Consider the following 116276-nt stretch of genomic DNA (forward strand, 5'->3'; position numbering starts at 1 on the left):
AAAAAAGATAAGCCACCTTTTCTCACAGAGTCCACAGTAATTAGATCTAGATAGAATGTACATCAGGATATTTCTGTGTCAACAAAAAGATACAGCAAGCAACCACTAGTTCATTTGTTGGGATTCTGAATCACTTTCCACATCAAGATCAAAAAGATTCATGTTTAAATGTTTCAGTGCTCATCTTGTCATTACTAGTAATGCCTTCATCTTGAAACCAAATTTTCCACTAGTACAAGCCAGCTGTTGTCTCCCTGCTTAGAAATGTAATTTGTTGACATTAGAATTACTAACCCTTGAAATTAGAGGTTATAGACAGCTCATACACTAGGAGAAATTTCTCAGTGTTTCAGCAGACTTTTCTAGTCTTTTAAAGTAATCCTCCCTATTATGGCTTTCTGAATTTCATAAAATCCATTGTCCTTGCTTGGAGCTTTGGCAGGTGGAAAACCTCCCCGAAACCACACAGGGGACTCCTGAGAAGAAACAAAGAAGGGTGAGCTTGAATAAAGCATAGAAAACTATGACTAACCAAGCCAATAACTGTTCCATTATACAAGAGAACTGTTAAAATTCATTAGAAACTTGTAGAATAGCAAGCATTGAAGGCACTTAAGCCCAGCCCTCCTTTCTATACCCTTACAACTCTATAAATCCCACCCCCTTTAATAAACTGAGGCTCTCAGGTTCAGATCTTTAGGCTTTTCTTCCACTCTGCCCAGTGCTCTTTCCACAATATGTGTATCAGCTTGTCTTTTTGACTCCTTTCTCATGCTGTCTCTTCTATCCATCCCTCCATTTCTGTTTAACCCTGCTCTAATCCCAGTCTGAGACTCTGTACTTCTCTCAAATATCCCATAAATTACAGCTAAAGATATAAAGAAAAGTTACAATGACGATCACTTTTTCTATCAAATCAGATGGTGACTCTCATTTGCAAAAAGCATAGTACATGTCCTCCAGATAATGCTGCAAAGGAAATTGGACATACCAGTTTTTTAAATCTGAAAACCTTGATTGAATTCAGAAATCTTGGCTCCACAACTTTTTTTGAAAGTGCCCCTATTTTTGGCATATGTATTCAAACTACTGCCACTGTGGAGCTGGAACCAGGAACCTAGATTCGTCACTGACCCTGCTGGAGATTCGCACACTGCAGCCGAGAAAGGGCTGCCCCGCTACCTCTACCTGAGTTAAAGATAAAACTAACTCTATAGGGGCACCTGGGGGGCTCAGACGCTTAAGCGTCTGCCTTTGGCTCAGGTCAGGATCCCAGGGTCCTGGGATCGAGCCCCACATCGAGCCCCGTATCAGGCTCCCTGCTCAGCACGGAGCCTGCTTCTCCCTCTCCCATCCCCCCACTTGTGTTCCCTCTCTCACTGTGTCTCTCTCTGTCCAATAAATAAATAAAATCTAAACAAAACAAAACAAAACAAAACACAAAAAAAAACCTAACTCTATACTGTACTAACTCTGGAGCAGCTGTTTCTGGGGCTGCTGGATCCAAGGTCACTGTTGAGGAACCTGAAGTTATCTCCCACTACCAGAGCCAGAAGCAGAACAGTGTCTCTCTTCTTGCCACCTTCTAATTTTGCTTTAGTACCTCCCCACTGACAGCATCTATCTGACACCTAACCCTCAAGGGGTTCTAGAAAGCACTTTTGGTCTTTCTGGAAACAGCAGAGCACAGGAAAAAGAGGGGTTGCAGTCCAGTACTAGCCAACAAGTACCTGGCACACTTACAGATTTTAACAAGAAAAAACAGGTAGGAATGATACCATTTAAGCAAGCTCCTATCTTAATAGTGCTGGGTTGATACAAGTGTATATAGTTTCAAGAAAAAAAATTTAGAGAACAATACATAGTAAAACAGGCTGTTGACTCTAGTTAGCTTTTAAAGTCTGTTTAGAAAAATACATAAAAGCCAAGTTCATGCTGTATATTGTTAAACCAATCTTCAGAGTCAAAGGGATTTTCTAATGTGGAACTTCACATCTTAGTGAAATAAGAATTTGAAGCATTTATTATTTATTTATCCACTCAGCATCATTTATGTATCCACTCAACACTTTGATAAAGGAAGGGCTACATGCATTGTTCTAACTCTGGTGGATAATGCACGAGGGCATCATCTGCAGCTTCACAATTGAAAGAGATAGTCTCCTAATAAAGAATTAGAGCATACTATAATGAATGTGGCATAACAGCTGTCTGTACAAAACACAATGGGGGGCAGAGAGATGGGTTGAGAGAGAACATTTGAGGGCAGACAAAATAGCATATGCAAAGCCACAGATGCATGAAAACAATTGGTATGTTTGGGAAATGCTACTCAAGTGTTTCACAATATCAATTTTACCTTGTAATTTTCCTGCATCTAAAACCCCACAGTATTGTCCCTTCACTCCAAAAGGAATCCCAAAGTCCTTACAAGGCCCTGCATGATCAGGACCCCGGCTACCATTTAGATCTCACCTTCTCCTGTACTGGCTCTCCTGCTTTTCCCTCTGCCCAGAACTCTCCACCCTGGTTATCTGCCTGCCTTACTCCTTCACTTCAGTTAGGTTGCTGCTTAAATATCACCTCATCTCATCAAAGAGACCCTTCATGACCACCATAACTAATAGAACTTCTCTCTTCTCACTTTGACTTTTCTTAATGGTATTTATCTCTAGCTGAATTATATACTTATACTTTCATATTTAAATATTTATATATATTTATATGCTTACATGCTATATTACTTATACATTATTTGCCCCCCACCCCCACATGCACATGGGGGCAAGAACATTGCTTTATTCACTGCTGCACTTCACCTAGAACAGCCAAGTACATGGCTGATAATAATTATTTGCAAAATGAACTAATAAGTAACTGAATGAACAACTGAATTGACAGGTAGGAGAAAAAGGTGAAGAGCTGGATAGAGTACCCTGGTGGGAAAACAGAATGCAATATGAGGGAATCGGGCTCTGGTATTTGAGGTCTGAGAACGGCCAGCCAAATGAGTGAATACGTGGGGGGGTGAAAGACAGCCCCAGTCACTTTTTCCAGGGTCTGAATTTTGCCTACCATTGGCCCTTTGGCACATCATTTTGGCTTTTAAATCCAATAGGAAATGCTTTTGGTATACTTAAGAGACTTGCAAGAAAGAAACTACATCATCACACTTCACACTTAAGCCTTAAAAATAAAATCCAAGATATTTGCTTCCAAATACTGTGGCCAGGATAAACTATGCTAGAGATAAAAATATCACAGAACTCTGGTTGAACGGCTACCTTGTGAAATCCTATGCCCATCCTCTCTTCCCAATCACTGTCTCCCACAATAATCACATGGAAATCTCCTAGAGATACATGTAGTGAACAAGTGATCAGTTCCAAAGTGGGGGTGGGGGGTAAGGCAGGACAAAAATTAGAATGATGACAAGGCAAGTAAAATTAACACCAGAAAGACAAAAAAACCTTGGAACCCAAGTCAGCCTGGCAAGCCCAAGCAACAGCTCCACTCAAACAGCTGCTGTTCCCCTGGTGTGTTTTGAGGGGGATGGAGAGCGCTGTGCCTTTGTCCTTCCCAAAGAACCTCTCCCAAATGACACACTTGCTTAGGCTCCTCTCCAGCCCTCGCCCAACACTCTCTCGTTCCCTCCCTCTGTCTCTCTAACCTTAATCCAGGCTTGTTTATCTTGGTGCCTTGCCAAGAACAAGATATAAATTCCACGTCAACAGGAAACAGGACACTGAAGTTCTTCCTTGACCTAAAGAGTTGGCTTCCCTGGCTTAGTTAACAGGAGCACTAGTGCATAGATCTTCTAAATTGATTTAAAAGCATAAGACATTTAACAGAGAATGTCAGGGAATCTAGATTGGGAGGCAGGATATCTTCTGCTGCCCTAGAAGGGTTTCGTAAATTGGTTGAACAACTTGTCTTGCTAAAATCATTATAATAATGTGCATTATTTATATAGATAAGCACAGATAAAAGTGAAATTAAAACACCATTAATTAATTTCACCATGTTCTGTTTGGTGTTGCTGTGCTTTATAGCTCTTGAGAATGAAAGGCCTGGGGAGGAGAATGAAGAATGAAGAAAGTTTATTAAAAATAATGAGTAATTTTTCTGGTTCTAGTGAAAGTCTCCAATTCTCTGCCTGCTGCCAAATGAAATGAGGCATAGAAGACCAAAGAATTACCCTTATAATAGAGTTGCTAGATTTAGCCAATAAAAATATAGCAAATAAACATTTAAATTTAACTGGACGTTCTATGCCTATCAGTGCCAAAATTACCTTCGTAATGTTACTGCCATCCTATGTGGGAGACAGGATACAACTACAATAAAAAGATTACTTTTGCAGATCATGGCCACTGTTTGCAATTTATCTATTTGATACTGTTTTCCCAGATGGTCAAATGAGATCGTTGTATAACTTTAAGTTTGGGGGCAGATACTTGGCTTCAATCTTTTGGATTACCATACATGTCTTTCTCCTGTGGAAATACAGTTTTGGCTCCTGTGGATATTAAAATGTATAAAATCATCTTTAAAAATAAACTGAGATAAAAATAAGTGATCTTCCATTATCCAAGTTTATTATAGGATCTCTGGGATCCATATGTTGATTCTAAAGATACTTTTCAGAAGCCACATCCATACATAAATTTACACTGGCAACTTTTATTTCTTCCTGCTGTAATGCTTTAAAATTCAAATGCAAAGAGACCATCTTTAAATTATCTTGCCTTGTGAGTGATACCCTCTGTTAAGGCCTAAATTTACCTCCAACCCACATAGATCCAGTGTTCACAGAGTTTGCTGCTATGAATTTTAATAGCTGGAATTAAGAATAGTGGCATAGAGCTTTGAGAAATCACTTGTGCTGAAAAAAACAGCCTCACATCAGTTTAGATAGCCTTTCTGAACATTTAGTTTCAAAAGAGGGAGATTTACAGAGGAACCAGTTGCAGACCCAGCCTCAAGAAGAAGTAAGAGGCATGAATCAATATACCTATAGCAAGTAGCCTGTGTTTTGTCACGTGAAATCAAGAATGGCCTTGGGGAAAACTGCTGTGTGGCGCTTCCCAGTAAAGCTGGAGTTAAAGGGATGGGGTGGTGTGTCCCTTTGTAAAGAAATTTCAAAATTTATGCTAGTCTCTGTGGAAATAAGTAATAGACATCAGGTGAAAAAGTTAACCATGCAATTTCTAGGTATCAAATGAGAGGTTATTATACCAAAAATGGTAAAAATGGTTTTCTATCCTCATTTACAGTGGAACAGAGGACATAGGCCTGGTCTGTGACATGAGAGAAGTCAGTTAAATGATAGGAATTTCCCAACAGGGACGACTTGTAGATTGTGGAAGGGGTTAAGAAGTTAAGGTGTCAGGGTTTCCTTAGTGAAAGCATTTTGGAATCTATATTCACTCATGTATTGGTTACTTCTATTTTTTAGAGTGATAAATAGGAAAATGTGCTTGATCACTAGCCCAGTGCCTATTGCCAACACTCTTCCCAGTAACCAATGCATTCCTCAATTAAGGGACAGGTAACAAGAGTTCATCTTCATGGATTATGAGGCACCTGGGTTCATCTTCATGGACTCTTGGGGCACCTGGGTGGCTCAGTTGGTTAAGCATCTGCCTTCAGCTCAGGTTATGATCCCCGGGTCCTGGGATTGAGCTCAAATCGGGTTCCCTGCTCTGTGGGGAGCCTGCTTCTCCCTCTCCTGCTCCCCCTGCTTGTGCTCTCTCTCTTTCTCTCTCTGTCAAATAAATAAATAAAATCTTTAATAAAAATACTAACCCAAAATAAATAGAAACAATAAATTAATAAAAGAGCAGATATCAATGAAGTTGACAGCAAGGAATACAGAAAATCAATTAAAGTACCAATAAAAGAATGGAGAAAGGATATCCCTTTCAACAAATGGTGCTAGCACAACTAGATATTCATATTAAAAAAAAAGAAACTTTAACCAATCCCAATCTCACTTAATACACAGAAATTAATTCAGATAAATCAAGGACCTAAATGTGAAGCTAAAACTACAAAGTAAGTAGAAAGAAACAATACCTGCTAAACATTAGGGAAGGCAAACTCTTCTTAGGACACAAAAGCTTTGACCACCAAAGAAGTAAATGATTAATTGGACTTTTATAATTTCATAGTAAAAACTGTTATCATGAAAGGACACAACTAATACAATTAAACAGAGAGCCACAGACTGGAAGAAAATATATACCATACATGTATCTGACAAAGGACTTGTATCCAGAATGTATAAAGAACACAACTAAATAATAAGAAGACCTACCCAATTAAAAAATGGGTGAAGCACTTGAAGAAACACAATCAAACAGAGTGTATAAGAATGATACAACAAGAACATGAAAAGTTGTTCTTCATTAGTCAACAGGGAAATGTAAGTTAAACCACAATAAGATGCCACTTCACATCCAATAAGATGACAAAAAGACCTACACCCCTAAATGCTAGTGAGGATTCAGAGCAAATACAGTTTTTATACATTGTTGGTGGGAATGCAAAATAATATAACCAATTATAGAAAAAACTGTTTAGCACTTTGTGCTACAGTTGCAGATACACCTACCCTACAACCCAACAATTTCAATTCTAGATATTTCCTCAACAGAAATGAAAGTATATGTCCAGAAGAAGACTTGGTAAAGGAAAGTTCATAGTGACTTATTTATACCAGCCCCCAAAACCTGGCAATAATTCAAATAAAATACCATTCAACAATAAATAACAAATTGCTGATGCATTCAACAACATCAGTGAATCGTGAAAATATTATATTGCACAAAAGATGTCTGGCACAAAAGAATTCTTTATAAAACTAAAGAACTAGCGATGCTAATCTTTGATGACTGAAGTCAGAATGGTGACTGTCTATGGTGGGTAAGAATTGACTGTATGGGACCACAAAACTACTTTCTGAGGTAATGTAAATGTTCTATAGCATATTGGTTATATAGGTATACACATTTTTCAAAATCCACTAAATCATACATATAGGGTCCATGTATTTCACTGTTTACAAGTTTTACCTCAACAATAAAATGATGCAATAAAAATAAATTCCTTATGTACACTTCACCCATTGCGAATAAAAACTGTAACTATAGGTATATTCAGGGACTTAGGATCCTATTTATGAGTCATATCCAAGGCTGCTTTCTTTGTCCACACTTGCATACCTGAAGGGATCCTGACCACTACTGTGACATTTTGGCTTCCATAGTAAGTTTTTCCCTAACGGTTATTTACAAGTGGTGTAAAAGGCAGATCGAGATGAGTTCAGTCGAATAATAATGTAATTTAAAAGCTGGAAAAAACAGCAGACATTAAATTCATCCTAAAGATAGTTAATAACTCTGGAATTTTCTCCAAAGAAAATAATCACAAAAATATATTGTTACTATAAAACAGCTGGGGTTTTTGTTTAGCAGATAAGAATTCTTTATTCTTTATTCAAAAGCAACTTAAATTTTTTTTTCAACTCTAGAGTCTTTTCTGGCTACTTGCTGTGCATAATACAAATTAAATAGTTTCTTACAATGCAAGACCAACTCCAGTTGGTTTTATTCATATCAACTTAAAAACAGGTAAGGGGGCGCCTGGGTGGCTCAGTCGTTAAGCGTCTGCCTTCAGCTCGAGTCCCAGGGTCCTGGGATCGAGCCCCGCATCAGGCTCCCTGCTCTGCAGGAAGCCTGCTTCTCCCTCTCCGGCTCCCCTTGCTTGTGTTCCCTCTCTCGCTGTGTCTCTCTCTGTCAAATAAATAAATAAAATCTTTAAAAAAAAAACAGGTAAGGAAAATAGAGGTATCACAACATGTAATATTTTTATTCTAATAACTGGTATTTTAAAAACTTTTACATTAAGAGGATATTTGTAAATTATAAAGGCTAAAAAGTTAAAGACCATATACAGTTTTTTGTTTCAAAGTCAAAGCAGTTTCCCAAAGTTTGAGAGAATTACTGGCTTTACAAATTAGAAAAGAGAGAATTAGTGAGTTGTTGTCTTCCTAAAATTGCCTAGCTGCTTCTAATTCGGGGAAGATAAATGCAGGTTAGGAAAACCATGGGAAGCTGCCAAACATAAGCATTAGTCAAGGAGCCAAGCTGAGTGGAGGAGAGAACCAAGCAATTTGCAGATAAAGCTGTTGTGAAGATGGGTTTTTCTGAGGAAGTGCCACAGAAGTTCATAACCTCTTGAACACCTGTAAAGCTCACAGCTGCAAAGTATCACAGTAGTTGTTCACTTTATACACCTGGGACATTCTCAGAGTTCTCTCTCTTTTGAATAAAAGGGAACAGTAAAGACAAGGGATGACTCATGGGTCAAATTAGCATCCACTGGCTGTTGGGCAAACTCCCGGAGAGCCATGTCACTATCTTAGAGTTAACAAGCATGTAGGCCACACACAAAAAATGACCGGTCATGAGAGAGTAGATCTAATTCTGAGTGTCCCCCCAACAACATATTGCATATAAAACCATAAAAGAAAAAAAATTATGCTGTCTTAAAAAACACTTAAAGGAAGCAAACTTTAATCCTTCCTTTAACAAACATTTAATATTTCCTTTCCCCCTATATTTTACATATACCGTCCATATTTTAACGATCCTGCAGCTGAAGTACTGCCAACTTTACTTAATAGATGAGCAAGCACAGAAAGATTGCAACTTTTGTCTATCTATTTACCTGGGTTCCTCTAGGGCATGGATAGTGTTTTACTTAACATTGTGGCCCCAAGGCATAATAACTAGTCCATAGTAAACCTGAGAAATATGTGCTGAATATATGAGTAAATGAGTGAATGAAGTACAATTGGGCTGGCCTTAAAAAATAAAATAAGATTAGAATTAAGTAGAGACATGGGAGAGAAGGTAGAAAAAAAAATAAAACAACCAAGGGTAATATATCCAGCATGTGAAAATGCATACTGTGTAGATAACAATTTGAAGAGCTATTAGGAAAAAATAATCCAGTCTCTTTCTTTCATTACTTGTTCTTGCACCTAATTCAATTCACAGATCCAACACTAGCATGAAATACTAAACTCCAGTATATTAACTTATTGGAGAGTCAGAAAAATATAGACTTCTGACTTGTGCAAAACTTTTATACTCTGTTCAGTATCAATTCACTTCTGCATCCCTTGTATTCATCTTCACGCTAGGTCACTTGCATCTGCAATGATTAAACATTGTTCAGTTCAGTTTTTGATAAGCTCTTAATTTCAGTTTTGACAAGATGCAAATATATCAGCTCTCTAGAATCTGAGATCACTTTTAACATGTATTTGTTGAGATTGTAATTTAATTCTACATTGTATATGGGAAAGAAGTTCAAATTCAGTTTAGATTTCACAAACATCTTGCAACAGCTGTACATAAAATGCTATGAAAAGTAGACACTGTCATTGTCACTAACCGTTCATAGTTGAGCAGTTCATTGTTTAGTATGTATTTTCCTTTCCTGATTACATAAATGCATAATATTTATAGGGACTGTAGTGGAACTATTTCTTCCTGAATCATTAAGACTGAAAACTGAGTATAGGTACATATTTTTTAAATTGACTTTATCTATTTTATGTGTATTATATGTGTAATGTAAGAAATGTTTTTAAAAATCTGCAGTGCATTAAATTTAAGTTTGTAAAAGGATTATTAGAATTCTTTTCAAGCCAAGAGCATCCAGGGGGCTTCTGGTACAGCATGTAAAAAGTTTAGAAGTCCCCACTCTGTCCTAACAAATAAAAAGCTGAGCTAACTGAAAAATCAACAACTCTTCTTAAATCCATAACAGAAGTAGGGTCACAGGACAAACCCCTGCCCCAATATTGAAGAGAATGACAGGGCAAATAAAGAATCACAACCTACTGGAACAGTATTCCTAATTGATCTAACAGATAATAGCAACAATGCATTCAATTGTGTGTGTTTGTATATATCCTCTATATGCTTATATATATGAGTGAAATGAATGACAGCAATGATACAAGGGATGGAAGGGAGGAATTAGGATTATTTTGCTATCGTTAGGGACTTCAACATCCTTCTGTCATAATGTACAGATCCAGCAGCCAGAAAATCAGTAAGGACATAGAACTCAACACTACCACCAATTAACTGCATATAATGGACATCTACAGACTACATCATCCAACAGAATATACATTCTTCTCAAGCAAAGAGCATCCAGCATATTGTTCTTTTGACTAAACTTTTTCAATTCTCCCTCTGAAAGTCTTACCTTTAAGTATATATATATATATATTACCGTTCTACAAAATTTTATGTGTGGTTGTTTTGAGTGCAAAATGATGTTTTATAATGCCCATATGGAATGATGCATTATTCCCATAAAGCAACATGGAGTACTGCCTCAAATAGGGCACAATAGCATACTATCTGGAATATCATTTGGAGTTGCCAGGGACTTTTGTGAGATCTGATGAGAATAAAATAATCTTAAAATGAAAAAAATTATGAAAATGTTCATTCTCAACCAGGTATCGGTAACTCTCAACTTGTAAAAGATAGAAATTATGGCCTGTTCACTTAGACACACTTATCTGACCATTTGTGCTCTCTAAAGAATAGTGTTGTGAGTCTCAAATTCCAGTTCAGTGGGATTATTATTGTGTTCCCTGGAGGAATTTCTTCTTTGTGCATTAAGTCCTACAAATCCATTGAGTCCAACATTGAAGGAATGGAAAGTAATAATTTTACATAAATTATGTGGCATAATAGTGAAAGGGGCCGCACTCAGCTTTTTCCTTTTGTTCCCAGGTCTGTGTACTTTTAGGACAGGGAGACAGCAACATCCACTAGTCAGCTCTGCCCATTTTTTCCCCAGCCTATGCATTCTGGCTGTGAAGGAGACAGCACATACTGACTAATGATTTAAGGCATATACTACATCCTGTAAGGCAGCACTCCAAAACCCCAGGGTACTGTCACTCAGATGATGCCATAACTGAGCCTTCAGTAGGCCATTCTAGAATTTTATCAAGCCAGATATTTCTAGGTAGTAAGGACATGGTAAGACCAGTGAACTCTGTGAGCATGAACCCATTGTCTCACTTCCTACTCTGTGAAATGAGTCCTTGGTTGAAGGTAATGTAATACATGACATCACAGTGATAAGTAATGCTTCCTGTAGGTCCATGACAGAAATACTAGAAGCAAGGAAGACAAATCCGTATGCATATTAAACATCCATATTCGCGAGAATGCCCTCTCCCTGATTAAAAAAAAAATCCAATATACTCAACTATCCATCAGATCGCCAGCTGCTTTCCCTGGGGAATATTATCAGCTTGTAGCTTATTATTGTCCTCTACTGTTGGTAAATTAGACACCCAGCTGTGAGGGTAGCTAAATGAGCCTTGGTGAAGCAAAATCCCTGTTGTTATACCCATAGATGAGTATCATCCATACTGTCAAGATTAGTTTGAACATGAACCCATTGAGCAAACACCAGAAATCTAGTAAAAGAAGCTGACTGAGATACACAGGAGGATAACCTCGAACGCTTGATTGACAGCGTCCTCTGTAGTGGGATGCCATTTGGAGTGCTCTTACATAGGACAGGCTTACCCACACACATCTCCCCCAAACTCCTTATCACCAATATTTAAATATTATTCTAAGTCTCTTTCCAGTTGATTAACCTTTTAGGCACTGTCCATGGATCTCTGTGGATCTATACCACCAGCTATGTCCCACTGCACAAAAAGTGGATAATGAGATGGCACCACTTGAAATTCTTCCCTCAGAGAGAATTCTTTATCTGTGTCTTCCATGGCCTTCCAGAGTGCAGCTGTAATACAGTGGAAGCATATGTGCAGACCTTTCCCTAAACCAGACCATCTATTGACACTATGGTGTGCAGATCCTCTGTTACACCAGTTTTCTTTTCTTCCATTTAAATGACCATAGGGAACTCTCCATGAGCCATAGTTGTTTGTTGAGGGGTAAGTGGGAAAGCATAAGGAGCATATACCATAGGAATCTGAAGTATCTATTTCATGTGATTTACCTGTAACTTCCAAACCTGCAAGGGCATTCTTGGATATACAATTTCCACTTTACATTGGAATGATGCTGTGTACATTTGACTTTATTAAAGGGTGAATCTGATAACACACAGTTTATTATGGGCATTTTTTAGTAATATAGTCACTTAGTGAATCATTCAGTGATAAGTATCCTCATAAGAGAAAAAAGAATAGAAGATAGATACATAAAAAGAAGAGGCCACACGTGACCGTAAGGGCAGAGATTGGAATAATACAGTCAAAGAAGCCAAGAAATTCCTGGAGCCACCAGAAGCTAGGAGAGGCAAGAAAAGATTCTCTCACATAGCATACAGAGTGTGGCACTGCCAACACTTTGATTTCAGACTTCTGGCCTCCAGAACTGTGAGAGAATAAATCCTTGTTGTTTTAAGCCACATAATTTGTTGTAATTTGTTATAGGAGCCCTAGGAAATGAATACAGCTGCCCATTTCATTCCCATGGATCTGATTATCATTTAATCGTTATAAATCCCCTCAGGGTCAAATCACTCAGCTCCTAGGGCTTTTTATTATCACTCTGCTCTCTTTTTCTCTGATGATTAAACTTCACCAGTTGGCTTTTAGCACTGGGGATCACATTGTTCCCATCAAATCGGTTATCAAATTCCAGTACAGCATGCCCACTGTCATCTCCAGCCTATAGGGAACAACTACCACAGAGGTTTTCAAGGATGCTAGTAATCCACTCATGACTGCATTTCTTAATGCCTTGGTGAAGATCCTCTTGTGGAGTACTAACACCTCTAAGAGGTATCTGAGAAAGTCACACATAATAGAGCCCACCCCTACAACCCATTTTCCTGAGTAATGTTTTCCAGAGAAGTTCTTACATTTTGAGCTCATCAATATATGCCATTTTTGAGTCCAGGCTTCAGTTAACACATCTAGCAATTCACAGAACCTCAAACCAACACATTAAATCCTGAATTCTAAGCAAGCACGTGAATTTGGCTTGATACAATCTTTTGTTTTATCCTTTTTGGTCTAATAGTCTTAGAATAAACTCTTATACATGCTCCCCTGACTCTTAATAAAAACTGACACAATCCTACAACTCTTTCAGTATATAGGCTAACTCATACCAGACCATACCTTATTTGTTCCTCCTCACCATTATCCTTACCTTAGCATGAGATCTAGCTGGGGTGCACACTTAATTGACAATACAACTCTATAAGCCTTACACTCGTCTCTAGACTTAATCCTTGGCCACCTCTGCCATGTAAACACATGAGATAAGTAATTTCTGTAGAGTTCTCATAAAGGCTTTCTAAATTTCTCTCTGGGCCTTGTGTTGGACCTTCAAGGCTTTCAGTTTATCCTTTTCCTTATGAACACTTAATGGTGTAAGAAATACCATCCTATGGTGCAATCTTTGTCATCAAAGTGACCAGTTGGCTCAGCCATTTGATCTTGCTGTGCTTATCCTCCACATGCACCCTGGCCTATGCCACCACTTGTGATATTTTGAGTAATCATGATGCTACCACATGCTGCATATCATCAGTGTCCTATTTCCCCCTGGCAAGGAGGTTATCCATATGTTCTTCAAATATGCAAGCAGCCAAAGCCTAGATTCCATTTTGAAGTCTGTTTGCTGGGATTGTTCCTGGTACCAATCACTGTTTTTGTCAGGGTCCAGCAGGTACACTCAAACTGGTTAATTTGAGAAGTATTTAGAAAAAGGTTTATTTTACAAAGGGAAGGGTACTGTTTAAGGAAATCAAAATGAAAACCTGAAACACCTTCAACCTAACTACAAAAGAAAGCAATTCACCCATAAGCTGACGGAGTAAAAAGAAGGAATGAATCTCAGAATTCAAAGAGAGTTACAGAGTAGAAGGACTGACCATGCAACCAGAGATATGGTCTTAGGCACATAAATCCAGTCACTGACAATAACAGATCGAAAAGACAGAAGAAGCCAGGGGAAAAACACCCTACCTCTGTCTGTCTTTCAGACCTCAAATGTCCTGCTGATGCTTCCCATTGACCAAAGACAACTGGAGGACATTACATAGTCATTGATGCAGTGCATAAAGAGCAGCCTCTCAGGGCACAAAGCAGAGAAGGGAAGGGTGGAAGGTAGATCTGAAGAAGCAAATGAAGAATACCCAGCAAGGGTGCCTGGGTGGCTCAGTTGGTTAAGCGACTGCCTTCGGCTCAGGTCATGATCCTGGAGTCCTGGGATCGAGTCCCGCATCGGGCTCCCTGCTCAGCAGGGAGTCTGCTTCTCCCTCTGACCCTTTTCCCTCTCGTGCTATCTCTCATTCTCTCTCTCTCAAATAAAAATAAATAAAATCTTAAAAAAAAAATATCCAGCAAAAGCCAGGTATTTTATCTTTTAATATTTTTAAATTTTATTTGCTAATATTTTGTTTAGGATTTTTGCATCTATATTCATTGTGAAGTTGGCCTATCATTTTCTTTCTGGTACTAGCCTTGCCAAATTTTGATATCAAGGATGTGTTGGCCTCATGAGTTTGGGAGTATTCATTCTTTTTCTATTCCTTAGAAGAAGAATATCTATAGAATTAGAATTCTTTGTTCTTTCAATGCTCAGTTGTGACACAAGACAATTTTACTCGCATTACACTTTGGGCAAAGCATGTTATAGAATCCTGCCTCATTTCGAGAGCATGGAGAATTGCAATCAGTCACCCAGCGCTCCTGGAAAGAGAAAAGAAACATTTTCTACCTCTTGACTTACTTCTCTTTTTTTCATTTTTAAGGTTATCTGGGTCAAGAACTGTGAAGGGTCTGAGACGCTACCCAATTACAAGCTAACAAATTTGCCTGCCAGAATTTCATAGATGACAGGGGAAGACATGAGACTCCTGGGTCAGAGATGAAGAACAATTTATTGTCCACAGAAATAGCAGCAGCCACCAGAATATCAGCATTTTGCCCTAATTCCCCCAGGGTGATACAAAGTCCAGATGACACAAGCACACACATTGCAGGGTAGAAATACTAGGCTTAGAAACTCTGAATCTTTTATAGTGAACAGTAAACACTATCCCTATCTTCCAAGACTGCTTGCTATACAAACATCCTGCAAAAGAAGCCTAAAGAAAAGGAAGACTACTATCTCTGCTCAAAAGACATGCAGAAGTGCAAGAGGCCTATGGAGAATGGTTTTTCAAGTGACTTCTTAAAAACTTACTTTTGTATCTAACAGAAATTAATTATTCATTTATATTGTGAATAATAATTTATCAATATAAAGTAACTCTCTTTGCTCTGCTATTTTGCTTCTCAGTTTCATCCTTGAAATTAGTATTACCAACATTTTTTGTTGTGTGCTTACATGTAACTATTACAATTTTACTAAATATCATTACTTTTAACCTTATATGTCATTTAATTCAGGATATATATCTGGTACAGAGCATTTAGTTTACTCTTTTGACACAATATAATAACTATCCTTTACTAGAGAACTTTAACCTATCTGAATTTATGCATGTGATATTTTTAACCTGTTTTTTCTCTAATATGTACTTCTTCCTGCTAACCTTAGAAAACAAAACCAAAACCTTTTATTTCACAATAGTTCTCAAGTTTATTGTTGCTCCCTTTTTCTTTCTAGAAATGTGTTTATAATTTCATCCTCATTCTGCTAGCAGTTGCCTTTAAATTTTTAAACTAAATATTCAAATATCTACTTTCCTACCTATCTGTTGACCCTTCTCCCACTAAAAAGACTTGGAAAACTTTCCATGAGAGACTATGGACTCTGAGAAACAAACTGAGGGTTCTAGAGGGGCGGGGGGTGGGGGGATGGGTTAGCCTGGTGATGGGTATTAAAGAGGGCATGTTCTGCGTGGAGCACTGGGTGTTATATGCAAACAATGAATCATGGAACACTACATCAAAAACTAATGATGTAATGTATGGTGACTAACATAACATAAAAAAAAAAAAACTTGGAACACTTTCATCCCTCTGGACCCAGATATTTTATTGGAATAATCAGGGTATTATTTTTGTAGATTTTTTTTGCAGTATAGATGTTCATTTGAGGAATTATTTTTGTTCATTACATTGTTTCATAGAAATGATCATTTAGAAAGGATCTTGAGGTTGTAGCACTCACTGCCATTTCTCATTTATGATATCATGCCCATACCTTACTTCTACAGTCTTAAGGTTGGCTGGAGTACAGAATGGGTATGCAGAGATTCATGATATGCTTTCCGCTTAACAATGTCTTTCTACTGTCTTCATAAATATTTGCCCCAAAGCAAAATTCTTAGGTCATTTTTTTTACCCTCAAAATTAAAAATCCTTCAATAGAAATGTTCCTCCCTTCTGGCATTTAGTGTTGGAGAAGAGAAATCTATGATGTTGCTATTGATTTTATTTTCTGTGGCTAACTTTTCCTAACTTGAATGCTTATAGAATTTGTCCAATATTCTTGAAATTCAGAAATACCATGAGATTGTGTCTATGTGTGTCTCTATATTAATTTTCCCAGTACTTGGTAGATTCTTTACACAACTAAAGTTATATGTCTTTTTAGCTTAGGAAAATTGGCTTTAAATCTCTTTGCTAATTGTTTCTCCTTTTTTATTACATTCTAGGCTCATGTTATCTTTCGTGTAATTAGAGCAAGATTATTAAACTTATTATTTTTGCTCATCTACTTCATTAATTTGTCCTTTTCCTCTAAATTCTAGGGAACTATCTTGAGCTAATCCATCAAATCTTTATTTTAGATTCATCTTTAAAGTACCAAATCCGCTGTTCATTGCCATCTATGTGTTGTTTTTGGTACTTTAGCAATTGTTTATCTTGCATAATAGCAATTTTCCCCAGTATCATTTTTTTGCCCAAAGGATGAAAAATGCTATCAAATATCCTTAACATGAATCAAGAAATTTGATAAATGAATATGTGTTCTCATTCCTCAGAAGGGTCCCTTTTTGATTTTTGAATCTCTATATCTATCTATCTAGTGACTATTCTTCATCAGCTTGTTTTTATAATTTGCAGATATAAAATTCTGTCCTATTATATTATTTAGGCATCTGTCTATATATTACAGTCCCCATTAAGGAGAAGGAAGGAAACACTTTCTTTAGTTTCATTTGTTAGTGGACCAAGGAAAGTATCATCATCAGGTCCTAAAATAGAGGAATGCAGATACTATGAAGGCAGGAGAACCAACTGCTAAACGAACTGTTGCTTCTGGTAAGCTAGAGTTACGTTTTTAGTGGGTAGCAACCTGACTTTTCCCCCACTGACGGCTCTCTAACCAGATACCTCTTCTAGCCCCTCCTGCTTTGGATTTTCAGATAGCTGTCTAAATTGAGAACTGTACTTCCAGAAGGATTAAAAAGTTTTTACCAGATTATTGGGGAAAGTCTGTCTGTTCTTGAGCTGTTTTCCCCCCTTAGTGGTTATTCTCCCAGCCCTATAGGTACTGCCCCTTTCCCTACATGAATTCAATTGCTCTAGCTGGTCCACCCCTCTCTGTTGTATTCCACTAATCTTCCATACCAAGAGCAAATGCTATCTAGTCAGTTGCTTCATCCCTAGGGTAAATAATGGAATTCCCAAAGACCCTTATTTGCCCCTATCTGAATATTTCTCCCTTGATGCTTGCCTCCCCAGCCCTTTCTTCTCTAAGATAGGATGTTCTTGTACACTGTCTTATGAAAATCTGGTCATTTACATTCCAGTGTAAACCCACTGTTGTCTGCTTTGAATTGTTACCTGTTTATTAGTGATCAGAACGGTCTCCAATCTAATCCCATCTGTAATTTGCCATTTAGAAAGTTCCCAGAATGTCTGAATTGTCCCTGGAAACCTAAAAATAACATCATTATAGCACTTCCCTCCTTGATGTTTATTTCCTTAAAAACAATCACCATGTGCCATGATTTTGCCAAACAAAAAAATAATTGTAGATGTCCTAGAAAATATGTTGCTGAAATATTGGCAAATATTTATGTAGAACAAATATTAATATTTAGATTGAATTCCTTGAGCGCTAAACTGAAGAGAACAGCTCATTAACTACTGATTGGAATGAGGAGAAAAATTCTCCCTTCACCCCTCTCTCTAATTATGGTGTGTGTGTGTGTGTGTGTGTGTGTGTGTGTGTGTGTGTGTGAAATACTGCTACTTGAGTTATAGAGCTTCACTTTAAATTCTTTCTCTCTAGCAAGATATCTTCTATTTAGCCATCCAGATCCTCTATCCCTATTATCTACTCCTCTCTTTGCCCTGAAACTGCATGGATTATGCCAACAGAATTCTATTTCTCCTGCTTTCCTTCTGAGTTCTACCGATGGGAAATGCAAGCAGGAGACTGGAGGAAGGGAGAAGCGTGAAATCAGAGTATTCATTTCTCCAGTTCATGAAACCACCTGGGTTGACTATCCCATGACAGTTGGTTTCTGATTCTCTCAGTGATCTTCTTTACACCAAGCATTCTCAGACATCTCCCTCCGCAGGTTCATTTAAGACTAGGGTTCAAGACAGTTTATCTCATATTGGCCCTGAGTTCCTGCACTCACTTTATAATAAGTCCTTTGTAAATATACCCTCCTTGAATTTTCCTATTTTGAATGTGCTACCAATTTCCTATTAAGACTGACACACATACCCTGTTCATCACTGTAGGTCTCTGAAATGCATGTAGTCAAGGTTATTCCTTTGGCTTATTGGGGATGGGGCTGTTACAGTTTACTGAACCAAGTTTGTCCTTCCTCCAGAACGTCATCATTGCCCCATTGGGAGTTTTCTTCCCATAGGATAAAATATAGTTCTACTGTTTACCCTGTTTTCCAGCATGGAATGCATTTGTTTGTTTGTTTAGAAATAATTCCAGTTGTTTTACTGGGATTTTAGGAAGGATGGAAGGTAAAAGTAGAAAATAAAAAGTGAAGATTCATTGGGGTGCCTGGGTGGCTCAGTCGTTAAGCGTCTGTCTTCCGCTCCAGTCATGATCCCGGGGTCCTGGGATCGAGCCCCACATTGGGCTCTCTGCTCAGCGGGGAGCCTGTTTCTCCCCCTCCCTCTGCCCCTGCTTGTGTTCCCTCTCTCGCTGTGTCTCTCTCTGTCAAATAAATAAATAAAATCTTTAAAAAAAAAAAAGTGAGGCTTTAAATCGCTGTATTAAAACATAGCATCTTTTATCCTACCTATAAAGATTTTTAAGAAAGAAAATTTTGTTTCCTCTCATCCATATACTGACTATTCTAAAACTACATTTAACCTAAAATAAATTATTTGAGTTGAAAGTTAAAGCTAGCTTTTGTTTGTGGTTTTATAGTGCACTTGAAATTTTTAAAAAATTTTAATGTGAAAATATGAAAAATAAAATGTTCTTTACCTTAAAATATTAATTTCAGGAACAAAACTGTATTACAATTTTCACTAAACGTCTAACAATAAAACATTTATATAGGGATGTTTTGTCTTCATACAACTTATGATACTATGAGAAACAAAAAACAATTAAAATCAATAAAAAGATAAAATTCTATTTCCATATTGTGTAGCCTCTGTATTCCTCTATTAGCAGTGGACAAAAATGCTGATCATCAAATACTCCTGGATCTTCTAGGGACTAGGCCTCTGGGACACTATAATCTTAGGAGTTGTTTCTGAGTGATATTTCTTTCTGATCTCATCTATTTCACCATCATCAAGTATAAATGAAGCCAGCACTGGAATTTGAGAAAAATAGTTCTTAGCCAGGATATGTTTGTGTTTGATCTTGTGAATAAACAAGGGTTCATATCCCTGAAAAGAAAAGAAAATCAGATTCTATTAAATGTCACAGATATATTTTGCCAAGCAAAAAAAATAAAAACACTTTCATATCTTGGTGCCTTTACTTATCTGTTCTCTCAGCCCAGAGAACACTGCTTCCTACTTTGTCTATCATCTTTCAGGGCTCGGCTCCTATGAGGCTCTAATCTTGAGGCCTTTCCTGACTCTCCCTCTGACCTCTGAGTCCAAACTAATCCCTCCTTCCTCTTACTTGCAAGTACTATTATGTATTTTAATTGTAATATTTAGTTCATTCTGCCCTCAATTTTACTATCTGCTTGAGAGTCTCTCCGTTATAAGAAATACTCCTTGAAGGTTCAAACTGGGTGTTTTTAATATGTGTCTCTCAACACCACCCAAATTCAATTATTTTTGAATGAATGATTTTGTCACCTTGGTTCACTCTTTAAATCTACTTCAACACTGATACAATTACCAACTTTTGACTGACTTATTTTTTCTAAAATTGGTACTTATCTCCCGATCTCCAGGGTCCAAAACAAAGATCACAATGGTATTCTGACAGTATAAACCTCTCTGCTCCCCTTTACCACCTTAGATTCCCACCGCATGAGTCCATTTTCTGTCTTCTAAATAGAAAATAACCTTTCTGTCTTTATCAAGCCTCTGTACCTTTCCACTTTAATTCTTAATTAATGTTTAGGCTTCTTGTCTCTCCACAGCTAGCATAGAACTTTGAACTTTTTCTGTTATGTAGCAATCCACCGTATAAGACCATCTGTCTTCTAATAAGAGTGGCAGACTACTTGCTGCCAACCCAATATCCACTCTCTATTCCACTGGTATTTAGAGGCCTGATTTTGTATTTTGTGATGTGCTCAGCTTTCCTAGCCTTTATTCTAGCGAGGGATGGGCATATGACAAGTTTCAGGCCATTATACATACATGTATATAGAGAACAGAAGCCATTGGACAAAGCTTACAAGAAAGCTTTTTAAGAGAATGCAGGAGATGATGTAGCTATTTTATCCCTAAGAGTCCACAAGCATGAGAATGAAAGTCAAATGTTAAATACAGCTGAAGAAAAAGTTAGAGGGCCTGGGTTTCTGAGAGCATTGTGGAGCCACCATCTGGACCCCAGACTGCCAACCTCTGGACTTCTTGCTTGATGGACACTAACTTCACATTTGATTAAGTCATTATCAATTGCTTAGTCTATTATTTGCAACCAAACTTGAATACAACTGAAACAATGAAGAATTGTGTTCATTACACGTCCTTGTTTTTCTCCAAGCACATAGCACAGTATGAAGAAAGCACATTCAAAAGAAAATTCTGGGTGAATTAATAAATACCATCTATTTCCTTTATTAATCTTATCGACCCTTCTCTTCAACCAAATCACAAATACAATTTGTACCTCCTCTTAAAATTTGTCTTCTAAAAGTAAGACATCCCTCACTAAAGATCCTTCCATTGTGTCAAAACAAAGGTAAAGAAAGCCTGGAGAAAAGGAGCCAAAGCACACAATATTCTGGCAGAGAGTATTGTGTAGGAGTATACTGGGCTTGTTTTTAAGTTTCCTCTCTACAGACACATATAACAGGGCAAAATACTCATCCTTTGCACTAATCTGTGTTCTACCACTTCTTAGTCCTTACTTCATTAAGAAAACTAACACATTTCTATTACACAACATTAAATTACATGTGTACAGAACTTTATAGGTTTTAAAGCACTTTTATAGAACAAAAATGTAATCATTAAAGGTAAGATAAGCATAGTATGGTACATACAAGCAAAGGAACAATAAGCGACTTTTAAAGAATAATATGGAAAGATATCCAATATATATTATCCCCTTTTCATATTATCTCCTTTTTACATATGAGAAAACTAGGGCACTGAGACATCAGCAAATTTGCTCAACTTCTCTCAGCTCCTGAGTGACAGAGCCAGAATTCAACTAGGGCTGCTCTGATCCTCTGTATTGATTGCATGTTTTTAGCTAAACTTTATAAAAATTTATGATGCAAAGAAGGCAGGTCTTAATGTCCTATAGATTGATTATTAGTGACAGAAATTGGGGAAATACTGGGTCAGTTCTCCTGGCTTTAAATCCACTGTTGTTCCTACTTTGACCAGTGTGCACACCACAAGAAACTGCTCTGCCTCATTTACGTTCAGAGAACAGAAGTCTTTTTCCAGGCTTTTCCTATAACTTGTGTTATGATTGCAGGGAGCCAAGATTATTTTAAATTTTGAGCATTTTTTTACTTACTGAGAAAGCAAATATCTCTGTGCATTAAGGAAATTCTAGAAATGCTTTAACTTGTGGCAAGATATAAACTATTCTTTAACGAGGCTGAATATTAATACTTAACAGATTAATCTAGGCCAAAACCATAAAAAGGCAATTGTTTTTTTTAGTTTGTCTGGTTGAGAACCTTAGCTCTATTTATAGAAATTCAGTAAGATCGGTATTCTGAAATTAGAAATGCAAGTGAATAGAACATTTAATTTGGTACTGCAGTAATTTGATTGAATACACAAAGGGAGTGTGTGGATTAATTGAAACAGTAGAATATCAGCTTTGGGAATGAACTTCAATCCCACTATGGGTCCTAGATGAAATAATATTGTAGTGTTGGCTATGCCTCCAGTGATTAAATATTTATGAAGCAGTTTAGTTTACTAAATATAATATTTAACACAGTTTCAGTTTCATGCTGCTCTTTCTTTCAATCCCTAGAGTGAAATTTTTCTTAGCCTCGCTTCTACTAGAAAATTATTCAAAAAAGCTAAAAATTTAACTAGTTTCTCCTCTTTATACCTTCTCCCTCCCCAATAAAAACACAAGCAGGGAATAGCACCATTCAAAATAACTAAATTTGAAGTCATTTCTTTATTTTCTCTTAACTGACATTTTGCACGAAATTAATAGTTTAGAAATTTAATCAACAGAAGGCAGAGAATCAGTATCAGCTGTTGGAATCCTAAGCTTGCTCAGTGTAAGTGAAGCTCTCTGATGAACTCAATTCTGCTCATCAAAATGTTTTACAGATTGCACCTTGTAAGTTACTAAAATTAAATGGTATTGAATTTTTACAGTGCTTTCCCCACTCCTAGTCACTTGGGAGAAAATGAAAAATGGAGCCTCAGAACCATATCCCATCTGTATGATTTCCATTTAGAGCACAAGATTATGAGAAAAATTTGAGAATTTAGTGTGCTTTTTAGGCAGACTCATTATGGTTAATCAAAGAAGGTCAGATTCTAGGTTATATAATATCTATCTGGTATTTCATTTATTCATTCAACAAATACTTACTAAACCCCTAGTCTGTGACAGGCACTGGTGTAGTTTATTAAGAGATATAGACATGAATAAGCTAAATAAAATCCCCGCCTTCATGGAATTTACCATGGAATGACATGCTCGAACTTGCTATTATTAGCAGAGAGGGGAATCAAGTTTAGATACTGGTAAGATGTTTAGATCTCCTATCTTGTCCTTTTCTGTGCCTTAGCTTTCTTTTAATTTTAATCTCAGCCATACGTACCATCCACACATTTTGTTACTGTTATTCATTCTCTGTTCCTTAATCCAATGGAAGTATGTAAATTATTCATGGAATGTAGTAAAAGGCAGTCAAGTTATCCTCTAATATTTTCAATGATTAAATTAATTCCTCAAATGAAGTTCTACTTTCTTACCTCTTCAATACTTGTTAGCTTGAGATGAGCAACACCTTCATCTTTGGTAAGAAGAATGCAGTTCCAGGGGGACCATTCCAAGGACTTATCCCACCTGACCATGACCAGATCATTGAGATCCTTCCAGGCACTGAGTACTGACTGTGAGGCCCAGATGTTCTCTACCAGGTACTGAATATCTTGTAGCTGCATGTTGAAACAAGTTTGAAAAATCATGTTTTCTTCTAAACATAACACTTCTTTAAGATTATTCTATTACTTGAGGAAATAATCATATTGAGTATATTTTTAAAAGAGAAACATGACTCATGAAGTTTTTAATGCTTCTTATAGCTTATTTTTTGCCAAATCTCTGCTCACTCGGCCCAAGCTACATTATCAGTTTCACAGTCATGACTGCATCTTTCACCCAGAGAAAGCTGCATGTATCCCTTCCAGTATGCTAATTTTACCTGACATGTAAATGGTATTCAGTATTTTCAAAATGTATTTGCCACTATCCTTATCCTTACCCTAACCCTTATCCTCAGGGTTATTGTAGGTCATTTTTTTTTCCACTTTACGAATGAAGAAACTGAGATTGATAAAGATTAAGCAATTTGCTTAGTGTTATTAAAAAGACTGTTGTTTTAATGAAAAAAGAAAGAAAATGGGGGAAATGAAGTAATGGTTTAAAAACTTTTTTTAAATCCGAGGGGGAGACAAACCATGAGAGACTGTGGACTCTGAGAAACAAACTGAGGGTTCTAGAGGGGAGGGGGGTAGGGGGATGGGTTAGCCTGGTGATGGGTATTAAAGAGGGCACGTTCTGCGTGGAGCACTGGGTGTTATACGCAAACAATGGATCATGGAACACTACATCAAAAACTAATGATGTAATGTATGGGGACTAACATAACATAATAAAATTTAAAAAAACTTTTTTTTTAAATCTAAGCTATAGTAGCTAAAATTCTTGAAATTTTTTTTTTTTTAAGATTTTATTTATTTGACAGAGAGAGACACAGTGAGAGAGAGAACACAAGCAGGGGAAGTGGGAGAGGGAGAAGCAGACTCCCCACTGAGCAGGGAGCCCGATGCGGGGCTCGATCCCAGGACCCTGGGACCATGACCGGAGCTGAAGGCAGATGCTTAATGACTGAGCCACCCAGGTGCCCCTTGAAATGGTATTTTATCACGAGGTCTGTATAGACTTAAAATTGCCAGATGGGCAAACTTCACAAAGTATAAGCATAAACAAAGGAACTATTATTTAAAAAGGTTTCTGTGGGAAAGAGAAATCTTTTCTGTAAAATCAGTGAAGAAATTTCATCCATGATTGGCAACCCTTACTGATCATACCTGCATCAGGAAAGCAATTTTGGAATCATCTTCATAATCAGCTTCTGAATAGTAGAGCCGCTGCAGTAAACATTTGTACTTCAAAAATGATTCTCGTTGTCGAGTCTCATTGTCAAGGTTAATACAGCGACGACACCGGTATATGCGGTGTAAGGTGGATGAGACGGCAAACTCTGTGGAAGGCAAATAGAGCTGGCAACCGTGGCAAAAGTAAATCTTCTTATAAAACTTCAATGGGTCTTGAGGGACCTAAATAGTAAAAAACAAAGTTACAAAAGTCAGGCTAAATACTAATCAACAGAAGCACTGAGGGCTAACTTATCTTAGAATGAGATAAAAAGTTGGTTAATTTTTAAAGTCCTATTTCCCTTAACTTCCTATTCTACACAAAATTTAAATTTCAAGCAGTATTCATTTGTCCTGCCAAATTGTTAAGGAATCTGTATTATTTTTAAAAAGAATTTAGATTTTTGGTGTCATACTATATTAATCTTACAGGCTAGATTGACATATAAGTAAAAGCCCACTAAACTAAGTGTTTTTCTCATTTCATTTATCTTAACACTAAATTTGGATTGACTCAAAGATCGATATTCAAAACTTGAAACTGCATCATACAGTAGTTCTATTTTTAATTTTTTGAGGAACTTCCATACTGTTTTCTGTAATGGCTGTATCAATTTAAATTTCAGAGAACAGAACACAAGGGTTCCCTTTTCTCCCTATCTTTGCCACCACTTGTTATTTCCTGTCTTTTTGATACGAGCCATTCTGACAGGTAGAAGAGGATATCTCATTGTGGTTTTGATTTGCATTTCCCAATGATTAGTGACATGAAGCACTTTTTCATGTACATGTTGGCCATTTGTATGTCTTCTTTGAGAAAATGTCTATTGAGGTCTTTTGCCCATTTTTAAATTGGGTTAAAATTATTTTGCTATTGAGTTGTAGAAGTTCCTCTTTTTTTTTGGATATTAACTCAAATGGTTTGCAAATATTTTTTCCCATTCTGTAGGTTGCCTTTTATTTTGTTGATTGTTTCCTCTCTGTGCAGAAGGTTTTCAGTTTCACACATCCCATTTGTCTATTTTTACTTCTGTCACCTTTGCTTTTGTTATCATGACCAAAAAATCATTGCTAAGGTCAATGTCAACAAGATTTTCCCTATATTTCCTTTTAATAGTATTATAGTTTCAGGTCTTATATTTAAATCTTTAACCTATTTTGAGTTGATTTTTGTATGTGGTGTGAGATAAAGGTTGATTTTTTTGCATGTGGCTATCCAGTTTTGTCAACATCCTTTAGTAAAGAAACTATCCTTTCCTCACTGTACATTCCTAGCTCCTTTGAGGGTTTGTTTCTGGGCTTTCTATTTTGTGGCACTGATCTATGTGTCTGTTTTTGTGGCAGTACCATACTGTTTGAACTATATAGCTTTGGAACATAGTTTGAAATCAGGAAGCATGATGCCTCCAGCTTTGTTCTTTCTCGAGATTGCTTTGGCTATATGGGATCTTTTGTGGTTCCATACAAATTTTAGGATTTTTTTTCTATTTCTGTGAAAAATGCCATTGGAATTTTGATAGGGACTGCATGAACTCTATAGATCACTTTGGGTAGTGTGAACATTTTAACAATTCTTTTTTTTTTTAAAGATTTTATTTATTTATTTGAGAGAGAATGAGAGATAGAGAGCACGAGAGGGAAGAGGGTCAGAGGGAGAAGCAGACTCCCTGCTGAGCAGGGAGCCCAATGCGGGACTTGATCCTGGGACTCCAGGATCATGACCTGAGCTGAAGGCAGTCGCTTAACCAACTGAGCCACCCAGGAGCCCAACAATATTAATTCTTTGAAAAAGATTTCTTAAGTACAAAATAAATGCCAAAAGCATGATCCATTTTAAAAATGGATAAATCCAACCTCATTGAAATAAAAAACATCTGCCCTGTTAAAGATACTGTTAAGAGAATGAGAAGACAAGCTGCAGACTGAGGGAAAATATTTACAAACCATGTATCTTACAAAGGACTTATATATAAAATATATAAGGAATTCTCAAAACTCAGTAATGAGAAAATAAACAACTCAATTTTAAGAAGGGGGGTTAGTGGCAAATGATATGTGCAGATACTTCAACAAAAAGTTATATGGATGGTAAAAAAAGATGCATGAAAAGATGCTTAATATTATATTCATTATAATACATATATAATAAATAATATATATAATATATAATATATATAATATATATAATATATTATATTAATATATAATATATATAATATATATTCATTAGGAAATCACAGATTAAAATATAATGGAATACTACTATACATTTATTAGAATTCCAAAAGTAAAATAGAGACTGGCAATACCAGCTGCTGACAAGGATGCAGAACTATTGGAACTCTCACATTACAGTTGGGGATGAAACAGATAAAACTGGCTTAGGTATAACCAAATAGTCAATTTTACCAAAGGTAAATTTAAAAACTGAATAAAATGGTAAATTATGTGAATGTGTAGAATATTAAAATCTATTACTGCAAACGTATAAAAGCTGAGTTAAGTATATAGAGGACTAGAAGGTAGCTTGGGCAAATAAAACACTAATTTGAATAAGAAATAATATAATGGACAATTTTTCTCTTGGAGTTTTGTTATATATTATATATATATTTTTAAGATTTTAAGTAATCTCTACACCCAATGTGGAGCTCGAACTTACAACCCTGAGATCAAGAGTTGCATGTTCTACAGGCTGAGCCAGCCGGGCACCACTGACGTTTTGTTATATTCTCTTGCAATACAATTAAATTTTAAAAATCCATCAAAGCGGCACCTGGGTGACTCAGTCAGTTGAGCATCCAACTCTTGGTTTCTGCTCAGGTCATGATCTAAGGGTCTTAAGATTGAGCCCCACATCAAGCTCTGGGCTCAGTGGGGAGTCTGCTTGGGATTCTCTCTCTCCCTCTCCCTCTACTTCTCCCTCTGCTTGCACATGCTCTCTCTCTAAAAATAAATAAATAAATCTTTAAGAAATAAAAAAATAGGGCACCTGGGTGGCTCAGTTGGTTAAGCGACTGCCTTCGGCTCAGGTCATGATCCTGGAGTCCTGGGATCGAGTCCCGCATCGGGCTCCCTGCTCAGCGAGGAGCCTGCTTCTCCCTCTGGCCCTCCCCCCTCTCATGTGCTCTCTCTCTCTCTCTCATTCTCACTCTCTCAAAATAAATAAATCTTAAAAAAAAGAAATAATAAAAATAAAATAAAGATCCATTAAAAAAGAAAATAAAACAATTAATTTTATTTTTCTAAAAGGTTTGACCAAATATTGAGATTTTATATCAAAAAAGCAAAATAGATATTTAGCTGGCTTCTTAATAAATTATAACTTCAAATATTTGAATATTTGAAGAAATTAGAAATCTAGTGATTTCTAATCACTAGAATAAAACACTATTTAGAATTCTTTAGTAAACCACTCCCTTCTAAACTTTACTAAAAGTGTTTTAAATAGTTTTGGACAGTAAGAAGGCAATAAGATACTTTTCTTGGCTCTAGACAGCAAAATCCTCATAGAAGCCTAAGCCTGTTGGAGCTGGAAAAGGTAGTTTAATTCAAATTCACGTACATTTGAAGTTCTCTCAGGGTATCTACACAGATCTGTTCAGTAATAACTATGACTAAGCATTAAGTCTTATAAGGAAACACAAACAAGGCACATGTAAAATCTCAGAAATGAAGCCTCATGAAGGAGGGGACCCATGAATTAAATGTCAGAAAATGAACAAGAGTTAGCTGAGTGGAGTAGGGGACAACATTCCAGGTGGAAGTAACAGTATGTTCAAAAGCATGACAGGGTGAGAGGTCAGGATTGCACAGTGCAATATTCAGTTTAGTTCAGAGAGGAAGGAAGAATTCAAACTTAAAAATACAGACACAGAAGAAGTTAAATGACTAAGTTTAATTTATTGACATAAAAAAAACAATCATTCAAAAGAGATTTCACCAACAAGATGGTCTTCCACATGGACCCCAAGTAAAGCATTAAAGCAAAATTTGAATGTACTTCAATTTACTATAGCATATCTCAGAATTCTGAGAAAGGAATACAGGAAAAAAAGGTAGAGTACCTTAAGATGTCTTGCAACTTCTGGATTAAATAGAGGTGTTTTGATGTAATGAAAAAAGAGTGTTGCAATTCTTTTTCTGAGTCCTTCAAGATTATGATGTTTGACTCCTCTCATCATAAGGTCCACCTCTCTGTCAATCAGTTCTAGAATTTCCTGAGTCAGTTTACATTCATGTTCCTATACAAAACAAACATATTCAGTATAGGATTTTTAAAGTCACTAATTTAATTTTCAAAATTACCACCAAATAAACTGAAAACTATATTCCAAAAGAAAGAAATTCCAAAAGAAACTGGTAGGAATGTACCAACAACTAATCTGGAAAAAATCTTGACATTATCTAGGAGAGCTCCAGATATGCGTAATCTACAATCCACCAATTCCACTCTTTAGAGTGCTTTAGAGAAATGTGCATATAGACTCATTGATTACAAAAGTTCAAAATTAGAAACAACCAAATATCCACAAATAAATTGATGACATAAATAAGTGATGGCTTATTCATACAGTACATATAATGATAGAATATCAAATGTATGGAAATGAGTAAACTACAGCTATATACAATAACAAGCTTAAATCTTACAAATTAATGTTGTTGAGCAAAAGCAGCAAGGCACAAGACAATACTGTATCATTCCGTTTAAATAAAATCCAAAAATAAGCAACACTAAACCATATTATTCAAAGACATATGTATATAGATATAAGTATATATATATAGAGAGAGATACATGCATACACATAGGTAGCAAAACTATAAAGAAAATCAAGGAAATGACTGCTATGAAAGTCAATATTCTAGGGGACGAGAGGGTGAACTGGGATTACAAAGAGAAAGGGGGATACTCGGAATGTTGGCAATGTCCTGTTCTGGGGTCAGAGATAGGTTACATGGTTGGTGACTTCATATTCGTTTAATTGTGTGTGTGTGTGTGTGTGTGTGTGTGTGTGTGTGTATAAAATACATTTTTTCTGCAAATTTGTATAATTCACAATAATTTTTTAATAAAGTCACAGAAATGAGTGTGGTTGAATAAGAAAGCCCCAAGTAGAAGTTAAGTGATTAAGGTAGGATTTATGAGTAGTAAAATAGAAGTAAGTTGATCCAACTGCTCAAGAGAGGATTAAAAGAAACAGTTTGAATGAAGGAGTCAGAATGTGAAGTCAGTGTAACTGTAAAATAATGTTCTCCTGTACTTTTTAATACATACTTGGTAAAGCTAACTCAAGAGTCTATATCAGGGGTCCTTGACCCTGAAGGCGTATTAGAATGACCTGGGGGAGATTTTTAAAGGTTTTAACATTGCCCTCATACTTGAGGATCTAATTTAACTTCTCTGAAATGGGGCCTACATATCATCCCTTATTCATTTATTCTCATATTCTCTTCTCTCTCAATCTCTCTCTCTATCTCTGTGAATCTTGCTCTCTCTTTCAAGCTCTCCAGATGATTCTAATGTGTACTCAGGTTTAAGATTCCCTGGTCTCTCTTAGTAATTGTCATCAAAGTAATACCTATCATTCATTGAGGGCTCCCTATTTGTAAGCACTGAGATATATAGATATTTATTTATATTTTATAAATAGATATATATGTACATATATACACACACATATTTATAACCTCCAAGCAACTAATTTTACAAATGATGAAACTGATTTTCAGAAATGTTAAATAACTTATCTAAGATTATACAGCCTAATGAATAGATCCAGAATTTGAGTCATGCTTAAAGGCCTTAATCCTCCATCAAAATATTGTTAAATAAATGTACATGTAGATATATTAGGTTAAAAATATTGTTTAAGATATGCACAATTTATTTTTTAAGCCTATCCTTTGTTTTTGTTTTCTTTTTATTATTATTATTGTTATTAACCAGCTTATGTTCCTAAACATGTCAGTTAGGAGGATTTCTACTGTATTCCCTACCTGCACTCTTTTTTCCGATCTGGCTTTTTTACTGCCCACCATGGATACCATGTTCATTTCCGACCGCTGGACCTACTGCTTCTCTCTTTCTTCCTAACTATCTCTATCTTCCAATATTAGTCACTACACAAACATCTCTAAAAAGGTAATCCAGAACAAAGGCAGTCAATGCCTAATTAGTCAATGCCTCTGTTCTCAGGATGAGGAGAAATGGGGGCGCCTGGGTGGCTCAATGGGTTAAGTGTCTGCCTTCAGCTCAGGTCATGATCCCCAGGTCCTGGGATGGAGCCCCACGTTGGGGAGTCAGCTTCTCCCTCTCCCTCTGCTGCTTCCCTCTACTCCTGCTCTCACTCTCAAATAAATAAATAAAATCTTAAAAAAAAAAGATGGGAAGAAACACAAGAGATCTATGGAGACTTACCTCCCAACAAGAACCATTTACTCAACTAAAGTGTCTTAAATCAATAAATAAAGAGAAAAAAATTAAAATACTCCAATGCTGCTTTAAAACTGCTAAAAATAAAATTTTCACTGAAAAGTGTCAAAATATATAGACAATTGCTGCTTTACTGAACTGAGTTGAGTATTAATTCCACGCTATATATTTGTATCCATTGCACAGATATGGGTATATTTATGTTTAGAATATTCATTGTGCTACATTTATATTTATTATGTATCATAATGTATAGTTTGAGAACTTTTAGATAAATATTAAAGCATAAGCCACATCCTCCCCAAATTATACCAAAACAATATAGCTGTTGACAAAATAAATTCATATATATAAACATTGATTAATCATCTTTATAATTAATACAAAACAGTTTATTTTAGTATTCATTTATTTTTATTGATAGTGATACTCCAAACGAAGAGAAAGTTAACATACCTTCACAGTATGTTTAAGCGTTAGGAGTACATCCAGCCTTTCATCTTGAGAGATATTTTTCAGCATAATGCATTTATAGATGTTCTGCAGCTCTCTGGCTCTGATGGTGAACGGTGTATCCATCTCAATTATTTTGCCACTAAATGTTCTCCATACCTTTGGAGCTGAACACTTAAAAATATTAAGTTCATAATTATCAGTTAATTAAAGGTTAAAAAATAATTGTTACTTCTACTAAAAGTTACCTTAGTATCATGTGCTTTATGAGTAAAAGTATCACTAAAACTTGAGGAAATTAATTGAAGAATTTGTAGACCATGGGAAAGTAAAACATTTTAGGAAAAAAGATATAAAAGAGCTATTTAGTCTGTGGAAGTGCAAACATTTCTACAGGATTCAGAATTTGCTACACATTTGTACTAATTCTTATGTTGAATGGCTTAATGGGTATATGGGATAACTCATTGCCCTTTGGGAAAGGCATGTTATTTGGAATGTTTAAAAAAAAGGATCTGCTTGGTTCAGTTATAATTTATAGAAATGTGTCTTGATCATGCTTTGCCAATTGAAGCCAACTTTTGTGGAGCAATTGTTACAATCCTCAATGCATTAGACCTATAGATACTGCAAAATGGGACTCTGAGTTATGGTTTTGTTTCTGATAAACATTAAGTCTATAACAAGTTCACAGTTCCTCACAAAGCAGATGTCCATAATCAAATGGCTATATTTAGCTATCTTAGCAGTGCCGTGGTCCCTGCCTCCTGATGATGGCTAATATTCTCACTCCCTATTTCCAGATCTGGCTTGATGTCTCCCAACCTAGACCGCCCCATGAACTGAGGGTTAAAAATGGCACTCACTCAGTTCATGATCCCAGGGTTCTGGGATCAAGCCCTGCGTCAGACTCACTGCTCAGCGGGGAGTATGCTTCTCTCTCTCTTTCTCTCCACTCGTGCTTTCTCTCTCATTCTCTCTCTCTCTCCAAATAAATAAATTCAATTAATTAATTTAATTAAACAAACAATCAAATAAATAAATAAATAATAAATGGTGTTCACTTGCCCTGAAGCTCATCTGCAGACTCCTGGGCTAAGAAAGGAGATGGAGTGTGGAGTGAGATACCAGAGACACCACTGCAATCTTTAATGAAGATTAAGTCTGTGTTTGACACTGTTCCTGTTCCCTCTTACCAAGCCTTTAAGAAAAGATGCATTCACCTAGAAATTTCACTGTGAAAACTCACTATTTCCTCTTCTTCTTTACGGTATAAAGCTGCTCAGTTTCTTTCCCTGATTTTAATCTATCAGAAACAAGGCTATTTTGATCATGACTATCAACTGTCCAAATGCTGGATTTTTTATAGGCTGAATGGCTAAGTGCTTTGGAAACCTGCAGTCCAATTTATGCCATACTTGCAGCCATTTAAGTCTTAGATTTTATATAATTTAAAGTTTAAATAGAAGCCCATGTATGGGGACAAATCATCAGGAATGCAGACTAGCCAAACAGAGAAATAATATAAGGCTGTATTTAAAATGACAGTATTATGGGGGCACCTGCGTGGCTCATTCGTTAAGCGTCTGCCTTCAGCTCAGGTCATGTTCCCAGGGTCCTGGGATCAAGCCCCGCATCGGGCTTCCTGCTCGGTGGGAAGCCGGCTTCTCCCTCTCCCACTCCCCCTGCTTGTGTTCCCTCTCTCGCTGTGTCTCTCTCTGTCAAATAAATAAATAAAATCTTTTTAAAAATAAATAAAAAATAAAATAAAATGACAGTATTAAGAGGAATTTTTAGTTGCAGATTTAAATTACTTTTAAAATTTTTTACATTTCATATTAGCTAAATTACATTGAAAACTGAAAAGTACATCTAAAAACAACTATATTTGATATGTTTTCAAAGTAATGGCAGCATTTTCTAATCAATGCCAAAGTAAGTGCTGTTCAGAGCTACAAATTTTCATCAGAAACTTTAGATTCTCAGGTCTAGTTTTAATTCAGCAAATGAGAGCCTGCAACCCTATAATTAATGTATATTCTTAAGGCATAAATAATGTACTGCTACTTAGCACACTGATAGAATTAACTAAAATTTATTAAGGATTATAAAAGGGAAATAGCTCAATAAGAAAATATCTTGTTGAGGGGCCTGGGTGGCTCAGTCAGTTAAGTGTCTGCCTTCAGCTCAGGTCATGATCCTGGGGTTCTTGGATCAAGCCCCTCGAGACCCTCGTCAGCATGGAGTCTGCTTCTCCCTCTCCCTCTGCCACTCCCCCGTTCATGTGCTCTCTCTCTGTCACGATCTCTCTAACTAAATAAATAAAATTTAAAAAAAAGAAAATATTTTGTCATTTAATTATCACTTAGAAATAAAAATATATATACGTATTTTATATATATATATTGTTTTAAATAGATACAGCCTTGCTTGGAGTAGGCCTCAGAGTGTTACTAAAGTTTAATGTTTGTTTCAAAGCTCCTTTTAAAAGTTTTAAGGAATATGCAATCTTAGGCTAAGTTTCATATTGTGATATTTTAAAGTCTAACTAATATCTTAATCTTTCCACGCAATTTTCTTCAGGGTGGTTCTACTAAACGCAATTTCCTTTCTTCCAGTAATGTGGACTATACCTTTTGCTCTATAGGCAGTAACTTAATTCATTTTTTTTTAAGATTTTATTTATTTATTTGACAGAGAGAGCGAGCACAAGCAGGGGGAGCTGCAGGCAGAGGGAGAGGGAGAGGCAGGCTCCCCGCTGAGCAGGGAGCCCGATGTGGGGCTTGAACCCAGGACCCCAGGATCATGACCTGAGCCGAAGGCAGACACTTAACCATCTGAGCCACCCAGGTGCCCCGACTTACTTCATTTGTAATAATCCAAGTATAATTACCTTTTAATGAAATGCCTAGTTCATCTACTAAATTGTATTTTAGCTGATAGACTGATTTAACTCCACCTCCCCTTCAAGTTTTTAGCCCCATATAATATAGTATGATGTGGTAATACCTTGGATTTTTTCCAAATATATTCAACATCCAAAACCTTCCCACCCTCCAATTTTTAACTCAAACCCTACCTTTCCATAAAAATTCTTAACTACTATGTTTTGAACCAATGAAATTGCTAGTATCTGAAGTGCTATTGTACTTGTAAACACACACACACACACACACACACACACACACACACACACACACACACAAACACAGACAAGTATGCAGTGTCTCTATTTCAAATCACTCAGGGCAATGAAATTTAAATCCAAATTGTTCTACAGTTATCTTGTTTGTTAATTTTATTTCTCCAGAAAGATTATAAGAAATAAATTTCTCACGTAGTTCTGTATATCTGATAGGGCCTACCATACTCATTCATTCATTCAACAAATATTTGTTGTGTTTACTATATATTAGTCAGTGTACTAGGCAGAGTAAATAAAATACTATACTGATTTCAAGAACTCTCAAATCTAATAATATGTAAAGATAAGAAAAGAAATAATTAAAATAAAGGGTAATTATGCTTGATGATTGCAGGTAAATAGGTAACTAACCACAGGTTGCTATGAAGCAATTACTTGGTGAAAAGAAAATCATGTCTAAGATGAAACCTGAAAAATAACCAGGAATTAGCCAGAATAAAGGGAACTGAGTGATATAATCAGAGAATTCTAGATGTGAAGTTTGACTTTCCCTAGTTAGCACTAAAAGATATAAAAAAATTCTGTTTGACAAAGCTGTTTTTATACTTGGATGTATTTCTGCCAACACTGATAACTTGGTCTTCATTCAATTCTAAGCTTCTTTGATTTCAGGCCTTAAGGTATTCTTTTTTTTACTCTGACACAGGAACATGCGTCAACTTTGCTTATTTCTCTTTCTTATTTCCTTTTTTCTTTGAAAGCTTTGGCTGTAATAAGAGATGTACAACAATCATGTTCTTAAATTGCTTCAGAAGACAGGAGTGTAATAAATTCCATTAAGCTGCCAACAATTGAGCCAGGGCAGACTCCGGAGGAGAGAAACAGAAGAGCAGCAGGAAGACACGTTTCAAGGAAGGGAAGGTGGAGAGGTAACAAAACCCTTGAGAGCAACAGGCTTCCACAGAAGAGAAGAAATAACTGCCCTGTGAAAGGAGTGCTTTCTTCCTCCTAAATTCATACTCAGGTCCCCAAGGGCACGAATTAAGAACCCTAGCCCCGCAAAAGCTACTGCGTAGTGATCACTTTTCTTTTACACAGCAAAGGGGTTTTGTTCATACACAGAAGACACCCTGTGAACTGCGGTGCTCGGAGAAAAGCAAAAATCGGTTGCATTTTTCTATCCCACTAGCTGTTGGCCACCAGAGTTCAGGGGAGGGAAAAAACATTCAAATGACAGAGGTCACAAGGACTGCAGTTTTGTAGCTCGTGACTGTGAGAAGTGGTATGGGAATCAAAGAAATAAACGGCCTTAACTCTAGGGGAAAGGTCTTGCAGAAATTCAAATTGTCTCTTTAACACAGTTTAGGTGAAGAGAACCCAAGATACATTGGAAACTGGCTGATGGTTTTTTATTTGAATTTCTTGGCCTGCTTTTTTTTCATCTCTGTCAGCTTGTGAGTTTTTAACATTTGATAACCTGCTGCCGAGGTCAGTATTTGATGGTTAAAATGACAAATTATTTAACTTTTATGGAGAATAAAGACTTAATATGAATCCATAATAGCTGATTAGTTTAATGCCTTGACTGGACTAATTGGAAATCATATCATTCATTACTCAGAGAAATTCTATGTTCAGGATAAGAATAAAAATAATATATTAGTTCAGTAAACCACATAATATTTAGATACAATGAAGTTAAGCTAAAACCAAACATAAAATTTATTCTCCAAAGTTATTTCCAAATTATAGGAAAGTAAATATTTTCTTTATATATCTATATGTTATGGTGCTAAGTGCAGGTCTTAAAGTCTGCATTATGGCTCTGGTTGTTAGTTTTGACATTTGAAAAACCTCTGACCTTGTCTAGCTTCAGGGATTAAGTATAAGCTACCTTTTCTTAGTAATAAAAAACAAAAACAAAAACAAACTGTAGGATAATAAGTTACTTCAAGTTTTATGAAATCAGCACTGTCTCCTCCTGAATATTAGAGACAATGCTAGGTATGGGGTAGGGGAGAGGTAGACAGGCCTAAAGAGGAATAGATATTGTAGAAGTATTTCCAAGGAAAGACTATAAAATCTATCTCTATTGTTTTCTATGATGTTTAGTATAGCGTCCTACACAAAAAGTTGATTTAAATGAATTTAAATAGAATAACGAAGATTTTATAATTTACTGTAACAGGTGAAAAGTAGGCCAAAGTCACCGTTAGTCAATATTTTTAAGGACTAGACTAATTAAGCTATGTAATGGATTAGGATCAACTTCAAGTGTAGCAGTTCCAACCTGTGGATGTGTTTTCCCTGCCTTATACAACATTTTGGTCAAAACTGAGGTAAAATTCCCTTGTATCAGCTAAAATGTCCATTTCCTCTAAATCTTAGCTGAGGACTGGTGAGATTAACTGTATAAGTATTAACAAGAAGAATTTAAAAGTTATAGGAGGGGCGCCTGGGTGGCTCAGTCGTTAAGCATCTGCCTTCAGCTCAGGTCATGATCCCAGGGTCCTGGGATCGAGCCCCACATCAGGCTCCCTGCTCTGCAGGAAGCCTGCTTCTCCTTCTGCCACTCCCCCCTGCTTGTGTTCCCTCTCTCTCTGTGTCTCTCTCTGTCAACAAATAAATAAAATCTTATAAATAAATAAATAAATAAATAAATAAATAAATAAATAAATAAATAAATAAAATAGTTTATAGGAAACAAAGCATCAGAGAAAGCCTAAGTAGGAATTCCTGTAGACGTTGCAGCCTCAAATAAGGAAGGGTAGGTGTCACTCGTTTCCCCTGTCCACTGCACCTCAGAGGCCCCCAGCTCCTTCAAACATTCTGGGTCTCTGCTGCCCTAAGTCCATGCTGTCCTCGTTGGTAAGGTTAACAATCAGACACATAAGGAACACAGTTCCCGGTGGTGAAGCCAGATTCAAGACAAATTTGCTAAAGGAATAAATTAAGTTTGAAATATGACTCTGGAAAAGTATGAATATTATGCTTCCATCTTTCCTAGAATGAAGATGTTCAAGAATCTGAAATGGCAGTATCTACATTGCATAATTTCTTGATAATACCTGAAATATGAAATTACCCAACAATTGTTTGTTCCTTAGTTTTCCTCCCTGCCTTCCTCCACAAGCATTTAGTAATACTCAATGATAAGCACTGTGCTGGATATGAGGATACAGAGATAAAAGACAGCTCTTGCTTAAGAAACTCAGTATCTAGGAATGACTCAGACATGTAAATAGATATAATAAAAACTGGCCATTATGTACTAAAACAGAAGTGGAACAGGGTCTCATGAAAGTGTATAGTGCAGGCTAGAGTAGGACGATCAGCAGACCCCTTCTAGAAGAAGGGGCATCTGAGCTTGTTTTGAAGGGTGCATAGCTAGCTACTAAGGAAGGAGGGAAAGGATGTTCCATGTAGAGGTGACACTGGATGCAAAAGCATGGAGAGCACATGGTCTTTCTGAAGACGTGCAGTTAACTGAGCATAGCTGGAGCAGTGTGGCCACAGTAAGCAAGGAGAGATGACACTGAGACAACAGGACAGGTGAGGTGTGCTGGTGATCGATTATGGAAATCCTTCCTCCCTGAGGACAATAAGGAGGGGCAGGAGCAGAGCTGTGTTTAGTGAGGTCACTATGGCAGCGTAGGGATGACAGGAGGGAACTGTGAAGGGAGATTGGAGGCTGAGAGCCTAATTTGGAGGCATAAAGTAACCCAAATGAGAAGGAAATCCACATTCAACTGAATCACTGTCAAGGTCACATACACAAGACAAGACCTGTCTCATAACAGCCTCTGAGGGGACATAGGGAAGCAAAAGAAAGGACCCGCTCCATAGCATCTCTTCAGAAGCCTCCCATCCTTTCATTTTCCAGCAGGATCACAAAGCATTCCTTATGGATGAATCTTATGAACCACAGATTAGCTGTGGTTCAAGTCCTTGCCTACTGGCCTGTTTGGGTACATGCAAGGTCATCAGGGGGCCATGGCAGAGCCATTTCCCTATACGCAGTAGTAGTGGCTTAGGAGGAAATAAAGGATTGAGGAGATTCTTAAAGTAATAGAACTGGTCAGTGGTTGGATGGGATGTCAAGAGTAATGCCCAGGTTTCTGCCTGAAATGAATAGATGACGAAACATTCATGAAGATAAATTATGTGAGTGCTACAAAACAGGATCAGTTTGGAGATGAGGGGCCAGGGAATGGTGAGATGATTTAATTTCAGTGTTGACATGTCAACTTAAGGTGTACACTCTTGGGACACCCAGAGAGCAATAACAATAGGCAATTGGATATGTGATTTGGAAGCTCCTATGAGAGGTCTGGTCTGGACCTCCAGGGAGTTCCAGGCTGTAGGTAGTAGTAAAAGCCACAAGAAAAATTGAGATCTAACAGGAGAGTGTATTAGTAAAATGAGAGGAGGGCATTTATAGTATCAAAAAAAAAAAACATGGTTTTTAAGAATGAATGTTCTCAAATAACAAGAATCTTACAACTAGAGTCACTATAGGCAAAGATCTTGAAGAACTCTATCCCTTTTCTTCTTGTGTCTGGATTGGCTTTTAATTGTCTGGAAAGATCGGGTTTACAAAAGGAAATTGGTCACTATGGAAACAGGCTATGCAATCAATATCAAACAGGCAGTTTCAACACAAAAAGATAATCAGTTTTTCCCTTAATTGTATGTTTCATGGTTTTCAATAATCATATATGCTTTTGATCAGAAAGTTCTAGTCAATTAATGACCTGGTGAGCAAAAGCAAAAACACTAGTCTATAGCTCTTTTCCCCAGGTTGTTTTCTATGAGGCATCCCGAACCCAGACATTTTGTGACTTCAGTAACTCTCCATTTCATCAGGGTGTGCAATTCATCTAACTTCCACATCCAGCCTAAAGCTAAATGAACAGTCACAAGGAAGGTATCTTCATTTTTTCCTTCATGGCCAAAATTTTTTAGTTAAGGTCACGTATTGAAGGGAGCACTGGGTGTTATACGCAAACAATGAATCATGGAACACTACATCAAAAACTAATGATGTAATGTATGGTGATTAACATAATAAAATTTAAAAAATATATATACCTGAAAAAAAAAGAACATAGTAATTTCATGTTAATTGTCAACTGTTAGTCTAGGCCACAGTTAAAAGTCTAAAACTGTACCAGAAAAAAGAAAAACAGGGCGCCTGGGTGGCTCAGTTGGTTAAGCGACTGCCTTCAGCTCAGGTCATGATCCTGGAGTCCCAAGATCGAGTCCCGCATCGGGCTCCCTGCTCGGCAGGGAGTCTGCTTCTCCCTCTGACCCTCCCCCATCTCATGCTCTCTCTATCTCATTCTCTCTCTCAAATAAATAAATAAAATCTTTAAAAAAAAAAGAAAAAAGAAACACACACAAAGTTTAAACATGCAAATTCATACAATTTAAGTCTCTTCTTTACTTGATTATTCTACATTTTTAAACTCAGGATACATGCTTACTTAAATAATTGTTACTTTACTAACCTTATCCAAAAATGCTTGTATCGATGCTTCCCGGTTTGCCATATATGCGATGTATCTATGCCTCCCAATGGAAGCAATTATCTGGGTCTCTTTTTCCAGAAGTTCACACAAAGCAGCTTTCCTTTCAGCTCCAGTAAAAGACTGGTTAATGCGTGCAAATTCTTCTTGCTGCCAGACTAGAAGAATAACATGAATGACTTTTGAGTTTTTAAAATCCCACATCTTTTCAGAAAATTTTTTACCATCATATCCTGACAAACAGTATTTTATTTTTATGTCAATTTAAATAAAGTTACACACGAATATAAGCGTTCATACTGTGCACCTGACATATGAAAAAAATAGGATAAAATGGAAGCTGAGAAACTTAAAGAAATAAAATTAGAGTCAAACAAAGAGAAGCCAAAGGAAATCAGCTCAGGTAATGTCAAATTATGCCTCCAAGTAAGCACATGCTCTCCCCAGGATTGAAAAATATATGGTTTGGGTTTGTAGCAGCCACAAACATGTACTATTTAGACCCCCCTTCAAGAGAATACCTGCTTTTGCTATGTAAGCAAAATAAGGCAGTCAGAGAAAGACAAATACCATCTGATCTCACTCATATGTGGAATTTAAGAAACAAAACAAATGAATAAAGGGGAAAAAAGAGGGGGGCAAACCAAGAAACAGACGCTAGAGAACAAACTGATAGTTACCAGAAAGGAGGTGTGTGGGAGGAGAGGGAAACAGGTGATGGGGATTATATACTTATTGCTGGCTCATTTGGTGAAGCCTGCAACTCTTGATCTTGGGGTTGTGAGTTTGAGCCCCACCTTGGGTGTAGAGCTTACTCAAAAAAAGAAAGAAAGGAAAAGGAGTACACTTATGATGAAAAAAATAAAACAAAATGTTAAAAAAAAAGAATAACTTCCCCCAGGAAGATACCCCCCACAAAAGAAGATACACAGAGGGTAACATGTTATTTCCTTCCTCTGTGTGTGTGTGTGTGTGTGTGTATATACATACATATACAAAAATGTGGTTAATATTTTGATATATATATATTTCCCATATATATATAAATGTGTTAACTATTTTGATATATGTGAAAATACCTATCACTGAATTGGTTTTTACCTTTCCAGCTAAATTCCCCTGTCAGATGACTCAAATTTCTTAGTTTTAAAAATAATAATTATTGTTTTTTTTAAAGATTTATTTTAGGGGCACCTGGGTGGCTCAGTTGGTTGAGCAGCTGACTCTTGATTTCTGCTCAGGTCATGATCTCAGGGTCCTGGGATCAAGCCCCATGAGGGGCTCTGCGCTCAGCCAGGAGTCTGCTTGAGATTCTCTCTCCCTCTGCCCTCCCCCTTCCCGCTGCCCCCCCCCAACTCATGCTCTCTCTAATAGTTGTTTCTGGTCTTCTTCTGTTATAACCACTGCCTTTGATGATATCTAGTTTTAAAGTTTTATCAAACTACTTCTTCCTCTCAACTTTCAATTTGAAATCATCCTGATCAGGCCAAGGACATGCAGTGATATTCTTTATAAGAATCCACTCTGTCCCTTACTGGGAATACACTATTCAGACACTGCACAGCTTCATCTGTTCAAAAAGAACATTTTTAAATTTAAAAGCTAAATTGTCTTCAGCAAAAGGGCTGTAAATGTAAGGGCTAAATTATGTTATGAAAGTCCAGGAAATCTATGATTGATGAGTTTATCCTTTAAGAGTAGTTCTCACAACCAAAAAAACTTTAAAATTTGACAAAATCCATATATCCAAAGGCAGTATATGAATGAAGAGAAAAATTGCTTGCTTGTGGAAATAATAACTGAGAATATTTATCTCCTGGGATTATACAGATGTTTCCAGAAAGCAAATAAAAATTGAATGATATAAGTAAGCCTATTTTACTTCCAGTTTTACATTAGAAACCTTTGGGACCAGTAATAAATTTAGGCCACTAGGACATTACTTAAGCTATCCCGCCAACCTCAAATAGACTTTACATTTTGCTTAAATTATTAGTATGATTTTTTAAAAGGGAACAATCCAGTGAAGCTAATTAGAAATGAAAATAATGGGCTTTAATTCCAATAAAATTCTCCATTAGATGAACAACCACCCTGTAAATCTATATAAGGAATAGAACATGACGTCAGAGAAATACCATGTCCTAACTACCAATAAGGAATAGAAACACACAGAAATCAGGAGTAGATGGACAAAACTTATTTTCTATCTGAATTAACAGTTTCCAGATCTATACAGAAAAGACATTGAAGAAAACAAGAGAAATTGTGCCCACTTTCATAAAACATATGTTCCATAAGGATGATGATAATAAAAATAAAAACAAAACTGGAATACTGAATTAGTTTTCTAGGACTGCCAATAACAAGGTACCATAGACTGGGTGGCTTAAACAACAGAAATTTATTGATGTCCTCACAGTTCTGGAAAATAGGAGTTCAAGGTCAAGGTGATGGCAGGGTTAAGCACAGGGCCTCTCTCCTGGGCTTCTAAAGGGCCACCATCCTCCAAAGTCTTTACATGATCTGTGTGTGTGTGTGTGTGTGTGTGTGTGTGTGTGTGTGTGTGTGTGTCCCCTAATCTCCTCTCCTTATAAGGACATCAGTCATACTGGTTAGAGCTTGTCCATATGACCTTATTTTTTTCTGAATTACTTTTTCAAAGGTCCTGTCCTCAGAGTCAGTCATATTTTGAGGTACTGGGGGTTAGGACTTCAACATATGAATTTTGGAGGAACACAATTCAGTCCATAACAGATGTCAAAAGCCACCAATATTTTTAAAGAAAAAAATATTAAGGAACTAGTTCATTTGAAAGAATATATCTATTTTATCTCCTTAATTTATCTTCTTGGACAAATCATCCAGTTTCCAGGGACTGAAGTTCAACTATAAAATGAAACAATAGGACTAGAGGCGCCTGGGTGGCTCAGTTGGTTAAGCGACTGCCTTCGGCTCAGGTCATGATCCCAGAGTCCCAGGATCAGGTCCCACATCGGGCTCCCTGCTTGGCAGGGAGTCTGCTTCTCCCTCTGACCCTCCCCACTCTCATGTGCTCTCTCTCTCTCTCTCATTCTCTCTGTCTCAAATAATAATAAAAAAAAAATAGGACTAATCCTAAAGTCTACACACATTCTAAAAAAATTTTTTTTAAGATTTTATTTATTTATTTGACAGAGAGAGACACAGGGAGAGAAGGAACACAAACAGGGGGAGTGGGAGAGGGAGAAGCAGGCTCCCGCGGAGCCGGTAGCCTGATGCGGGACTCGATTCCAGGACGCTGGGATCATGACCTGAGCTGAAGACAGATGCTTAATGACAGAGTCACCCAGGCATCCCACATTCTAAAATTTCTGAGATTTAAACTCGCGATTTCCAAATAAGAAATAGCAGAACATACAAGATTTTGTCCATCTCTAGCAGTTTATATGCATCTGCTTTTAAAATTCTCATTCACAAACAGCAGAAAAGGGGGTGGGGGACTCGGCTTGTTGTGTTGCTGCCCGAGAACCAGAGGCGGTCCTGCTGCAGCCACAGCTCTTCCAGCTGCCTGACAATGTCCTCTCATTTAGTAGAGCAGCCGCCGCCCCCGCACAACAACAACTGTGAGGAAGGCGAACAGCCTTTGCCCCCGCCAGCTGGCCTCAACAGTTCCTGGGTGAAGCTACCCATGAACAGCAGCAATGGCAACGATAATGGCAATGGGAAAAATGGGGAGCTAGAACATGTACCTTCCTCATCCTCTATCCACAATGGAGACATGGAGAGGATTCTTTTGATTGCACAACATGAATCAGGACAGAGTAGTTCAAGAGCCAGCTCTCACTGTGACAGCCCTTCCCCACAAGAAGATGGGCAGATTATGTTTGATGTGGAGATGCACACCAGCAGGGACGATAGCCCTCAGTCAGAAGAAGTTCCAGAAGGAGAGAAAGAAGTTGATGCTTCGGAAAAAAGCGTCGACTGGGTGTCCGACTGGTCCAATAGGCCTGAAAACATTCCACCTAAGGAGCTCCACTTCAGACACCCCAAAAGCTCTGTCTCTTTAAGCATGAGGAAAAGTGGGGCCATGAAGAAAGGGGGTATTTTCTCCGCAGAATTCCTTAAGGTGTTCATTCCGTCTCTCTTCCTCTCTCATGTTTTGGTTTTGGGCCTAGGCATCTGTATTGGAAAGTGACTGAGCACGCCTTCTGCCAGCACCTACTGAAGGGAAGAACAGCCCCGGAGAAGTGGAAAAGCGTGTGACCGGTGAAGTGGTGTACTGTCACAGTAGTTTATTTGAACTTTACACCATTGTAAGCATGACCCAGCCTACCACCCTGTTTTTACATATCCAAGTTCCAGTAACTCTCAAACCCAGTATTTTATTCAAACTCTGTTGAGGTATTTTACTAACCTCATTCCCTTTTTGGCCTGTAAGACACTTTAGAATTTCCTAACTGAGTTTACTGTTATTTAGAAATTTGCAAGGGCTTCTTTTGCGCAAATGCCACCAGCAGATTATAATTTTGTCAACAATGCTATCGTCTCCTTTTAGTGCCACCAGACTTAGACCTGCATCATTCATGGTATAAATTTTACTCTTGCAAGATAACTACCATCTCTCTCTTCAAATGAGATCAGGTTAGCAAATGATAGAACAGCTTTGTTGTTTTGTTTTGTTTTTTCAAAGCAAAGCAAACTTCCCTAAGCTTGAATTTATAGTTATTTAAAAAGAAAACAAGCAAAAAAAAAAAAGACACAAGAAAAAAAATATCCTAGGCAATAAAAAATTATTTTAAACAAAAAAATAAAAAATAAATAAATAAATAAAATTCTCATTCACAGACTGAAAGCCTGAATGGAGAGAACAAAGAAAGATTCAGACTGAACGCCCAGAGCCAGATTATGTCAATGGACTCCAGAAGCTAGAAGTCAAGGTACCTTGAGATCAAGAAGTAATGATTAGAGAAGAGTCAGAAAATGCCATCAGCACAAGTTAAAACAAGGCAAGGGGTTAGCGGATTCAATTCAACAAATATTTACCAGATATAATGAGCAAGGACCTTATCAGGCGCCCTTGGTACAAATGTAGACAGTTAAGAAAGTGGTGTTTACAGGGCGCCTGGGTGGCTCAGTTGGTTAAGCGACATCCTTCGGCTCAGGTTATGATCCTGGAGTCCGGGGATCGAGTCCCACATCCGGCTCCCTGCTCAGCAGGGAGTCTGCTTCTCCCTCTGACCCTCTTCCCTCTCGTGCTCTCTCTCTCTCATTCTCTCTCTCTAATAAATAAATAAAATCTTTAAAAATAAATAAATAAATAAAGAGGGCACGTTCTGCACGGAGCACCAGGTGTTATACGCAAACAGTGAATCATGGAACACTACATCAAAAATTAATGATGTAATGCATGGTGATTAACATAACATAATAAAAAAAAAAGAAAAAGAAGAAAAACAAAAATAAAATAGTGTTGCCAGGAAATGGCCTTGACTTTGATCCATTATGTTATCTTACATAGTTAAATTCATTTTCATACATAGTTAAATTCATTTTCTTAAAATGATATAATTTGCTTTTATTACTGAGGGACATATTACCCAAAGGAAAAATAAAACTTCTATTAGGAGTTGTAATTCAAACTAGGCAATTGTCACTAGGAGCCACAAGAGGGCAGCAGTTTCAAAGACAAGAGCAAAACAACTTATCTGAGAGCTTTAATTTATAATTTTAGGGCTGGAAGAAAACTAAGAAATGCTTTTTTTATGTAAGAAATTTCATTTTCTCCCACACAAATCATGTGTAGACATACAAAGTATGTGTGTTCCATTTTAATATAGAAAATCTGTATAAAATTCTTTACCATATAACAGTAACTTATATATGCATAAGTCTTTGAACTTCTAAAGTACTTTTTTTTTAAGATTTTATTTATTTATTTGACAGAGAGAGACAAAGTGAGAAAGGGAACACAAGCAGGGGGAGTGGGAAAGGGAGAAGCAGGCTTCCCTCTGAGCAGGGAGCCTGATGCAGGGCTCGATCCCAGGACCCTGGGATCACGACCTGAGCCGAAGGCAGACGCTTAACGACTGAGCCACCCAGGCGCCCCAAAAGTACTTTCATAAATGCAATATTTATTTTCACTTTATAAAGCCTGTGCAGTAAATATGCCAGAGATAATTAAATCCTTTTATAGATGAAGAACCTGAGGCTTAGGAGAAGTGAGTGACTTGTCCAAGTTAATAGCCATTAATAAGTAGAAAAAGAAGAACCTCATTCAGTATATTTTCTGTTGTTTTGCACAACTGCCTGTCAACTGAAAAAAATAACAATAATATCCTTTGATTTGTTCATATGTGAATTTGGAAAACGATTTGAATAGAGTTCTCCTGTAACAGAACTTTAGTTTTATGCTTGTTAATAAGATCTTTCACAGACACTTTGCCAACAGTGCTTTTAACTCTTAACACTTAGAAAGAAACTTTGTTTTCATCTGAGAGAAAATGAAAATAGAAGTGAAGTTTAAAGTAAAACAAAGTATTTGCAGAGGTCAACGATTAGGAGAAAGGGAAGGCAGATGTAAAGCCAAGGGAGAAGGCTATTACCTCAAACACTGGACATTCCTAAAGCCACTCAATTTTGCATGTTACCAAAGAGAAAAATTTATTAATGTTGCTTGTTAGACCTAGTGTTTAATTGTTTCATCTTTTGGTAAATAGCATGTTACCATATAGCTATTTAAACAGACCCAATATCTGACACCTAAAATTGTATTCAATTATATGTTCTGTTACTCAAGCTAGAGATGGCTCCATTACAACATCTTTGTGTTTCCCCTTCATCGACCCACTCATTCATTCTATCAATATTGGTTGGGCATTTGAACTAAGCACAGAAAAAGAGATCATCAAAAAAAAAAAAAAACAAACCTAACAACAAACTAAGTTATTCTCTCATGGAGCTTACAATCCAGTGGTGAAAATTGATGTTAAACAAAAAGATGTGTTATTACAAATTGTGGTGGTGACATAAATGAAAAGTTTGGGGTACTGTGGGAACGTGATGACAACAGGATATCCAAGTTCTACTGTCAGTCACAGAAGCCTCTGAGTAGGCGACAAAATTTCAGCTGAAATTGGAAGGAGGCAATGGGAAAAGGCTTCAAGAACAGTGTATCTTCTGCCCTGAGGAGGCAGTGCTTGGCCAGTCAAGTCACTGAAGCTTTTAATTGTGTCAATGACTAGCACACCTCTTGTGGAAGAAATAAGGCATAAAAGACACTTGTGTAGAGAATATACATTTAAACTGATCATTAATGGGTGGGAATTAAAAGGTATTGCCCATCCCCCCTCTAAAGAGCAGAATCAGAGACAGGATGTTGAAGTGAGGGATTCCAAATGGCTCAACTATGAGTTTACAAATTCCTAAGACGATCAGAGAACCAGATTGGACAATACTTTCTCTTTTTACCTCACAAGGATGATCAAATGAAATACTAAAACCACATAATTTACAGAGCAGTATGCACATTTTATTTACCCATTGTTAATATAACAGTTTTCCCAATTTCATTCCTGCCTTAATTCCTGTCCCAAATGTAAAACATTATTTATCTCTTTAAATTCTCCAGTCCAAGATTCCCAAGACATCATCCTGAAATAATAAGGTCTTATTTCTGTCTTTAGTAAACTTGTTTTTCCTACTAGTGAAAAATTATAAAATTAGTATTTTATGCAAAGGCTATTTCAAACTTACGTTCCAGTGCATTATAAAGAAGTTCAAAATCTTCTTTTGTTTGAGGATTATGCCTCCGGTAATAGTCCAATTTGATCCATTCTTCTTTATCTCGTATCTTCCTTAGTTCTTCCTCTGCTTCCCACTTCAATCTTAACATTTTCTGTCTTTTTAAATTCTCTACCACAACTTTAGCATGCCATTGTCTATAGTAAGTCTGTAGCACTATTACCTATAGTTAAATTAAAAGGAAATAAAAAGTGTTTATTATCAACTATATCAGATAATAACAAAAGGCAATGGTGATTATTTCTATTCCAATGTAGTAATTACTAAAAAGTACCAAGAGTCTAGATTTAGCTCTATGCCAGATATCTCACACACATTAGAACATATAAGCTGTGGATAATGCACATCAGCAATTTGGCTTTGAAATCTAGCAAATACGCCTTCCTAGGAGGCAGTTAGTACAATGCTTAAGAGCATAGGCTCTGGAGTAAAATTTAGTCTAAATCTTCCCTCCGCTACTCACTAGTTTTTTTGATTTGGGTTTGTTTTGCATATAAAGTCCTTAGCTTAACCCTGATATATCACAAGTCTTCAATAAATACTATTATTGCTCTAAATACTGTCTCTAGTTTATCTTAACTATCATTAGCTTAGGCTCATATTTAAAACAAAATTTCGTTAAATAAACGCAAGGCAGGTAGGTTATGTGTAGACGCCACCAAAGGCAGGTTAGATAAAGGAGAGACTTATGCAAACAAGTATTTATTAAATTTTGAGAAATATAAATGTCTGAGGTTATAGTATAATACTAGATCCTCAAGAAACTTGCAATGCAGCTGAGAGAGTTTATATTTGTATTTACTAAACTCATAAATAAAAATAAAATGTGGAGAGGCTAGATCAAAACTGAGGACAGAGAATATGCTAACTCATTCCTTTACCATATCCTAATCCTTGGTAATTACAGAAAATCATATAAGAAGAAATCAATAAGGACACTGAATCATACTAAAGCAGTCCTCCAAAGGAACAGAAACTATGAAAAATCCCTTCAAGAAAGGAGACAGAATAAATTGAAGAAAGAATCTATGCCTAATCATGCACGGGAAAGGTGGAAAACAAGCTAGAAAATACAGAAGATTCTATAAGACAGCTTCAAGCCCTAAATCAGTGGATCCTATGAGCAGAAGGGGTGTTAGGGCAACTGACAAGGTGACTGCTTGAGAAATGCAAAAGGGACAGGCTTCTCTAGAACAATTTAGGTAAACAGCAACAAAAATATTTGCCTCTAGGCAAGAACAGTTAGTGTCCCAGAGGCTGGCGACACCCAGGATGAAGAGAAGCTCCCTCTTCAGAAAACTATCTCTCTTCCAGAATCAAGGCTTGGCCATTCCCTAAATCCACTGTGGTAAGGCTGTAGTAAACAAATATGCGTAGCACACTGGACATCAGGGACCTCAAATACCCTACCTACACACCCTCAAAAATAACCAAACATTTAGGAAGAGCCCACAAAATATAAGGCTCCTCACTCAACAAAGAAAAGTTTACTATTGTGTGAAACAGAATTACTAAAACAGTGGTTCCCAAAGAGTGATTGTCAGACCAGCAGTTTCATCTGGAAAACTCTTAGAAATGCAAATTCTCAGGGCCCACCCCAGAGATACTGAATCAGAAATCCTGGGTAGGGCACAGATTCTGTATTTTACAAGTTCTCCTGGCATTTCTGATGCCTGCTAACATTTTAGAACGACTGTACTAGAGTAAAACAAAACAAAACAAAACAAAAACCAAGACCAGACTAGACAGAGTTAACATTTTCAGAGGGGGAAAAAAAAAGGCTATTGAATCAATAATTAAAAACCAAAAAAAGATCTTACAGAATTTTTATTTTTTAAATTTAAAAAAATCAATATAATGCATTTAACTTGGGTACTATTACACTTACTAAATAATGACACTAAAGCACAGTGGTTTAAACAATATATAAGTTTTTCCCTTCTTACATCACAATCCAGGGATTAGCAAGCAGTTTAGGACTGGTAGAAAGCTCTATTATATTCAACAAATGGCTTCCTACTTTTATGCCCTAGATGGCTGGTTCATTTCTCATCATCTTCCAACCAGTAGAAAGGAAGAAAAAGACAAAAGAATTGCAACCCAGTCACTTTAAGAGCAATATCCAAAAGTGGCACACATCGTTTCCCCTCAAATTTCATTTTCCAAGCCTTAGTTACTTGGCCTCGCCAATATACAAAAGAGGTTATGAAATGTAGTCTGCAGTGGGGCAGCCATGTGCACAGCTAACTTTACCACAATGGGAAGAATGGATATTGGCTGAGACAAGTAGTTGACTGTAAGCTGATCTTGCAGAATGTGCAGAGCCTAAGAGGGAATTAGTAAGCAAGAAACTTAGGTGAGAAAATCTTTTAGAATGTAGAGTAAAAGGTTGTAAAAATTAGAAAGAATGAAGGAAAGTTAAGAGACATGGAAGATAAATGCCAACATTCCAAAATGTCTAATATAAGTTCCAGACAGAATGAAGAAAGTTGATTAGAGAAATTACTCAAAACATAATAAAGGAACATGTTCCCAAACTAAAGAAAGACATGAGCACTCAGATAGAAAGTGTTCATGACCAAGTCTCAAGCATATCACAATCAGATTACTAAGCATAAAGTAAAAATCCTAAAAGCTTCCAGAAAGAGGAAACAAATGAAAAATTGATGTCAGACTTTTAATCAAATATTGCTTCAGAGTCATAAAGAAAACTTATCTTGAAAATAAGTTTAAATATAACTTTCTACACACACTCAAATTAAACTTTAAGAATGAGGTTGATTCAATAGGACTAAGATGATTTATCTCACATGCATAATCTCTGAAAGAATTACTAGAGAATGGATTCCAGAAAGAAAAATAAGTTAAAAGGGAAAAATTAAAGAATTGAGCAAAAACTTCCAAGACAGTTATCAAGCTAAACACATTTGGGGCGGAAAAATCATATATATCAATGTAAATATACAAAACAACAATAAGCAGTAAAAATTATGTAGGAAATTATAACTATACAGTAAATTATATATATAATTGTAATTCCAGATCAAATCTCACTCGAGAGGAGGAGTGAGGGAGAAGGACAAGGAAATGAAAAACAGAAAAGGCTGTTAAAGATTTTCACTTCCTCAGTTTAAGTAAGTCAAGCTAACATTTCTCTATCTGCTTTACAACTTTAAAATAATTGACACATTTTCTCTCTTCTCATGTATTCTTTGTTCCTGTATGTTTATATTTTTTTATTCCTCTAAAATCATTTTACTGGAGTTTGGAAAGTGTTGTAGAGAGTTCCATCTCCTCACTTAATATCCATTCTCCCTAACTTCCTTACTAAGAAAATTATTAAGGAGCAACAGTATGAAACTTTAAAAATGAATTTATCACACACTCGCAGGGATATCACCTGACGCAGTTCAGGCCAATAAGATGCAACTGGAAGTCACTGGGTGGGGCTTGCAGGAAAAACTCTTGAAGGTAGCATACATGGTACATGCTCCCTTGACTGCTCCCTTCTTCCTGCATAGAATGCAGACATTATGCTGAAGGTTGACTAACCATTTCATTATCATATAGTAACAAGCTCAGGATAAGCTTAATGGAATGGAAAAGTAAAAGGAGTTAGGTTCCTAATGACATCACAAAGCCACCAACCAAGCCCTGTACAGTAAGAAAGTAAAAATTAGTTTGGCCTGAAAACATAAAAATCTATCAGGCTGGAATAACAGGCACTAATAAAGTAAGCTATGAAGTTAACAGGAAACAGTATTTCTTCCAAGGACATTCTGCAGCTATAAAATGTCCTAACAATTCTCTCCTTGGAATAACTACTATTTTCTTACTCACTGAGAAACTTAGTTCTCTAAAATTACAATCTATCAGAAACTTTGCTATTTGAAATTAGATAACTAAGAATGAAATATTCCAGAGGGATATGATAGGGATAGATAACTAAGAATGAAATATCCCAGAGGAAATATCCCTCTTGCCAGGAGGATCTATGTCACTTTGACAGAGAAAAGCAGCCTTGATTTACAACCATTATGCTGAACTTCAAAGAATAAACATTCTTCACCTCTCTTAACTTTGTTACCAAAGGGACAAAGCTGGAGATACCATGCTCCCTGATTTCAAACTACATTACAAGTCTATAGTAATCAAACCTGTACAGTATTGGCATAAAAACAAACATACAGATCAATGGACAGAATAGAGAACCCAGAAATAAACCCATGCATATATGGTCAATTAATTTACAACAGAGGAGGCAAGAATATACAATGGAGGAAAGGAAGGTCTCTTCAATAAATGGTGCTGGGAAAACTGGATGATCACATGCAAAAAAATGAAGCTAGACATTATCTCACACCAGACACAAAAATTAACTCAAAATGGATTAAAGACTTGAATGTAAGACCTGAAACCATAAAACTCCTAGAAGGAAACATGGGTGGTAAGCTACATGACATCAGTCTTGGCAATGATTTTTTTAATATGACTCCAAAAGCAAAGGTAACAAAAACAAAAATAAACAAGTGGGACTACATCAGACTAAAAAGCTTCTACACAGCAAAGGAAATTATCAACAAGATGAAAAGACAACCTACTGAAGGAGAGAAAATATTTGCAAACCATCCATCTGAGGAGCAGTTATTATCCAAAATATATAAAGAACTCCTAAAACTCAAAAGCAAAATAACAAACAATCCAATTAAAAAATGGGCAGAGGATCTGAATAGACATTTTCCCAGACATACAGATGGCCAGGAGACACATGAAAGATGCTGAACATCACTCATCACCTGGAAAATGCAAGTCAAAACCACAATGAGATAGCACCTCACACCTGTTAGAATGGCTATCATCAAAAAGATAAGAAGTAACAACTGTTGGCAAGGAAGTGGAGAAAAGGAACCCTTGTACCCTGTTGGTGAGAATATAAATTGGTACAGTCACTATGGAAAACAGTATAGAGGTTTCTCAAAAAATTAAAAATAAAACTACCATTTGACCCAGCTATTCCACTTCTGGGTATTTATCCAAAGAAAAAGAAACACTAATTCAAAAAAATACATGAACCCTACGTTCATTGCAACATTATTTAAAATAGCCAAGACATGGAAATAACCTAAGTGTCTATTGCTGATGAATGGATAAAAAAGATGCTAGATATATATACACAATGGAATACTACTCAGCCATAACAAAGAATGCAATCTTGCCATTTATAACAACATGGGTGGATCATAAAGGAAATTGTACTAAGTGAAATAAGTCAAAGACAAATACCATATGATTTCACTTAACATGTAGGAAAAACAAATGAGCAAAACAAAACAAAAATCACAGATGCCACAGACAGAATGGTGGTTGCCAGAGGGGAGGAAGATTAGGGCACGGGTGAAATGAGTGAAGGGGTCAAGAGGTAAAAACTTCCAGTTATAAAATAAGTCATAGGTATGTAGTATACAGCATGGTGACTATAGTCAATAATATTGTGAAGCATACTTGAAAGTTGTCAAGAGAGTAAATCCTAAAAGTTAACCTCATATGGTGACAGATGGTAATTGGATTTACTGTGATGATCATTTCACATGTATTACAAATATCAAGTTGTGTTATATACCTGAAAAAAATACATTATGTGTCGATTATACCTCAATAAAAATTTTAATTTTGAAAAAACAAATAACAAAATCTATGGTGTACTGGATAATTTTGAGTTGGACAGTAAGACTGTAATTCAAAGAATTTGATTTAGACTAATTTTAAAAAATTAGTCAATCTTTGGCCCTAATAATTAGATGCTTTCTTCTAAGGCTCAAAAAGAAGGCCTAAAAGAGAAAAGAACATCTTCTGATTTAACAGCCTTCAGCAGTAGATGGACATTGGGGAGGAACCCGTTTATAATTCTCATAGTGGTACTCGAAATGTGGCCTATGATTCTACTGCTGGCCCACAGACTGCTTCTTACCTTGTTACCATGCTACAACTGTCTTCAAGAACCCTGCACCACGATGTAAATCAAACACACTATTTAACTTAGTTGACTTTTTTTCTCATAGCAAGATTTTTTTCAATGAAAGAAGCACTGCATTGACATATTCTGGCACAAATTCTTTAACTTTTCACATACTTGTACTTGTGTTGCACTAGCCTAACAGGCTTAAGTCTTTGTCATCATCAAGGACTGCTTCTGTTCAAATGGTGCCCTGAGCGGGAGGCCCAGCAAAGCTGAGTCATAATCCAAGAGGACCCTTAATGCTGAGTCTGAATCTGCCAGAAATATCCAGCAAGGAAGAAGGAGGATTGCTAGTCAGTACTACTTTCTTCACTATTAAGTAGACTTCTTTTCCACTTTCAAATGCCTAGTGTTAAAAGTATGCAATTAAGTTGAGCAATTTGGGGTAGGAAGAAACTAATAGGTATTCTTTAAACTTAACCCAATCCAGAAGTTATTCAGTAAAGAATTAAAGACACATAATTTGACACACAGTATGATCACAATTGTGTTTTATACATGTGGAAAATTACTGAAAGGAAATATTCTAGCCAATACAATAATATGAGAGAGTATTATTTTTTATAAAATTTCTATTTCAACTTCACCCTTAATAAAAGCCAGGCAAATTGTCCTGGTTGGTCTCCCTCCTTCAAGTTAATGAGTCCTATTGCATGGGTTGTAATTTCTTTGCTTCCTCATGGAGGTAGGTTCCTCAGGACACATTCAGGTCAAACATAGGGCTGTTGACAGAGTGATCTTGCAGGTGGTGACAGTATGGTAGTTATTATATGAGTGATCTGGTAACAAATGAGCTGGAGCATGGAAGGAAGCCTGTGTGTTCTTAGGCCTCCTTGCTCTCCAAACTACATTGCTGTGGAGCAACCAATCCAGCCTACCTTCCCCAGACCCTAAAAGCCTGTACCAGCTACAGTGTCTGGCCGACTTTCCAAAGGTGATACAAGAAATGGACAGGGCATACCTTCTCAAATTAAGAGCAACCACCTTATCTACGGGTTGCCTGCAGCCTCAGTTCTATACAAGTTCAGACATCTGCCGAGCTCCTTTAGGAAAATACACAAGAAGACAACAGTGACTGGACCATACATATAAATGATTACAGATTACAATTTTAGGAACACGTGTGCATGCATGCACATTTCTGATAAAGATCCAAGAGATTCATATTTTAAAATATATTTTATGTATATTAAAATATCTCTTATTTCAATTGTGAAAATTCTGTCATGTCAAAATAAGTCACTGAAAATTCTATTTGGGCCTGGGAGCAGGACTACCAGATTGGAAAAGTAAAAGTCTCAGCAAATACTCTGTCCAAAAAAGAATGATCAAACTGGACAAAATTGTTTTTAAAAAATAATAACCATCTAAGGATTCTGGAAATTGACCAAAGGCATACATCAAATAAATGTTTATTGAAGAAAAATTACTAAACCTCTAGTAGGAACACTGATAGTCTGTGGCATTTCAACTTAGGGCTGCTCTCATATCCCCCTTCCCCTCACCCTGGTTTCACCTGTGTCTACTTTCAGGGGGCTGAATTGATTTAAAGTGAAGCAAGGAAAAACTCCATACACCCTAAGCAATGTCGCAAACAACAGTAATCTCAGTGCAAAAAAAAAAACCCACAAAAAACTAAAAACAAACCAGCCAGCAACTCAGCTGAGATTGTATTCTGGAGCAAGCAATAGACAGGCAGACTAGCCAGAAATTAATCAGGGAGATCAGGAAAAGGAGATAGCCATAGTGAGCCATGATAACCTCCCAAATATCCCTAGTAGCCTGAAGGCTGAACACAGGTACAAGGATAAACACATACTCAGGAGAGAGTGAAAAAGGCCCTCCCTATTTCCATATCCCAGGCTGTGAGGTCTTGTGCAGAAGAAATGCAAGAAGAAAACCCAGCAGAAAGTAAAAGCCAGGATAAACAGAAACTGAACTTGTCTGAACTTTGAATGCATCCTTCAATCCACACATGGGTCCATTAGTGAAAGTGGAAGCTTTACTAGATCAAGGAATTTGAGTACAACCTCTGATCAATCATTACCTAACCACTAGGCTATGCTAAACCAGGCGCAACCCTCAGGAAGCCAGACATAAAATAAAAAAACAGCAGCAACCAAAAAAAAAAAAAAATTGAGCAGAGACATCAATGGCTACCTACTGTGATAGAGACAGACTCTAAAGCAGGTTTCAGCAATGGCACTGTTGATACTCTGGAAAAGATAATTATCTGTTGCCGTAGGGTTGGAGTTCCTATGCTTATAGGACGTTTAGCAGCATCCTTGTTCTCTACCCATTAAAGTACAGTAGCATATGTCAGATGTCAGATGTCTCATAATCAAAAATGTTTTCTGACAATGTAAAACGTTGCTAATAAGCACATGAAAAGATATTCACTATCATTAGTCATCAGGGTATGCAAAATCAAAACCACAATGAGATATCCCTTCCCACTTACTAGGAAGCGATAATGAAAAATACAGACAGTAACAAGTGTCGATGTGGATGTGAAGATATTGGAATCCTCACACTGCTGGTGGGACATAAAATGGTGTAGCTGCTTTGGAAAACAGTCTGGCAGTTCCTCAAAAAGGTTAACATATACTTACCTTATGATCAAGCAATTACACTCCTGGAGATATATCCAAGAGAAATGAAAACATATTCCACAAAAAACTTTGTACACAAATGTTTATGGCAGCTTTATTCCTAACAGCCAATAAGTGGAAACAGCTTGAATTTCCATCAACCAATAAATAGACAAAATTCAGTATATACATTGGCATAGATACAATAGGTAAATCCAACTGAGTATATACAATGGAATATTATTCTGCAATATAAAAGAATGAAGTATTGGTATATGTCACAACATGGATGAGCCTTGAAAACCTTATGCTATGTTTTAAAAAAGCCAATCACAAAAGACTACATATTGTATGATTCCATGTGTATGAAATAACCAGAATAGGTAAACCAATAGAGGCAGAAAGTAGATTAGTGGTTTCCTAAGGCAGAAAACATTGGAGGGAAACAGGGACCGATTGCTATTGGGTCCAGGACTTTTTTCTGGGATGATGAGACTATTCTAAAATGTTGTATAAGTCTGTTTATATAGTAAAAATCATTGAATTGTATACTTTTTTAAAAAGTATGTATTATATTGAAAATAAGGGTTTAAATGGGAAAAAAACCAAGAGAATTAAAATGTTCATTAGAAAATATATTTTTAGGGCATCTGGGTGACTCAGTCGTTAAGTGTCTGCATTTGGCTCAGGTCATGATCCCAGGGTCCTGGGATAGAGCCCCGCATTGGGTTCCCTGCTCAGCGGGAAGCCTATTTCGCCCGCTCCCACTCCCCCTGCTTGTGTTCCCTCTCTCGCTATGTCTCTCTCTGTCAAATAAATAAATAAAATCTTAAAAAAAAAAGAAAATACCTATTTAACATAAGACAGTAAAGGAAGAAGAGAGGACAAGAGAGACATCTGACATGCAGAAAACAAACAGCAAATGGCTGATATAATCCAACCTTATCAATAATTACATTAAATATAAATGTATTAAACACTCCAATCAGAAGGTAGAGATTATCAGACTGGATAAAAAGACAAGATCCAATTATATGCTGTCTATGAGAGAGATATTCTAGATTAAGACTCAAATAGGTTGAAAGTAAAAGGACAGAAAAAGATAGACCACGCAAATAATAACATAAAAGGGATGGAGTGGCTATATTAATATCAGAGAAAACAGACTTTAGTGTCCTTTTGGTTTCAATTACTCTGGAAAGCTCCCTAGGTGATTCTACTGTCCCAAGGATTAAGGCCAAGGTATAGAGAAGACAAAGCTAATAATGGCCAAAGGTAACAAACAAACCCTTGGGAATCCTAAGGGAAAGGGAAGGATTAGGAGCATTTAGGATTATGTTCCTTTTACTGGGGGGAGACTGGAGATAAAAACTGCTTTTAATACCAATGAAACATAACTTGCACTGATAAAGATTCTCTCCTTGACCAAACTCTAATCAGGCTCCTCTGAGTAGTTTTTCAATTAGGCCTCAACTGTTGGGCTTCTGTGATCATCTCTGCATTGTTCAATTTTAGCAAAAGCCTGCTAAGTCAGTTTAACAGGAATCCCATCCTCAATATTTAATGAGGCTCCTTAACTTACAATATATCCCCCCAGATGATGCCTAATCACTCTGGCCTGTCTTCAGTAAAATATCCTGTTAGAATGGTTTAGCCAGAATCTTCCCTTACCCCTGATGTTTTCTTAGTAATTTGCCACCCATTGACCCCTACCCTACTCCTTGGCCATAAATTTCCACTTTTCCTTGTATTTAGAGTTGAGCCCAGTCTGTCTTCCCTACCACAAAACTCCATTGTCATAGCCCCTCTTAAATAAAGTCTGCCTTACCATCTTTAATATGTGTTATGAATAATTTTTTCTTTAACAACACCCATGTGGGTTGTTTCGTAAGCTAGTGTGGCTTAAGGAAACACACATAGACGCACACAGAACTGGCTCATTTATTTCATTTTTAGTATTCACTCATAATAAAAGTTATCTTACCGCCTGTAATCTTTGAGCATGGTATTCTGCTGCCGAAAAATATTTTCCTGGTGTTACCAGTTTATCAGTCATATTTGATACATACACACCAATTTTAGTCATCTGTGTGGATGTTGTATTTGTAGTCTGTTGGAGCTTTTTTCTCTGAAAAACTGTCTAAAATAAAAACATAAAAATTTAAATATCCAGGGCGCCTGGGTGGCTCAGTCATTAAGCGTCTGCCTTCGGCTCAGGTCATGATCCCAGGGTCCTGGGATCGAGTCCCACATCAGGCTCCCTGCTCGGCGGGAAGCCCACTTCTCCCTCTCCAACTCCCCCTGCTTGTGTTCCTGCTCTCGCTATCTCTCTTTCTCTGGCAAATAAATAAATAAAATCTTTAAAAAAAAATTTAAATATCCATTATATACACATCTAAGTGAGTAAAGAGCACATTTTTCTGTGTTCAGTTAATTTTCTGTTATTATTTGAACTACCATATAATTCCTTGGAAGATTTTAACTTAATTTTTTAAGTTTTTATTTAAATTCCAGTTAGTTAACATACAGTGTAATATTAGCTTCAGATGTACAATGTAGAGATTGAACACTTTATACATCACAAGTGTACTCCTTAATCCCCATTACCTATTTACCTATCCCCGCACCTCCTCCCCTCTGGTAAACATCAGTTTGTTCTCCATAGTTAAGAGTCTGTTTTTTGGTTTGCCTCTCTCTCTCTCTTTTTCCCTTTGCTTGTTTGTTTTGTTTCTTAAATTCCACATATGAATGAAATCACATGGTATTTCTTTCTCTGACTGATTTATTTCGCTTAGCATAATACTCTTTAGCTCCATCCACATCATGGCAAATGGGTAAATTTTTAATTTTAGAGCGGTACACAGAACATTTGTTGATTCTGCAGTTTCAAAACCTACATAGAAAAATAAAAATATTACCTGGGTATCCCTACAAAATACGTTGTCTTTTTCAGGAATCTTTTTAGGTACAGTTTGTGTTCCAGCATTGTGATATTCCATTCCTGTTATTTTATGTCTGAATCCACCAAGAAATGGTTTGTGAAAGTCAGATTTTATAATCTCAACAGCTACCTCCTGGTACTTAGTAATACCTAAGGAGGTAAAACCAAGATTGAATGAAAATTCACCTACAAAGGGACTCTAAAATACTTTATCTAAAAGACATCATATAACTAACCAGTTTGTACTCTGACAGTTATGATTTGAGAGGCATCATTCAATCCATGTATTCTTTTGATTGGAAATAGATCTGGATCTGTAGAAAAAATTTCCACTTGTACAATATCTTGTGGCTTAATTCCATGTTGCAGTAGAGTCTCATTATTTTTAAGAATCATTCCTAAAAATGACATGAAATTAGAAGTGTTATGACAAAGAAATAACTATACATACTCATTTTAAGGGGATGGAAAACATCAAAGATGATTATATGAATGCATGAAGTTCAATTACTGAATAGAAGATTGATGATGTCCACCCCTTGCTGAAATGTTAGTACAGAAAACACCACAATGGGAAAAGTTAAGATGCAAGAATTCAGCATTATAAGTAAAACTACAATGCTCACAGGATTTCTCATCAGAAATACAAATACATAATAACCATGCAACTCTATAACTATTTAAAAATAAAAAACATACTCTACGAGCATACTCTAAACATTGGCTCTCTAAAAAAATCACAATGTGTTATATGTAAATACAGGACATATCTATATCAGGGAAAATCTGATTATTTTCATACCCATTCCTCTCTCCAGTGCGGAAAAGCATATACTCAGAGTTCCATCCTTCCCGTTCTGTTTCTATAATCAGGAACTCATGTAAATAAATTCATGAAAAAGTGAAGTTAAGCCTCAGGTTTGTGCTGGAAAAAGTGTACATTACTTTATTTCTACGTTATTTTATATCTTTTTTAATTCTCTCTCCTTTCATTGGTTTATTCTGTAAATTTACTCAAAGTTTACTTATCTATTTTAAGGAATACAAAACTATGTATAATGTTATTGGCTGGGTTTTTTTTAAGATTTTTATTTATTTATTCATGAGAGAGAGAGAGAGAGAGAGAGAGAGAGGCAGAGGGAGAAGCAGGCTCCCAAGGAGCAGGGAGCTCGATGCGGGACTTGATCCCAGGACTCTGGAATCATGACCTGAGCCGAAGGCAGACGCTCAACCATCTGAGCCACCCAGGCGCCCTGGCTGCTGTTTTGATAGAATCTCTATCACTCTTCCAATGCATGGTCTTCCTAAATTACAATTAGTAATTTGGACATAGCAAAGATTTTGTTACACTTGTTCTTAGAAATATATCAGATACCATCAGTCTATTTTAGCTATGTTTAAGAAAGCACAAAGATCCATAAGTTTCAATTTCACACCCCAAATTCTTAACTTAAAAAATTAACATGAATATTATATGGACTATGTGATAGGTTGCCCCAGAATATATCCATGTCCTAATCCCCTGAACCTATGAATGCTAACTTATATAGCAAAGATGACTGCAAATTTTACTAAGTTAAAAATTTTGAGATGGAGAGATTATCCTGGATTATCTAGGTGGGTCCTGAATGTAATCACAAATGCCCATAGAGAGGAAGGAAGGGAGATTTGACTACAGAGGAGAAGATGATAAAACAGAAGCAGAGAGAGACGTGAAGATGCTCTGCTGCTTGCTTTAAAGATGGAGGAGGGGGCCATGAGCCAATGAATGCATGGCGTACAACTCTAGAAGCTGGAAAAGACAAGGGAGCAGATTCTCCCCAGAACCTCTAGAGGGAGAACAGCCCTGCCCACATGTTGGTTTCATCTGAGTGAAACTGATCTACGATTTCTGACATCCAGGACTATAAGAGAAATCATGTGTTATTAAGCTTGTGGTTAATCATTACAACAGCCATAGGAAACTAACATAAATTCCCAGAGCCCTCTTCATTCCTCTAGTTTGTATAGTAGGCTTAGTCCCACCAAATTTGAACTCCAATTCTAGTACTAGAAAAAAACACCTGTGTTAAAGAGCAGTTGACATAGAATCAAGCTCTTTTATTACCATGGCTGACATAAGCCTGTTACCCAGTGGTGATGACTGGCACCTACACATAAAGGTTGGTCATGAAGTACAAAGAACAGAGAGAGTCTCAGGTACCACTGGCTAGCTACTCCAGTCTCAAAGTGCTCTCTCTTCTCCAATTTTGAACTTCATCTTATAGTTAATGCCAAGCAAGCAGTTTCAAATTCCCTTTTGGGAGTCATACCTATATTTAAGTTCAGATTCTACCACTCATTAGCTGTGTGAATTTGTACAAGTTTCCCAAATTTTAGTTTCCTTCCTTCAAAAAAAATTTAATAATACCTACCTCACTGTTGGTTGTTGTATGAACTGAATGAAAATGTGATAATGCAGGCAAAACATTTTGTAGATGGACTAGCACACAGTACATCTCAATAAATTAACCATCGTGATTGTTATTACTAATAACTATTTAAATTTTAGCGCTGTTTCCCGACCCAAGCTTTAATAATCAGTTGAATACATGAGCATCTTAGTATTACAGCACATTCATTATAATAGTTTTCTAAAAATAATTTTGAAATTGAACTGATTGTTTTCTCTGATTTGACGAGGAGGAATTTAATAGGTATGGCTTACTCCTTTTTAGTGTTTAGGATTTTCCCACAAAAAAAAATGTTTTTATTTCCCTAGAAACGTTTTTGTGGCATCTTTATAAGTTAATACCAAAACTTCAAAAGTAAAATATTAGCTGCTGTGCATATTCTATAGAAACATTTATTTAGCTATGTTGCTCTCGCTCACTCTTTCACAGTTACAAAGACTATGTCCTCTCGTGACACAAGGCTACTATAAAGTGGGCTGCTCAATACTGCCCATAAAATATAAATAAACTTGAACACCATGGGAATGTGAATTGACCTTAGTGTATAAAGACAGATAGGTAAACCATTTCTAGTCCTTGTCTTATTCTAACCATACTCATTCCTCATCAACTTCTTTTAACCTCATTGTCTCCCACTCCCCACACAGAATCTACTTCTAGCCACTCTAAGCTTCTTACAACTTCACCCAGAGTCCCAGATTTTCTCACCTCTTTGGAACTTAGCACAAATATTATCACTTTTATTAAATGAAGCATTCTAGACTCTCCCAGTTTCTTTCCTCTCTGTTCCCCACAGTTTTTTGTGCATATCTCCATTAAAACATTTACACATTATGTGGTAACTATTGCATACATCGTCTTTCTGACTAGTCTGTAAACAATTTGAGAGCAAAGATTTTGTTTCATGTTTCTTTACATCTTCAGTTCTTAGCTAAGTATTTAGAACAAATATGTCCCCAATAAAAATGTGTTGAATGAATGCATAATCACAATATAATGTTCAAACAGTAGATATCAATATATTTCATTTAACAAATCAAAGATCTTGATTATTTACATGATAAAACTAAAGAAGTCTTGGTAAGTTTTATTAGCTTCCAAGCTTACCTGAATATCTGATCTGCAGTACATTAGATGGGATCTTTAGTAAGTATGAAAAATGATCCTTGAGGTATTTTACAATGATGTCTATTTTAAAAGGCATTATAATTTCCTGGCCCAGAGGACAAAGTACAACTTTTACTGTAGATAAAAAGAGAAAAGAAAGAACCATAGTCAAAAGCAATGGTCAGCAACCTACAGTCCATAAGCAGATAGAGAATGATGGAGGAATTTTTAGTCACATAGAATGCAGACTGCCTTTGCCATGTTCCCCAACTGCACTTCCATGGTAAGAGTTACTTTTTAATTTCTATGAGAAGTGACACTCAGATTTTCTTTTGCAGATTAATCCAGAATCTCAAGAATTAGCATCAGTGGTCAGTACCTGTTCCCCAATCCCCAGCTTCCAGTTCCGATCTTTTTTCCATTCACTGCTCTGAGGATCAGTGCACATTCAGGATCACCTTTTTGCTCAGAATACCACAAGAAATAGGAAATAAAACTAAACTGCTTTTCAAGAGTCCCAATATTTGGTATTATATTGGTATTAATTGGTACTAATCTGTTATTGGTATCTGGCATTATATTACTCAGATATAAAGAGAGGAACATTTCAGAAAAATCAAGCATTTTGTGTACTGAGTATTGGGACAGGAGACCCAGAGACCTAGAGGGTGTCCCTGAAGTTATGATGTGCATGTGCATTCTTTGATTACATATTGATAGCATGCATCAGTAAAGCATTGCATATTCATGAAATTAAGAAAATCCAACAGAGAAATTTTCAAAGAAAAAGGTATCTAAGGGGTGCCTGGGTGGTTCACTCATTAAGCATCTGCCTTCGGCTCAGGTCATGATCCCAGGGTCCTGGGAGCCCATCGGGCTCCCTGCTCTGCAGGAAGCCTGCTTCTCCCTCTCCCACTCCCCCTGCTTGTGTTCCCTCTCTCGCTGTGTCTCTCTCTGTCAAATAAATAAAATCTTAAAAAAAAAAAAAGAAAAAGGTATCTAAGTCCATTCTTCTTCCCATAATTGATTTATGTCTATAGTTGACAAAATGTAAAACAGAAAATCACTGTGCATTACAAATATCTAGAATAACTACATACAAATCTACTTTTCACAAAAATAGACATTATGTGGTTCACTACCCATTCTATAAAATAGAAAATCAAGGCACTTACATGTTGATAATAAAGAAACACTTTTTAAAAGCTTATTATAATGGGGCAAATTTTCTTCTTTTACATCTATAGACTTTAAATTTTAATGGAGAAGATGTAATAAGTAAGAGGTAAGAAGTGAGTAATAAGTAAGATGGAGGGAAGAGTGTACACTGTAGGCAGAAAAAGTTTTGTATATTTCTAGATTCCTAATACATGACAATTTTCATAAAGCTAAATGAGACATTTATCAATAATCCCAGAATAAAATTTAACTAGGCGTTGTTGATGCTGAGGTTCTTTGATATTGTTAAAACTTATTTTCACAGCTATCAACAAAGAAAATACTCTCATAGATGTTAAATTATCAGAAAGCTATTTTAGTTGTTTTATAGATTCAAAATTCTATGATTAATATATTTTAACATTTTCATAGCAGTGACTTCCTAAGCTTTGGGAAGGGGAGGTGTGTGAAGGAATTTGTGAGCCTCAGAAAGTACAGAATCAAGACAACTTTATTCTAATCACCATGTGCTTGTTATATACTACAGTATCAGGCAATCATAGAAATATCAAAAAATGGAGCCCAGGGGGTACCTGGCTGGCTCAGTCAGTAAAACACATGACTCCTGATCTCAGAGCTGCAAGTTCGAGTCCCACGTTGGGCATAGAGATTACTTCAAAAAACAAACAAACAAACAAACAAACATGTCTTCTTGACTGGATTATTTGTTTTTGGGTGTTGATTTTAGTACGTTCTTTATAGATCTTGGATACCAAGGGGAACCCTCTTACACTGTTGGTGGGAATGCAAGCTGGTACAGCCACTCTGGAAAACAGTATGGAGGTTCCTTAAGACGTTAAAAATAGAGCTACCCTACGACCCAGAAATTGCACTACTGGGTATTTACCCCAAAGATACAGATGTAGTGAAAAGAAGGGGCACCCCAATGCTCATAGCAGCAATGTCCACAATAGCCAAACTGTGGAAGGAACTGAGATGTCCTTCAACAGAAGACTGGATAAAGAAGATGTGGTTCATATATACAATAGAATATTACTTAGCCATCAGAAAGGATGAATACCTACCATTTGCATTGACATGGATGGAACTGGAAGGTATTATGCTAAATGAAAAAAGTCAAGCAGAGAAGGAAAATTATCATATGGTTTCACTCATATGCAGAGGACCCATAGGGGAAGGGAAGGAAAACTGAATACGAAGAAATCAGAGAGGGAGACAAGCCATGAGAGACTCTGGAGGCTGGGAAACAAACTGAGGGTTGCAGAAGGGAAGGGGTGGAGGGATTGGGTAACTGGGTGATGGGTATTCGGGAGGGCATGTGACGTGATGAGCACTGGGTGTTATATGCAACTAATGAATCACTGAACACTACATCAAAAACTAATGATGTACTATATGTTGGCTAATGGAACTTAATAAAAAAAATAGCTTTTGAAACAAATAAATAAATAAACCCAAATTTACAGTGAATAGTTAAAACTGAGGGATAACAGCTTCAGTTAGGTATAATTGGGCTTGATTAATTTCCTCTCCTTCTTCCTTCTCATCCTTCACTTGTTTGGACACATGACACAAGCGTAAAGTACTCTACTGGATTTAAAAGCTACATTTTACCAGCCAAACTAAGCTGCTGTTATTATTGTTAAATGATGACCCATGTTCTCCACCCTATGGATGAACAATTTCAAAACTTATGGACAAGAGGGAAAAGGAGCAATCAGTTAATCAGCCAACTAGGCTGGTTCTAGGTGTAACCACCTTCTTACTGCTCCACTTTCGCTTTGTTGCCAACAATGTAGTAATAACTCCTACATGCCATGAACATTATGCCTTTAAAATTAACCAATAATGCAAGATAACAACAATTTCTCTGAAGCTAAATATAAAGTTAACCCTAAGCAGAAGTATGGAAATATGTAAAAGTAACAAGATATGAAGAATGAGCACTGGATATGAAACTAGGAAATCTGGAGTCAAGTGCCATTCTAACTCTTTCTTGCTAGCTATGAACAATTAATTCCAAAAAGGCATGCAAAAGAATTACAATTATACTCAAGAATTTGTCCATTTTCCAAGGTCCCTAAACATTTTAAAAACCTACTTTAGAAAAAAAATGGATCAATATCAACTTAAAATTTAATGGTATTCATCTATTTAGGAAAATAGATAGTACAGAATAGAGTACCTTCACACTTAATTAAGGGACCAAGTGGCAGTAGCTACAGAAGTTTGGTGGATAAAGGAAAGGGAAAGTAATGTAATATCAAATATAAAACAAATCTTCAAGCAAAACAAATCTGAAAAAGCTACCATTCTTCAAAATTAGGAAAAGAAATTCCTATCTTCCCTAGGTAATACCTGTTGCTAAAGGATCTTTCACTGATGCTTTCAGAGATTCCTTTATAGCCTTTATCTTATCCAGAAATGCCAGAGATCCAGCATTTGAATACCGTCTGGCTGACTGCATTGCATTATCATCTTTAGTTACATAGTGCTCTGTAGAATTTCTGGGAGAATATGAAACTTGTTTGGGCAACAAAGCTTCTTCCATGAGTTGTTCTTCATCTTCTGGTTCCACGTTCAATAAGCTCTGGTAACTTTCCTCCTTAACATGTGTTGTAGGGCCCTCACTGGATGGTTCAACTTCAGATTCATTATCTTCTGTTTGATCTGACTCTGGAAACTCTTCTGAGGGAACTGGAATACTGACAATCTCAAAAGCATCTTCATTTTCTTCTGATGCATTAACAACATTCTGAGAATCAAATTCTTCTTCCTGATCAGACATTTTCCTGAACCAAGAAAAATAAATACATTTACAACACATAAAAATCTCTACACCAAATATCAAATTCATTGGTGGTATACAGCAATGTTCATAACATACTGCAATGTTGCTCATTATTTTTTTTAAATATTGATTAGTAATGGCATCGGGAAAAAGCATTGATGAATTCTTAATAAAAACACCACAGAAAGTAAAAATTATACCAAAAGAGAACCTCAAAACACAATCAATTTGAGAAAAATCTGTCTAGAATATACTGAAAAATATTTTAAAATATATTGTCACCTCTTCCTTATTCAAAGAACAATGCCTTGTGAAAGGACTTATTTGAATAGCTTTTCTTCCTGAATACAAACTAACACAGGATTTATGCTTCTGGGATTACAACTGATTAGAAGCTCCAAGGAATCTGCCAGCTCCACAGCAACCATACCCTGGATAGTATCATTCTCTGTAGTAGTTTTGTTCTCACAAACTGTAGCAAGTCTCCAATGACCTTTGTTCCCCAAAACAAACTTATCAACAAACAAATGTGAGTTGCTCTTGGAGCTGACTAGGGCCTTGAGGCACAACAACCAAGAGCTTTGGCTTGGGAGACAGTATGACAGCATCCAGGACCTTGAGCCAGAGTGGGCTAGGGCAGCCAACAGCCAGGCTGCAGGGGCAGGAACTGGATCAGAGCACTGAGGAGCCAGGTACAAGCAGGGAGCCTAAGTATAGAAGCTGGCAGCCAGGAAGGGAGAACAGAAGTGGCCTTGAGGCATATTTCTGTGGCAACAGCAGGGGCAGATAAAAATTTAGAACAGTATTGAGGTGGGAAAACTGTGTTTGGGGCTAACAAATTAAGCACAAATCCTTACAGACAGAAAAAAAAAAAACCTTAGTGAAGTTCTCTGGCTACTAGATGACAAATTTCCAAAAATGTGGAATATCTGGAATAAAAATATGTATTTGTTGAATTCAATGAATATAGCATTAGAGTTGAAGAGAGAATTAGTAAACTAGAAGATAAATAAAAGGATTTTATATAGAATGCTGCAAAGAGATAAGGATATGAAAAATATGAGAGATTAAGGGCCATGCAAAAGAGAAAAACTCTAGCATATTTTACTAAGTATATCTCGCTGTGAGCTGAGAATGGTTTTGTACTTTTAAAATAAAAAAATAACAAAGAATATGCAACCAAAACTATATGTGGCCTGAGAAGCCCTTTCCAAAAAAAGTCTGCCAGCCCCGAGCTACTATATGCCAAACTGGAATCACAGAGAAAACAAAAGGATAGAAGAGAGAAAATATTTTTAAAGGTGATGGCTGAGAATTTTACAAAACTGATGAAAAATATGGATCCAAAGATCCAAGAGGCATAACATAAATATACACCCAATGGGATAAGTAAAAATAATTCAAAGCCATATACACTGTAATTACATTACAAATAACAAAGAGAAGGTCCGGAAAGCATATAGTGATAAAGGACATATCATCTACTGTTTTGAATGATATTAATTTCCTAACATCAATACAAAGGAAAGAAAAGTAAAATCACTGCAGATTTCTCACCAGAAATACAGAAGCCAGGGTAACAATGGACTAATTAAAAGACGATAACTATCAACCTAGAATTGTGCACCTAGCGAAATTCTCTTTCAAGAAAGAAAATAGAAATATTTGCAAATAAGTTACCACCAAGATACCTGCTCTAAAGAAAGTTCTGAAGGATACACTTGAAGGAAGAGGAAAATGGGCTCAACAGAAGTCCGAAGTGCAAAAGGAAAGGTGAACAAATAAATTATAAACATACGGGTAAACACAAACAAATACTGTCAACACAAAATAATAGTAGAAAACTGAAATATTAGACAATAAGAACATGTAATTGGAAGGGAAAGATGAGAATGAACTGTTCTCAAATTCTTATAGTGTTTACAAAATTGAGGGATATGATATTCTTTTAATTTTGATAATTTATTGTTTATTCTATAATAATATATTTAATAGTATCATTTCAACATGTAACCAGTATGAAAAAATTATCAGTGAGATGTTATGCATTCTTTTTTTTTCTTACTGAGTCTTCAGAATCAGTATTTATTTTATACTTACAGCGTATCTCTGTTTTTGTAAATATTCTTTTTTTAGTATGTTAATCACCATACATTACATCTTAGTTTTTGATGTAATGTTCCATGATTCATTGTTTGCATATAACACCCAGTGCTCCGTTCAATACGTGCCCTCTTTAATACCCATCACCAGGCTAGCCCATCCCCCATCCCCCTCCCTTCTAGAACCCTCAGTTTGTTTCTCAGAGTCCATCGTCTCTCATGGTTCGTCTCCCCCTCCAATTTCCCCCCTTTCATTTTTCCCTTTCTACTATCTTTTTTTTTTTTAACGTATAATGTATTATTTGTTTCAGAGGTACAGGTCTGTGATTCATCAGTCTTAACACAATTCAGAGCACTCACCATAGCACATACCCTCCCCAATGTCTATCACCCAGCCACCCCAGCCCTCCCACCCCTCATCACTCCAGCAACCCTCAGTTTGTTTCCTGAGATTAAGAATTCCTCATATCAGTGAGATCATATGATACATGTCTTTCTCTGATTGACTTATTTCGCTTAACATAATACCCTCTAGTTCTATCCATGTCATTGCAAATGGTAAGATTTCAGTTTTTTGATGGCTGCATAATATTCCATTGTGTGTGTGTGTGTGTGTGTGTGTGTGTGTGTGTGTGTGTGTGTGTGTGTATATATATATACCACATCTTCTTTATCCATTCATCTGTTGATGGGCATCTTGGCTCTTTCCATACTTTGGCTATTGTGGACATTGCTGCTAAAAACATTGGGGTGCACGTACCCCTTTGGATCACTATATTTGTATCAGGGATTATATTCTTAACCCTAGACTTTGTTAAATTAAATAGGCACAGCTGAATTTCAAGTACAACCAATAAAAAAACTGAAATAAAGTTTTACACTTCCAAAATAATAAAGAAAAAAACTAAATTAGAAAAAAAATGAATAAAAACTCAATTTTTAAAAATTCAAGAAACCTCTTTAGGTTCTCACCCACAAAAATTTTTCTTTTTGGGTATTTTCTCCTGTAACAGGGCTTAATAGTCTGATTAGAGAGAGAGCATCATAAAGAAGCCCTGACTCCTAGCAACATACTCATCCCAACCCTTTGGAGAGGCTGAGGTAATGTTTTTGTTTCTATCTGGTGGGTCATCCTCCCCGCAAATGGCCAAGATGTCATCTTCTAAAATAGCAACAAAATCAAGAATGTCTGCTCTTCAAAAAACATAACTAGAATAATAAAAAGACAAATCATAGCCTGGGAGACAATTTTTTGGATCAAGGACTTGTAACGAGAATATATAGAGGACCCTCAAAACTCAATAAGAATAGAGTAACAGTTTAAAAATGAGTAAAATAGTTAACAGGTAAGTCAACAAGGAGTATATACAGAAGGCAAAGAAGTGGGGCCAGGACTAGAGTGGCACAAGTGTGACTTGTGTGCACTGAGCCACACTTGCAGGTGCACCTGAAGTTAAATGCCTCCTCAAAATTGGAGCCTAGTTGCCTCAATTGCCTCAGTCTAGCCCTGGCCCTGAAAACAAGCACCTGAAAAGATGCTCAATATCATTAGTTATTAAAGAAATGCAACTTCACATATATATTTTTTAGCCCAACAATATCAAGTGTTGGTGAGTATGAAAACAAGTGGAACTCATAGCTTGATGGTGGAAATGAAAATTGGTACAGCATTTGAAATAACTGTCAGTTTTCTTATAAAATTAAACATACACGTATCATACGACCCAGCGATCTGTATTCTTTACCCGGATAGAATGAAAAACTACATTCATACCAAATTTGCACACAGAAGTTTATAAAGCCTTTATTCTTAATCACCGAACTCTGGAAACAACACAAATGTTCCTCAGTTGAGGCATGGATCCACATACTAAGAGACATTCACAAAATGGACTACTACTCATCAATAAAAAGGAATAAACTATTGATACGACCTGGGTGAATCTCAAATGAATCATGCTAAGCCAATTCTGAAAGCTACATAGTTCATGATTCAATTAATGGAAAAAGCAAAGTTGACGGTTCACAACCTCTAGAGTTCTCTGGGGTAAAATCCGATACTGAGCTCCAAACACGGACTGCAAGAAGAAACCAAAGAAAGAGGCAGCACTCCAGACTGGTAGGTGGCAAGATTAATAAGCGAGGGAACTTACACACAAAGCTTATCTTTGGCAGCTGCAAGACAGTAGATCTCTGGACCCACCAGCCAGAATCTTAAAGAGTTTATATATAGAGGCCTTTACTGGGTTCAGTCAGGAATCCAGTCTAGATGGTCTCAATAGCACATTACTCTCTCAAGGCTAGATTCTTGAAGCAGCCCCTAGCAGTGGGACCTTGGGTGGGAGGTCCATTCTAAGGATAGGGGAGGAGCCTGTGATTGCCCCAGTTCAGTTCACTGGTCAACCACCAATCGCATCTCCTCCATGACTGCCTCCAACAAAAACACATGCCAATAGCAGGGAGGACCATAGGGGAAAGGAGGGAAATCTGAAGGGGGAGAAATCAGAGAGGGAGAAGAACCATGAGAGACCATGGACCCCGGAAAACAAATTCTGGGTTTCAGAGGGGAGGGAGGTGGGGGGATGAGATAACAGGGTGATGGGTATTAAGGAGGATACATGTTGTGATGAGCACTGGGTGTTATACCCAACTAATGAATCACTGAACACTACATCAAATACTAATGATGTACTATACAGTGGCTAATTGAACATAATAAAAATAAAATAAGGGCGCCTGGGTGGCTCAGTTGGTTAAGAGACTGCCTTCGGCTCAGGTCATGATCCTGGAGTCCCAGGATCGAGTCCCATATCGGGCTCCCTGCTCAGCAGGGAGTCTGCTTCTCCCTCTGACCCTCTTACCTCTCGTGCTCTCTATCTCTCATTCTCTCTCTCTCTCAAATAAATAAATAAAATCTTAAAAAAAAATAAAAATAAAATAAAAATAAAATAAAATAACACATGCCAGGAGCTACCATCTCAAGGTGCAACTAGATATTTGGATACGGATAGAATAACTGTGGAAGATAAAGGGCCGAGGGGAGGACACCGGTGTAAAACAGATTTTCACTGTACATTCTTTTTACTGTTTGAACTTTCATTTTTACGTTTACCTATTCAACTGTAAATGTTTTAATCTTTAAAAATTGTTCAAAAAGCAAAAAGCAGTCCCTATTATGATTGCATACCAAAATGTCCCTCTTTCACCAACAATGCATGATTTCACTGATGTATCTAGAATGTTAGTGTAACTAGTAAGGCAAGGATCCAGTTTTGCCTTCTACCAAATAAACCTGTTGAATTTTTAAGTTTTTTTGGAGGCACGGCAAAGACCATGGGAGGAGAGGAGAGTGCCAAGGAGGAAAGTGTGAAAGCTGGAAATGTCACCATGGATGCCTACACGTCTTCTAATGCCAGATCTGGGTTACACACGCGTCTTACTTCTTTACTATCACTGTGATAAGCACTCCGGGTGGGAGATGAGGTACACCTCTCACCTTGATGCTGCTGCTTCCGAACCCCAAATCTGAGATACAGAACCAGAAAAAGAACCAAGAAAAATGGGATGCTTTGCACAATTTTTGAAGTAGAGGTGGAACATTCTCCAGCGACCACGCAGTCCCCAGAGCCCAGGCGGGACAAGCGCCCCGCACAAAGTTCTGGGAGTCCAGCGCCGTAGTCCCTGGTTCAAGGCCCCCTGGGGGGGGGCCAGGAGACGGCAGCCCAAACCTGTCCTCCTACCTGACTGAGAAAAGCAACGAGTATACTCGGGTCGCAGGTTTCTCAGGAAGCGCTCGGAGGAAGCAGCGTCCGCACCCGCCGTATTCTGTGTTGCCGGCCATATCCTAGCAACGGCCCTGTCACCGCCTCCTCCCGCCACGCTCAGGTCCCGCGAGAAGAGGCGGTGCTCTCGCTGGGAAGAAACGCAGGGGAGGGAAGGGGCGGGGCCAGGGGGGAGCGGCGGGGGGAACAGTGAGGCAGAGGGAGGGGCGGGAGGAGGAAGCCGGCCGGGAGGGCTGTCCTGTTCAGGTTACGTACATCCCAAAGTGAATGGGACGCTACTCTCCAAACTCGTTTACACTTGTGAAACGGCACAGTTCTCTGAACCAAACGCTGACAGCAATTTGGCTTATAGATATAAAAAATCGGGATTGGCGAAAATGTAAACATAAAGTGAGAGTGAAGACCTTGACAGAGGAGAACACAGTCGTACGCAGTAGGTGCCTACTTGCATTTATTAAAATTAGAACTTGGCTCTTAGTTTCCGGGCTGCCAAAGAAAAAAGGGAGACAGGAGCTATTCCCTTTTTTAAGTCAGGAGAAGCAAAACTTTTGTTAATCACGGAATTATAAAGGTGTTTTTCTTTTTTTTTTTTTAAAGATTTTATTTATTTATTTGAGAGAGAGAGAATGAGAGATAGAAAGCACGAGAAGGAAGAGGGTCAGAGGGAGAAGCAGACTCCCCGCTGAGCAGGGAGCCCGATGCGGGACTCGATCCCGGGACTCCAGGATCATGACCTGAGACGAAGGCAGTCGCTTAACCAGCTGAGCCACCCAGGCGCCCTAAAGGTGTTTTTCTATCACTATAAATTCTTTAAGGTTTTTAAAGAAGCACATGTTATTGGGGAAAAGGATCAATTATGTTCCTATTGCAAATGTAGTGATAACTATCACGTGGCTTCATAATAATAGCTAGTATTAAGTATTATTTGTTACTAAGCACTTAACATATATTTCTAATTTAATCCTTACAAGGATTTTACTGATTGGCCTCATTTTACCAGTGAGGTAACTAAGGCTCAGAGAGGTTTAGTCGGGGAGCCAGGATTAAACCCATTCTGATTCCAGAACCTCGATTTTAAACCACTATTTTATGCTGTTTAACACCTTTTGATATTTAAAAAGCATATAATACTAAGTGATTAAAATTTTTATTGTCTATAGTACAAGTCCATTCTTCCTTCATAATGTTCATTGCCTTCATTCCTTTATAGCATTCTGCTCCAATTGCATTCTCATCTCCCCAAGAACTTCCTAATGTCCAATTTCATTTTTGCCCAATGTCTTCATCCCATTTTATGACAGATTTCTTACCAGAAGAATATAAAATATGCATTACATTCTCAAATATGTCTTTAATAATGGTTTTAAATAAAAGCAAATGTGTTTAAATCACTTCATGAATCCACCATTCATAAAGAGCAGAGAAAAGAGGGGGAAGCATTCATATAACTGCTAGGGTTAGTCCTTCATGCGCAAACCAGGTAAATCATAATGTACCTTAAATTTTATTAGTAATGAGAATTCCATTGGTTTTAAACACTCACCTTTCTGGGTCTTCTCTTTAAAATGTATCATTTGTTGTCCTCAGTGTTAGGGATGCTATGAAAAAAGTGGGTTTAAGCACAGAGGCAAGAGACAGAGGGAAGAAAACCTGGTGGTAGAGAACTTTAAGTACTTCCCAGTGTTAAACGTGACTTGATAACCACTGTATGTTCATATTTTATTTATAGTTGGCTGTAGAGATGATCTTATACAACACAATCTTAAAATAATGAGCCTAACTTAATTGGTGGGTTTCTGAGGTAGTGTCTTCAGGTGGAAATGGTTATTACATATCAAAATCACAAACACACACACACACACACACACACACACACACACACATATATACACACACAAATATATAGTTGTTTGGTTATACAAGATAAATGTGAATGCAAACTGAAAACCAATAGGAAAAGACTCTCAATTCTGAAAATGGTAATTTTTAAATTTCATATTTTACTTTTCACAATAAACTTATGCATTTTCTCAGGATTTAGTGCCTCAAATGACTTACCTTTATTTTTCATGAAACATCTACCTTTATTTATATCAGTATTTATTTATAGAATAAGTATTTCTTTTAATGTGCTTTTATTTCTATAAAGATGCCACCTAGTGGCTTTATGAAATCAAGCATCTCCAAAGTATTTCCCAGTGTTACTCCAAGCTAAAATGTAATTTGATATGAATGAATGAATGAGAGAAAATATTAGGATTTAGAAAACCTGAAAATTACGCTTTTGGACTAAATTTGGATCATACCTCTATGACCTTAAGAGACTGTATATTTTTTTAAATTTTTTTTTAAAGATTTTATTTATTTATTTGACAGAGAGAGACACAGCAAGAGAGGGAACACAAGCAGGGGGAGTGAGAGAGGGAGAAGCAGGCTTCCTGCTGAGCAAGGAGCCCGATGTGGGGCTCGAACCCAAGACCCCGGGATCATGACCTGAGCCGAAGGCAGATGCTTAATGACTGAGCCACCCAGGTGCCCCAAGAGACTGTATAAATACAGATCTATAGTCCCTTTTCTGAAACCTTAACAGACAGATGTGAATTAATTCAGGTTTTTCAGATTTTTGAAAGGTAATATGGACATATACTGTATATTCTGTAACACTGTCAGTAGGTCTGGGGAAGTAGTCCAGAATCAAATACATTAAGAATTCTGTGGCAAAAATATATTCATATTCACACTAAAGTGAGATAAAGACCACAAATAGCTTTATGTCAAGTCAGGTCAGATTTTGCTTCCAAATGAGTTATCAAAAAAGTTTGGTTTTACCCAGTTATAGAAAAAAAGAGTAAAATGAAATATTGTCATAAAATAGTAATATTTTTTAGAAGTGCCTAAAATGTTCACCTGAAAAAAAACAAAACACTATTTGAAGATCATGAGAAATCCCAAAAAACAATCTCTGCAATGCTTTTCCTTTAGTCATATACAGAAAGAAGCTAATCCATCATAAATTCCATTTAAGAACACTACAAAAAATTACCTACTAATATAAACTTAAAGATCACTTTGAAAACTCATTATTAGCAATGCATGGCAAGCTAAGTGTATGAGTTTTAAAGCACATTCAAAAATTTGTTTCCTTTTTGTTTCTGTGTGTGATTGGTATGTTCCCTTTCCCCTGCCCTATGGTTATGGGAGCATGTGTTGAAACGGCATCATCCTCAGCCTAGATCCCTTATGTGACTCTTTTGAGAAATGTCAACCCTCATTAGACATGTATATGAATAAGAAACAAACTTCTGTTGTGTTAAGACATTAGGACTTTGGGGTAGCCTATTCTAATTCACTATTGTTCTCACTACTTTCCTTCACTAACTAGAATTTTGGCTTACTCCCTCTAAATACTTTAAATTTCTCCAGTCCCCATCAATAATTTAAATCACCTATCACATTCCCACTTTGATTTCTTGTGAACTCTATTAAAAATAAACCTCTTCATCCCGCTGTAAGCCAAACTTCTATCTTCTCATTTACTTTTTTCTCAAAATGTTAGTATTACTATTACTGTAGCATAGGCTGCAATCCCATTAAGTACTGAGTTTTAAAGGAAATTCTATCCCCAGATGGAAAATACTCATAGCATGTTCCTCGATTTGCTACTTTACCCTAGACACCAGAACACACCTGCCTAGGTTTCTTTAACTTCTATTTGTTTATATAACCATGGAGCCTGGGAGGAAAAAGAAAAAGCTGATATTAGCCAAGATATGGAAATTTTCTTATACAGAACATTGTTGATTTCCTCCCTTTGACAGAAAACATGAGGGTATAGCATCTGCCTTCCAGTGATTGACGCCTGATGTAGATAATAGGAAAGTGGCATACAAACTCTGCTCTGCAGTTGGAGCACATGTGAAGGTCCTGCAAGACCTGAAGATCTTGTCTTCTGAGAAGAGTGAAACTGATCTCTTAGACTTCATGGCAGAGTTCCTGAATAAACAGAACATGGACTATCTGGAATGCCATCTTGGCAGTCAGAAGGAATTATAAGAGCTGGCCCAAAGGGAATCTGTTTGAACAGCCTGCTGAAGTATCAGGTGAAGACTTAACGTCTGAAGGCAACACAGCAAGCCTCTCCATTGTAGTAGGTTCCAGTCAGCTGTGAAAGACTGCTCTCACTTTTATCTAGTATCCTAATCCTCATTGCTGTGCTTAAAAATAAATCTGCTTTGCAGGGGCACCTGGGTGGTTTAGTCAGTTGGGCGTCTGCCTTTGGCTCAGGTCATGTTCCCTGGGGCCTGGGATTGAGCCCTGCATAAAGCTCTCTGCTCAGTGGGGAGCCTGTTTCTCCCTCTGCCTCTCCCTCTGCCTACTTGTGATCTCTGTCAAAAAGAATCTTTAAAAATTTTTTTAAAAATAAATCTACTTTGCATTATAACAATAGCAGCAAAAAGGTGAATTAGCTTCACTTCTCTAACTGCACTTTAAGATTAGAAAAGGAAACAACAAAGATAAGCTCCTTTTCTTCCATCCCTCAATTCTGAGGGGAAGCTGGGGAGGGGAGGGGCAGATGGTAGAATGGAGACTGAAGGGACACGATAAAACCTGAGGCCTGGTGGCTCATAATGGCTGCCACTGCTGACATACCCCTTCTACTCAGGTAAGACTACTTCTCTAACTTCTGGTGTAGAAACCGATGGCAGCCCGCAACCTTGTTACTTCAGTGGGTGCCACATACCCTGTTTGCCCATGATAGTCATAGTTTATACCTGTTACCCTTATAAAATTATTAATACTTCCTTTTTCTCTCAAAATCATTACAGGTCGAATGAAAAATCGTATGATCATCCTAGATACAAATCATTTCCATTCCAAAGGAAAGAATGGGATAAATTTGAATATTCTGCACTCAGTTCACAGATAGAAGAAAGGGAGCATCGACTTTGCTGCCATTTTCTTGTTTGCAAAGCTCAAACTGATTAGCTTCTTTTTCTTTTGAAGTGTCTGGTGTATGATTAATCTGAACGAAACATGAGAGCCTAGGAGGAGTTGAAATGAGCCATTCTGAAAATTACTCAAATTAGTCTAGAAGCCACTCAGCAACACTGAAGATCTGAAGAATTATTCGTAAAGTGATAAGAAAGCCTGATCTGGAAGTTATAGGAAGCAACCAGAAAATACCTGAAGGAGTAAAAACTATCAGGTGTAAGGTATATGAGCAGCTGGAATGGCAGTTAATAAATGTAAAAACATGGACCACACAGCAATGCCTTTTAAACACATACCCCATTTACATTATTTTCCTATATTCCATATGAAGATTTTTACACAAAATGAAATCCAGTTTACTACCCCTGTTCCTATTTGTTCTTTATAGTCATTTTTTTTTAAAGTTGACAGTTTTTAATGACATAGTCATTTTGACAAAACAAATCAAGAAAGCAGGAAATAGGTTCTTTTGGTACAGTCCATATGGTACAGGCAGGAGTGACAGCAACCCAAGAATATTCATAAAAAATAATATAATGGTTAGGAACATGAGTTCTGGAGCAAGACTGTCCAGGTTCAAAATTTAGCTCCACGTCTTACTAGCTATGTGACCTTGGTTATTATTACACCACCTTTTCACCTGTTTTTCCAAGGTGCCCATGTTGCCTACAATGGCCTACAATTGCAGAAGAGCACTACTCACACAGAATCCTGGTTTCCTTACCTAGAGAAATGGAGGTAATTTGCAGGATCACACTTTTAAGAGTTGTAGTGCAGATATAAGAGTGAAATTTAGTCATGTACTTAGAATAGTACCTGGCAAACATTAACAAATATTAGCTATTATTATTATATTATTACTATACTACTACTATCTTACCACTAGCATTTCTAAAGCAAACATCAATACGGTCCCCTTTTTATTAACAGCTACAACAGGAGCCCTGTTGGTTAAATATATGACACCCAAGAATTGTGGGAGGTGAAGCTAAAAAGTCTGATAGACACATCAAGCCATCTTTCTGTTTTCATGTGCTCAAAGGACCTGAAAAAAAAATGGTTGGTTAGGAAATCTGCTTGAAAGTATCTATACAGATATGTTTTAGGAGCACCTATTTTTTTATATCTATAAATATAATGTATTATATTTAAAGCAAATATTTAGAACTGAAAAGGAAGCTATAAATCATAAGTTCTACTTTTTTTTACAAAGAAGGAAATAGATCAATCTGACAGGTTGACAACTTGCCTCCACTTGAGTTCTTGATAGCACTAGACCCCTGGGATGAGAACCCCTGGACTTCTGCCTCTCTCTAAGGCTTTTCCCACTTCCCCCACAGAAGCTTTCTCTTGCATTCTGACTGCTGAAAAGTAACTCAATCCACTTCATTTAATATTTATTTACCATTCAATTTACAGCTCTGTAAGGGGAGAAATATATCAGAAAAAAAGTACAATTTTCTCTTTCTGAAAATTCTGAATGATTCTACTTTGCTCCAAGGGATAGCAAAAGACACAAAAACATATTTGTACAAACACACACAAAAGCACTATCTTTAAAGTTAAAAAATACCAAATTTAAGTATTTAGAAATGATAGGGTCTAGGGTGAAAGGGTGAGGACACGTGAAAAGTAATTTATGCCAATTGTTTCTTTCCTTGAATTAGCACTTATTTTGGGTTTGATACCCAACTGCACTCATATTGGAAACTTAGTGTAAACTACCTGGTGATTCCACTAGGAAGTTACAACCCATGTATGAGTAAGATGTTCTGAATATAAGCCTATGAAAAACTTTAGGAACTCTTGATGTCTTTCCTTTTACATAAATTCTATCTCAATCTGATGTACTTTGGGTGATCAAGAAAACTAAAGGCTAAGAACAGAAAGCTAACTTCTTTAAATGAGACAAATGGAAAAGTTTTTCCAACTACCACTATAAGAAATTTTTTCTTTCAAGAAAGAAATTTTTCTTCCAAATACCAAATCAATTTCCTCAACTGTACAGCTATAACTTGATGGTTTTTACTCTACTTCACTTTTAAATTTGTCTAAACAATAATAATAATAAAGTATCTTTCCTGTTTTTTTTCCAAGATAAAAATCATTAAATGATGTGTTGAAGATGCCACTATAAATACTTAACATTTTGGTTATGGCTTCTGCATTGAAAATCTATAGGAATTTTTCCAATTAACTTTCAAATCTTTCCACAACCTCTCTGTAAAAAACAAACAACAAAAAAAACTCCAACAAAATCTTTAAGATAGCTTAAATGAATGCTTTACATATCAAACATGGATTCACAAGTCCCTATACCGTAGTATCAATTTTAAGAAGTGTCCTAAATATGCTCTGTATTAGTTTTCTTGATTATGTCAATAATATAGAAACATTTTTAATGTAACAGAACATTTAATTACATCCACTTCCCATGAACACACTAGTCATTCAATGATGATTATATTGGCCACTTCCACTGGTTGGCAGGAGGCTCTTCCACTAAAGGCTCCCATGGTTTCCACTGTAACATTTTTCTGGCCAGACTTAGTTCATTTTCAGCCTGTTAATAAAAATTTTTAAAAGATCATTTGATTACACTGTTCAACAGGTATTTATCATAACTAATGACTGAAATATAATTATTAGAACTGTTGTCAACATATTAATACCTAATAAACCGTTCCACCATCAAATGTTGAACATTATTAATGAAATTATCTTAATTCTCATAGCTACATAATCATGAGTAAGAAAGGATGGCTTTTGATTTTTTCTATTTGATTAAAATTTGCTATGAGAGTGTTCAAAAGTTTACTTGGTGAATTTTTAATCTTAATTGTCTGTTTCACCATTAGACTACAAATTCTTTGAGAATGAGATGTCTCTTCGTCTATGTTTTATCATGGGCCACAGTAAAACACAACAAACAAATTCTACTAAAGGATCCATAATATACATATAAAAGTAAAACAAAACTAAAAATATCATTACCTTTACTAGCTATGATACATTATTTTCTATTATTTTTTTACCTGCTAGTCACAACCCATCTGATTTCTTGACCCATAATCACTTAAGACCCAGTTTGTAAAACAGTGATCTATGGAGTGTAGAATATCATAGGTGCACAAAAATTATTTATTGATTGAATTAATTTCCTTAGTCAATTATTTTACATTTGCTTGTTTCCCTTCAAGCAAATTTATAACATATTTAACAAATATTTTATGTATCTTTTTATTTCACATTTTTATACAAGAAAAAGACCTATGACAACTCTAGCCAACTTAGAAGAACACTGTTAAACACTTGTCAGGATGTCAGAGAAGGAATTCAAATACAGAGTTAAGTGCCAAATAAGTGCAATGCCTCATTTATGCCAGTGGGGCAAAACAGCCAATCTATGTTTAGCAGCAAGTCTAAAATGTATACAAACAATGACTTAAAAAGTAGATTAATAGAAATCTGAGGGTAGAGGGATTTACTAATGCTGAAATGAGAAAATAGCATAAATACTAACTAAAAATATCCCTAAAGATGGCTGTTTCCCTGATGGCCCTTTGGCCTGGGTCTCTTGACCATTCATGCTTTCTTTAAGCCCCCAAGGCATCGTGTAGTGTGGGGGCCTGAACATCACCGAGGTCAACCCCAATTCAGGTAGCTGACCCAGCTGCATGAGACCCCTGTTGCCTACTCCTACTCTCTTCCTTGGCTTTTTTTTTTTTTTTTTAAGATTTTATTTATTTATTTTTGACAGAGAGAGACACAGCGAGAGAGGGAACACAAGCAGGGGGAGAGGGCAAGGGAGAAGCAGGCCTCCCACCGAGCAGGGAGCCCAACGCAGGGCTCAACCCCAGGACCCTGGGATCATGACCTGAGCCAAAGGCAGATGCTCAACTGACTGAGCCACCAGGTGCCCCCTCTTCCTTGGCTTCTAACACACTACCTTTTCCTTATTTCTCTCATACTACCCCTCTAGAAATGGGCTATCCAAAATGGTAGCTACTACCTACATGTGACTACTGAGTAGGCATTTGAAATGCAGCTAGTTCAAATTCAGATGTGCTGCAAGTATAAAATACACAAAAGATTTTAAAGACTTAGTATAAAAAAAGAATATAAAATATGTCAATATTTTAATATTGATTATGTTTCAGTATTTTAAATATATTAGGTAAAGTAAAACATTATTAAAATTTAACTTTAATACTGCCCATGAAAATGTGGAGAATGGCACAGCTGACATAAAAACACCTATTGTAGGGGGGCCTGGGTGGCTCAGATAGTTAAGCGTCTGCCTTCGGCTCAGGTCGTGATCCCAGGGTCCTGGGATCGAGTCCCGTGTCGGGCTCCCTGCTCCTTGGGAGCCTGCTTCTCCCTCTGCCTCTCTCTCTGTCTTTCATGAATAAATAAAAAAAATCTTTAAAAAAAAAACAAAAAAACAAAAAAAAACACCTATTGTACCCTGAGACTGCAATTGCATGATAAATTAATGTATAAGTTAAACTAAAGTCATGATCAAAGTGAGCTCTGACAGAAAAGAAAGAACAGGAAAAGGACAATACTAAGTTAGTACCAAGCTCCCATATGGTAACAAACAGTTGGCCCATGAGTAGAAGGCCAGGAAAATAGGCCTTGGAATGACCGAAATAGTCTACATTCATAAAAAGTTCTCCGAATGCCCTATTCCTCTCTTAACAAAGCCATCTAACATCTTCTGAATTTGTGTGTCATGTCTATTGGTGATATACCTCCCTAATCACCCATACTACCCAATATTTCCTTTTGTCCTTTAATAAAACCCAAGAAGAAATGGTTGTATTTTTTTAAAATACAAAAAATGTACAAATTAAATGAAACGAGTATCAGATGGCTTCTAAGGGTAGACATCTAAACCTATAATATTGGGGCAGGGAGAGGGGGTCTGAAGTGGTGGGGCAAAGGGGGAGGGTGAGTTGACCAAATAAAAATTTTAAAAATCTCTACATGAGAGAAAATATTGAGTTGAAGTCAAAAGGCAAAGAAGAGACGGAAAAAATGTGCAAATACAGCAAAATTTAAGGTTAAAATCTCTTTTATTTTAAAAAACACTCAAAGAAATATAGAAGAAAAGCACTAAAAACAAATGATAGCGTAAAACCATGAATGATATAATTTATAAAACACAAAATACAAGAACATATTTTAAGTTTAACCTTACTAGTAATTGGGGAAAAAATGCACAACTTAAAAAGAAAAAGGCATAGATGTGTTAATCAAAGTCAAAAATAAAAATACATTTTAACTTTATGATTTTATGATTCAAAAAATCTGTATTTCTCCATATTCAAAATATACTAAGCCTTTAAAACATAAAAGTATGTATCTAAAAAGATAAAATTATTCAAATAACAGAAATATTGTGTTACTAGTTTGAACTAAAGGCTAACAAGACCATGCTGATTAAATTCAAGGTGTATCCAACTCCAAATTTCCAAAAGAAGCCTCATAAATTCAAGTTATAATTACTGATAAATATTTAATTGACATATACATGATAGAAATATTTCCTATATGTGATTATTCTTATATTTCAGAGTTGATATAAAGAAATTTAGTTTTTCCTTTTTTCTGGAATGTCAGTTTTGTGTCTCTAAGTATTGTGCCTCTGACCATTTAAAAAGCCAAACATCTAAATATTCAACTTTTTCTTTACCTGAAGAATCACCTCTTCTAGTTGGCCACCCTGAAGTTGGTCTTCTAATTTCTTAACATCTGGTTCCTGTAATTTAAGCGGAAAAAAGAAAAAAAGATTTAAAGAAAGGAGCACAATATCTGAATGTTTTAATATCCTAATTAAAAAGACCCAAATATAAAATAGCACTTACTGTAGCAAACACAATTAATTTTTCTTTCATTAAACCCTTACTAATGTTTGCCAAGTATCTGGTGGAAACCCGTTTAATCTCTACTATTTTATTGCTTTTCTGTCTTAATATTAACTTGCATATCAAGAGTAAGAAATATGATGTCCAACTCGGTCTTTCTAAAACACAGATTTTAAAATACCACTTTATTTTCTTAGTACTTCCTATATTTCATCTCAGAACATTAGTATTTGAAATAAATGCTATCCTATGACCCAGAATTCCACTCCTAGGTATACACCAAACAGAAATGTATAATACATTAACCAAATGGCATGTCCAACAATGTTCACAGCAGCACAAATTATAACCCTAAACTAGAAATAATTCAAATAATCATATATAGAATTAATGAATAAATTATAGTATTTGGATATATATATATAGAATACTACATAGCAATGAGAAAATACGAATAACAACTGTAAGTAAAAACATAGATGATTCTCTCAAACATAATATTAAAATAAAGAAACTACACACAAAAGAGCACAGACTGATGATTCCATTTATAGAAAGTTAAAAACAGGTGAAATGTATCTGTCGTGACAGAGGTCAGAAGAGTAGTTATCTTTAGGAGGGTAGTAACTTGGAGGGAAGAAAGAGAGGGTTTGGGCATTCTGGAAATGTCCTCTTTTTGATTTGGTGTTAACATGGGTGTGATTACTTTGTGAAAATTCATCAAACTCTACATTTATGATTTCTGCACATTTTGGTACATTATTCTTCAATAAGAGGTTTTTTAAAAAAGAAATGCAAGGGCGCCTGGGTGGCTCAGTCGTTAAGCATCTGCCTTCAGCTCAGGTCACGCTCTCAGGGTCCTGGGATCAAGCCCCGCATTGGGCTCCCTGCTCCGCGGGAAGCCTGCTTCACCCTCTCCCACTCCCCCTGCTTGTGTTCCCTCTCTTGCTGTGTCTCTCTCTGTCAAATTAATAAATAAAAATCTTTAATAAAAAAAAAGAAATGCTAATAGGGTACCTAGAAAATACAATGACATGTATTTATTGCTAGTAAACTGAGCTTTGTGAGATCCAGAAACCATGTTCTATACACTTACACTTACATAAGTAAGGTGTGAATAGGATGGTTTTTTGGCCCACAAATGGAATGAAAAGAGGGAGAAAAAAAACAAAGCTATTTTCTACAGGAACTGGCATGTTTCTGCTTCTGGGCATCTGCTGGCTGACCACGGATATCTGCATGGCTTGTTCCTTCACTTCCATTCAAGTTTTTGCTCATATATTACTTTCTGGGTGAGGCCCAGTCTGATAATAATTTATACTGTGGTAGGCTAAACAATGCCCCACAAAATGTACATGACCTAATCCATAAAACCTATGAACGTTACCTTGTGTGGCAAATACTCTGCAGATGTAATTAAGAATTCTGAGACAGAGAGATTATCTATCCTAAATTCTCCAAGTGGGCCCTAGCAATTACAGATGTCCTTATAAGACAGAGGCAGGGGGAAATTATGCATAGAAGAGAAAGTAATGTGAGGGCGCCTGGGTGGCTCAGTTGGTTAAGCGACTGCCTTCAGCTCAGGTCATGATCCTGGAGTCCCGGGATCGAGTCCCACATCGGGCTCCCTGCTCAGCGGGGAGTCTGCTTCTCCCTCTGACCCTCCCCCCCTCATGTGCTCTCTCTCTCTCTCATTCTCTCTCTCAAATAAACAAAATCTCAAATTAAATAAATAAATAAATAAATAAATAAAATAAAAAAGAAGAGAAAGTAATGTGACCACAGAGGCAGAGATTAGAATGATGTGGTCATAAGCCAAAAAATGCTGAAAGCCACCAGAGCTGGAAGAGTCAAGGAACAGGGTCTACCCTAGAACCTCTAAAAGGAATGCAGTCTTGTCAACACCTTGATTTGGGCCCTTGGTACTAATTTTAGAATTTTGGCTTCCAGAAATGTAAAAGAATAAATTTCTATTGTTTTCAGCCACCAAGTTTAGAACAGGCAGAGGAAGTAAAAACGTGTTATAACATCCCTCATCACCCGGATACACATCATTCTCTTTTCATTTTCCTTCACTGCATTTAACTGCTTTCTAACATGCTATGTAATGTACTTCTTTATTTACTTACTTACTTCTTTGCCTCCCACCATTAATGTATAATCTCCAAGAAAGCAGGGATTTTTACCCGTTTTGTTCATTATCATATAGGCACTGGCTTCCATGCCTACAACCATACATGGCATATAACAGGCATTCAGTTGTTTCTTGAATAGATGAAAATAGTTGGAAAAGAAGAGGGAGGAAAGCAGAGGAACATGTTTGAGAAAGACTGTTTAACTCAGAATTAACTGAGCTTTAAAGCCAAACTTCAAAAGCAAAACTGGGAAGGTGGTCATTGTTAAGAGACCCAGGAGAGTGAAGAAAAGCAAGCAAGGAAGGTTCATTATTTTCAACTCAAGAGAACCTTGTGCTAGGAAAACAACTCAAAATTTGTCTTAGTGAAGGTAAGTTAATAATATGACCTCTATTTATCAGTGGCACAATGTAATTAAGCTTAATAAGCTACCATGTTCTGATCACATGTGCTTTCCACTATGTTAAGCACTCTACATATATTACCTCATTCAGTCCTAACAATAAGTATTCAGGTAGGTATTATTATACCCAAATTTTAGATGAGGAAACTGAGACAGAGAAATGGGTAATATGCCAATAGTGACTCAGCAAATAAGGATTAGAGCTGAGATGAAAATTTTGGACAGGCCACAAACCAATACTTTTCACCAATATTCTATCTCCCTAGTATAACATGAAAAAGTATTTATTTTTATTTCCATTTTTGGCTTAGTAAGTAGATACTTTAAAATAATAACAATATTTACTGAAGACTTTGTGTAAGACTCGACTGAGGGTTAAAAATCTGTAATAATTTTACCAAAAATAGGAATCAGTGATACAACTATTATGCAGTGCTTGGGATTGTTAAAAAAAACTATTTGTATGTAGGCTTCTAGATAAACAAACATTTCTACGGGACCTTATATAAGCACCAGGTACCATGCTAGATTCTTGGGATACAAAGATGAATGGAAACATCAATCATAAGTAGCTTATGGACTAGTAGAGAGGACATAAATAAAATACAGTGTGACAGGTACAATGGAAGAAAAGCAAGGAAACTGTCAATCTCTCCTTGGGGAGGTAAGAAAAGGTTTCACGGAGGAAGAAGTAACGGATCTTGAGGCCCGAGTAAGAACTGCCAGAAAGACAAGGTAAGGGCATTCCAGGAAGGGGGAAGAGAAAACACAAAAGAAACACAAAAATAAAACTGCATGTAATTCACATAACTATCAGCTGTTTGGTATTGCTGAAGTATAGGGTACGAAATGGAAATGACAACATAAGACTGAGAAGATAATCCAGAATCAGATCTTGGGGTGCCTTCCATACCATGCTAAGGACTTTATCCTGGAAGCCAGTGGTTCCCAACCCTGGCTGTACATCAAAGACTTGCAGATAAAAGTAGTTAGGTGAGTTTCATACAATTAACTCAGCAAACATTCTTAAACTCGGCCTCTGAGAAACACTAACCAATAAACCACAGGAAGGTTTTTAGGCAGGAAGAACCTGGATCAGATTTATATATTGAAAAAAAAAAATCACTCTATTGGCAGTGTGGGGCATATAATGAAGTATGATGGAACTACACACAGACCAGTAAGTTACAACGCAATCAGAAGAGCCGAAGTCAGAGAAAACTATTTTAAAACTAATAAGTGAAAGTAATGACAGTAAACTATTCTTTGGTTGACACTGGCTAAGACAGAAAAGAAAAATAGGGCAAAAATAAAGGAAGATATAAAGATAACAGTTTTCAAGACAGGAATAAGTTAAATACATTTTGAGGCTATCTGAAAGATAAGATCAGAGGCTAAAAAGAGAAATAGAAAAAAACAAAGTGGAATAAGGTTATGGAGAAGGAAAGCAGAGAAACACTCAGAGTTGAAGAGCTTCACCTCATCAAAGAGAAAGGGAAATTTCTTACTCTGTGATGGGAAAAAATTCATAAGCCCACTTACCTTAAGGAAAACATGAAATCAAAGGAAATGTTGAACTTCCCCTTAGAGACTTTAATCTGTAAGTCACTTTCAGAATTGCCAAGCTAAAAATAAAAGTTCTAAATCAAATTGCATTGTTTTGCTGCATACCCAGGGAAAAATAATTATTCTCTTTGGGCTAGGTTTTGGTAACATAATAATAAGAAAAATATATTAGAGCCACTTATTACATACATGTAATTACTTTTAGAGTTTATGAACATTTTTGGATAATTACAAAAGTCTGTGAAATAACTGCTGGTGTGAAAATTTAATAATTTAAAAATTTAATTGCACAAGAGGGCAATATAGTTTGGTATAAAAGAACTAGCAGCAGTCTATGGTGTGTCTGGCTAGAGCCTTTGATTTAAAACCTGTAAAATGCTTGTATTAGTCTGCTAGGGTTGCCAACAAAATACCGTAGATTGTGTGGCTTCAACAACAGAAATTTATTTTCTCACTGCTCTGGAGACTGTTAGTCCAAAATCAAGGTCCAACAGGGTCAGTTTCTGATGAGAGTTTTCTTTCTGGCTTGCATATAGTTACCTTCTCATTGTGTCCTCCTCACATGGCTGTCTCTTCTCCTAAGAACACTAATCCTACTGAATCAGGGTGCCAATCTTATGACCTCATTAACCTTAATTACTTCTATAGATGTTCCATCCATACTGGGGGGATTAGAGCTTCAACATATGAATCTGGGGAGGGAGGGGGGAAATACAGTCAGTCCGTAACAATGTTTGATACAATTTTTGGTAATTAAGACACTGACTCGGTCCTCTTTGTAACAAAGCACTTTCTAAAATAGTTATTTCTGGGAATTTTTTTTTAAACACAACAGACATTTTTTGTTTTGCTTTCATTCTTCTCTACTCTGAAACTAAAGAAAAGAGGTAAGGATTGATGTATCTATAGAAAGTCAATAACCAACAAAGGACTTGATAGGGAAGAGAGGTAAAAGAACAATGTGAACTTAAGAGACTTGATGTTATTCTTTCACTCTGGTATTTAACAGTGGCTTGCACATGGAAAGCACTTAGTAAACAGGAGTTTGCTGAATGAAGGGAAAAAGGATGGAAGGAAAGCACAGAAGAATAAAAGAAAGGAAAACATGTAAAATATGTAAAAAATAAGCAACTGAACTTTTTTGTTAATATTGCATTGAAACCATAAATCCAAATCAAGACAGCTACTTACCGCTTTAACCATACTCAGCTTCTCATTTGTAATCTGTTCTGTATACTTTCTATATGCTGCGTTTTTAGGAATTTGCTCAAGAACATCAAGAATCTTTGTGTATAATATTCTTAGCCTCTGAAAAGACAAATCACATACATTTCCAATTTAAAATATCATCAAAGATTCAACAGAACACTTTTAAAAAGTCTCACAAATTACAAAAAGAAAAAAAAAAGGCTCACATCTGTTTTTTAAAATGCATTTAACTCTTTCTTATTGCTATTTCTTCATGTCTATGCCCTATCCATCACCTTTATAAATGAGGAAAAATGTGAGTACAGTTGACCCTTGGACAACGCTGGGGTTAGGGAGCCAATCCCCGGCATGGTTGAAAATCCACGTATAACCTATGACTCCCCCAAAACTTAACTACTAATAGCTTACTGTTGACTGGAAGCCTGACCAATAACATAAACAGTTGGTTAACACATATTTCATATGTTGTATGTATCACATATATTCTTACAATAAAGTAAGCTAGGGAAAAGAAAATGTTATTAAGAAAATCGTAAGGAAAATATACTTACAGCACTGTACTGTATTCACTGAAAAAATCTGCATATAAGTGGACTCATGCAGTTCAAACCCATGCTATTCAAGGGTCAAGTGTATAAATATGGATACTTTTTATGTTGCATGAACAAAAGTTGTGTATAAGCCAAAGGTATGATAAGAAGTAGAACTAAAACTGCATTCTAACTTATTGCTAATGATGGTGAGCGCTGTGAATTGTGCAAGACTGTTGAATCACAGATCTGTACCTCTGAAACAAATAATGCAATATATGTTAAGAAAAAAAAAAGAAGAAAAAGATAGCAGGAGGGGAAAAATGAAGGGGAGTAAGTCGGAGGGGGAGACGAACCATGAGAGACGATGGACTCTGAAAAACAAACTGAGGGTTCTAGAGGGGAGGGGGGTGGGGGGATGGGTTAGCCTGGTGATGGGTATTACAGAGGGCACGTTCTGCGTGGAGCACTGGGTGTTATGCACAAACAATGAATCATGGAACACTACATCAAAAACTAATGATGTAATGTATGGTGATTAACATAACGTAATCATAAAAATAAATAAAATAAAAATCAACTCATTTTGGGGCGCCTGGGTGGCTCAGTCATTAAGCGTCTGCCTTTGGCTCAGGTCATGATCCCAGGGATCGAGCTCCATATGGGGCTCCCTGCTCAGCGGGAAGCCGCCTTCTCCCTCTCCCACTCCCCCTGCTTGTGTTCCCTCTCTCACTGTGTCTCTCTCTGTCATATAAATAAAATCTTTAAAAAAAAAAATAAAAAAAATCAACTCATTTATTAAATCATTATTTCTCAAATTGATATCCTAAGCACTACAAATTCAGATTTTTTTTTAATTTTTCTTATTTGAATTTCTGTAGAAGTAAAACATACAAACAATGATTATAAAGGATGATCAAACTTAACTAAATATAGTCATAATACTTCAGCTTATGATGACTGAGTTGGTATCATGTGAATGAAGGTTTCACCAGAGGCTTAAGAGAAAAGGAACACGAGAACAGAGTCACCGTATAGCCTGTATTAAAGCACACTGAACTTCAAGTTCACATACAGCAGTCAGTAGTAAAGTCACATGGTAAGAAGCTGTTATAGCAGATCCTAACTCACAAGTGTTCATAAGTAGTAAGTATAGTCATAAATATACATACATGATAAAGAACTTATTATTTATTTGTATTTAATTTGAAACTTGTTTTAGTTTAATTGTACAAAATCCATAGGTGTTAATACCTAGTTTCATTCATATATATTCACAATATACATACGAATAAGCAAATTAATCTTCAGGGTCTCTAAGAATTGCTTTTCCTAAAAAGTAATCTGCATATTTAGACATTATTTATATATTTGAATACGATGTTCCATAAGAGGGTATTTTAACTATACTAATGTAGAAATTATTGGATAACATATAATCTGAATTATATGTGGGTTTTTTAGCCCTCATTTCTTTTTTTTTTTTAAGATTTTATTTATTTATTTGACAGAGAGAGAGAGATAGCAAGAGAGGGAACATAAGCAGGGGGAGTGGGAGAGCGAGAAGCTGGCTTCCCGCGGATCAGGGAGCCCGACGTGGGGCTCAATCCCAGGACCCTGGAATCATGACCTGAGCCGAAGGCAGACACTTAACGACTGAGCCACCCAGGCGCCCCTAGCCTCGTTTCTTCTTTTTTTATTTTTTTTTAAAGATTTTTATTTATTTACTTGACAGAGAGAGAGACAGCGGAGAGAGGGAACACAGGCAGGGGGAGTGGGAGAGGGAGAAGCAGGCTTCCCTCAGAGCAGGGAACCCGATGCGGGGCTCGATCCCAGGACCCTGGGATCATGACCTGAGCGGAAGGCAGACGCTTAACGACTGAGCCACCCAGGTGCCCTGACTCATTTCTTCTTAATTTTAGCAAAGGATATGGCAATAGAAAGGTCAGGTTAAGAGACTTGGGTTCTAAAATGAAGATGTTAATAATATCTGCTTCACAGGTTGTTGTAGAACTTAGAACAGTATCTGACACACATTAACTTTCAATAAATGTTAGTATTATTCTATTGGAGGGAGTCACTTCAGCAGGTATCAGAGAAAGTTTCAAGAAAAAGAACTGAGATAGACCTGGAGGAATGGTAGAACTTGGATGCTTAAGACGTAGGAAAAGACAATTTTATACATGGAATACACACATAGGATTGAATGGCAAAAATAAAAGGAACATAAAGCCATCAGTATATAGTCCTATTTTCCTTAAACTGTGCTGTTCAATAGCCACTGACCAAATATGACTATTGAGCACTTGAAATGTGGCTAGTCTGAACTAAGAGTGCTATAAATGTAAATACACAGTGGATTTTGAAAATCTAGTATAAAAGAGTATAATATATTTTTATATTGATTATATTGTGAAATGGTAATATTTTATTAAAATAAATAAAACATTAATATATTTTAAATATATTACATAAAATATATTATTAGTTTTTACCTTTTCTGTATTAAAAAAGTGAGTCCTAGAAAATTTAAAATTACAAACATGGTTTACATTTATAACCCACATTATACTTTTATTGGACAGCATGTGGCTAGAATATAGAATACACAAGAAATGTTTAGGAGATAAGGTTAGAGAAAGAGTCAGACTGTAAGTGGTTTTGTGTGCCAAGTTAGAGCATTTGAGATTATTCTGTGGGCAATTAAAAGATGTAGGGAAATTGCATGATTAGATTTGTGTTTCAGGAAAATTAACCAGGTAGTAGTGACTTAAAGGACTAGATGGAAGTGAAAAAGGCAGAAAGGCCCGTAACAAAGTTGCTGCAATTCTCTAAACAATAGCAGGGGAAGATGTGGTAACGGGCAGAAAAGGAAAGACGTCAGACTGGAGAGCTGTTACAGAAAAGGATCAAGAGAACTTGTCACTGGAATTAACATGAAGATACAGGGGAAAGAGAAGTATCAACCGTGATGTTCAGCTGCCAGTCTAGGGAGTAGAAAGACTCTGATACCATCAGGAAAAATAGAGTCCACAGTAAAAGAAATAGATTTAGAAAGGGAAAACCATGAGTTCCGTCTTAGATAATAATGAGTCATTGTGAACTCATAAGAAGTACACAACATTCATTCAACAAACCTTGTATTTGCTGAGCACATACCATGTGCTGGTTATTGTTCTAGCAGTGAACAAAATAATAAAAAATCCCTGCCTTCATGAAAACCTATCTTCTAATAGAGTAAATGATTAAAATAAATTAGTAGCATACAGTGTGCTGAATAGTTACCTGGAGGGCCTTTGTTAGGACTCTTCTATTCAAAGTGAAATCAAAAGCCAGTGGAGAGTTTTGCAGAGTGACATGACCAGACTCACATTTGTCAGGCTGACTCTAGCTTGGTTGAAGACAGACAAACTGAAGAAGTGACAAGGAAGGAGAGGCAGTTAGGAAGCAAATGCAATTATCTACAGCTTAATGATGGTTGCTGAGACCATGGTAGTAGCAGAGGAGATGGTGAGAAGTACTCAAAATCTGGATATATGCTAAAAGTAGAAACCTAGAGGATTTAATGAAGTACTAAATGTGGGGTGTGAGCAAAAGAGAGAAATTAAACATGAACTCAAAGTTTTTGACCTGAGTGAACACAAGAATGGAACTGCCATTCATTGAGGTGAGCAAGCCTGAAAAAAGAGCAGGTTTTAGGCAGAAGAACAGGAACTCAATTCGGACATTAAGTCTGGGTTGCCTGTCTGACATTCAAGTGGAGATATCACTAAGCAATTAAATACAGAAGACTCTCATAAAGAGAAGTCAGGGCTTGGCACAGAAATCTAACAGTTATCAGTGTACAGATGGTATTTAAAACCACTAGACTGGAGCACCTGGGTGGCTCAGTCATTAAGTGTCTGCCTTTGGCTCAGGTCATGATCCCAGGGTCCTGGGATCGAGCCCCACATTGGGCTCCAGCCCCACATTGGGCTCCCTGCTCCGCGGGAAGCCTGCTTCTCCCTCTCCCACTCCCCCTGCTTGTGTTCCCTCTCTCGCTGTGTCTCTCTCTGTCAAATAAATAAAATCTTTAACAAAAAATATTAACAATAATAAAACCACTAGATTGGGTCCAGACAAGGAGACAAATATAGAGAAAAGTTCCAAGAACTAAGTCTTAGCACTCCAAAATTTGTAAACTGGAATATGAGAAATAACCAGAAAAGGAGAAGGCAAAAAGAGTAAGGGGGATAAAAAACAAACAAAAAAATCCCCAGGAGACTGAGATGTCTCCAAGCACAAAGTGCTTGGTGGAGACAGTGCCAAATGTGGCAAGTGCTATTACTGGGTCAATTAGATGAGAAACATGAGCTGACCAATGGATTTAGCAGAATGGAAATCATGGTGACCTTGGAAGAGCAGTTCTAGGGGCGCCTGGGTGGCTCAGTCCTTAAGCGCCTGTCTTCGGCTCAGGTCATGATCCCAGAGTCCTGGGATCGAGCCCCGCATCGGGCTCCCTACTCAGCGAGGAGCCTGCTTCTCCCTCTCCCACTCCCCTTGTTTGTGTTCCCTCTCTCGCTGTGTCTCTCTCTGTCAAATAAATAAAATCTTAAAAAAAAAAAAAAAAAAAGCAGTTCTAGCCAAGTCTGAGTGGAGTGAGTTCAAAGGGCAGTAAGAGAAATTGGAGACAGTTAAATACAGATAACTCGAGTTATCTATAAAGGGGAGGAGAGAAATGGTGTGATTATTGAAGGGAAGAAAGGGATCGAGGGAGGAGGTTTTTGAAGTTTTTGTTAGATGGAAGCATTCCCACTAAAAGGGAAAACTGATGACATAGGGGGTTAATTGCTAGAGCGATATAGGCGGTAAGCCAAAGTGTATTGGAATCTAAGGCAGCTAGGCAGAAAATGTGAGGCGGGGTTAAAGGTGGAAAATGGAGATATAGGTATGGGAGGGCATTCGTTAAAGTACAAGTGAAGCCACGAGAAGGCTACGGAAAAACTGAACAAGAGCGGCTTAAGAACGCGGTCATGGCGCACGCACGCACGCAAACACAGGGCACCGGTCAGAGCAGACTGTTCTTGTCTCAAGGCCGCTCTCAGGCTGAGCTGTAATTTCACGCTTGAAATATCCGCATCCCCTTAGCCTTTCCCCCAAGGTCACAGGGTTCTAGGCGTCCTTGGGAAGTCAGGAAATGAAGCAGCACGTACCTCGTGTGGACTTTCACATACAGCCAATCCCACAAGGCCGGTGGTCTGTTCAAAAACAAGACACGATTCACGCTGTTTTTTCCGCGCGCCCACCACACTAAGGAAAGGCAAAACCACCAGTCCCCGGGCTAAAACTGGCCTAAAAGCAGCTATCGGTCTCTCAGAGCCACTAGTTGGGAGCGTTTTTTCTGCCTCTCCGAGCGGAGCTACCAAATCTGTCACCCCTGAGGGCACAGCAGAATAGGTCCCCCAAAACACCGGCAAGCCCGCGCCAGCTGCGGCCACCACCCGCGGGATGAGGGGCTTTCGGGCTGACTACCCCCACGGTCTAAAACCCAACAGTGACCTCCATTCACCTTACCTTCTTCAGCAAACCCGCCATGACGGCGCCGACAGGGCGGGGACGCGCAGTCCTCTGGGAACCTCGCTCAGACCCGCTCAATCCACCACCGAGGCCGCCACACCGTCACCTTGGAAACAGCTTCGTTCCGCCGGGCTCAGGATTCCCACCCAGGCAAAGGCTGCGCCCCGCCCATTTCTAAGGGGAAAATTGACGCATGCGCAACGAGTACGCAAGCGTCTAAAGCAGACGGTGGAGGAAGCTGCTTTACGTCTCGGTTCTTGCTCTTACTACCGTTGACGGCTTGCCCAAAGTTTGAGAGAAACACTCCAAATTTCCAAAAAGCTCCGACAGAACCTGCACTCGGCTTAACCTTTGGCGAATTCCTCAACCTCCCTTCCGTAGTGTAGTGTGTAGTAAAATGAGAGTAGTTCTCTGGAGCTATCATCTAAGTGGTCTCATGGCAGCAAAGGTTAATAGCGCAAGCATATCGGTATTCTCAGTCTAATGCACCAAAGTAGTTTGCAGTGTGAGGCCATTTCCTGTCTCAACACTTTCCCACTTCACTTTCAGAAGTACATCATCCACTTTCTCATTTCCCCAGGTGAAGTGATAACGGACCATAGCACGTCTGTCTCCCCAGTTATCTCTGCAAACATTGATCGAGTACGCATTATGTGTTAGTTACCGGGACATAATTTGTAAGACAGGATCCCACGTCCTGGAGTTTACTAAACAAGGATGAAAACGTGCATTAATATTTGGTAAGTGTTCTAAAAGAGGTTTGTGCCAAGTGCAGTGGTAGCAGGGAAGAGGAAATAACTAACCAAAAATGGTAGATAACTGGAGTTGAAGTAGGCATTTGCTAAAAAGTCAATGGGAGAAAAGCACAAAAAAATTGAGTGAACACGTGTACGAAGAAATATATATATATTCTGAGTAGCAAGAGGTGTAACAAATAGTAAAACAACCCGTAGAATGGAAGAAGATATTTCCAACCACATAAAATCATCAAAAGATAAGTGGCACCTGGAATACACAGGGAACTTCTATAAATCAGTAAGAAGATAACTAATAACCAGAACAGGTCTCCCCTCTTCCATTCTTGCCTCCCACTCTGGACTATATGAAATGAGTTAACATATGTAAGGCGCCTGGCTGAGTGCATGGAACCCAGTACCACACACGTGATTGTTATTAATTTTTTATTTCATGGTTATTATTCTCAAACAAGTAACTATAATAATCCTTTTAGAATGTACTGTGCTCAAAATTCTCGCATGGTTTTTCACTCAAGGTGTAAAAATCAAAGTCCTTTCATCTACCTATAAGGTCCTGCACCACATAGCCCCACAGCCTCTCATTTCTCAGACTTGACCTCCTATTCCCCTCTCCCTGCTTAGGTAGCTGTTCTTCTAACCCTTTTCTTGGAAAACCCTTCCACCAGATGGGCACATGGCTCCATCTTTCACCTCCTTCAAGTCCTTGCTCAAATAGTACCTTCTAATTATGGCCTGCCCAGGCCATGAGATTTAAAATCACAAATTACCATGCACTCCTTGTGTTCTTCTCTGTTTCGTTTTCTTCATAGTCTTTATCCCCTTCTAATATGCTATCTAATTCTCTTACTTATATTGTTACTGTGCATCACCCTTTCTAGAATATATAAACCATATGCAGTGGAAATTTTTTCCTACCATATCTGAAATGCCTAAAATAGTACCTCATACATAATAAGCACTCAATAAATATATTTCTAATGAATACAATAGAAAAATAGGCAAAGGAAATGAATAGGCAATTGACAAAAACAGAAACAGGAACAGTCAATAAACATGAAAAAGACCCAACCTCCCTAATGATCAATAAAATCCAAATTAACTATAATTTTACTGCCATCTTATGAACAAAAATTAAAGACTGACAATACCAACTGATAGCAAGGATGTGGAGCAACAGGAAAACTCATACACTGCTGGTGGGAGTAAACTGGTATAATCACTTTAGGGAATAATTTCACAATAGTTGAAGATATGCAAAACCTACAACTGAGTGTAATAGCTTGAACTATGTCCCCCCAAATTCATATGTTGAGGTCATAACCCCCACTATCTCAAAAATGTGACCTTATATAAAAATAAGATAATTGCAAATGTAATTAGTTAAGATGAGGTAATTAGAGTAGGCCCTTGTCTAATACAACTGATGTCCTTATTAAAAGGAAAAATTTGGACACAGAAATGTACACAGGAAGAATGGCAAACATAATGCAAAGATGAAGGCAGAGATAGGGATGATGCTTCTATGAGTCAAGGAACAACAAAGAGTGCTAGAAAATCACTAGAAGTTAGGGGACAGGCAGGGAACAAATTCTCTTAGCCCTTATAAGAAACCAGACTTCTAGCCTCCAGACTTGATCTCAGACTTCTAGCCTCCAGACAGATGAGCTAATACTTTTAATGATGTTTAAATCCCTGAGTGTATGGTATTTTGTTACAGCAGTCCTATAAACTAACACTGAGTAATAGATTGATTTGATCATATATTCCTCTCTTCTATTAGGATAGCTGTCCCTAGAAATATGAGCCATGGGGGTCATATTTTTTCAGCTTCATATTCCCATTATGGGGGTCATAATCTTTCCAGCTCAGATTACTCAAGAATTAGGCTTCACCATAACTTCCATCATAATTTCTAACGTCTAGTATTTAAATCATTCACAATGACATTTCAGGACAGAGGAAATATATAATAACACACATGCACGTATTAACGGCATTTTAAAGATACAAGCAGACATGTGTATGGATGTACACACATACAAAAATACAAATTACTGAACTGGAACAAACCATCTGATGCATCAATTTGCTCCTGCAACAGTGACATTTATATTTGGACACAATAGATTAGATTCAGGAAACGATATTAGGATTGAGAGGAAATGTCATTATTTTTCAAACCAGATAACACTGAAATAATCACTGGAACTTAGATGAATGGAAGTTTATGAGGTCACAAACTTTTTATTCCTTGTCCCTCCAGATTCTAGGAATTTTTGTCATTGTGGATGTGTTCTAGAATATAGAATCATGTGATTATAAAAGAGGCATGTGTTTTCATTTGTTGTAGCTTTGGGAGTTCAGGCTATTGCCGTACCATATTTGCTAAAGACACCACGGCTAGACAGACCTAGCTGATCCTGGCTAAGGTACTGCATAGCTAACCATTTCTATGTGGTGGGAAGATGTCTAGGTTTTCCGAGGCAATCCCTTTGCAGAGGTGCAAGGCTATGTATGGAGGGGGCTTGATAGTGGTGCCCTATGGCTGGTGACAGTAGAATTGGCTACAAAGAAATCAACCTTGTCACCTGTGATATCAGAAAGGGATTTGGGAATATCTTATTGTGAGTAGCAAGGACATCAAATGCATGATAGTCTCAGTTGGGAGAGAGTTCCCAGAGGGTAAGTGTTAGAATCCTCCTAAGGAAGGAGACAGATGTTAGGAAGTTCTGTAAACAAAATTAGAGCAGTCCAGGTGACTTAGAACTGAAATCTGGATCTCAAGTTTTACACAATATGCTGTGGAGGACCCCTAGCCTATCCAATAAGGAGGTCTTGTTTCCCCAAAATTAAGTAACTGGAAGAGTTATGACCTCCTACCTGCTTCTTAATGACAGAGGCTCTTCTGTGAAGGGCTGGATCTTACCAAAGTTAGGTAGTTAAAGTGTTTCTCTAGAATCTAGGGTTCTGGAGCTATGCTCCCCAACCAGTTACTTGAAGGAGGCATGAAAACAAATGGCTGGAAAAAAAAAAAAAGCATCTCAATTTTCAGGGCACGAGGGGCTCATTCCTAATAATCTAGAGGAGATAAGTACTACCTTGGCCAGTTTACTCTCAGTTTTCATGGTCAGGGAGCAGGGGTAAAAATAATGTCCCCTCAGGGAGTATTCTTTCCTCTCCCAGACTTAGCAAGAAAGAAAATCATTTTTTTCAAGTTAGTTCTTAGAACAGACCGAAATACTAAAATTTGAATTGTTTGGATATTACCCATCTCTTGTGCCTCCATTCATATCAGGCATATTCAAACCATTTTGGATTTTTTCCAGGTTTTTCTATCTATGCTATGGATATTTGTAAAAAGTGTCCATAACCAGATAATTTTCGATATGTTTTCCATATGGTGGTTTTTAGAACCTCACTCTAAATTGGGGTAGAACTTAGATGAAAGCCTTTTACCAAGTTTTATCCTCGTGCCTGTCAGCTTCCATGTATTTGAGTTACCTGATGTGTGAAAATGGGGATATCCGACACTGCCACCCAGATTTGGGATAAGTTAACATTGAGGTTAAACACAGGTATCTCTATTGAATAACAGAACCTATGGAAGGATCAAGCAATAAAGATTTCTAGGGGCATGTGCGTGGCTCAGTTGGTTAAGCATCTGCCTTCGGCTCAGGGTCCTGGGATTGAGCCCTGTCAGACTCCCTGCTCAATGGGGAGTCTACTTCTCCCTCTGCCCCTGCCCCTGCTCTTTCTATCTCTCCCCCTCCCCCATCTCCCTCAAATAAATAAATAAGAATTTCATTGTCAACCCAGCTTTAATTCCCAAGAGCCCCATTATTTGCAATATATAATATTATGCAATTTATAATATGTAATATAAAATGTAGTAAAAATAGTCTCAGGGATCTTCTTATACATTCAGGCAACTTGCCTCTCTCCATTACAAAGTAATCCTGTAATATAGACGCAAGATATCCCAAACTGCCTCTTTGTTTTCCATAGAGAGCCAGTTATGACTTCATAAGCCATGCAGTCAGTTCTTCAGGAGGTGGTGATAAAGAGACAGATGTAAATGGCAATCTTACACCATTGAGGGAATGAACCCCCCCCTTTTTAAAAGATTTTCTGGCAATTTCACTCGGTAAAAAATATAATAATCAGTACAACATAAAGGAGTTTGTTCTAAAATATCTCAGATACATATGGACAGCAAGAAAAAAAATCTAGTCCGGGAATGTCTAGGACCCAAAAAGAGCCAATCTGCCACTTAAAAAGTCATTTCTAAAAACAGTAAATAGCAGGATAAGGAGGACTTGATTATATGTCCTTATACGACATTAGAACACTATCGGATGCACTGTTAATAGTTGGAGAATGTATGAGGCTGACTTAAGGGGCAGTGAAAGGAAAAAGGAAAGGGGATAGTCAAAATGTCGCTGTCAGCGCCTGGGGGAAGGAGGGTAGCAGGGAAAAGAAACAGGCTGAAGAAAGGTGGATACTGCTACTAAAACTCCAGCTGAACAATAGAACCAGCACCCCCACAGTAACTCAGGGCCAGTAAACTAGGTGGAAAAGGGAAGCTAAGCAAATTCACCTAATACCCTAAAACCTGTGATGGTTGGAGAGGACATGATGGGGAGAATCTTGAAGAAACGGAGAGGCAAGCACATTAAATATAATTGATTTCTCAGCTTAATTACAAGAAAGAGGATGCAGAAGAGGAGTGTGATGTAAATGTCTTACTAGGGGTAACTTAGACAAGTAGAAATTAGAAGCAAATAATGATTGCCGTTATTATGTCTTTAAATAAAACTGCGTTATGATGAGATATGATTAAATCCTTGTCAACAATACGGAAAGCTTATAACTACTGCCATTGTCATGGGTGGTAGTGCTTTTCATCAGACCATCGCACCATGCTCACAAGTCTCAGACTGTCCCTTCCAAGAAAGCTGCCGGTACACTGCACTAGTTGGCAGTCATGTGATGCCTTTTTTTTTTTTCTTCATGTGATGCCTTCTTGACTGGCCTTTATTTCTGGGATATTCTAGGCATGAGCAAGGAAAGCTGAATATAGTAAGAAACTGACTTCCTATGTCCTCACTTACTCTAGCAGGTACACACACTCACCTCTAGCCCTGGGCTTGAGCCCACCTACCTTGACAGATGATGGTCTGAGTGGGTATTAGTTCTGCAAGGGACACACTGCAAGGGAGATACTAAGCAATATCTCCTTCCTTATCCTTTATTTGGAAGAGGCAAGTGGGCTTATGTATCATTACTTTTTCAGCCCTGCCCATTTCCCATTCCCATTAGTATTTATATATTCTTTTTTCTCATATGTATACCTCTCCCCTATGGTCTTTTCTTCCAAATCATTGTGAACTGAAAAGGATTCTAAGCAGGAATATAGCTCTGCAATTTACCAGCTTTATGGCTTAGGCAGTTCCTTCAGCTTCACTGGTTCATCTGTGAAGCTCAGAATGGTTGGATTAGGTCATCATTTCCTGACAGGTGGCCCAAGAACCCCTAGCTGTTCAAGACTGCATTCTGGGGCATTCAGGTCAATATAAGTTGTAATGGTATTTGTTTTGACTTCTATTTTTAGGTCATAAATAAACACTTTAAAATTTTCCTATTAGGGGCACCTGGGTGGCTCAGTCGTTAAGCGTCTGCCTTTGGCTCAGGTTGTGATCCCAGCATCCTGGGATCGAGCCCTGCATCGGCGGGAAAGCCTGCTTTTCCCTCTCCCACTCCCCCTGTTGCGTTCCCTCTCACTGTGTCTCTCTCTGTCAAATAAATAAATTAAAAATCTTAAAAAAAATAAAAATAAAAAAATAAAATTTTCCTATTAAAACAAAAATATCTGAAAGCCTCCAAGGGCACAGCAGATGAGTATGTGCTGTGCTTAGCGGAGGTCAGATGAGATTGGGAGCAATTTATCGCACTTGCACATAGAAAGCCTCAACAGTTTTGACTGTTATTTAGAATTAAGTTGCTTTTAATTTTGGTCAGGATAGTCAAGGCACAGAACACTTCCTTTACTGTAAGGATCTCTCATGTTGCTTTTTTTTTTTTTTTTTTTTTTTCATGGGGCTTGAACTCATGACCCTGAGATTAAGACCTAAGCTGAGACCGAGTCAGATGCTTGACCAACTGAGCCACCTAGGCGCCCCTCTCATGTTGCCTTTTTATAGCTACTCCACTTCCCTCTCATTCACCCCCTTTTACCCCGGGCAACCACCAGTCTGTTGTCCATCTTGAGAATGTTCTATAAATGAAATCACACAGTATATAACCATTTGGGATTCTCTGTTTTCACTCAGAATAATTCTCTGGAGATGCATCCAGATAGTAGATGTATCAATAGTCTGTTCCTTTATATTGCTGAGTAGTGTTCCAATGTATGGATGTATCACAGTTTGTTTAACCACTCTCCTGTCAAAGGACAACTGCTATGAACATTCATGGTCAGACTTTTGAGTGAACATACGTTTTCATTTCTCTGGTATAACTAACTACACAGGAGTGCAATTGCTGGGTCTACTATAATTTCATGTGTAAGTTTTTAGGAAACTATTAAGCTGTTTTCCAGAGTGGCTGTATCATTTTACATTCCTACCAGAAATGCACAAATAATCCGGTTTTCCACATCCTTGCCAGCATTTAGTGTTGTCACTATTTTTGTTTTTAATTTTCGTCATTCTGACTGGTGTAGAGTGATGTCTCATGGTGGTTGTAATTTCCATTTCCCTAATGGCTTGTTGATGTGGAACATCTTTTCATGTGTTTATTTGCCCTTTATATAGGGTCTTCTCACCAAAAATAAATAATAAAGGTAGCGACGTGAGGTATGGGTGATAGATGGATGAATTACCTTGAATGTGATAATCATTTCACAAGATGTGCGTGTATCAGATCATCGCATTGTACCCTTCAATATATACAATGTTGTTAATTATACCTCAGAAAAGTGAGCAAACTAAAACATCACCAGCACACCACTAAATTTAGAAATAATTTAGTTTCTGCTTCCTCTTTGCTAATTTTGAGAGCAAAAAACGGATTTTTACTTCTTGTACTTTCCCACAGTGCTCTCTACGGAGCTAGTCGTATTGTAGGCATACCTGACAAATAGACTTGAGTCAACTGACAGATTGTTAGAGCACTGAGGGAGTCATCAGAAATTAGAAGTGATGTAAGAGGTGGGATTTGAGAACCATAAAACATTCTCTTTTTTACCACCAATATTCTAGTTTTATCATCAGTATTTCAGACTTAAAGATCATGGAAGGAAAACACTGAAGAAGGCTCTGAAGACACGTTCAGAAGATCCTGCATACACTATTCTCTCTTCTTCACATGCATGTTTTCCTCTTTAAGCCTAAATGGACTGAGGCTGTACTATTTAGTGTTTATTTGTTTTTTTTTAGTAATCTCTTTACTCTAGCAGTTCATTCATACAACGAGGCAGTTAATTCCTTAACCCACTGTACTTTGTTCAAAATAACTTGTATCAAATAATATTTTTTTCTTGGAGAATGGAGTCATGTCTTATCCAGTAATTGGGTGGTTCATAACATGTTTAAGTACTTCCAGTCTCATTTTCCTTCACAGTACTCTCTATTTTTTCTATTTCAGTCTCAGATATTTTACTGGATTCACATCCTACTCTGTTAACTGCCAGCTTCCTTGGGCTCTATTTACGACACAAATGGGAGAAAAATACGGAGAGAAAGGTAAGAATTCACCATGAATGTGTGAAATTGATCCTCTTCCTTAATCAACAAGTTAGGCTCATTGACATTTAATTATATAACAGGTGTACTTGCTCTGATTTTTGTAGTTTTTAAAAACACCTTTTCCTACGCGGTCGGCTTTTATTTCTCATTGTAGGTCATCACACATTTAGAAAAACATGCATTTTTTATTTAGTGGTTGACTTTATATTTATATTACATAATTCTCTTGGTTTCCAATTTTTTAACAGTTGCTGTTAGTTCCCTACTAGGAAAAAATTGATGAAATAGTCATGTTCCTTCTTCTACCCCACCCACCCCCTGCCCCCCTGGGTTTTCTCTACCACTCAATTTTAGTAAAAAAAAAAATATATATATATATATATTACTTTTCTCTGTGTTCACCTTCATATGTTAAATATTTTTATACTTCCATGATATGGTATGTCAAATTTACTTTTTATCATTTTATTCCCAGCCACACCGAGGCAGTCAATACTGCACTAACCTTCCATTCCTTTCTGTCCCAAATTTATGTTAGCTGTATCATTTCTATGTTGTCAGGGTATGTAACACCAACATTCTGGTCTGTAACTCTAATTCCTACCTTGCTTTTATTACTAGTGCTACAGTAAATATTTTTTTCAATATTCTCTGCTAATCCATATGTCAAAGTTACCCCAGTCATTTATTGTTTGGCTGAATTAATCCTCTAGCAGTTTCTTTAAGAAGGTCTCATAGGAACAATATACAGTATTTTTTGAATTTTACAAGTGGATCCTTGAGGGACAGTGTGACCAGATATAAGATTATTGGCTCATAGTTTCTTCCCTTGAGGATCTTTATGTGCTGCTTTGGAGAAATTTTATGTCAGATTGCTATTCCCTTTATATATATTTATATTTTTTTGCCCTAGCAATACAATTTTCTTTATCTTTAAAATCCAGTAGCATTAGTACATTATACCTTTGTATTAATTTTTTAGGTCATTTTCCCCTGACACATAGTGCATCCTGTAGCTACTTAGATTTAAATCTTTTATTTCAGGAAGTTTTTATTTATGTCTTTCAATTCTTGTTTTGCTTCTTTTTTTTTTTTAACTTCTTTCTTTAGAGTCTCTGACTATGCATTTGTTGGACCTTGACTGTTTTAAGCATGAAGATATATAGACATATACTCCACTATCCTTTTTAATGCTTTTAAATTTGTCATTCTATTTTGTTTTCTTTTCTCATTTTTATTCCCTGTATTTCACACTGTGTCCTCTTCAGGGTCTACCCTCCCTAGAGAAGTCTTCCAAATTTGATCAAAAAAGCTTGTTGGCTTTTTGTTGTTGTTTTTTACTTTCTGCTTTTCTATTTCCATCTGTTCACTTAGTTCTCACATATCTACTTTAGAGTCTTTTCACTGATGAAATTGTGTCATTGTTATTTCACTTAATGATAAAATAGATGACCATAATTTTCATCTATTCAGTGGCAACACCTTCTGTATGAGTGTAATTTATCTGTTGGAAAGTTCTGCTACTCTCATCCTTATCTTTCATTGTATTTACCTCTATCCTATAAGATTTCGGTATTTATTAATCATTTTAAAATAAGTTGGATTTTCCTGGGCTGACTATGTTTGGGAAAGGACAGAGAGATTGCTTCCTGCAGCTATCACTCATCTGTGTGGTTCTTGGTGTAGCTCCCTCCCTCTGGTTCTCTGAACCAAACCATATACAAGAAGAGTTTGTGCCACCACCGTCCTGTCTTTAGACACCGCACTTATTGCTACAGTCAAAGGTAGTAGCTTTTACTACAGAACTCAATCTGAACGTGAGGGCTTCACCTTTAGAAAATGTCTATGTGCTGGTGTTTTTAAGATCTGCTGCCACCAGCCTTCTCGCTGTTCTGTGCTTCTTTTTACATCCCCCTGCGAAGATTTATTTCTAATCTTTATGCTTCTAGCAGCCCTTACTTTTTTGTGAAGTCTACTAATTATTTTAGTCTGGTTTTGCTGAGAAAGATGTTTACATTTGTCTTGTGGTCATTCTCCTCGTTGCTGTTGCATAATTTTCCAGAAAAAAAAAAGAAAAAAATAACAAACGTATTACCCATGTTCAAACCAGAAAACTTATTGTCATCTATTTTGATTGGAAAACTATTCTTTTATTAATGTCCTATAAGATTATGATTATAGTTGTAAAAAATAGCTATAGCATAACTAACTCATTCTCAATTCACCAACTGAAATCTCTGGGTTGTTTTTTTTTTTTTTTTTCATATTGTTGGTGGGTTTTTACCTCACAGACCTATGACTAATATTTTGAGATTCAATGTATGGCTTTACTACTTCTTGATAATTTTCATTGTTTGATTTTCCCCATCTTTCTAGCATATTGAGATAATTTTGTATTTTGATAAGAACATGGGCACTTGTGTTCTATTATTTCAAGAGATATGTTTCACTATTATTTTCACTATGTATTTCACTATTTTACTATTATTCACTATAATATTATTAGCACTGTCACCCTTCTAGAACCAAGCACTATGTTTTACATTAAACAGTTCTATAAATGACCTGGTTTCCCTTAACAGCTTTCAGAAAACTTAAGGCCCGATTTTGGGTTCATTTAAGACAGGTGACCCCATCATAATTATATGCACTTTTACTTTGGTTCCACTTTTTTATTCAGATCCATTTTAATTCATGCAGTTTTGTCCTATTCTATTTATCATCCTAAGTCAACTCTAATTCTTTCTGCAATAATTCTCTCCTTCCCAGATTTTGAAAACTCCCAAATTTTCTGCTCATAGCAATATAACTTAAAATATTAATAAAGACGTGGAACTTCTTGAACAACACGGTCAAATTGACATCAGCCTTTTAGTAAGATTTTCTTTGGGTATGGTTATTCAGTCTTGAACCCACTAACCTTTTTTTCATCCATGTTCCTTTACCTCATCCCTAGGGTTCCTAGGTGAGTTTCTGTTGAAGGCCTTGCAGAAATTATGACCTCTATTTACGAGCTAGTGTTCCTTGTGGAAAAAAATGCCAAGCATAGTACCTTACACTTAGAAATTGTTTTTATAATATTGGATAAATAAAATGGTACATGAATGGTAAAATAAGGTTCATATGATAAAAGTTATTCACAATCCATACTGGATAATCTATTTCTGTCCTAACTGCTCATAGATTCGCTGCTTATATTTTACATCAGTTAAAAAAAAAATCACCACAGCATTTAACCATCCAAAGTCACCTTATGCCTTTTTCATTCTCTGTCTTGCTCCCAACTTTCCCAGCAGTATTTCTGTGATCAGAACTGGGTGTTTTTCAGTCTCCAGGAAATAACTTGCCTTGACCTACATACCTGTTATTTTAATATTTTCTGTTCTCCTAAACTGTGAACATACCTCTCTTTCCTGCTTCTACTTCTCTCTCTCTCTCTTTTTTAAAGATCTCATTTATTTATTTGAGAGACAGAGAGAGAGCACATGAGAGGGGAGAGGGTCAGAGGGAGAAGCAGACTCTCTGCTGAGCAGGGAGCCTGATGTGGGACTCGATCCCGGGACTCCAGGATCATGACCTGAGCCGAAGGCAGTCGCTTAACCAACTGAGCCACCCAGGCGCCCTCTGCTTCTCTTTCTCTTTAAAGAACTGTTCTTTAAACAGTCATCTCTATATTTTTAGTATTCATTCATTCATGCATGCATGCATGCATGGGAGCTCAGTTAATTTGAGGCTTAATTTTCCTAACACTATCTATATATGTATCTGCATTATAGGAACCTTGGCCATCTTTTGTATATGTCCTTTTAATATTAAAGCTCATGAGAGAGATTGCTATGAACTACAGAAATTTCATTCAATGCCTCACCCTTTCCTTTCTCAGTGAAACCTGTGTGTGCATGGTTAGAATTTTCTTATAGTCCACCCTCCCTCTTGTAGATATTCAGGCAACTGAACTATTGCCATCAGTAAACTTTATGAAGTCTTATTTCTCCTATTTCTTATCTGACATATCCAGTTTTGTCTTTCTTAATACAAATCTATGATAACACAATTTATATTCAAGATATTTTATATGCAAAGGTAAGAAACAAGAAACAGTATTAATAGTGTTATCTAATATATGAAAACGGGGGTCATGTTTATTTTACCAATTATATTTGAATACATTGATTCCATTGTAATATGTCTTCCTTAATAATTGCAAAGCTTAATTGGGAAAGAATCTTAGATAAAAATATCTTGTTAGTTAGAATTAAAGAAGAATCTTAAATTTATTTTTTAAATGAATATTGTTAAATTTCTACATTGCTATAGACTCACTGCAGAGGTTGTAATAGTTATGTCTTTTCTCTGAAGTCTTTTTTTTTAATACCAATTCACTTCTATGTAAAATGAATTCTTTATAAATATTCTCAGAAATATTCAGAATGGCTTTTCTATTTCTTTCTTCTACTTGATTTTTGCTTAACTTTAGCCTGAGGGTCTAATAGACAATCAGCCAAAGCGAAAGTTAAAGATTAACTCTGCACTAGTTTGCAACCTGCCTGCTACCAAGAGATTTGCAGTTATAACTTGTTTGGCTCCTGGGAGCTGAGTTAATTATGGCAAATCACACTAATTAAATTATTCACTGGGTCTTTATTAAAAACAAATCTATTATATTATAGAATGCATTGTGGATTTGCCTTCAGACTCCTAGCTTCTCATTCCCTGTGTTATGAAATGCCTATTTAGACATTTAGTTTAAATGAGAACATGAAACATGGTGAAGCTGCAGGTTTCTTTTGCTTTTGTTTAGGTCCCCAGGCCTTTAATTTAATGCTCATTTACTGCCTGCTTTGCGCAAATCCTACAGGTTACATCCTGTGTCTTCAGCGGTTACAGATAAAAACCCAATGTACGAAATGCACATAGATAATTTCAGATTAAGGTAAACAAAAAATATATAATCGGAAAATAAAGAAGAAAAGAAGATGGACTGAGAAAACGTCATAGAAGTGGAGAAGGAAGAGTGAAGGTGGGTCTGAAAGGAGCAGGACTTCTCTACGCAGAGTTGGGGAGTGACGACAAAGGACACCGGAGATGGGTGACAGCGTAAGGCACGGGGGAAGAATGTGCATAGCCCGTGCAGAGAGCATACAAGTTAGGCTAAAGTAGCAGGGGAGTCTTGAAGTGCATGGCAACCTGGGTTCTCCAGTGCAATGCTTGGTATGTTTTTGATTTAGCTACTTGTTGAGTTGCTTGAATCATTGAGCCAAGCAGCCATTCGATCAAACTTGCCAGGCAAAGGGACAGCTCTGAGCTGGCCTCTGCTTTGGGTCACTTGAGCAGGAGTTCCTCCGTAGTGAGAAGACACTGCACTACATCTCTCGCTCCAGCATGGGGATGGAGACAGTGGTCTGACATGTATGCACCTGTACACACACACACACACACACACACACACACACTCTCACATTCACACTTCCAGGAAGTCTCTTAGCATATGGTCAGGTCCGTCTGGGTTACAATCCTGGCTCTGCCCCTCACTAGTTATGCGAACTTGGGCAATTTACTTAACCCTTCCTAAGGCTTACTTCCTCCTTGAGAAAGGACCATGATAATATAAGAGCTACTTTGCAGGAGTGTTGTGAGGATTAAATGCACATATGGGTCTGCATTATACGGAACCTTTGTGCAATTTAGAAAATTTTGACCCTCTCTCCAGGCAGGCACCACTGTTCGCCAGAGCACTCATATCAATGAGTGGAGATGAAGATGATTTCATTGCCTTGGTGCCTTCACCCAAGGCATCCCTGTGCAGGGTGCAGCCTGCACAACAGTACACAGAAACCCTGGGGAAAGGACTTAGCCTAATACTTCATTACAACAAGACCACAATAAATATTGGCCATCATTCTAACTATTAGGTGGCAAACCATTGCAAAATGCAGAGTTGAGGCTCAGTCGGAGACTATCTGGGTAGGCTGGTGATGAAAAGAGACCGCTGTATTCACAATGCACCCCTAAGTCTTAGAAAAGTGTTCCAAATACAGAATTGGAAAGCATACCAATGGGCGTCCACTCCTGTGTGACTCTCCTCCCACTAGATGGTGCTGTCCTTCAATGCAGGCGCAGCTTCAGCTTGTTTTGGTGGAACTGATCTCCGCTTAGAAATGGCCTTTATTTACCAATAACGTGGTCGATAGCCAGGTGGTATCTGTCTCCCACAGGGTTCCTTCAGCTCTTTGTGGAGGAGGAGGTGTTCCTTCTCTCTCTGCGCATCCGTGTTCCACAATATACTTAAGCACTGCTCCAAGGAAATGACTCTCACTAGGTGGTCTACAGGAGGGCTGTGAGCCGCCATAAAGATTAACTTCCTGACTCTTGGAAGTCAAAACCAGAATATCATCAATAATTAACTGACCACATAATAGCCTCACTTTAGCTTTTGACCACCTTCGGCGTTGTTTTCGTAAGAGGGGAGGCAGGACAAGATCATTCAACTGTGTGGTTATAAAAAGCTCTTCTTCAGACACCTAGGCTCCAAGTCAGGGGAGGAGGATCCTGCCCAACTTAAGTCCTAAGGTTGTATTTTCATTATTTCTGTCTTTGTCTTTTTTAATGCATCTCATTCTAAGGAATTTGTGAGCTTCACTGCCCAAAAGATAGGTTTCCAAGAAGTCCTTTACTTGAGCTTTAGTTGTGTGCATATCACATTATAAGGATAACCTGCTCCTTAATAAATTATTCAACAAATTATTTTGTAAAACGAAAGTTTTCTTTTGTTATTGTTGAAGTGCAGTTGGGAATTTACCACATATGTTTACATAGTTTTTCCCTTTTTGTCACTCCTAAGTCTGACAGATTTTGAGGAAAAAAATATGAGACTTTGAGGGTATTTTCCAAAAGATTTCTGCAAACCATTTAAAAACAATATAAATGAACTTTTTAGGTAAAGCAAATGGATTGGTTAACAAACTGAAAAGAGCCTTTTGTCTGCCCCAGTCATGCATTCTGGGCAACGCTGGGCCAGACATGCTGCTCTCGTTCCACACCCATCTATGAACAGAACACGTCCTATTAAATTCGGAACAGAATCTACATCTCAATTTTAATGGTAAAATGCCCGCAAAACTAGAAGAGGGAGGAGAAATCATCAAATCAGATCATGACATTTTCCTACCTAAGAAGTCCTGTGGCTCCTTCTTGCCTCCTGTAGTGGTTCTCAGACTCCGACACATTTGGACAACTCATTCCACAGCATTTGAAGGTTATGGCTTTTTGGAAGGGAAGGATGTGTGAGCATGGAAGGTGGGGTTATATTGGAATGCCCCAAGGGAGTGCATGTTCAATGTTCAGAATATACACACAGCCTTTGAGACTCTGGTGAACAATACCACACACCCCAGTTAATGCCCAGGAGTAAGTCCTTTGTCAATTCCACTGCCGTGGAGGAAGAAATAAATTAAAACCATAACTTACTTAGTTCAGTATATAATGTTCTCCATATGCCGACTCCTGCCAAAAACGCCAGATCATTTACTACAGGCTCCTCAGCGCATTCTGTGACCTTCCTCCCACATATGCCATTTTCCTTCAGTTATGTGTGTTTTCTCTGCCTGGGATGCCTGTCCTTTTTTCAGATTATTAAAAAAAAAAAATCCTTCTCATCCTTCTCAGCTCAAGCCCTTATCTTCTCTGTGACACATTCTTTGTCCCCTCCTGGAAACTAAATATCACCCTCTTTTGGCCATCTCTCTAGGAAGAACTGCCTTGGAGATTACCATTGTACCTGGCACATAGCTAATAAATCCATGCCTAGTAAATAAATGAATGCGGTACTATTCAAGGGGAAGCACATTGCATTTAGGTTGCTCAGCTCAATGGTAATGTAGGATGTAAATGCTATTTAAGGGCTAACCTGTTAGCCTGTTTTTCTTAAAAAGATTATTTATTTATTTATTTATTTGAGAGAGAGAAAGGGGGGAGGGCCAGAGGGAGAGGGAGTATCTTAAGCAGACTCAGAGCTGATCGCAGAGCCTGACCTCACAACCCTGAGATCATGACCTGAGCCAAAACCAGGAGTTGGACACTTAACCGACTGAGCCATCCAGGCACCCCCCCAAATAGCCTGTTTTAAAATCTAAGTCAGATGGAAGGTGAAGGAATGGCCAACATCACACACAGAAGTATTTTAGCAGAATCTGAAACTTTGAAAGTAAAGACTGTTCAAGCCATAGAACATAAAATGTAGAAAGCATTATAGATTCTTAAAATTGAAAGGGAAACAGCTCATCTAATTCCAGGCCTCATTTTAATATTCTTGCTGAGAAAGGGAAGATCCAGAGAAGTAAGAGATGGACCCATTTCCAAATGTCCCAGCCATTTCTGATCTCAGGTCATGGGAGAAGCTATCGTGGGGAAGGAGCTCGGAGGAGAAGCTAGAAGTGAGGGCCAAGAAGTGCAGCAAAACTCCAAACAGTTCCAAAAGCCCTCAGGTGTGGTGCTTATCGCTCTGGTCCTGCCCTGCACCTCACCCACTTGCTCATCCTGCATTGGGGGATTTTCTAAGGAATTAGAATTGTAAATTCTACTTAAATGTCTATTATATGACATTGCCTCATTCTAAAGCAGTTGCTAGTATAAACTTTAAAAGAACTGATTTTTACAAATCCATGTCCCTTATTCATCACATAAGGCTAACAAAATGAGCAGAGAGAGATTTTTCAGAGAGAAAAGGTGTAAGAAAAGGAAGCAACATTCCCCAATTGAAGGAGCTACATACGGGTCCAATAACACCCCAAACATAAGAACACTGTCTCCCTTCCCCATACCGAGAAGAGGGGCAGAGTGGGAGAGAGATGGGAAATCACGAAAGCAAGCCTGGACGGTTACTGAGATGATTTTGGAATAGAAAACAAACCTAAAGTTTGCTGAGTCCAATGGTCAGTTCTTAGTCCTCATCTTACTTGAGCTAGCAGCAGAATTTGATACAGTTGGTCACTCCCTCATGCTGCAAATATTTTTCTTCCCTTGGCTTACATTCTATCTTGAAGCTTCGTTAACCCTAGGCCTCATCCCTTGAATGTATTTATTTTTACATCTACGGGTATTCATTTGGTGAGCTCATCTAGCCTCATGGCTTTTTTTTTTTTTTTTAGATTTTATTTATTTATTTGACAGAGAGAGAGACACAGCGAAAGAGGGAACACAAGCAGGGAGAGTGGGAGAGGGAGAAGCAGGCTTCCCGCGGAGCAGGGAGCCTGACGCGGGCTCGATCCCAGGACCTAGGAATCACGACCCGGAGGCAGTTGCTTAACGACTGAGCCACTCAGGCTCCCCTAGCCTCATGGCTTTAAATATCACTAATTTATTTCTGCAGCTCAGCCTTCCCCCCACCTCCCTAAATATGGACTCACATTCACCAGCCTATTGAACTTTTCCTCTTGGACTTTAATAGGTATTTCAAGCTTTACATGACCCAAACTGAGCTCCTATTCCGCCTCTTTTAAACCTGCTCCTTCTGGAACATTTTCCATCTTAGTTAATGGTAACTCTATACTTCCAGCTGCTTGGGCTCCATCCTGGTCTCCTCCCTCACAAACCCAATGTTCAGTTCAAGCCAATACTCCAACAGATAAAAATCCCTGTATATCAGAGGGTAATATGTTTTATTCATTCCTGTATCCTGAACAGTATGTCTGGCACATAGCACTGCTCTGAAAAGACTTATTGAATAAGGGAATGTATGATTTTGAGACTAAGAATGAGTACATATTTTATTTATTTATTTAAGATTTTATTTATTTATTTGACAGAGAGAGACAGCGAGAGAGGGAACACAAGCAGGGGGAGTGGGAGAGGGAGAAGCCGACTCCCCACTGAGCAGGGAGCCCAATGTGAGACTCGATTCCAGGACCCTGGGATCATGACCTGAGCTGAAGGCAGCCGCTTAACCGACTGAGCCACCCAGGCGCCCCATAACAAAAATATTTTTAAAAGAAAAATGATGAGGGATGACTTGCCCTCCCAAATAACACACCATTCTACTTAGCTGTAATAATCTAAATAGTGTGATCCTAGTGAAGGAACAGATGGATATAGGAATGTGCTAGCATTTCCTTGTGTTTTTCAGTTGCAGGATATAATTATCTCAATACAGAACTCAAATAATCTTGTAGTTGAATTGGGTACCAATTCCCCCTCTCAGAGATTCATTTTTTCTGGTTAAATTTTCTGAAAAATAAAGTGCTTAACCTTGTTCAGTGGTTAAAGAAACGCACAACTTGTTTGAAACAGGAAACGCCTCCTTAATCCCTAAGTCCCAGTTTAGTAAGCACTAGAATTAAGTCCCCAAACTGATCCATTACTTGTAGGGATTCCTATGTGACATATTTGTTACCAACGATTGTCATGCTTATTTTCTTCATAAAGTTCACTACAATTTATTTTCTTGTTTAATATTTACTTCACCAACGTAAAAGTAAATACTTCAGGAATAGGGACCTGGTAGGTCACTGGGGGCCTAGGGCAGTACCTGGCATAGTACATGCTCAACAAATATTTGCCAAATATAGCATGGGTGAGAATTCTGCTTCTCTGGGTCCTACCATTCTTGACTTTGTAAGATGCTCCATAGCCCGTGAATCGGTTCACTGTTCTATCCCACCCAAAGTCCCCTTGAAAGTATTTGCTTACACTGAGACTGAATGGTTCAGATCTTCAGGATTGGGAAATTACCTAAACATTCCAAGCCACATAAAAACACTTTAACAAACCTCAAAACTTGGGGCACCTGTGTGGCTCAGTCAGTTAAGCGTCATGATCCCAGGGTCCTGGGGTGGAGCCCTGCCTTGGGCTCCCTGCTCAGCAGGGAGTCTGCTTCCCCCTCTCCTTTTGCCCCTGCTCCCCCACTCGTGTTCTCTCTCACTCACTCTGCTCTCTCTCTCATATAAATAAATAAATCTTTAAGGAAAAAAACCCTCAAAACTCAACTTGATTTTAATATTTTTGATATTATAGGACCTGTGAAGGAAATGCAAATTGCCCTATTTGTATGATAATTGCATATTAGGTCCTCAAATCAAGTCACAACTAAGCCAAATATTTAGTAGAAATACCATTTGGGAAAATTCAGAGTATTCTGTCCCATTACTTATACTGTTTTACTAGAGATACATCTAAGTCTAGCAGAAATAATCACGTTTTTCTAGTTTCCTCAAAGAATCACTAAGCTTACCTTTTATATTGAAATCATTTGAACATACACAAAACAGTGGGTCAAAGTTGAAGTATAAAAAATAAAGATCTGAAAGCAAGAGCAGCAAGAAGAGGGTCTTTTAATAGTAGAAAGGATGGATTTACATTGAGATTGTTGGGTTTTAACATGGTAAGTTTTCTTTACCAACTTCAGATAACTTTTCTATAACAATTAATATTAAAATATTCTTGTTCATAAACAAATATTAGTTGATGGAATTTCATGCATTAGTAGCTTCAAAAACATTGAAACATAACAGGTGCACATGAAAAACATCCTTCTTTTCAGAAAATACAGTATACAATACTGAATTTTCAGTAATTCAAATTTTACTTTGGCTACCAATATAAAGTTCTATTATATAGTCTTGATTATGATTATGTTTATGTTAAATAAGATACTAAGAGTAGTGAAAGTCTCCGTGTCTTAGCACAATATCAATTTGGGATAGATAAGAGATCAATATACAAAAGACAAGAAGAAAAATAAATACTCTCAGAGTACTTTGATGGTCTATTAATGTAAAGCCATTTTCTCTTTTTCTAAAACTCAAACATGTGTATGTCTTTGTTCTCCAAATTCCCGGCCTTCTTTCAATCCAGGGTTCTTTCTCTTTGATGTTCCTGAAATGTCTTCCATGGTAGTGAAAATTAATTATATCAACCTGCTCTCCTGAAAAGAAAGAACCTGCCTCTGCGTCGTGATCCCAGGATCCTGGGATTGAGCCCCGCGTCGGGCTCCCTGCTCCCCGGGAAGCCTGCTTCTCCCTCTCCCACTCCTTCTGCTTGTGTTCCATCTTTCGCTGTGTCTCTCTCTGTCAAATAAATAAATAAAATCTAAAAAAAAAAAAGCCATGAAGCTAGATGAGCTTGAAATTTACTATGACTCAGTTTTAATTGAATTCAACTTTAGTTAAAATAAATAAGAAATAAGTGCTGGGGCGCCTGGGTGGCACAGTTGGTTG

At 37.2% G+C, this 116276-nt stretch overlaps 3 protein-coding genes across 5 annotated transcripts; 1 reads left to right on the forward strand and 2 right to left on the reverse strand.

Moving 5' to 3' along the window:
• Window positions 1-7504: 7504 nt before the first annotated feature.
• Window positions 7505-73398, reverse strand: IQUB (IQ motif and ubiquitin domain containing). Of its 2 annotated transcripts, none has more exons than XM_027574073.1 (13): window positions 73262-73398; window positions 66987-67420; window positions 63450-63584; window positions 60126-60287; window positions 59867-60039; window positions 58933-59088; window positions 48294-48504; window positions 40542-40717; window positions 31890-32060; window positions 29062-29238; window positions 24929-25177; window positions 23588-23773; window positions 7505-7796 (listed from the first exon to the last, which is right to left on the reverse strand). In XM_027574073.1, the coding sequence occupies exons 1-13, from the start codon at window positions 73360-73362 to the stop codon at window positions 7677-7679; spliced, it is 2451 nt and encodes an 816-aa protein (XP_027429874.1). In that variant the 5' UTR covers window positions 73363-73398; the 3' UTR covers window positions 7505-7676. The 2 variants fall into 2 exon arrangements, with proteins under 2 accessions (XP_027429874.1, XP_027429872.1); XM_027574071.2 differs by lacking the exon at window positions 7505-7796 and adding an exon at window positions 19205-19879.
• LOC113911450 (BCL2/adenovirus E1B 19 kDa protein-interacting protein 3-like) lies at window positions 44116-44736 on the forward strand. Its single transcript, XM_035723232.1, has one exon. The coding sequence runs from the start codon at window positions 44116-44118 to the stop codon at window positions 44734-44736; it is 621 nt and encodes a 206-aa protein (XP_035579125.1).
• Window positions 73399-78663: 5265 nt separating the features above from the next.
• On the reverse strand, window positions 78664-95699 carry NDUFA5 (NADH:ubiquinone oxidoreductase subunit A5). 2 transcript variants are annotated; one of them, XM_027574597.2, is made up of 5 exons: window positions 95562-95699; window positions 95201-95245; window positions 89461-89577; window positions 83994-84059; window positions 78664-80858 (listed from the first exon to the last, which is right to left on the reverse strand). In XM_027574597.2, exons 1-5 carry the CDS (start codon window positions 95580-95582, stop codon window positions 80757-80759), a joined length of 351 nt encoding a protein of 116 aa, XP_027430398.2. In that variant the 5' UTR covers window positions 95583-95699; the 3' UTR covers window positions 78664-80756. The 2 variants fall into 2 exon arrangements, with proteins under 2 accessions (XP_027430398.2, XP_027430399.2); XM_027574598.2 differs by lacking the exon at window positions 95201-95245 and having other exon boundaries at window positions 95562-95597.
• Window positions 95700-116276: the final 20577 nt, after the last annotated feature.

This window comes from Zalophus californianus, chromosome 12 (genome assembly GCF_009762305.2).
Source record: "Zalophus californianus isolate mZalCal1 chromosome 12, mZalCal1.pri.v2, whole genome shotgun sequence".
NCBI lineage: Eukaryota > Metazoa > Chordata > Mammalia > Carnivora > Otariidae > Zalophus > Zalophus californianus.

Excerpts from the sequence above, each read along its gene's own strand:
- IQUB (XM_027574071.2), bottom strand. The coding sequence starts at position 73,362 with ATGGCCGGCAACACAGAATACGGCGGGTGCGGACGCTGCTTCCTCCGA. Across the intron at positions 67,421-73,261 it reads TCGTTGCTTTTCTCAGTCAG|GAAAATGTCTGATCAGGAAG; the intron begins GTAGGAGGACAG and ends TTCTTGGTTCAG. Across the intron at positions 25,178-29,061 it reads AAGTTGCAAGACATCTTAAG|GTCCCTCAAGACCCATTGAA; the intron begins GTACTCTACCTT and ends TTTACTATTTAG.
- LOC113911450 (XM_035723232.1), top strand. The coding sequence starts at position 44,116 with ATGTCCTCTCATTTAGTAGAGCAGCCGCCGCCCCCGCACAACAACAAC.
- NDUFA5 (XM_027574597.2), bottom strand. The coding sequence starts at position 95,582 with ATGGCGGGTTTGCTGAAGAAG. Across the intron at positions 89,578-95,200 it reads TATGTGAAAGTCCACACGAG|AGGCTAAGAATATTATACAC; the intron begins GTACGTGCTGCT and ends TTGTCTTTTCAG. Across the intron at positions 84,060-89,460 it reads AGCTGAGTATGGTTAAAGCG|GAACCAGATGTTAAGAAATT; the intron begins GTAAGTAGCTGT and ends CTTAAATTACAG.